At 44.9% G+C, this 111,090-nt stretch overlaps 2 protein-coding genes and 1 long non-coding RNA gene across 4 annotated transcripts; 1 reads left to right on the top strand and 2 right to left on the bottom strand.

Annotated features, from left to right (window-relative positions):
- Window positions 1-377: 377 nt before the first annotated feature.
- Window positions 378-77,615, bottom strand: LOC118561489 (NLR family CARD domain-containing protein 3-like). Its single transcript, XM_036133611.1, has 7 exons — window positions 77,603-77,615; window positions 75,688-77,473; window positions 62,691-62,867; window positions 38,164-38,337; window positions 2,781-2,941; window positions 2,029-2,090; window positions 378-578 (listed from the first exon to the last, which is right to left on the bottom strand). Exons 1-7 carry the CDS (start codon window positions 77,613-77,615, stop codon window positions 378-380), a joined length of 2,574 nt encoding a protein of 857 aa, XP_035989504.1.
- LOC118561504 lies at window positions 41,781-45,289 on the top strand. Of its 2 annotated transcripts, none has more exons than XR_004930082.1 (4): window positions 41,781-42,212; window positions 42,312-43,385; window positions 44,982-45,156; window positions 45,238-45,289. XR_004930082.1 is itself a non-coding variant. In XM_036133647.1 (4 exons), exons 2-4 carry the CDS (start codon window positions 42,326-42,328, stop codon window positions 45,158-45,160), a joined length of 915 nt encoding a protein of 304 aa, XP_035989540.1. In that variant the 5' UTR covers window positions 41,781-42,212; window positions 42,312-42,325; the 3' UTR covers window positions 45,161-45,219. The 2 variants fall into 2 exon arrangements, 1 of the variants encoding a protein (XP_035989540.1); XM_036133647.1 differs by lacking the exon at window positions 45,238-45,289 and having other exon boundaries at window positions 42,312-42,883; window positions 43,208-43,385; window positions 44,982-45,219.
- A 27,806-nt stretch (window positions 77,616-105,421) lies between the features above and the next one.
- Window positions 105,422-108,982, bottom strand: LOC110368311. The gene is made up of 3 exons (XR_004930091.1): window positions 108,934-108,982; window positions 106,233-106,403; window positions 105,422-105,551 (listed from the first exon to the last, which is right to left on the bottom strand). It is a non-coding gene; the product is annotated as an uncharacterized LOC110368311 (long non-coding RNA).
- Window positions 108,983-111,090: the final 2,108 nt, after the last annotated feature.

Raw genomic sequence — 111,090 nt, 5'->3', positions numbered from 1 at the left:
AAGCTTTCCTAAAAGTGCAACGGCCCGTTAAAATGGTTCCAAAGTGCAGCAGCAAAACTAAAAGCTCCAGCGGTGTCAGCAGTCAGAGGGTACCGAGGACCAGCCGCTCCCGCTCGGCGTCCTTCTGCAGTCCACCCCCCAGCTATCCATCCAGCGGTAGAGCCGGTGGGGCCAGCGTCTCCCCCGAGCCTCTTCTCCATCCTGCCCTCGTCCCTGGCTCGGATGGCTCCGCCTCCATCCAGCCAACGTGCGCAGCAACGTCAGCGACAGGTCCCGGCTCAGGTGCGCCTCCTCACCATGGCCCCACTACGGCCTCGCTGCTCCCGGTCCCGGGCTTTACTTCTGCCTCCACCCAGTCTGGATCTGCCGCGTCCCCATCACTGCTCGTTCTCGTCGCGGTGCCGGTAAACGGCGATTCTCTGATGATGCCTCCGCTGCTTCCTCCCCATCACATCTGGGCTGCCGGCCGGCCGGCCGGGCGATCTGTCTCTCTCTCCTCCTCCCGTCACTGGCTGTGGCCGCCCCTTTTCTTCCTGTCTCCCATCACTCATGATGGGATACACCTGTGGAATCAGTCGCTGGCCAGAGGGAGGGAGTAGGAACCGGTGTCTCCTTCAAAAAGCATGCACACAAATATCCACCAAGCATGCGACAAAGCAAAGCTGGAACCACAACATGCACATAAAACAGCCTCCTTCCTACACATTGATCAGTTTGTTCTTCTGGAAACAGGCTTGCAGATCCACAATCTGTCATCAGTGAGCTGCTGAAAAGATGTCAGGACAAAAACATTCATCTGCATTTCATAGACGACGTTGAACATTTATTGGGAATCAAGTGAGACACGACCTGCTGATGTTTGATTCTAATGGATGTTTTAAAGCTAGAAACTGAACCAAAGCATCCAGATAACTTGTTAAACTTCTGCTTTTAAACTCAGTTTTGACTAAACCTAGTAATCCCTGTTTGATGCATGAATCATTTTAATAACTCCTCATTTTAACTCCAACTTTAAATTTAAAATTCAACACATCTAAAATGATTTTCTATCTTTCTGCCTGTCTGCTTGGATGCCAGATGTCGTCTTTCTCAGGTTCTAAAGTTATTTATGTAACAGGGAGACGATCTAAGGATCCAGGTTCTGTAGAGCAGCTTCTGGTTCTGGTCCGTCTGAAATGTCCGGACAGGAAAGGAGAAAAAAAGGAAATGATTCATGTTTGAATTTATGATGAAAAGAGAAAATCTCTTTTCCTTCTTCAACGTCCACAGTGGACTTCATGAGGAGCTGCAGGTGAAGGTTTTACCCCCACAGTCCCTAAACAGGATTAAAATCTATGTTCTGACCTCAGCAGAGCAGAGCTGCATGATGAGCCACAGATCCAACAGAACCAGAACCGTTCTGCAGGAAGAACAGAGAAAATCCTCCAAACAAGATCTGAAAGTCTCTGAGCTGCTGCAGAAAGTGTTTCCATGCTCACCAAAGGAGAAGCTGGAGCAGATCAAACTTTATCTTTACTCACTTTTAGATTTTACCTTCAGAAAGAAGGAAATAAAAAAGATTTGATTTAAAATCATGAAGAAAAGCTTTATCCTCTGATTGAAGAAACCATCATTTACTCACTGAGCTGTTTGCAGCAACAGATAAAATGACCAGAGCTGCCCAAACATTTGCAGAAAACATCTAAAATATCCTGAAAAACCTCCAGAAACTGCATCACAATGAAGCAAACATGCAGCCTGAAAACTTTAGAGTTGAGCTTTATTTCAGATTTCTTGGTTACAGGCTGAAAATGAACCAGAGAGAAAAAAGATCAACTTTGCAGTTTCATCAGATTCAGATCAAAACTACATGGAGCCACTAAATGCAGCTTAGTTTTCATTTCATCCTCATTGGTCCACAGAGACAAACAATATCAGACACTAAATGACAGACATGATCAGATAAACAGGATCAACATCTCTAAGGTCAGAGTTCATCATCAGGATCCAGTCAGAGTCTCTTTAAACTCAAACTGCTGCAGCTTCAACCTCTGGATCATCAGAACAGCTCAGCTTCTCTTCTCTACTAAGATCATCAGGACCACCACCCCCTGCAGAGAGAAGAAGGAGCAACAGAGGAGATCAGTGAGTGTTTCAGCCTCTGGAAGCTGAACAGGAACATCTCATCTGTTTGTGAAACATCAGCTGACTAAGAAACATGGAGGCTGTCCCTGAACACATCTGGATGAAACTACTGAGAGAAGGACACATGTCCAGATGTGCTGAGTGGACTTCAGCAGAGCTTCTGCTCTGTAGAAAGACCACATGGTGACTAAATGTAATGATGGGCTGTGAAATCAGTGATTTGCAGGCTGCAGTCAGACTGATCTCAGAGCTGTGACTAAGATGAAACTGATCAGCTGTTTCCTGTTGAAATGAGAGAACAAAGAGTCTGAGATCAGATCTGATGCTCCACAGCTTGATGAATGAGGACCACTGTCTCTAGACATGGTGGAAGGCTGTCAGCTGGAATCCAGCTGCATTTCCTGGAGACATGAACACAACAACAACAGTCATCTTCACATGGACACAAACACAGGAACACAACAAGCTGCTGGCTCTTCTGATTGGCTGATTGTTGTCTTTGTGTCCAATCAGGAAGCCTGTCACCATTCTCCTCCCACTGAGAAGCTGCAGCTTTACTGGAAACACTGGATCTTTGCTTTGGTACCAACTGGGTTCAGAACAGTTCTGCTGACAGCAGCTGGACTCACTCCAACCATCTACTTACACAGATTCCAGTTTGTAGTCTGGACTCTTTACAAGATCCTGCAGCTGCTGAACATCTGACTCCTTCAGGTTGTTCCATCTCAGGTCCAGTTCTGTCAGATGGGACGGGTTGGACTTCAGCGCCAAACACAGAGAGTCACAGCTGATCTTTGACAACCTGCAGAGCTCCAATCTGAGTAAAGAATAAAAGATGTGAGCTGAAGCCACCAGGATGCAGGTTCTAACAGTCCAACAGAACCAGTTATAGAACTCTCATTAATATTAATGACAACAAGCTGCTGCTTCAATAAAGACCTGCTGACTTCAGCTCTTCAACAATCAACAATATCAGAACTTTCAATAGTTAAAACTTGTTTAGCAGTTTTTACAGTCCTGGGGTCTCATTTATAAAACTTTGTGTGGAATCAGTACTAAAAGTGTACGTAGAGAAAAAGAAAATGGAGTATGACAAAAACCTTTCAAGTTTATAAAACCATGCACACACACCAGCAGCCATTTTCCTTTCTAGATCACAGCTGTACCTGTACATTTGGTACCAGGTTCTGGCTCAGGTTCTTTTTTTTTTTTTTCCCCAGTGTCCTGTCTAGCACTATGGCAATAGGAATTGATATCTCAATGCCAGATGGAGCTCGACAGATTTTGCTTTTACAAGTGGAGCAAACAGCTTTCGCCATAGTGCTCCACTTGATTTATGCTTGTAAATAGCTTTATTATGATTCCTGCAAGGAGAATTTCAAATTATATGGACATGACAATGGGAGAGTAAAGGAAGAACAAAAAGTGAAAGAAAAGAAAAAAAAAGAGTAGAGGTGAAAGAAAGAGGAGATAAAAGGAAGAGAATGATAAAATGTCCTCTGTCTGCTCCATCACCTGGAAAGAGACACAAAAAGAACAGTACAACCAACAGACATAAAGCAACAGATACACTCGAATAACACCTAGATGCCATTGCTAAATCATATATATTATTATGTAAGCTGACATGTGTAATGTGATATTTGAAAAAAGAAAGTGACACAACATAAATAAATAAATAAATAAATTATAAGATTACTGTATATAAGTGAACACTTAATACCTGGGACCCAGCACCAGTGGGAGATGTGAAAGTGCACTAGTTTAGGTGAAGATTATCCAGAAATAGCTTGATAGTGATTGTGGAGAACCGAAGACCCACCTTCCCCGAGCACAGAGGCAGGCGTCAGGGGACCCGTAGCCCCGGACTCCCAAAGGGGTCCCTAAAGCAGGTCGCCCAGGAGGGGCCGACACAGGATATCTGCAACCCCCCCCCCCAAGGAAGGAGCAGAGACGACCCCGAGGAAATCCCCCAGCCACCGCAATGCCGACGCCCTCAAGAGCCGCGGAGACGAGCCCGTGGGCTCCGCCGGCAGCCAGCCCCGCTGAAGTGGTCCCGGCCATGAGCCCTGAGGGCCAGAGGCCCCAGGGGCGCCCCGCCCCCGCGACGAGGGCCCCGGCCGCCCCCGGGGGGCCAGGCCCCGCGAAGAGGCCGCAAGGAGCGGGCCGGCGCACGCCCGGGAACCCGCCCCAAACCCGAAGCCAACTAATGCGCCAGGGGGCCAAGGCGCCCACCAACGAAGTGGAGGAGGGCAGGACGTGGGGGGATGGGCTCCGCACCTATCGGAGACTTGAGATGTTCTTGGGAGAGGGAGCGGACCACACCCATACCTGAAAAAAAAAAACAAACAAAAAAAAAAAACTCATTCACCCATTCCCTCCCTTGTGCCCCACTCGCCACACACAGAGAAAAAAAAAAAAAAAAAAAAAAAAAAAAGACGCTGTACACACATTCCCACATAACACTCACATCCAACACTGACCAAAGGGGGGGGGTCACCCCAAATCGACTATACGACTGCTTGTGCCCGACCCCCGGCCCCGGCCCCCGACCAGACGCCCCCCGGACCGGGCCCCCCCAAGAGGGCGGGCCAACACGACCCGCACGAGCCACCCGGCCAGAGCCCCCCCCTCCCCCTAAATACCTAATAAACCCACTCCCTCCCCCCACCTTACCCTTGCCATCCCTGCCCCCCGTCCCCTGGGGGGAGCGGAGGCATCAGCCCCAGACCTGGTAGGCCGCTGACTGCACACCGCAGCCCCCCGCCAAGACCCCGGACACAGTGGCCCGCACCTCCTCCAGGCCCCAGACTCCTTGCCTCCATCGGAGAACGGGGGTGTGCAGAAGACCCCGACCCTCCCTACGCCTGCTCAAATGTTGTGTTGTTGCATGTTGTTCTCAAGTGCGTTTAAAAACTGGGAGCGCCGAAGGGGATGCACGGCACAGCCCACCCCCCTTTCGGAAGGTAGCTGTTGCCAGCGCACCCCTTCCGTGTGACTGCCCAGAACCCTCAATGTCTAAGTGGGAGAGGAGGTGAAGGGAGCCGTCCGAGGTGAGGCCCACACAACATAAGCCCCCTCCCAGACGTCTTCCCCCCACACCCCCCCCCTACCATGGCCTATATGAGTGTGTGATGTGAAAAATGTTTGAAGTGAAAGTGTCTAAGATGCAAAATAAAATTGGGGAGAGGGGCGTCACCAGAAAGTGGCAACCTCCAGTAACGCCCCCTCCCTCATGACCTACATGTGTGGCGGCGTGATGGAGCAGGCAGAGGGAGGAGTCCGGGGATGGGGAGCAAATGACTGGGAAGCCAACCCAGGGAGCCAGCTCCCCTACTGACTCCAATAGGCACCCCCGCTCCCCGAAAGCCCCACCTAGAGAAGGGGGCCTCGCCAGCGGCACCACCGTAGCCCGGGGGCCAGGGAGAGGCCGCAGGGCCCGCCAGCCAACCACCCACCAGGACCAACACCTAAGCCCCCCCCAGCCCACCCACCAAGCCTACTTAAACTAAATAAATAAATTAATAAATAAATAATTAAATAAATACATAAATAAATAAATAATAATAATAATAATAATAATAATAATAATAATAAGAGGGGGGGACCCTGGCCAGCCGGCCCGCACGAGCCACCCCAACCCCACCCCCCAGGTGAAACCCGCACCCGAAGACGACACGGACCAGGACCGGGACAGGGGGCCGGACACAAGCCCACCAGAACGGCAACCCCCCCGCACCCCCCCCCCCCCCCCCCCCCCCACCCGTGGATTTAATCCCTCCCCAACATTAACGTTCAAACAACTCACCATACATTCGACAGTAGACATCCAGGCTGGGTAGATCCCTACTCCCCCTCCTTTCCCCCTCCCCCCACTGGCAGAGTGCCCTTCCAATAAAGGAGAAGAGCATCTGCCCAGAGGTGTTAATGACCATGCCCCCCTACCAGCTCAACGGGCCCCGAGGCCCCCCAGCGCACCAGAGGCCCCGTGCAGGGGCGGACACCCGGGCGCGCGCCGGCCCACACCAAAAGCGGCACACCCCCCGGAACCGGAACCCCCGAGGCCCCGCCGGGGCCCGCGCCCGAGGGCGGCGCGCCCCAGGGACCCCAGACCCCCAGACCCACCCCGGCCCCACCCAGCGGCAGCACAGCTACCAGGTCAGTAACCCACGTCCGTCAACACGCAGCTCCCAAAGAGCGCCGCAAGCGGCTGCTGTAGGCCACCCGTAGGCCTCCCAAACTCCTCCCAGATGGGGGCAACAGACCCCGGAGCCGGATCCACCAGGCGCCCTACTCCAAGTGCCCCCAGGGCCCCAGGAACCCCTCCATCCAGCCACTGCGCCCTGCAGGAAGCAACCCACCGCCCCCCTATTCCACTAAGTGATGGTGTTGATCAGAGGAGCCCAAAAAGACCAATCAGATGTGGAAGCAGATGCTGTCTCTAGATTAATATGATCCAACAAAAGATCTCTATACTGATTGATACTGAGATTTTGTTTACTTTTCCAATTCATGAGGATAGTTTTCTTTGCGATGCATAAAGCAGTAAAAACCATGTAAACTATTTCTTTTTTCAGAGGACTTTTCTCAAAATTACCGAACAGGCAAACTGATGGGGATGGTGTAATCTTACAGCTCAAGCACCTTGATAAGTCCTTACATATCTGTGTCCAGAACCTCTGGACTGGTGTGCATAACCATAACGCATGAAAATAATTATCAGGATGATTGCCTATGCAGTGTGGGCAGATATTAGATTGTGCCAGACCCATCTTGAATAATCTTTGTCCTGTGTAATGTACTCTGTGAAGGATTTTGTATTGTATTAGTTGTAAGTTGGTGTTTCTAGTCAATTTGAAAGTTCTTAGACATGTCTGAGCCCAGAAATTTTGTTCAAAGGTGCCTGATAAATCTTTTTCCCACTTCATTATAGGAAGAGATATCGAATCATCTATTTTAGTCAGTGTCCTGTATGATTTAGACAGTAGTTTGGGGGGGGGTTAAATCTAAGAACTCTATTATATTAGTTGGGACTTGTAAACCACCATTAAAATGCTTATATTTATTTTTAATTATAGATTTAAGTTGTTCATATTCCAAGAATTTATTTTTACTAATGCCATATTGCATATTTAGTTTAGCAAAATTGATGAACTCGGTTCCGTCAAGTAGATGTTCCAGATATTTAATACCTTTATTCTTCCAGTGTGTAAAGTTTATCATTTTATTATTTTGTAGGATATCAGGGTTATTCCAGATAGGTGTACGACTGCATGGGATAAGGGATGACTTTGTCATTTTGAGGAACTCCCACCATGCTGTCAGAGTAGAACTAATGTTGATATATTTGAAGCATGTATGCCGTTTTATATTTGAGCTTATAAACGGCAGATCTGAAATCATGATATTATTGCACATTTCCTGTTCTATATCTAACCAAGGCTCATCTAAAAGACTATTTTTTATCCATTTAGAGATGTATTGTAGCCTATTTGCTAAGTAATAGTTATGGAAGTTAGGCAGATCTAATCCTCCCCTGTCTTTAGTCTTCTGTATTGTCTTTAAGCTAATACGTGGGGGTTTATCTTTCCAAAGAAATCTAGAAATGGCAGAGTCTAGAGATTTAAACCAGTCAGATGATGGTTTATTGGGGACCATTGAAAATAAATAATTAATTCTAGGTAGGACCATCATTTTTATTGAAGCTACCCTACCCATAAGTGTGATTGGAAGCGATTTCCATCTTTCAAGGTCCTCTTCTATCCTGTTTAAAAGTGGGGCATGGTTAAGTTTAAGTAAATCTGTTAATTTATTCGACACAGTAATACCTAAATATTTAATATTTCCTGATTGCATTTGTAAATTTAGGGAGTTTTCGAGAGAGCAATTAATTGACAGTACCGTAGATTTAGACCAGTTTAACGAGTAATCTGATACTTTGGAGAAAGATTCTAGTATTCTAATTACTTGTAAAAGAGAATTATTTGAATGCTGGAGATAAAGTAATACATCATCCGCGTACAGACTAATCTTGTGCTCTATTTTCATGCATTTTATACCTTTTACAGCTTTTGTTTGTCTGATTGTTGCTGCTAGAGGTTCTATAAAGATGGCAAAAAGTGATGGAGAAAGAGGGCATCCTTGCCTGGTGCCCCTCTGTAGACAAAAACTGGAAGATATTTGATTATTTGTCCTGACACAGGCTGTTGGAGAATTGTATAGAATTTTTAACCAGTTTATGAATAAATCGCCAAAACCGAATTTATGAAGAGTAGCGAATAAAAATTTCCAATTTACTCTATCAAATGCTTTTTCTGCGTCTAAAGACAATATATTGGTTTTAATGTTTTTACTGTAGGAATAATCAATTAAATTAAGTAATCGGCGTGTATTTGTGGATGACTGCCTTCCTCTGAGGAAACCAGTTTGATCTGGATGTATTATGAGAGGAGTTACTTTGTCTAATCTTTTTGCTAAAGCTTTACAGATTATCTTAATATCCACATTAATTAAGGATATGGGACGATAACTAGTGGGCAACACAGGATCTTTGTCTGGCTTGAGCAGAAGGCTGATGGTGGCAGAGTTCATATTAGCTGGAAATCTACCTTTTTCCTGTATTTCCTGCAACATTCTGTGGAACGTTGGGGCTAGAATATTCCAGAACTCTTTATAAAACTCAGTGGGGAATCCATCTGGACCTGGAGCCTTTTTATTAGGCATGCTTTTAAGAGCTTCCTGGGTTTCAGCTGTTGTCAGCGGGGAATCCAGTGTCATTCTTTGGTTATCTGATAATTTAGGAAGTGTAATTTTATCCAGAAATTGCTTAATATCCTTCTCTGATGGATTTATCTGTGGTGTGTATAAAGATTTGTAGAAATCGCGGAAGGTATTATTTATACACTCTGGTTCACTTACTGTATTACCAGTTGAATCTGTAACTGCAAATATAGTAGTTTTCTCCTTATTTATTTTAAGCTGATTAGCTAGAAAGCTTCCTGACTTATTGCCATGTTCAAAATTTTCTATTCGGAGCCTTTGTATTAGAAATCTATTTTGCTTTTCAATATAGTGGTTTAGTTCTAATTTTACTTCACGGATTTTACCTAACTTCCCTTCTTCTTGAGATAAATCTAGTAACTTAAGTTTTTCTTCTAATTCCTGAATCTTTTTGTTTTCTTTTTTCTTTTTATGAGATGAGAAAGAAATTATTTTACCTCTCATCACTGCTTTTCCAGCTTCCCACAATATCGATGCCGATGTACCTGGTTGATCATTGTATTCTAAGTATGAAGCCCACTGTTCTTTAATGAATTTTATAAATTCTTCATCTTTAAGCAGTGATGTATTAAATCTCCAGCTTTTGTTTTGTGTGGTTATTTTTTTATTAATTAAGGTGAGAGTAACAGGAGCGTGATCACTGATAGCAATAGGATGAATTACCGTCTCTGAAACGACCGACAGCAGTGAGCTACTTATAAGAAAGTAGTCCAGACGAGAGTACGAATGGTGAACATTTGAGAAAAAAGTGTATTCTTTACTAATAGGATGAAGAGAACGCCATGCATCGCAAAGACCAAAATCACTCATGTATTGTTTGACTACATTTACTGACTGCCAACTACGCTGAGTCCCTGTTTTATTCAACCTGTCTATATCGTTATTTAAACCAAAGTTGAAGTCACCTCCTATAATTAGTGAACAATCCCCGTGTTTTGAAAGTGCAAGGAAGAATTGGTGGAAAAAAGAGGGGTCATCAACATTTGGACCATATATACTGACAATACATAGCTTCTGGTTATGGATAGCTATTTTAATTATTATGTATCTACCTTCAGGATCTATAGTTTTATCTAATATTTTAAAACTAACGCTTTTGTGGATTAAGATTGCTACACCTCTCTGTCTAGAGTTATAGCAGGCCGCAAACACATTAGGGAACTCGGGTGAATTAAGCTCACTTGCATTTGTAGCTGATTTGTGGGTTTCTTGCAATAATACAACATCTGCCTTTAATCTAGTAAGCTGGTTAATGATCTTCATTTTTTTCTCTCTGGTGCCAGCCCCATGCACATTCCATGTCACAAACTTTACATTCGCCAGGTTCTGGCTCAGGTTCTGCCCTCTACACGCCCAGATTCAACCAGAAACGGTCGATGCAAAGCACCTCATGAATGTTAATGTATAGAAAATGTGTCAGCTGATAATGTTTTCATCATAGTGATGTTATGCCATAAACTGGTTGAATATGCTTATTATTATTATTAATTATAATTTGGTATTATAATTTAAATAATAAATCATTCAACTCAAATTTCCGCTATAACAAATATAGTTCAAATGGTGGTGATGTTAGCTATAAGCTTGTAAGTATTTATACCACTAATGCATTAGTTAATTTGCTGTTATGAACTCATTTATGCTGGAATAAATGACCAGGGGTCCGTTCTTCGTACGTTGCTTAAAACATCCGAGATCAAATGAGACATCCAAGATGATTTCATCCGGCTAATCATGATCCGGCTAACTGGGTTCTTCCAACACACCTGTTGTTTACGATTAGTATGGCTGGATTGAGTTATCTGAGACAACTGCGCGTTCATGCGTTTGTTTAAAAGGGGAAATGTATCGATAGTAGAAACATTGATCAGCAACGCTGCTATTGGCTGTTCAGCATGGCCAAAGAACGGCCACAGTTTTTCTCCCAGCAGAACACGAGCTTTTAAAGGAAGGTTATGCCGAATTTGAGTCATTAATTAAAACACCTCAAAATCTGTTAAAGCCAGGAGAGAGGGCTGGCAAAAAGCAGCAGACAAATTAATGCGTAAATACTGTCCATGGTAGATGTTTCTATCACTTTCTACAGTATGAATTTTTGCATTTTAATTATCTCATATTTACTTTGTTCTTTTATATCAGAGCCTCCACAGGACCCACTAGAAGGAACAGTAAAAGTGAAATAGAAGAATATTCTACAAAATGGTAGCCTTTAATTATTACACTTTATTTTAAAAAGGCACTTGTTATGTCAAGAGATCCAAATTTCCGTGTCATTCTTTAGAGACGGGAACTAACGTGCAAACTGGGAATTTTAACAAAAAAAATCTTTATCCATAAAAAACGAAAATCTTCCTTTTCCAAGTCATCCACAGTTTACACGGTAAAACTGTATTGCTCCGTGTCTAGATAATCCATCCACAGTTTTTTCTAATACAATATACGGCTCGACAGGAAGCAAGCCTTTCAAAGTAAACTAAACTTCACAATAAAATGGCCCGAACAAAACTTCTTAATGAATATGATAAAAATAAAAAGCAAACTATCATACAAATAACTTAAATATTTTATATTTATGGCTCCAACATCACTTTTTCCTCTTTAAAAGCCACTGTTAAATGATGTGTTTGTCTGTTTATAACAGCCACCAAGAAAAATCTCTCTACAATTACACTGTCGCGCTGCGCTAAAGGATCCTGTCTATTGCGCAATACGTGATTAATTCAAAAAACTCTGCAAATTATTCTTGCACCTTCCGCAACAGGTTGCAGTCGTAAAAATGGACATGGCTGCGACAGACTTCCCTATCTCCTCCGCTTATACAGCCGTGATCTAATCTTGTTTACATGAAATAAGCCTGCTCTGGAGCAGGCTTAAGCTGGCGCACATGTTGCTATGACAACAAGTGCAGGATGTCTTTCGAAGAACCAAACGATCCAAGATCATGCCAAATCGTCAACAATGAAATCCTGCTAACTGAGTTAGCGACGTACGAAGAACGGACCCCAGGTCGGACTGTTAACCGACGAGGTTTATCCAGCAGGCTGTGAGAACCCCAATGTAACTGCAATTAGAGTTTAAATCCTTATTCCTTATCACCATTCAATGATATTGTCTCTGTATTAATATCAGATGTTAACTCCAAAGGAGGTTAGCTCTGAATTCTGAATACCCAGGCAACTGTGAATTGGACTGAACACAAAACAATGTCTATTCCGCAGTCGTTGGTTTTATTGAACCAAAAGCAATTCCCTGTTACAGTAATTCTCTGATTCAACAACTTTGGAATTCTTACTCATTACTAAACTAAAACATGCAAAATATATATGTGGAAATAAACAATGGATTAAAATGAGCGGTTAGCAGATCTTAACTTAACTCACAGTTTAGATACACGTCACCCTTCCAAGATGGCTGCTACGATGACGTATGAGGGGAGGTCCTAATGACGTAACCACGCTTACGCTGATGGGATAATGCCTCGCTTCGAGAGGGCGCAACTAACTGGGAGTTTAAAGCAAAGCCCGCGACTTGAGCTCGGACAAAGAGATTAAATTGATAAGAAGAAGCGAAAAAAAGAGGGGGGGAAAGCAGGGAAAAAGATGAAAAGAAATGAAGCAGTAACCCACGGCGGGGTTCTTGATGGATCACAAATCAGCGCAGCAAAAATCAATTGTAAAATGCATGCACATACAAAGAGAATGTTCAGCAAAATAATTCCAACTTCGTCGTGGAATAAAAGCATTAACCAACACCTACAAAGTTCTAACGCCTGCCCAGGCACTTCTAAACACCCTGTTGGTGAGACAGAAATAAAAGGGGAGACCCCGTTACTTTGAGGTGCCTCAGGGCTGGTCCGGAGCGCTCCGAGTAGTGGCTTTCTGGACGCGTCTTGACGAGCGCAGATGTCCGTAGGCTGCAGCGGGACGGGGAAGAAGCTCCTTCGTTTCTTCCTCCGGGTTCAACAATCGCTTTGTTGGCCAGACAAAGCGGGGTCCTCTTCGATCACTGGGAGATACGGCGTCTCTCAGTCTTTTGATCAGAGGGAATTTAAAAGTACTTATTTTAGTCGACCTCCTGTTATGTAAAGCAGGGAATAACCGTTGCGTCGAAAACTCTCGGTCCAGCGAGGAACTCGAACACGTGGCGTGGGATTGCCCAACGGAGACAGCTGTGTGTGTGTGTCTTCTCGGGTTGGCTAAAGCCAGGGAAGAAGGAAGATTGTCGTGTGTGATCGGCTTTTATAGCCATCACCATAGCAACCTTATCTTGATCGGCGGCCATTTTGCCGTGTTGCGTGATGGGAGTTGGTGGCCATTTTGACCACATTGCATCATGGGTAACGCAGTCCGTTACGTCCCGAATTGATGCAGTTTTCTGTCACGTCTGAACTGGCACAACATACCCCCTTTAGCTTTGAAGAGTGGGATGCTGGTCACAGTCTTTAAAGCTACAACCAAGTCCATTCTGGCGTGACGAAAATCCGTTGTGCATGAGTGGAACAACCTAATAGTCTTTCTAGTAGTCCATTGGGATTCATGCAGTTCAGTTCATCATCCAAGAGGAGGAAAACAAAGCGTTCATTGTGCCTGGGTCAGTGACCTAGCCTGGGCAGGACTAAGCTATAGCTAGTAAATTGGCTAATAAGGCAACAATAAAGTAATAATAAAAAAAGAAATGCAAACTTCACAATCACCATTGTCAATACATTCATTGGTCATCAGGTTTGAACTTTGAACCAAAGAAAGGAGAGAGGAAAAAAGGGGAAGGAAAGAGACAGCGGTTCGTAGTCTAATCAGCTTATGGCCTTCAAGGAGCTGGTGCTACGAACCTGGGAGCGACAAAGGTGAGGGCGTCAATCCTGGTTTGCAACTGTTTGATCTGCTTGTATGCTGCATACGCCATCGCGGTAGTGATCGCCCATCCAAATACAAGGAGAACCACAATAATGGTCATAATGTGAGTGTCGGTCGACTCTGTAGCTTTGGGGAAGCGAAGCAGAGGGACCGAGCTCAACTCTGATGGAGTGAGACTGAATTTAATCAGCTGGGTGCCTGCAAGTAAAAGCTGTCTTTCAATGCCGACATCAATGCTGAAATTGTATCCCTTAAAGACATCTATTATTTCAATCTCTGAGTCATATTTGTCAACGTCAAGGTGATGCAGAACCATGTTTCCAATGTGGACTACAGCGCCTTGAGGTGGGGAACAGAAAATGGTTTGGTTGGGCAGTTTTAGTCTAGTAACTGTGTCATGCTGCTCGTAGGATAACAGGGCTTCTGCCTCTGGGGTGCTAACGAGCCAGCGGTTACCTGCCCGCTCAATTTTGGTGGTCTAAGGAGATTCATTCCTTAGACCACACAGGTAATTGGTAACATCTCTGATAAATGGGTTGCTTGGGCATACCCAGTGGATGTCTTTGGTTTTGGTACACAAATCCAAATTAGGGACTAAATAAAGTTTGGGATCAGCATCATGATAGGCCAATATTGAGGGGATTTGTAGGTGTACGTGGGTCTCACCTTGCCAAAAACCGACATTCAATACTGATTTAAGCCTATACACATTAGCTCTTTCAATGATGGGAAGGTTTAGCATAAATCCTATCTCCAAGTTGTCAGGATTTACAAATATCGGAATTGCACTACCTAGGCTGTACGCCAGGTGTGTTTGTGGCGGTTGCAGTGTTTCACTAGAGGCAGATTTGAGAACCTTTTCGACCAAATCTACTGGTACCAGGTACGGAGGAATCCGTCCTTCAGCCAGGCTATTTATGGATGAGCTAACCTCTCGAGTGAGGTCCTGCATTAAATCTCTAACAACCTGAGTATACATCATGTCATTCTTTACCACTTCTGTGAGCGTTTCCAAAGCAATGCATGGTGTTATGGCTGAGTGTGAAATTATAGACGTGAGGTTATGTATGGACACTTGCTTTAGTAGTGCACGTTTAAAGTGTCCTGATTGAACATGCACTTGTCCTATTTAATGCTATGCATTGTTCTCTTCGGCGGGGGTGGAGTTAGGCTCCGTTCCCTGTGAGGAGAGTTTAGTGGACGGTCTCGTTCGGTTCGAATGAACCCATGTGTACTCTGGACTTTGCACGCGGACTTCTAGGTTCTTTCGAGGCCACACGAAAGTCGTTCGGAGACGGTCTTTTAAGTCAGTGCCGCACTGGTGTGCAGTGTAGACGGTTGTCACACTGACGTCTTCGGGCTGGTAGATGAGATTCAGGGGAAGTGTCCTTTGTCTTCCTGTCATCATCTGGAAAAGTGTCACCCCTGTGGAGCATGGTGAGGTAGAGCGGACTAGCATTAGGACCAGGGGAAGCTTTGTATCCCGGTCCCTGTCATGGCTGCTGGCATGTTCCTTTGACATGCTGACCACGGTGCAGTTCATTCGCTCCACCTGTCCGGATGACTGTGGGCGGTAGGTGATGTGGAATTTAACTTCCACGCCCAACATGTTGAAAAGCACGGTCATAATGTTTGACGTTCCTCTGTCCGAGTCGATGGACAGGGGAAGGCCCCACCGGCTGAAAACGTGATTTAGCAGCAGGGCTGCTGTGGTGACAGCGGTGTCATTCGATGCCGGCAAACATTCGACCCATTCTGTGAAACTGCCTGTTATTGTCAAAAGATGTCTGTTACCTCTTGACGATTTGGGGACTGGACCAATCCAGTCAGTCTGCACATGTGACCACGGAAATATAACCCCCCTTCGCTGAAGCAGGGCTCGGTCTGGCGGTCGTGTGGGTTGTAACTGGCTGCAGGTTAAGCAGCCTTGTACATACTCCTGGTTGTCCTGGGCCGGTGAAGGTTGGGACGTCACCTGTTGGAGAGTTTTCAGATTAGCTTTGCAGCTTCTGTGTTCTCCTACTGGTGAGTCATGGATGTGTGTCAATGTGATCCCAAGTTCGTTTGAATCTTTGGGCTGAATGGGCTGAAACTCATAAAACAGCTCCTTAAGTGCTGTTTCCTCTGTTTCAGTGGTCAGTGCATCAGCTTTTCCCAGCTGTTGCATAATTTCTGTTTCGAAGCCAGGACAGGGCTCAGTGGGTGAGTCCCGGTTCTCTGGTTGATTTGGTGCTGGTTCTGTTGGGTTGGTTGCTGTCGCATACACCAACAGATTTCCTTCAGCTTCAAGCGTTGCACCACAAATGGATCCAGCAGGCTGAGCTTCATGTCGCCTGATTTGGATCATGCTGGAAGGAAAAGTAAACACGGTGTCTGGAGAGTCCTGTCTGCCGGTCAAAGATAAGGGCAGGTCTCCAGTAGCGGGAATGCTCAGCTCAAAGTCGTGGAAAGAGCTTTCGATGAGCACCCCAAGAGGTTTCTTCGCCACCACTTGGATCGGCATGTGGGTTGGATTCTCCACTAACAGGTAAGCTGAGCGATTGTTCAGCTCAAGCAGGGGTGTGCCCCGGATGACCAGGTTGGATTCCTGGAAATAAGAAAGGGGTTGAAAGAAAACCTGTGTGCTCTGTATTTGTTGTCCTTTCAGGATGGCTAATCTGATAGGTACACCTGCAGTCTGTGGTGGTATTAGCATGTTTGTCTCGCTAGCCACCTGGCAAGCCTGTGGGATGGTTTGCCCTGATCGCATGGCTTCAGGGGTGCCCAGGAAGGAACTTGGGGTCACGTGAGCTTGGGCCCACAGGACCTGGTTACAAGTGTCCAGCTGTGCACCCAGCCGTACCAGAAGATCAGCACCAACAAATACTGGAGGGTGTAAATTCTCCACAATGCTGAAAGGATGAGAGAGCTGTCTTGTGCCAATCTGTGCATAAAGTATGCACACCCCCGTTGCTTTCAGAAGCCGGTGAGGCCAGTCTGCTGAGAGCAGGTAGTGGCTGTGTTTTGTTTCAGCCAGATGGGGCTTTTCACGGCACAGAGAGCTGTACAGATCTCTGCTGATCGCAGATTTCTCTGACCAAAGAGCCAGCAACACGTCTGGCATGAATGTGCTTTCCAGGTGCACACCTTCGGCCACTCTGGGGTTATAGGGTTCAACTCCAGAGTGTTTAAGTGAGCAGAGGAAAGGTGTGTGGCTGCTGAGAGAAGTTCTCTGATCGCTGAGAAGCGGTGGTGTGTCAGAGGATTTGGAAATCGGCTCTATTGACGGCAGAAATGGTGCTAAAAGTTCTTTGGGCTCCTCGGAGCATGTCACCTGATTGATAGGGACGGACAGTCCACTTCCAGAAGTGAGGGGCTTGGGAGTCCCCACTTGGGCCCAAAGATGACCATGATAGCAGTCAATGAGTGGGGCTAACCTGTTCAACAGGTCCTGACCCACAAGAAAAGGTTCTGTGTCCAAAGTACATATGTAGATGGGGTGCACCAGGGTCATGTCACGGAAAGTGATGTCTAACCACGCCCGTTTGGTGATGCATGACTGATCCTGAGTGTAGCTGGTGATGCCCACGTTACAGGTCTCCACCTGGAACGATTTCCCAAGAGACACCATAGCTCTGGTCACCTCATCAAACAAATCTGAGCACATTAGACTGATTCGGAACCCGTGTCTAAAAGAGCATTTGCAGTTACACATCCTCCGATAACTGTTGAGCAGTATAAGCGGTGTGCATTTTCATGATGGTTTAGCTCACCTAGAAACCTTAGAAAAGGGGCTTTCTGATCACCTGCTGATGGGATCTTAGAAGGTTGTTGGTGATTTTTCGGTTGGTTCCCCCACTTAATCAGATACACTCTGTTAGAAGGGGGAGCCTGGTCCACGCCTAGTCATGCTGGCGGGTATTTTGAGCCTGGTTTTCCAGGAGGGTCGGCTAGATTGGATGGTGGCTGGTACGGCTGCGGCGCGATCTGATGCACTGTTTCGGCTAGCAACCTGCGAAAAGTCTCCTCCATCTCCTTTCTCATTGACTCCTCCATGCGCAGGTTCCAGCCTTTGTTGTCATGTGTGCTTTTCGGCTTTCCTGGCCTGTCAGTTTGCTTACCGTATCGAGCTGGATCCGGCCTGTGCCATTTTTGAAACTTCTCACCTTCCATGCTGCCATGCTGACCTCTCCTATCCTGGGAAGCTTTCTTCTTCTGCGGCTCAAAACCATGTTGCTTCTGAGGACCAAATCTAGTTTTAGGTTTGAAGGGAGGCATCTCATGTCCCTCCAGACCTAAACTCTTTTCTGGTTCGGCTTGAATCTGCAGAACCTTTTTATCACTATCGGCTCCTTTGTTGGGCCGGACACGTGTTTCCCATGCCACCTGCGCGTATTTCCTGATTTCCTGCATGGTAAGTTTCTTGGTTCTACAATGCATGGTAACCTCATAACGCACGCTTTCATGAAGATTATGGAGGAACAAAGATTTGAAAGTGTGGTCTTCCTCCAGGGCGGGAGCATTTCGTCCCTGAAAGTAAGCAGCCCGCAAGCGACGGTAGTACTCTTTTGGTGCTTCAGTTCTCTTTTGCTGAATTGCAAAAGCTCCAAGAGTCGCAGAAGCTGGGTCTGTAAACACAGAATATTCTTCTCTTAAAGCCTGACAAAGAGCTGAGTAACGGTCACGTGTAGCTGGAGGGAGGCTTTCTATGAAAACATGGACACTTCTGGACGTGGTTTTCCAGATAAGCCTCAACTTTTCTCGAGCCGAGGGGCTATATAAGTCTAGCAGACAGCGCTCTACCTCTCTGAGATAGTCATCAATGGTGGATTCTGTATTGCTAGGATCAAAACGCTCTATGTCTCGGGCCAGGGACTCAAGTTGACGCATCCGCAGTCCCTGTTCAGGGACTGGAGCTGGTCCATCTGAGTCTTCTCCTGACGACTCTTGTCTGCGGTGACCACGATAGGAGGGAGGCTCCAGTTCTGACCACCTACCTGGCATCGGCGGCCGTTCGTGGGACGCCGGGGGACCCCCCTGTCATGAACTCTTGTCTGTGGACGCAGTTCAGAGGAGTGGGGTTCACCTGTGTCCCAGGAACGGTGCTCCCGTCGCCCTGGTGGGGGGAAAAGATCGTAGCGGGCCGTGTCAGGGGTCAGGTGGGAAGCAGGTGTTTTCCCATGATTTACATCATGTGGATCAGTCCTGATTGCCACCGTAAGTTGTTTAGGCATTTCTTTCTGTATCACACTGCTATATCTGTCCTGACCTTCGCTTACCCTTCGCTCAGAAGGTGTCTGAGGGCCCAGTTCATCCAATGTCCTCCAGGTGTGATCTCCATGTTTTCCTTTGGAGTTCTCACACTCAGATCCTTCTGTCTGCAAGCTAATGCGATCCTCCTATCGCTCCTCTGTGAGATGACAGCTGCCCTGAACACTTCTCTGTTCTAGCTCCCTGATTCTTTCCTCAGCTAAAACACGCCTCTCAGTTTCTATCACTAACCTTCGGTGGTATAATGCAGATAACTCACCCAAGACATCTGCTACCAATCTACCCTTTGGCTTGCTCTGGACCTCCTCCACCAATTCCTGAATTCTCCTCTCACAGTCTCCTATGTTAAACTGATTCAGACGGGTTTGTTCGTCCGGTGTCATTTTAAGCAGTGAGCTAATGACATCCTGGGCCTCCATTCCAATGGAATGGTTTGGACCTTCAGCTCCTTTGACTGAAGAACCGCTACTATCCATTCTTTGTCAGCTATGGATAACAACACAACAAGTAACAACACTGTAGTTTAGCAGAGCGCTAAACGACAGACAACAAATAACAACGCTGTATTTTAGCTTAGCACTAAGCAACAACGCATACACTTTAATTTAGCTCAGCGCTAAACAACAACTGCTAACACAACTGTTAAGTGGCTTCACTTTAACTGTTAACAGCAAACACGCACTATGACTCACTTTACCGCAGGAAGTGGATTCAAATACGTGCGTTTAATTAGGCTGCGCAAGGGAAAATCAACCCTGCGACTTACAACTCCTATGTTTTAGGAACGGTTAGTATGCTTGTTTAACTTTGAGAATATTAACTTTGAGTGACATGGACCACTAACCTTTCGGCCAGTGATTAAATGATAAAGCTGTGGCTTTGTTTGTGATGTAAGTTATTTCAGAACAGGTGCTCTACACATGTGTGGAAAAATAGCAAAGTGTTTTGGAGCTTCAGAGGTGGCAAAGAATGACAGTTGAAAACCGCTAAATTGAAACCTTAGTTTCAAAATCACAGCTCAATTTTGACCACTTATGGTGAGCAGAAGGGGATGAGGGAGGAAAGAAAAGAAAAATTTTCAAAATAAAATAATAATAAAAGTAAATTCAAAAAAAATTCAAAAAGGGAAAAAAAATTAAGATATGATAATAAGTTGGGGAGAAATTAATAAAATAAAATTAAAGTGTCAAAAGGGCGTAACCATAAGGCAAGTTTAAAGAAACTGACTTTCAAAACGGTCCCTCCGGGACACTGAGCGATCTAAGCTGTCTTTAAAACCGTGACTGCAACTACCTATCCTGGCCACCAGATGGAGGCAGGGTGCCCTTCACTTTGGGAAGACTGAGTTGTAATTACACACAATGTCCAGCCGATGGGGAATCGGGTCCCTCTTTAAAACAATTATGCTGCAATTACACACAACGTCCACCAGATGGAGGCAATGTCTCTCTTTTCAAAGCAGAACACGACACAGACTCTGATTGACAAGTAGCAGACGCTGGCTGCTGTCTATTTCAATCTAGCTGACTTCCAGTCCAGAAATAAATATTCAAACCTCCGGTTAACAACCTCAAACCACCACAAACACGTATATATTTAGTAATGATACCTCCTTAATCAATTATGACTGAATAGCCCTTTTGGCAAGGTGAGCAGTCAAAATGCTGGAATATGGATTGTGTTCATTAAATTCATAAGTTGCTGGTTATTCGATTTAGTCTAAAGGAACGCCAATAAGTAGACTCCTGCCCACACAGGGAAAAGCCAATTTATGTTATGCCATAAGCTGGTTGAATATGCTTATTATTATTAATTATAATTTGGTATTATAATTTAAATAATAAATCATTCAACTCAAATTTCCGCTATAACAAATATAGTTCAAATGGTGGTGATGTTAGCTATAAGCTTGTAAGTATTTATACCACTAATGCATTAGTTAATTTGCTGTTATGAACTCATTTATGCTGGAATAAATGACCAGGTCGGACTGTTAACCGACGAGGTTTATCCAGCAGGCTGTGAGAACCCCAATGTAACTGCAATTAGAGTTTAAATCCTTATTTCTTATCACCATCCAATGATATTGTCTCTGTATTAATATCAGATGTTAACTCCAAAGGAGGTTAGCTCTGAATTCTGAATACCCAGGCAACTGTGAATTGGACTGAACACAAAACAATGTCTATTCCGCAGTCGTTGGTTTTATTGAACCAAAAGCAATTCCCTGTTACAGTAATTCTCTGATTCAACAACTTTGGAATTCTTACTCATTACTAAACTAAAACATGCAAAATATATATGTGGAAATAAACAATGGATTAAAATGAGCGGTTAGCAGATCTTAACTTAACTCACAGTTTAGATACACGTCACCCTCCCAAGATGGCTGCTACGATGACGTATGAGGGGAGGTCCTAATGACGTAACCACGCTTACGCTGATGGGATAATGCCTCGCTTCGAGAGGGCGCAACTAACTGGGAGTTTAAAGCAAAGCCCGAGACTTGAGCTCGGACAAAGAGATTAAATTGATAAGAAGAAGCGAAAAGAGAGAGGGGGGGAAAGCAGGGAAAAAGATGAAAAGAAATGAAGCAGTAACCCACGGCGGGGTTCTTGATGGATCACAAATCAGCGCAGCAAAAATCAATTGTAAAATGCATGCACATACAAAGAGAATGTTCAGCAAAATAATTCCAACTTCGTCGTGGAATAAAAGCATTAACCAACACCTACAAAGTTCTAACGCCTGCCCAGGCACTTCTAAACACCCTGTTGGTGAGACAGAAATGAAAGGGGAGACCCCGTTACTTTGAGGTGCCTCGGGGCTGGTCCGGAGCGCTCCGAGTAGTGGCTTTCTGGACGCGTCTTGATGAGCGCAGATGTCCGCAGGTTGCAGCGGGACGGGGAAGAAGCTCCTTCGTTTCTTCCTCCGGGTTCAACAGTCGCTTTGTTGGCCAGACAAAGCGGGGTCCTCTTCGATCACTGGGAGATACGGCGTCTCTCAGTCTTTTGATCAGAGGGAATTTAAAAGTACTTATTTAAGTCGACCTCCTGTTATGTAAAGCAGGGAATAACCGTTGCGTCGAAAACTCTCGGTCCAGCGAGGAACTCGAGCACGTGGCGTGGGATTGCCCAACGGAGACAGCTGTGTGTGTGTGTCTTCTCGGGTTGGCTAAAGCCAGGGAAGAAGGAAGATTGTCGTGTGTGATCGGCTTTTATAGCCATCACCATAGCAACCTTATCTTGATCGGCGGCCATTTTGCCGTGTTGCGTAATGGGAGTTGGTGGCCATTTTGACCACATTGCATCATGGGTAACGCAGTCCGTTACGTCCCGAATTGATGCAGTTTTCTGTCACGTCTGAACTGGCACAACAGTGACGTGGCAGCCACGGAGAAAAAGCAAAGAACCGTTGGGAAAATTTCCCAGAGAGGCGTTTATTAAATGTGGAAATCAGAGGTAAAAGCTCAGATGTTGTCCACATTAAAACAAGTTGTTAATAAGCTGTTAAAATAAGTTGTTAAAAAGTAAACAACGCTGTGCTCCTTGTTGAAATTCCCTTGTGGCTATGGGTTCAGATCCACAGAGGAGAGGAGAGAGGTTTCCCCTCCATTATTAACCCCCCCCCCCCTAAAAAGGTGATGACTGCCTGGGTGTGAGCAGAAAGCCTCCTTCTCTGCTCTCTGGGGGTTGGAGAGCTACCTTTCAGCTCCTCAGAGGGAGGTGGAGCCACTTTCCCCTGTGGGTAAGAGCACAATGCATGCTGGGAGTCAGAAGCAGGATATTGGCCAGTCCTCATTATTGGCCAGGAAATATTTGATCCCTGAAAGCGCGTTTCCTCAATTCTCCATCTGCACGGTCTTCCAGCAGTGCCAATGCATCCAGCGAGCAGCATTACGCATGAGTGTGTTTGACTGTTTCCAGCAATTAAAGTGATTGCTGCTCACCTCGTCACAATAATCTGTGGAACACGTCACCCTGGTGATCATTGGAGAGAGGAATGTGAACGTAGAAAACCAGAGAAAATGTTTGCAGGCTTTGATTTAAGATTTAAGATTGCTAATGGGCATTTTTATTTATTTGAAATGTCCCAGATGTATTTAAGAGTCACCAGGACAAGAATGAATAATACTGTGGTTTTGAACGTTTCTGATCAAGATGATCTATGATTAAAGTCTGATATGGAGTGAAATGAACGTCTGAGAGGAATCCTCATGCAGGTTGGCTGTAATTCACCACTTCACCATCTGCGTCACCAATTTCTCCGTCTCCAAAGTGAGCGTACGCCTGGGTCAGAGTTGGCATGAGGACCACACATTTTCCCCTCAAGTTCATTTTTATAGATCCCAACTTTTACATAGATTGAGGCGTACGCACATTTCAGGTCCATTTTGTGTGTATCAAGCTTTCTAAATGACAGCCCTGCTGACTTCAGCTCTTCAACTCTGTCAGCTCCACCAGCAGCTCCATCAATACAAACTCAGGTTCTGCAGCCAAATTATTCAAGTTTCACAGAAAACAAACAAGTCAGCAGCAATTGTGGAGGAAATATGAACAAATGGAGATTAATGCAGATAAATTAACGATTTTAATTATTCCACAGCCATAAAAAAATGATGTGAAGGAGAATATTTAACATAAAACTGACTTTAGGAGCTGAAAGCCCCAGAACCTGGTACTGTGACATGTTGTGTCTGAGTGTTTCAGTCAGTAAAATCCTTCCAGAGCTTCTAAAAGTGCTGAAGCATCAATCAGGGATTATATATTTGTTCCTGTCAGACAGATTCCAGGAGCTGAAATTCACTTTTCTAAACTGGCTTGAATCCCCTCTGACCCGCTTCACATGAGGGGGATTTATACACACTGGGGGTCTGAATGCTGTCTGGTTCTGACCTGAGATCAGGGCTCAGACTCAGTTACACAGAGAGACAACATTAAAAAATGGCTCCAAGTCCAGGAACAAACTCAGGAAATATTTATTAGAATAGAAGATCTGAAGTTTGTTTTTCAGATGAATTTTATCCAATTATTCACAGAAATATAAACTAAACTATTTCAAAATAATTATTTTGTAAATGTAGAAAAAGTTATTTAATTAAGTTTTAAAGATATTAAAAACCTTCAAATAAATGAAACATCAGTATTTTTCATTTCTTCTATTTTCCTCTTAGTTCTAGATAAAAACTGAAACCCTAAACTGAAATTAAACTCATTGTTTCATGTTTTCTGTTGATTATTAAATAAATCCTGGCAGGAAGTTGGAAACAGAAAGAAACTTTAACTGGAGCAAAGCAGTGAAGAAGAAAGCACACTTTACCATGAAGATCCTCAGTGTGGATCAGTAGAATATCAGCCAGATGTCTGCAGTTTAGTGTCAACACAACTTTCACATCACAAATATCAGAACTAAAACATGGAGTCTGACCTCAATATCTGTAGTTTGCAGAGGGGAGTCTGGAGAAAACCACAGAGCTCCTTCACTCCAGCATCTTTCAGGTCTTTGTTTCCACTCAGGTCCAGTTCTGTCAGATGGGAGGGGTTGGACTTCAGAGCCAAAACCAGAGAAGAACAGCTGATCTCTGACAAACTGCAGTTAATCAATCTGAATAAAGAATAAAAGATGTGAGCTGAAGCCAACAGGATGCAGGTTAAAACTGAAATATGAACAAATAAATGATAAAATGTAGAAAATTAATTTCCCTGAATGTAAAAGTCCCAGAAACATGATGAACTGATGTCTGATATTTGATCCAGTAGAACTGATTTAAAGAGTTAAACCCAGCAGAACCAGAACATGTTATCATGACGTGTGAAGGTCCAGATCAAGGTGTGTTTCTCAGCAGTGGCGGCTGGTGATGAAGATGTTCTGGGGTTAGGGTTGGGGGGGCACTAGAGGTTGGAGATTACCACACAACAATAAACTCTACTTGAACATAAATCCATCCATGATCACTTGCTGCTGCTGGATACTTAAATCTGATCGCTCTGGCGTCTGTTTAAAATGCTGCTGTCTTCTAGTCTGGGTCAGGGTTCTGGTAGAACAGTGGTTCTAAGACCCATAATGTTCTAAACATGGATCATTTAACAGAGGTTCAGCTCAGATTTTTCTGGATTTATCTTTAACCTAAACCAGCAGCCTGCATGGAGGGTTTTCTCTAAGGAAACATGGCGTCTGTTTAAAGTTCTGCTCATTCAGTCCCTGATCACTGAACATTGGTCCCATGTTCTGCTGCTGGGCTCAGATGTTCTCCATCATACTGGGTCAGTTGTTCTCAGTAGGTCTCTGTGTGTCTGGTGGGTCATTCTGAGAACTAAAACCTACGATGAGGAGACTTTCTCCACCTCTGGCCCTCAGCTCTGGATCAGCCTTCCTGAAGACCTGAGGGCAGCTCAGAGGTTTGAACTAAATAATAATCATCTGGATTTTTCACTCCATCGTTGTACAAACCAGTCAAATGTATCCTCTGCATTTAACCCGTCCCTCAGGGAGCAGTGGGCTGCCACTGGGTGGGTCCAGGGAGTTTTCTGGGGCTAAGGGTTTTGCTCAGAGATCTAGGGCAGCAGGCAGTGGGATTTGAATCATTGAACTTGCAACCTTCCCAGAAGACAAGTGCCCTGCTCTATCCACCAGTCCACCATTTCCCCACCAATAAATACATTTAACTAAATATTATATCAATAGAAATATTGGTATTTATTTTGTCTCATAGTTTATATTACTTCTTAAATATTTTGGCAACTTTTATATTTTCTCTTTAGGGTTTATTTTGTTGTTGCTGTTTAAGTTAATAATAATCAGGGTAAGAATCATACGTAGCTCACATGCTAAAGAGAACCATCAGGCTACTAATCAGGCAAAGATTCTGCTGTTTCTGCAGGCCAGCCATCACTCTTTTGGGGACGAAGATGTCTTCATCCTGGATTGAGAGGAATGTTGGTCTGACAGAATAAAGGAGTAATTTTTGTGAAGAGAATCCTCCTGTAGATAAACAGGGGTGGGGACCTCCGTGTCCAATTATCCCCTCTTAAAATCCTGTTAATGAAAGTATCACTCAGTGCCCTGGGAACATTTAACCTCTGCATTTAACCATCCCCTAGGGAGCAGTGTACCTCCGACACTGAGGGGCGCACGGGGAGCATTCTACAGTCTTTCTGATCTATTGCCACTGTTATCTATTGCTTATATGTTATTTAAGACACAGGTTGAAAAAACAGAGAAATACAGGTTAACAAGAGCACACTCGCTGTACTGTCTGTTCACTGCCTCATCACTGATTTTCTGAGAATTTTGGGGTTTTATTCTCTTTAACGCAGAATCATCAAACTGACAAGACATAAAAACTTGAAATATTTCACTCTGTGTGATGAATCTATGATTTTCTCTTTCTCATATGAGGGTCAAAAATGTAACATTTTCACAATATATTTGATGAGAGTGGCGTGCATACTAATATAAATTATGATTATTCAGTTTTTCTTTGTTTTACTTCTTGTTGCTAAAACTTGTTAAGTGGTTGCTGAACAGTAGGGGAGAGCGGAGTAATGTGAGACATCGGGTAATGTTCTCACACCCGCTATATCTCCACCAGTGTGCATAAATACCAGCAAAATACATGCATTTGGATAGATTTATGTCTGCAGAGGGGTGTGTCTGTGTGTGTGTGTGTGTGTGTGTGTGTGTGTGTGTGTAAAGATCTGAGTATCTGATTACAGGAGATGATTGACTGTTTTTAAGTCTATTTAATACATGTATTTTTCTTAGTATTAGCTGGAGTGGTGGCCTAGTGGTTAGACCAGTGCGCGTTCACTCTGAGAAGGTTACAAGTACCCAGTTTGATCCCCGCAGACTGCCACTATGCTACGACTGGGACGTCGTCATCTTACAAAATGATTAGTATTGCTGTTGTTGCCATTGTAGTTTGCACTCTTCCTGTATGACCAGTCAGGAAACCGACTGTCTCAGGAAAAATATGACGTCATTTGATAAATGCTCCATTGTTAAAACATGTATCGTTATGGTAGTTTTAAAGTGGAAAATGTAACTGGATGACCTTAACCCCAACTAGGGCTGGACAATTCTGGAAAATGATCTAATTGCAATTTTTTTATCTTAATATTATGATTTAATGCCATTTTTTGTCAGTAAGCAACAAAATGGCTTCAAGATAAAGATGTTTGTAAACCAGGACTGTTTAAAACAAGAACTTTTAAGGTTTTTATTAATCAGAATATTATTCAAGAGAACAGCTTTTAATTGATTTGGACATCAATTCTTGTTGAACATAAAGTGCAAGCAAGTCTATGTAATAAACTAATTGACCAGTACTTAATAATATGGTGAGATTCCATAAAGTTTCTGGTAAAACAGTATAATTATATAAACTCTAAAACAAGTAATACAATTAGATTATCTCACTGCTGCAACTGTCTTCCCTTCCATGTGGAGGCAAACCCACTTTGAACATATTGCTGACACCTAAAGGAGACAGCTGATTCACTAAATGTTACATAGCCAAAAATTGCAGACCTCTGCAAATTTGGAAATTGCATTTTTTTAAATGGGATTATATTGCAAATTTGATTAATTGTGCAGCCCTAACCCCAACCTGTTAACTTTATCCCCTTAACTTTCCCCCTAAACTGCGGTAAAGCGAGACCCAAGACAGCTTTTTTTTAAACACAATCATATTTCAATGGCCTTTGTCCTGAAAACATTCTGCTTATTCTCATAACTAGAAAACATCCTGGATTAATAGGAAAAGAGTAAACTTTACTGATATATCATTTTTACTTAGCTAGAGGGAAGTAAATGTAAAAAGGCTTACGTTACCCCGTTCTCGCCTATGCTGAGTCCAGAGACCTTCTGCTGCACTAGAGGTTTTTACTGTTCATTATTGTGGGGTAGTTTTAATAGCCACACTAGCAGGTTGAGTTTGTTCTGGTTCTGTCTGATTGAGCTGTCAGATTGAAGAGGACGGTTTCTCTCTGATCCTCAATATTTTTTTTAGATAATGCTATTCTATTATTATATAACTTGTTTCTGTGTCTGTGTGTCGTCCTGGCACCACTCTAGAAGAACAAATATTAATGTTTGATGAAAAGATGTGACTAAGAAATAAAAAATAAAGCTATATTATCTTATCTTTCCATCTGAATCTTTCCCAAATCAAACTGAAATTTCTCCATCATAAATTCATATCATTTGACTTATTAATTTCCTAATTTTTGTTTATCGGTTTCACACATTTTAAGAGTGAACTGTTCAATACTGTGAAAATATTAAATAAGAAAATAAATAATTTACAAGGCAAAACATTTAGACAGCAGGTTGTCTTTAAAGAAAATATGTTAAAACAAAATTATTAATTGGAATATGTTTTAAAGTATCAGTGAAGGATTAATAGATAAAACCAACCTCAGTTTCTTTACGTTACAGACTAAAGTCTCCAGGATAATACAAAGAGTGTCTTCATTTCAGAGTCTCCAATGGTTTCTCCATCGATCCGTTTTATTTCCAGTTCAGTCAGACGGGAGGCGTTGGACTCCAGAGCTGAGGCCACAACTTCACTGTAAGTCATTAAGAGTTCATATCCAGCAAGTCTGTGATTAGAGAAACAATAACATTAGTTAGTTAAATCAGACTAATAAACACTGATAAACAGACTAAAACATGATGACTAATTAGTGATGTCATCATCAGATAAACATCTGCTCTTCACATCAATGTCCTGTTTGACCCACACAGAGAATCTCTTCAGTCTCTTCAGGTCTTGGTTCTACTGCAGAGCTGCTGTGTCTCTCATTTAGTTAAAAGCTTTATCTAACCACAAAGATGAAGAAAGATCATCCACAGTAAAACAACAGAACTGATTGAATATATCTGGGTGTCCATGTTAGGATTTGGCCGTCTCCTGTATGTAAATTATTATTAGGGCTGTCAGTTTTAATGCGTTATTAATGCATTAACTTTGTTATTCCATAACGGCGACAATTTTGTTTTGTCTGCGTTAGTCGCGCAACAAAACACTCAATGTGTTTTTCCCCGCAGCGCTCTCTGGACTGTGTTTTTTTTTTACGCTCGGTGCTTTCCGTAGTTCCAAGAATGCTATAGAGACTAGCACAACAGACCCATGCTCACTGTTGCCAAATCCGCTTATTTTATGCGACTTTGAGCTTCTTTTTTCTAAAGTCGCTAGTAAACTTAATCAGTTGCGGGTTGCGTTTTTTTGGGCTTGTTTCTGAAAGTGAAGTCGCTTATTTGGGCTCTAGAATAAGTAACGATAAACAGGAGGTATAAAGAGAACCGATTGCACTACAGATACTTGAGTATAACCAGCTGAAATATCCCTCCGCCTCAATTAACGCTGCAGCGCCTCCTCCTCTAGAATGACAGAAGCTGAGGGAGTAAAGACAGAGGAAGCAACTCTGCTTGTATTTTCTGTAGTTTACGGTTGCAATAACCGGTTATAACTGCCGAAAGTAGATTAGGCGGTGCAGATCACCATTTTGAGGAGAGATTGGTTCTGAAGATGAGCTTTTTACACACTGATAACATTGCAGAAATCCAATCCATAAACCATACTTTTATGCTTTTTAATTCGCTGTGTTTGTATTTAACAAACTAAGGCTGAATCCCGTTGCCAAATGAAGTAGCTGGAGTTACAGTGTCAGCACAAAAAGCTCTTGACCCAGTTGCAAGCAAAGTGTAAGACTCTGGAATGACCTGGAAACTTCAAACCATTTTTGAGGCTTTGGAAAAATAAATATAAACAGCATGCAAAAATATACAAAAAAACTATTGTTGGTGTGAAAGCTCAGAATTAGATGTGTGTGAGAGAGTATAAAAAGGAACAGTAAAACTTGTGACTTTATTAAATTGAAAAATTAGTATTACTTTATATGTAAATGCTTATTAACATTTCTTTAAGTGGCAAAAAAAAATATTTTGGCAATAAATATTTATTTATTTGCACATTTGTTTACACATTATCTAAACATCAGGGCGTTATGATTAGTGATTTAGCCATTATTGGCCAGAGTTTAACATTTTATGGCACCAGGATGTTATCATTCCATTTCTGAAAAGTGCTTGAAAATAAAAAAATAAAAATATTTTTTGTACAAGGTTTTTGCTAGTGTCATTCATTGCAAAACTGCACATTAAAATGACCAAATAGGCTTTTACACTTTCAGAAATAAAAAAAAATACACGATTAATTTGCCATTAATCTCGAGTTAACTATTGAAATTATGCGATTAATCGTGATTAACATTTTTAATCGTTTGACAGCACTACTCTAGACATATTTGAGTCTAGTGATAATACACAGGTTGTTTTGGCAAATCATCTCTAACTATAGATACAAGTGATGCCTCTTACTTTTACTGGAATTGACCAAACTGTGTCAAATTATTTGTATCAAAAAGAAAATAGGAGTCTCCAGTTGTCATTTAGCAAAATAGAGTCATCACTCAATGTAACAGATAATGGCGTTACATTACTTACAATATAACACAGTGTGTTACTTCAACTCCATCAATAAAGCACATTTTCTTTAGAGCATACTCTCCACTGCAAGAGTTTACCAGTGGGTGACTTAGTTTAGCACTTTACTTCTTCAGTGGTATAATACCTGAAGTACATTCTACCTGCTGCCATCTGCAGTGGTGGGACCACTTTTTAATTTTACTATAAAGTGTATTTTAGTTTGATATTTTGCTTGAAGAACATGTTTTTCTATGAGTATGATAATCATCATATCTACATATTTATATTGCAATTGATAGATTAACTGACTCTTGACCCACTGTGCCACCACACACTAAAATGGTAGATTAGTGGACAATGTTTTCAGATTTACACTCCATTGATTATTTATTCATTATTATGCATTTATTATTTGACATTTGAACTCAGGATTTTTTAAAGTTTCATTAACAGGAAAGTCGTCCAAATGTTTTGACATTGTAGATCGCAAAAACTAACTGAATAGATCCTTTATCTAGTAAGTAAGGTAAGGCAAATTTATTTGTATAGCATAATTCAGTACAGAGACAATGCAAAGTGCTTTACATGTTAAAATATAGGTGTCATGGTTTAGGTTTTGTCTGCCTTTAGTGTGCAATTCACTCAGCCCTCCCTCGCTCTGCTCCATACACTAATTAGCCTTAACTCCCCGTCACCTGTCAGGCAGCAATTAACCCTGATCTGCCATCACCTGTTTCCACCGCTTTATAAGACTCACCTCTTTCTGTTCCCGTCGCCGGTCCATAGCGTTCACTCCCGCTCAGTTCTCTGCCAGTATTCATGTCAGCTCCGTTTTGTTACCGTCAGCCTGAAGACTCCTTTCAACCTGGTTTTTGTTACAGTCAGCCCATAGACTTTCCGTCAGTTTGTTTTCTCCAGAACACGGCTCAGACGTTCAGCTCTCCGGTGCACGGCTCTGATGTTCAGCTTTCCACTGCACGGCTCAGACGTTCTGCTCTCCAGTGCACGGCTCTGATGTTCAGCTTTCCACTGCACGGCTCAGACGTTCTGCTCTCCAGTGCACGGCTCTGATGTTCAGCTTTCCACTGCACGGCTCAGACGTTCTGCTCTCCAGTGCACGGCTCTGATGTTCAGCTTTCCACTGCACGGCTCAGACGTTCTGCTCTCCAGTGCACGGCTCTGATGTTCAGCTCTCCACTGCACGGTTCAGACGTTCTGCTCTCCAGTGCTTGGCTCAGATGTTTTGCTCTCCAGTGCTCGGCTCTGATGCTCTGCTCTCCAGTGCTCGGCTCAGATGTTCTGCTCTCCAGTGCTTGCCTCAGATGTTCTGCTCTCCAGTGTTCGGCTCAGAGGTTCTGCTCTCAAGTCCACGGCTCCAGAGTTCCTCCCGGTCAGTCTCTCCACACACCTCCTGCCGGCCAGCTTCTACACCCTACACCTCCGTCTGTTGAAAGACTCTGGTCTCATCATCCATCTTCCACACCATTCAATAAAACTCACTCATAAGAACTGACTCTGTGTGTGCGTGCTATGTCCGGGTTCATCCCAGAAAAATATCTTAACATTATGGACCGGCCAAGGGATGAACCCGAGCACACACAGAGCCTGGTGTAGAAGCTGGTAGGATCTGCCTCGACCCCGGTTCATCTAGCCTGGGTCGCCGTACGGCGACGCCTCGCCTCTGTTTCGTCTCGCATGGTCGCGGAGTTGCGACGTCACGTTTCCGGTTTGTCTGCCGGGGTCGCATCCGCGACGCCCCGCCTCTGATTCCTGGATCGCCTTTCGCGAGGTCCGCCTCCCACGCTGCGCAGCAATTAAAAGACGGCGCTCCTCGTCGTCGCTGCTCAGTGTTAACTTTTGCTGCTGCCCAGCATATTCAGACTTTGCTGCCCAGCGCCTTCTGGTTTTTGTTTAGAGTTATTTTTTGGTGTTGTGTTTTGAGTTACCTAACGTTCCTTAGTTCTTCAGTGTTTTCTTTGATTTCTTAGAGTTCTTAGGTTTGGTTTGTTGTGTTCTAGTTCTGCTTTAGTTTCTAGTCTTTTTGTATATTTTTACTGTTTTAGAAGAATTATTTCCACCTTCTGTTCTTTTGTTTAGGCTCAACCTTAGTTTTTGGTTTACTTAGGATTTTTTTTGGGATTTATGTTGCTTTTGAGTATTTGAGTTTTATTTAGCTTTTGTTTATCCAGTTTGGTTCTATTTTTTTAGATTAGTTTTCTGAGTTTTTGTTTTTGAGTTCCAGTTTTTACCTTAGACTTCCTGTTTTGATTTTTCAGTTTTAGACCCTGTAGTTCCTGTCCTAGTTCTAGTTTCGTAGCCCTGTAGTTTCGTCTAGCACCTGTAGTCCCAGTCTAGCCCCTGTAGTTTCTGTCCTAGCCCTGTAGTTCTAGTCTTGTTCTGTATTTGTTTTTTTAATTTAGTTTTGTTTGTCTTTATTCCCCCCCCCTTAGTATTTATGTGTCTGGGTTCCTGCGCCATCTGGGTTCCTGCGCTGTATGGGTTCCTGCGTTGGATGGAGTCCAGCGCTCTTAAAGGTCCCTGCGCTCTCTAAGGTCCCTGCGCTTTCTAGGTCCCTACACCCTTCTCCTGTTTTCTTTGTATGTTTTTGCCCTGTTTAGGTTAGTTTAGTTCCCTTCCGTAGTTGTTTTGTTCTGTCTTGCCCTAGTGTCTCTGTTCTGTTCCCCTAGCCCTCTTTGTTCTTGTTGTTCCCTTGTTTAGGCGCCGCCAGAGCCCTCCGGCGCTCCCATGTCGCCGGCTGAGCCCTCTGGTGCACCGACCTGTCGCTGCCCAGCGCACGCAAGTCGCCGCCAGAGCCCTCCGGTGCTTAAGTCGCTGTCTGTGCCCTCTGGCGCGCTTGGCCTGTTGCTGCCTAGCTCACCCTCTAGTTCCCTGGTGTTTAGGTCTTGGTTTCCTGGCGTTTAGATTTAGTGTTCCCCGGCGTGTTTAGACGCCCTTTGTTCTCGGTTCCCCTGCGTGTTTAGACGCCCTTTGTTCTCGGTTCCCCGGCGTATTAGGACGTCTTCTGTTCTCGGTTCCCTGCCGTGTTAGAACACCCTCTAGTTCCTGGCGTTTAGACTTCTTGGTCCTCTGGCGTGTTAGAACGCCCTCCGTTCTTGTTCCCTGGTGTTTTAGATATTCCTGTTTCCCTTGTGCCCCGGCGTTCCCTTTGGCGCTATGTTGCGCCCGAGCACGCACAGAGCCTGGTGTAGAAGCTGGTAGGATCTGCCTCGCCTCCGGTTCATCTAGCCTGGGTCGCCGTACGGCGACGCCTCGCCTCTGTTTCGTCTCGCATGGTCGCGGAATTGCGACATCACGTTTCCGGTTTGTCTGCCGGGGTCGCATCCGCGACGCCCCGCCTCTGACTCTAATTCCTGGATCGCCTTTCGCGAGGTCCGCCTCCCACGCTACGCAGCAATTAAAAGACGGCGCTCCTCGTCGTCGCTGCTCAGTGTTAACTTTTGCTGCTGCCCAGCATATTCAGACTTTGCTGCCCAGCGCCTTCTGGTTTTTGTTTAGAGTTATTTTTTGGTGTTGTGTTTTGAGTTACCTAACGTTCCTTAGTTCTTCAGTGTTTTCTTTGATTTCTTAGAGTTCTTAGGTTTGGTTTGTTGTGTTCTAGTTCTGCTTTAGTTTCTAGTGTTTTTGTATATTTTTACTGTTTTAGAAGAATTATTTCCACCTTCTGTTCTTTTGTTTAGGCTCAACCTTAGTTTTTGGTTTACTTAGGATTTTTTTTGGGATTTATGTTGCTTTTGAGTATTTGAGTTTTATTTAGCTTTTGTTTATCCAGTTTGGTTCTATTTTTTTAGATTAGTTTTCTGAGTTTTTGTTTTTGAGTTCCAGTTTTTACCTTAGACTTCCTGTTTTGATTTTTCAGTTTTAGACCCTGTAGTTCCTGTCCTAGTTCTAGTTTCGTAGCCCTGTAGTTTCGTCTAGCACCTGTAGTCCCAGTCTAGCCCCTGTAGTTTCTGTCCTAGCCCTGTAGTTCTAGTCTTGTTCTGTATTTGTTTTTTTAATTTAGTTTTGTTTGTCTTTATTCCCCCCCCCCCCCCCCTTAGTATTTATGTGTCTGGGTTCCTGCGCCATCTGGGTTCCTGCGCTGTATGGGTTCCTGCGTTGGATGGAGTCCAGCGCTCTTAAAGGTCCCTGCGCTCTCTAAGGTCCCTGCGCTTTCTAGGTCCCTACACCCTTCTCCTGTTTTCTTTGTATGTTTTTGCCCTGTTTAGGTTAGTTTAGTTCCCTTCCGTAGTTGTTTTGTTCTGTCTTGCCCTAGTGTCTCTGTTCTGTTCCCCTGGCCCTCTTTGTTCTTGTTGTTCCCTTGTTTAGGCGCCGCCAGAGCCCTCCGGCGCTCCCATGTCGCCGGCTGAGCCCTCTGGTGCACCGACCTGTCGCTGCCCAGCGCACGCAAGTCGCCGCCAGAGCCCTCCGGTGCTTAAGTCGCTGTCTGTGCCCTCTGGCGCGCTTGGCCTGTTGCTGCCTAGCTCACCCTCTAGTTCCCTGGTGTTTAGGTCTTGGTTTCCTGGCGTTTAGATTTAGTGTTCCCCGGCGTGTTTAGACGCCCTTTGTTCTCGGTTCCCCTGCGTGTTTAGACGCCCTTTGTTCTCGGTTCCCCGGCGTATTAGGACGTCTTCTGTTCTCGGTTCCCTGCCGTGTTAGAACACCCTCTAGTTCCTGGCGTTTAGACTTCTTGGTCCTCTGGCGTGTTAGAACGCCCTCCGTTCTTGTTCCCTGGTGTTTTAGATATTCCTGTTTCCCTTGTGCCCCGGCGTTCCCTTTGGCGCTATGTTGCGCCCGAGCACGCACAGAGCCTGGTGTAGAAGCTGGTAGGATCTGCCTCGCCTCCGGTTCATCTAGCCTGGGTCGCCGTACGGCGACGCCTCGCCTCTGTTTCGTCTCGCATGGTCGCGGAGTTGCGACATCACGTTTCCGGTTTGTCTGCCGGGGTCGCATCCGCGACGCCCCGCCTCTGACTCTGATTCCTGGATCGCCTTTCGCGAGGTCCGCCTCCCACGCTGCGCAGCAATTAAAAGACGGTGCTCCTCGTCGTCGCTGCTCAGCGTTAACTTTTGCTGCTGCCCAGCATATTCAGACTTTGCTGCCCAGCGCCTTCTGGTTTTTGTTTAGAGTTATTTTTTGGTGTTGTGTTTTGAGTTACCTAACGTTCCTTAGTTCTTCAGTGTTTTCTTTGATTTCTTAGAGTTCTTAGGTTTGGTTTGTTGTGTTCTAGTTCTGCTTTAGTTTCTAGTCTTTTTGTATATTTTTACTGTTTTAGAAGAATTATTTCCACCTATTTGTTGAATTATTTGTTGCGCCCGTTCCTTCCCTTTGGCGCTGTGTTGCGCCCGTTCCTTCCCTTTGGCGCTGTGTTGCGCCCGTCCCTTCCCTTTGGCGCTGTGTTGCGCCCGTCCCTTCCCTTTGGCGCTATGTTGCGCCCGTTCCTTCCCCTTGGCGCTGTGTTGCGCTCGCTCTTTCCCCCGGCGCTGTCAAGCGCTCGCTCTTTCCCCCGGCGCAGTCAAGCGTTCGTGCCTTTCCCTGATGTGCCGCGCCCTGGTTGTGCTCTGGCACATCAGTGTTCTCTAGCTCCTTGGTTCCCCGTGTTCTCTAGCTCCTTGGTTCCCCCGTGTTCTTTAGCTCCTTGTTTCCCCGTGGTCTCTAGCCTTAGTACTCCCTGTGTTTCTCCTAGGCTTTTGTTTTCCTTGTGTTCTGAGGTTGTTCGACTCTTGCCCGCCATCCTAGAACCCCCTCCACCCACCCTGGGTGGGAGGTTCTGGGCCGTCCGGTGTCCGGCCTTGAGGGGGGGGTACTGTCATGGTTTAGGTTTTGTCTGCCTTTAGTGTGCAATTCACTCAGCCCTCCCTCGCTCTGCTCCATACACTAATTAGCCTTAACTCCCCGTCACCTGTCAGGCAGCAATTAACCCTGATCTGCCATCACCTGTTTCCACCGCTTTATAAGACTCACCTCTTTCTGTTCCCGTCGCCGGTCCATAGCGTTCACTCCCGCTCAGTTCTCTGCCAGTATTCTTGTCAGCTCCGTTTTGTTACCGTCAGCCCGAAGACTCCTTTCAACCTGGTTTTTGTTACAGTCAGCCCATAGACTTTCCGTCAGTTTGTTTTCTCCAGAACACGGCTCAGACGTTCAGCTCTCCGGTGCACGGCTCCGATGTTCAGCTTTCCACTGCACGGCTCAGACGTTCTGCTCTCCAGTGCACGGCTCTGATGTTCAGCTTTCCACTGCACGGCTCAGACGTTCTGCTCTCCAGTGCACGGCTCTGATGTTCAGCTCTCCACTGCACGGCTCAGACGTTCTGCTCTCCAGTGCACGGCTCTGATGTTCAGCTTTCCACTGCACGGCTCAGACGTTCTGCTCTCCAGTGCACGGCTCTGATGTTCAGCTTTCCACTGCACGGCTCAGACGTTCTGCTCTCCAGTGCACGGCTCTGATGTTCAGCTCTCCACTGCACGGTTCAGACGTTCTGCTCTCCAGTGCTCGGCTCAGATGTTTTGCTCTCCAGTGCTCGGCTCTGATGCTCTGCTCTCCAGTGCTCGGCTCAGATGTTCTGCTCTCCAGTGCTCGCCTCAGATGTTCTGCTCTCCAGTGCTCGCCTCAGATGTTCTGCTCTCCAGTGTTTGGCTCAGAGGTTCTGCTCTCAAGTCCACGGCTCCAGAGTTCCTCCCGGTCAGTCTCTCCACACGCCTCCTGCCGGCCAGCTTCTACACCCTACACCTCCGTCTGTTGAAAGACTCTGGTCTCATCATCCATCTTCCACACCATTCAATAAAACTCACTCATAAGAACTGACTCTGTGTGTGCGTGCTGTGTCCGGGTTCATCCCAGAAAAATATCTTAACAATAGGAAAATAAAACTGAATAAAAGCAAGTAGGAACAAAATGTAGAAACAAAATAGAACACTAAAAACACAAAAAGTAACTGAATATATCCTTTATCTAGTAAGTAGTGCTGGATGAGAAAATTCTGAAGCAAAGGCCTCTAGTGTTTCAACGCCAGACCGATCACCTCTGAGCCACTCTGAGCATTAAACCGACTCACACCTGCTGATGGAGGGAAAGGAGAAGGCCGGCTCAGCGTCAGATAAGGTCCAGAATGCTACCAGGAAAAACTTTACCCTCTTTCAGAAGGACATGCATGCGTGTTCTGTGTGTGGGTGATAATCAATGTTTGGGTTATGTGTGTTAGCAGTCTGCTACAGCAACGTGAAGTTGAGATCAGAACAGAGCAGGTAGAGCAACAGGCTGTTGCTGAGGGTGTGTTTACTTTTGCTCTATTTGTCAATATTCACATGCCTGTGCATATTCCCAATCATCAGAGTCAAGGCAACTACAACAGGATTAAATCCAAGGTTAGCAGACTTTCACTCAGTTTCTGTGAAAATGTTTCAACACCTGATCCAGGAGTCTTTGACAATCCTGGAGGCTCTCAGTTGAGCAACATGGAGTTTAGGAGTTGCTGTTTTTAGGCAATAAATCCTGGCAGGAAGTTGGAAACAGAAAGAAACTTTAACTGGAGCAAAGCAGTGAAGAAGAAAGCAGACTTTACCATGAAAATCCTCAGTGTGGATCAGTACAATATCAGCCAGATGTCTGCAGTTTAGTGTCAACACAACTTTCACATCACAAATATCAGAACTAAAACATGGAGTCTGACCTCAATATCTGTAGTTTGCAGAGGGGAGTCTGGAGAAAACCACAGAGCTCCTTCACTCCAGCATCTTTCAGGTCGTTTCCACTCAGGTCCAGTTCTGTCAGATGGGAGGGGTTGGACTTCAGAGCAAAAACCACAGAAGAACAGCTGATCTCTGACAAACTGCAGCTCTTCAGTCTGAATAAAGAATAAAATATGTGAGCTGAAGCCAACAGGATGCAGGTTAAAACTGAAATATGAACAAATAAATAATAAAATGTAGAAAATGTATTTCCCTGCATGTAAAAGTCCCAGAAACATGATGAACTGATGTCTGATATTTGATCCAGTAGAACTGATTTAAAGAGTTAAACCCAGCAGAACCAGAACATGTTATCATGACGTGTGAAGGTCCAGATCAAGGTGTGTTTCTCAGCAGTGGCGGCTGGTGATGAAGATGTTCTGGGGTTAGAGGATTCGTCCCCCCTGTCTCTATGGTCCTATGTATTTTCCGGGGACATGGCGCAACATGCTCTCTAAATTCAGGGAACTCACGTGGAGCCATTAGAGCGTTCATTTGAACGGGCCGCCGGGGCTCATAAAAGTCCTTAGGGAGCACATGCAATACTGAACATTGGCCACTGGATGGCAGCCTTACCTTACGTTTTTGAGAATGTCAGTAGGGTCCACTGGGTGACAGGAGGCTATCAAATGGGTTCTATTGGGTTAGGGTTAGTACTGGTAGTGCAGTATATGTATGTGTGTGTGTGTGTGTGTGTGTGTGTGTGTGTGTGTGTGTGTGTGTGTGTGTGTGTGTGTGTGTCCATTATGGTGTAAAGTGTGACATGTGGTAATTAAACGTGTGTTAGACCAAGTGTTTTGGTACATGCAGTCCAATGTATCAGTGTGTGCGTTATGGATGTTGGTTCTCCAGGACCCAGAGTCTGTTCCAGGACCCTGGAGGTTCCTCCAGGACCCAGAGTCTGTTCCAGGGAGGGGGGGTGTTAGCTCCAGGGAGTTTGTTGCGGGCCAGTGGTGCTTCCTTCCTGGACACATGACCTCCGTGGTGCCCCCCCTGGTTCCTCCAGGACCCTGGAGGTTCTTCCAGGACCCAGAGTCTGTTCCAGGGAGGGGGGGTGTTAGCTCCAGGGAGGTTGTTGCGGGCCAGTGGTGCCTCCTTCCTGGACACATGACCTCCGTGGTGCCCCCCCTGGTTCCTCCATGGTCCCAGATTGAGCCGAGCCAAAAACCCTAGTAATCCCATGTGGAATGTAATGCTTTTCATGTTGGAGTTTGCCCTGTAATGTAAAATGCTGCCCCCTGTCCCATATTAAATGCAGCCTTTTGTACATAGTGGTTCTGTAAGACCATCATAGTGTAGCACTGTCCAGTCCCTGGTTCCTCCATGGTTCCCCCCCAGGCCCTGGCCCTCCTCTGGCCGCCCCTGGTCCTCCGTGGTTCCCCCCAGGCCCTGGCCCTCCTCTGGCCGCCCCTGGTCCTCCATGGCCCCACCAGGCCTTGGTTCTGGTTCCCCCCCCAGGCCCTGGCCCTCCTCTGGCCGCCCCTGGTCCTCCATGGCCCCACCAGGGCCTGGTTCTGGTTCCCCCCCCCAGGCCCTGGCCCTCCTCTGGCCGCCCCTGGTCCTCCATGGCCCCACCAGGCCCTCGTTCTGGTTCCCCCCAGGCCCTGGCCCTGCTCTGGCCGCCCCTGGTCCTCCATGGTTCCCCCCCCAGGCCCTGGCCCTGCTCTGGCCGCCCCTGGTCCTCCATGGTTCCCCCCCCAGGCCCTGGCCCTCCTCTGGCCGCCCCTGGTCCTCCGTGGTTCCCCCCCAGGCCCTGGCCCTCCTCTGGCCGCCCCTGGTCCTCCATGGTTCCAGAATGAGCCAAGGACAATTGCAATCCCATGTGCAACGTATTGTCTTCCATGTTGTAGTTTGCCCTGCAATGTAAAATGCTGCCCTCTGTCCCATATTAAATGCAGCCTTTTGTACATAGTGATTCTGTATGATATATCTCCGTGGAAGTGTATGTGGGTGGGGGATGGGCGACAGGCCATGTGCTCACTCCACTTCCATGCAGGGAAAGAGTGGAGCTTTGCCCCGGGTAGAGATGTTCCATTTCCCCCCTGTTTCTCTGGAAGATAAAATCAACTAAAGAGTAAATTTAAACAAAATTAAAGGGAAAAAAGGACCATGTCAATAATATGGCTCATAGTGCTTATGACTTTGACATTTAAAACGTGAAAATTGTGGTCAGTCCCAGCCGGGATTTGAACCCTGTTCTCCTGTTTGAGAGGCGGGAGCATTAACCACAAGACTACCCAGGTCACATGATCAGGTGGGCCGTATCCTGGCTATGTCGTTAACTGTCCACCTGTATAAAGGTGCTCTTATAGATATCGGCTTCTCCGTGGAAGTGTATGTGGGTGGGGGATGGGCGACAGGCCATGTATCCATTTCCCCCTCTGTTTCTCTGGAGGATAAAATCAACTAATAGGGGCTTCTCCGTGGAAGTGTATGCAGGCCTACAGTGTTCTTTTCCTGGGTACAATAATCTCTCCATGTTCCCCCTGGTTCTCTGGAGGTCCAAGCGGCTGCTCCATGGAACTTATTGCGGGCCTAAAATGCTTCGTCCCTGGGTAAAATAATCTCCATGTTCCCCCTGGTTCTCTGGAGGTCAAAGGGGTCCTCTGGAGGTCCAAGTGGCTGCTCCATGGAACTAATTGTGGGCCTAAAATGCTTCGTCCCTGGGTAGGTAGATTAAAAAAAAAAAAAAAGTTGGCAGCCCAAGTGGGAATCGAACCCCGCTCTCCCAGGTGGGGGGCAGGCTTCCTGGCCACCAGACTATCATGTGTCTGCATAAAATTTCCGGAAAACTATTATATAATGTACCCCGGTTGCCATGGCAACGGTTAAATGGTTATTAGCTTAGCCACACCCCTTAGCCTCCTATTGGTCCATTGATAATTATTCCTACGTCATCTGTGACGTCATTGACCATTGTAAAATTGAGAAAAAGAAACTAGCTAAGAGCACCCCTTAGGCTCTATATATATATAGGGCTCCGATGCTCCTTACATATGTTAAGTGCTGCCACCTGTAACAAAGTGACCCCCTAACTTCAATGCCGCCAAGTGTCCCATTCAGTGTACTGCGGATTGTACATAATGTTAAATGCTGCCCACTGGTCTATGTATAATCCTGCCTTTTGGCCTATATTAAAATGCTGCCCACTGGCCTATGTATAATCCTGCCTTTTGGCCCATATTAAAATGCTGCCCACTGGCCTATGTAAAATCCTGCCTATTGTACATATGGTAATATGTACAATATGGTCCCATATATAGTCCCGCCAAGTGTACACAATGCCACCTGGTGGCGGTTTAACGGTACTACAACCCCTAACTAAAGTTTTGAGCCATCGGGGACCATTTATTTGTGATTTTCGTGAATTTTCACTTTTTTGGGGGGCTGTAGCGGGGGTCCTGGTTGGCTTTAAAAATATGGGACTTTGGGCAGATGGGAGACGAGGGATGGGGCTTTCATAGCACTACACCCAAATGTCCCTGTGCCATTTGGTTAGCCCACAATTGATTTTTGAAAATGGCCCTCGAGTGCTGCCCTTTGTACAAAAAATCACCTGTCACCCTAAGTAGGGTTAGGCGATTTGGCCCCTTTTACCCAAATATCACATCTTAAATCCGATGGATTGTCAAGCATTGCAGCAAAATATCAGGGAGAGCGGATTTTGACATTTTGGTGTAGGATTAGGCTGGATGTGAAGTCTATGGAGGTTGGCGCTCCATGGTCCATGGGTGTGTGTGTGTGTGTGCGCTGGTGCCCGGGCTTGGTTGCTGGTAGCAGGGGTGGGTGCAGGGTCTGATGTGGAGACTCAGTGTTTCCCCTGGTTCTCAGGAGGCTTTACTTGGTACACCTGCAGCCACTTGCTGCACTCTTGATTGCATGAGCAGAAGGCAGCTGTGGGTACCTAACATGCCAATCAACGAATGACTGAGGAGCAGTACTTAACAGCCCAGGACCGGAGCGGACTTCTTTCCCCTCCACTGTTCACACGGTAAGTTGTGAAGCTCTTATGCATCACGCTGGGAAATGGGGCTCTGTTCCTGGCTTTGAGATATTAACACAGCTCGTGTTATCTTATCTTATTTTTCAGATTCTCATATCAACATGGCGCCCCCAAAGCATAGTGTTTGTTGCCCACTCTGCCGTTCTGAATTTACCTATATAGGCAGGCACCTAAGAAATAGTCATGGCATTAAAAATTCAAAAGAGCGAGAAATATTGATCAAGTACAGTAGTGGGAGGGTCAATATTAGAAAAATGCCCTGTCCAGTGGAGGGCTGCAGTTATGCTAGCACAAGGCTGGACAGGCATATTGCTCAAGCTCACCCGGAGATGGAGGGGGAGAGGAAAGCCCAGGTGATAACCGATTTGAAGTACCAGGTAACGGTGCACATGCTGCGAGCGTTGAGCGCCACAAACCCGAGCCCTCCGATGGTCTCACGCTTACACATGGACCCAATAGCAAGAGAGGAAGCAAATCGGTATCATCCAACATCAGAACCCCTTGATGACGAACCATCGCCTTCATCCTGCAACTCGTGCAAACAGCTTGAGGCAAAGAACCTGCAGCTTATATCCGACTTGGGGCAACTAAGAAAGAAATTGCTGTACCAGCACAGATGGGCTGAAAGGGCAAAAAAAACAATCAAACGACTGGAAGAGGTATGTAAAATGTTTATTACCTAGCAGCACCTTTACCCAGGACCAGAGCACATGTGCTGGGCAGGATAGCTCCATAGCTTAGGCCTGGTTGTACCGGCAGAACCAGCGGGTAGATGCGGATGACTTTTACCCAGGATCAGAGCACATGTGCTGGGCAGGATAGCTCCATAGCTTAGGCCTGGTTGTACCGGCAGAACCAGCGGGTAGATGCGGATGACTTTTACCCAGGATCAGAGCACATGTGCTGGGCAGGATAGCTCCATAGCTTAGGCCTGGTTGTACCGGCAGAACCAGAAAACTTAGCACTAAACCTTTATTTAACAGGACCGCCAAAAGGCATCCACAGCCCCGGTTCCAAGTGTGGACGTTGATGCTCTGGTGAGGAGTGAATCTTTCTCTCCTGATGAAGAACAGCAGCACATCAACAGACCTAAGTCAAAGGGGGAAAGCCGGAGCACCCTCTGTTTGGCGAAAGCGTACCCCAAATTCCCACCAAGCATCTGTAAGTAATGTCACTGATTGCTGTATTTATAAAAAAAAATAAATAAAAATTCTAAGTGTTGAGAACCAGGCGCACACAAGGGGGCGCTGTCAGAGAGTAATCCGAGGACAGTGCCTCGGGTCGGGGCTACAGCAGCGGGATCTCCCCCCTGTCCTTCTGGAAGTCTGTGCGAGCTTTTAAAAAAATATTTCTAAGTGTTTATGGATCCAGAGACGCAGAAGGGGGATTTTTAACGTTTGTATCCGAATATAGGGCCCTCTGTCTGGGTTTTAATGAACGAAATTCCCCGGTGTTTTTTCTGGAAGTCTGTGCGAGCTTTTAAAAAATATTTCTAAGTGTTTATGGATCCAGAGACGCAGAAGGGGGATTTTTAACGTTTGTATCCGAATATAGCGCCCTCTGTCTGGGTTTTAATGAACGAAATTCCCCGGTGTTTTTTCTGGAAGTCTGTGCGAGCTTTTAAAAAATATTTCTAAGTGTTTATGGATCCAGAGACGCAGAAGGGGGATTTTTAACGTTTGTATCCGAATATAGGGCCCTCTGTCTGGGTTTTAATGAACGAAATTCCCCGGTGTTTTTTCTGGAAGTCTGTGCGAGCTTTTAAAAAATATTTCTAAGTGTTTATGGATCCAGAGACGCAGAAGGGGGATTTTTAACGTTTGTATCCGAATATAGGGCCCTCTGTCTGGGTTTTAATGAACGAAATTCCCCGGTGTTTTTTCTGGAAGTCTGTGCGAGCTTTTAAAAAATATTTCTAAGTGTTTATGGATCCAGAGACGCAGAAGGGGGATTTTTAACGTTTGTATCCGAATATAGCGCCCTCTGTCTGGGTTTTAATGAACGAAATTCCCCGGTGTTTTTTCTGGAAGTCTGTGCGAGCTTTTTAAAAAATATTTCTAAGTGTTTATGGATCCAGAGACGCAGAAGGGGGATTTTTAACGTTTGTATCCGAATATAGGGCCCTCTGTCTGGGTTTTAATGAACGAAATTCCCCGGTGTTTTTTCTGGAAGTCTGTGCGAGCTTTTAAAAAATATTTCTAAGTGTTTATGGATCCAGAGACGCAGAAGGGGGATTTTTAACGTTTGTATCCGAATATAGGGCCCTCTGTCTGGGTTTTAATGAACGAAATTCCCCGGTGTTTTTTCTGGAAGTCTGTGCGAGCTTTTAAAAAATATTTCTAAGTGTTTATGGATCCAGAGACGCAGAAGGGGGATTTTTAACGTTTGTATCCGAATATAGCGCCCTCTGTCTGGGTTTTAATGAACGAAATTCCCCGGTGTTTTTTCTGGAAGTCTGTGCGAGCTTTTAAAAAATATTTCTAAGTGTTTATGGATCCAGAGACGCAGAAGGGGGATTTTTAACGTTTGTATCCGAATATAGCGCCCTCTGTCTGGGTTTTAATGAACGAAATTCCCCGGTGTTTTTTCTGGAAGTCTGTGCGAGCTTTTAAAAAATATTTCTAAGTGTTTATGGATCCAGAGACGCAGAAGGGGGATTTTTAACGTTTGTATCCGAATATAGCGCCCTCTGTCTGGGTTTTAATGAACGAAATTCCCCGGTGTTCTTTCTGGAAGTCTTTTTTTTTTTTTTTTCAGTGGAATACATCGCGGAATATTGGCAGCATCTCAAAGGCTCTCGTGGTCTGAGGAAAAGGATCGAAAATCAAAGATCCAAAGTGGGTAGAATCATGGCTTTCCTTTCGTTTATAACCAAGGGACAGCCAATCCTCCAGAATTGGACTTTCCTTCACAATATGTCCAGGATATACCAGTAAGCATGTCTGTGATGCCTTTTAGTTAAGATAAAATGTCCCCATGTAAAAAAAGATTCAAATTATTTATTTCTGTGCAGGTGGCCAGAGCATCTGCAGAATGGTGGAAAAGCGGAGAACACAGTGAAGACCGACCTGGTAAATTTGTCCCAGTTCCTGGGCTACTTCAGGGACACCCCTCCCTCCTCATCCAGGGTTCCAAAAAGAGAAGTGTTTGCCGTGATTCGTGCTATCTCAGAGTGTATTGCAAGCCTGGGTCCACGTGTTGTCATGCGTCAGATACGTGTAAAGAAAAATAAGTTGAGCAGAACCATCTCCAAGGACCAACTTCGCCTCTGCAAAGTCCTGGCCAGGAGACGCATCCCTGAACTTCTTGGTCAGACTTATTAAATTTGCACTATATTAAATTACTTACCTGAGTTACTGACATCCATGTTCTAACCATTTAATTTTATTTTATTTTTTTCTTCAGATGAACTGTCTGAGGACCCCAACCCGGAGGCGCGAAGGAGATATTTTGGGTACCTCAGTGTTTACCTAGCAAGCCTATATGGACACCGCACCGGTGTTCTAAAGAATATGACGGTCTCCGAGGTTGATGAAGCGCAGAAGGAAGCCACAGTCGGGCAAGCGGGCTTCGTGATCAATGCAAGTCTACTAATATTGGAATGACAAACGCTCTCTGTCTTGTCCCAATATGTCCATTAAAACACACTCTCGTTTGCACCACAGGTGAAGGAACACAAAACCAACCGTGCGTTTGGCCCCGCACAGCTCTACTTAACTGTAGAGGAATTCTCATGGGTGGAGCAGTGGATGATCATCAGACAGAAACTAAACCCACCCACAGACCTTCTTCTCTTCACCGAAAACTTCACAAAAATCGAGAAACTCATCGTGCCGATGCAAGCCGCCTGGCGTGACATGGGTTTTCCTGGGCGTCCCACATTCACAGACTTCCGAACATCAATAGCCACATACGTAAGTAATTATATCACTTTTCCACGTAATAAACCTAAAATAAAAAGCATAATATTGAAGAACCATCTGTATTTTTCAAGGCAAGGAATACTTTGTCACCAAGTGACCGGATCAACATTTCAAAGACCATGTGTCATGACACGCGGACAGCAGACAAATTCTACGCGCTCCACCGCACCGCGTCAGAGCTGGCTCGGATCCGTCAGAATTTCGAGGCAGCCGTCAAGCCACCACGTACGACGGTACATGACACCGCCGAACCTTCCCTCCTCTCCATGTCAGAATCATCAGGTGATGGTGTTGAGGAGGAAGCGGACTGCGCGCCTCCCACCCCGCCTGCCGGTCCTTCGCCCGGTGCTGTGCCGTCCTCACCAACATCCAGTCAGGCCACTGGATCAACAAGCCCTGATCACGCTTCTGAGAGCGACGTTGACTACACTGTTGACAGCGAGTCTGACCAAACTTCTGAGAGCGAGTCTGACCAAACTTCTGAGAGCGAGTCTGACCAAACTTCTGAGAGCGAGTCTGACCAAACTTCTGAGAGCGAGTCTGACCAAACTTCTGAGAGCGTGTCTGACCAAACTTCTGAATACACTTCGGAGAGCGACCCTTCATATGAACCACGTAGAGGGACCCAACAACCCAGAAGAAAGAGACCATTGTTTACCTACACGTTGAGAAAAAGACAACCAGGGCGCAGCCAAAGTGTACGTGTGCTGAGATCCAGAAAAACAGTAAAAAAAATAATAAAAAAATAAATAAATCAATGGTGATGTGTCTGTATTTCCTTTCTGCTACAGTTTGGGTGAAAACAATTATTTATCTTTAACAAATTGTGTTCTTTAAGACATTTCTCCATTCATTATTCCTGGCAAATAAAATAAAAAAATAAAACTTATAAAGTCCCACCTCCAGCATAGGGGGGGTCTGTGTCACGCAGCTGTGCCCCAGAATAGTGCACCTTGGCTGGGCTAGTGAGGCTGGACAGCTCCCTTCCAGCCCTGGAAGTCCAGCATGGGGTGGATACGAAATCAGCTGGAGTAGCTCATCCCAGCTTTACCATGGGAACAATTCTTGGTTTTTTTTCTAAGTTCTCCAGCATGGGGTGGATACGAAATCAGCTGGAGTAGCTCATCCCAGCTTTACCATGGGAACAATTCTTGTTTTTTTTTTCTAAGTTCTCCAGCATGGGGTTGATACGAATTTAATTGAAGTAGCTCAAAGGAGGAAAAAAAAGAAATATATAATAATTTAAAAAAAAAGTTAACAAAAAACAATTATAATAATATTAATAATGATATTAATAATGATGATGATAAAAGAGAAAAGAAAAGACAAAAAAGAAAAAAATCCAACCTCCAGGACAGGAGGGGGTCTGTGTCACGCAGCTGTGCCCCAGAATAGTGCACCTTGGCTGGGCTAGTGAGGCTGGACAGCTCCCTTCCAGCCCTGGAAGTCCAGCATGGGGTGGATACGAAATCAGCTGGAGTAGCTCATCCCAGCCATACCATGGGAACAATTCTTGTTTTTTTTTCTAAGTCCTCCAGCATGGGGTGGATACGAAATCAGCTGGAGTAGCTCATCCCAGCTTTACCATGGGAACAATTCTTGGTTTTTTTTCTAAGTTCTCCAGCATGGGGTGGATACGAAATCAGCTGGAGTAGCTCATCCCAGCTTTACCATGGGAACAATTCTTGTTTTTTTTTCTAAGTTCTCCAGCATGGGGTTGATACGAATTTAATTGAAGTAGCTCAAAGGAGGAAAAAAAAGAAATATATAATAATAATAAAAAAAAAAGTTAACAAAAAACAATTATAATAATATTAATAATGATATTAATAATGATGATGATAAAAGAGAAAAGAAAAGAAAAAAAAGAAAAAAATCCAACCTCCAGGACAGGAGGGGGTCTGTGTCACGCAGCTGTGCCCCAGAATAGTGCACCTTGGCTGGGCTAGTGAGGCTGGACAGCTCCCTTCCAGCCCTGGAAGTCCAGCATGGGGTGGATACGAAATCAACTGGAGTAGCCCAGGGAGATACAAGGGTCTGGAGGGATTCTGGGGCCTTACGCGGAAAAACCCTGTCTGCAGGTTAATATGAAATGCGCCACGCGGACATGCATGCAGCGTTTTTGGGTTAAAATAGCCAGAGTAGGCCGCTGCGTGGAGCTCCATGGTGCCTCTGGTTTAGCTTGGAGATCCGTGGTGCACGCGCAGGTTAAGAGACCCAGAGCGGACTGCTTCTGGTGCGGGGAGATCCATGGTTCACGCGGAGGTTAGGAGATCCAGAGCTGAAATTAACAAAAGGAATTAATAGTAATAATTATAATATTAATGGTAAACGAAAAAAAAATAAAAAAAGTGTCCCACCTCCAGGTTAGGGGGGGTCTGTGTCACGCTGCTGTGCCCCAGAATAGTGCGCCTTGGCTGGGCTAGTGACGCGTGAAAGCGCCCCTCCTCTCCTGGAAGTCCAGCATGGGGTGGATACGAAATCAATTGGAGTAGCTCTTCAGCACTTTACCAGGGGAACAATTTTGGGAAAAAAATATTTTCTAAGTCCTCCAGCATGGGGTGGATACGAAATCAACTGGAGTAGCCCAGGGAGATACAAGGGTCTGGAGGGATTCTGGGGCCTTACGCGGAAAAAACCCTGTCTGCAGGTTAATATGAAATGCGCCACGCGGACATGCATGCAGCGTTTTTGGGTTAAAATAGCCAGAGTAGGCCGCTGCGTGGAGCTCCATGGTGCCTCTGGTTTAGCTTGGAGATCCGTGGTGCACGCGCAGGTTAAGAGACCCAGAGCGGACTGCTTCTGGTGCGGGGAGATCCATGGTTCACGCGGAGGTTAGGAGATCCAGAGCTGAAATTAACAAAAGGAATTAATAGTAATAATTATAATATTAATGGTAAACGAAAAAAAATAAAAAAAGTGTCCCACCTCCAGGTTAGGGGGGGGTCTGTGTCACGCTGCTGTGCCCCAGAATAGTGCGCCTTGGCTGGGCTAGTGACGCGTGAAAGCGCCCCTCCTCTCCTGGAAGTCCAGCATGGGGTGGATACGAAATCAATTGGAGTAGCTCTTCAGCACTTTACCAGGGGAACAATTTTGGGAAAAAAATATTTTCTAAGTCCTCCAGCATGGGGTGGATACGAAATCAACTGGAGTAGCCCAGGGAGATACAAGGGTCTGGAGGGATTCTGGGGCCTTACGCGGAAAAACCCTGTCTGCAGGTTAATATGAAATGCGCCACGCGGACATGCATGCAGCGTTTTTGGGTTAAAATAGCCAGAGTAGGCCGCTGCGTGGAGCTCCATGGTGCCTCTGGTTTAGCTGGGAGATCCGTGGTGCACGCGCAGGTTAAGAGACCCAGAGCGGACTGCTTCTGGTGCGGGGAGATCCATGGTGCAGGCGGAGGTTAGGAGATCCAGAGCTGAAATTAACAAAAGGAATTAATAGTAATAATTATAATATTAATGGTAAACGAAAAAAAAATAAAAAAAGTGTCCCACCTCCAGGACAGGGGGGGTCTGTGTCACGCTGCTGTGCCCCAGAATAGTGCGCCTTGGCTGGGCTAGTGACGCGTGAAAGCGCCCCTCCTCTCCTGGAAGTCCAGCATGGGGTGGATACGAAATCAATTGGAGTAGCTCATCCCAGCTTTACCATGGGAACAATTTTGGTTTTTTTTTCTAAGTTCTCCAGCATGGGGTGGATACGAAATCAGCTGGAGTAGCTCATCCCAGCTTTACCATGGGAACAATTTTGATTTTTTTTTTTCTAAGTTCTCCAGCATGGGGTGGATACGAAATCAGCTGGAGTAGCTCATCCCAGCTTTACCATGGGAACAATTTTGGTTTTTTTTTTCTAAGTTCTCCAGCATGGGGTGGATACGAATTTAACTGGAGTAGCCCAGGGAGATACAAGGGTCTGGAGGGATCCTGGGGCCTTACGCGAAAAAACCCCTTCCGCAGATATGTAAGAGCGAGTCTTTCGACAAGCTCTGATGGAAAATATTTCAAAGTCTTTTAACACTTAGTCACTGGAGTCTGTCAGGGGGACTCCCATGGCTCATCTTTTTCCCACCCAGACCGATCTGCAAACGTGGCCTGCCATAAGAGGGCCTCCGTCAGCATCAGTGCTTCGGCGGTTGGTTCCTTAATCCTGCAGGCTCTACTCCAGACAGCAGCGGAGGTTGCGCGCGACTGTGCTTATTCCCCGTAGCGGGCCGCACGCTCGGAAGCGAGACCGAGCAGAACAGTCTGACCTAGTGGTCCCGCACCAAGCCTCCGCCACCGGGCTCACGTCCCCCCGGTCCCGGCCTCCTGGCCCGTGCTGGCGGTGCGCTTGGGAAACACGCTGCGGCTGTCCGCCTGAGAGCCAATCGACTAGGGCTCGGGGGGGCTACGGAGGACCAGCGCTCCACCCGGTTCCCACGCCCCCCCCCCCATCTCGCTCTGCCTACGGGCCCGGCGCGTGCCGGGTTCTGGAGGGCTAAATAAGCCGTGAAAGTCCAAGTAAACACGGCCCCGGCCCAGACATGGGATGGATTGACAGATGAAAGCGATTTCTCCACTCTGTGGGTTGTGGTGCATGGCTGCGGATCACAAATGTGATTCGCAGGACATAGGGTAAACAGATACCCAAACCCGTCTTGAAAAACAAACCGAAAGAATGGAAACACATCCAAGAAGGGCGCCCCCTCATGGAGATCTGCTGTACCATGGGCACATAATTAAAATTAAAAATTAAATAAAAAGTTCTAAGTGTTGAGGACCAGGTGCACGGAGGGTGGGGGGGCGGTGTCAGAGTGTAGCCCAGGGAGAGGGCCTCGGGCTGGGGCTGCAGAAGCGGGATGTCCCCCTGTCCTGCTGGAGCTCTGAATTTTTTTTTTAGGGTTAGAGGTAGGGTTATAAAATAGTTCTAAGTGTTGAGAACCAGGTGCACGGAGGGTGGGGGGGGGGCGGTGTCAGAGTGTAGCCCAGGGAGAGGGCCTCGGGCTGGGGCTGCAGAAGCGGGATGTCCCCCTGTCCTGCTGGAGCTCTGAATTTTTTTTTTATCTTTCTTTAGGGTTAGAGGTAGGGTTATAAAATAGTTCTAAGTGTTGAGAACCAGGTGCACGGAGGGTGGGGGGGCGGTGTCAGAGTGTAGCCCAGGGAGAGGGCCTCGGGCTGGGGCTGCAGAAGCGGGATGTCCCCCTGTCCTGCTGGAGCTCTGAATTTTTTAAGGGTTAGAGGTAGGGTTATAAAATAGTTCTAAGTGTTGAGAACCAGGTGCACGGAGGGTGGGGGGGCGGTGTCAGAGTGTAGCCCAGGGAGAGGGCCTCGGGCTGGGGCTGCAGAAGCGGGATGTCCCCCTGTCCTGCTGGAGCTCTGAATTTTTTAAGGGTTAGAGGTAGGGTTATAAAATAGTTCTAAGTGTTGAGAACCAGGCGCACGGAGGGGAGCGGTGTCAGAGAGTAGTCCGAGGACAGGACCTCGGGCTGGGGCTGCAGCAGCTGGACTCCCCCCTGTCCCGCTGGAGCTCTGCTGTACCATGGGCACGGCTTTTTTCCTGCCTTCCCAGGGGCACGAGTAATTTGGCGGTTGGTTTATTGGTTTATAACCGGGGAGGGGTGCTTAAGAGTGGGTACCACGGTTCGCCTGGAGGTGAAGGTTATGGAGGTTGGTGTTCCAGGGTCCATGGGTGTGTGGTGGTACCCGGGGCTGGTTGCTGGTAGCAGGGGCTGGTGCTGATAGCTCCGTGCTGGGTGTGGAGAGAACCAGCCTGGAGCTCTGGAGAACCAGGCTGGTGCAGCTGCTGATAGCTCCATGCTGGAGCCATGGATCATCCAGGGATCAGAGCACACATTCATGCCCACTTTGAGTGTGCTGCTTTGGGCATGAAATACCTACATGCTGCTGGAGAACCTCCGTGCTGCTGGAGAACCTCCATGGATCATCCAGGGATCAGAGCACACATTCATGCCCACTTTGAGTGTGCTGCTTTGGGCATGAAGAACCTCCATGCTGCTGGAGAACCTCCATGGATCATCCAGGGATCAGAGCACACATTCATGCCCACTTTGAGTGTGCTGCTTTGGGCATGAAGAACCTCCATGCTGCTGGAGAACCTCCATGGATCATCCAGGGATCAGAGCACACATTCATGCCCACTTTGAGTGTGCTGCTTTGGGCATGAAGAACCTCCATGCTGCTGGAGAACCTCCGTGCTGCTGGAGAACCTCCATGGATCATCCAGGGATCAGAGCACACATTCATGCCCACTTTGAGTGTGCTGCTTTGGGCATGAAGAACCTCCATGCTGCTGGAGAACCTCCATGGATCATCCAGGGATCAGAGCACACATTCATGCCCACTTTGAGTGTGCTGCTTTGGGCATGAAATACCTACATGCTGCTGGAGAACCTCCGTGCTGCTGGAGAACCTCCATGGATCATCCAGGGATCAGAGCACACATTCATGCCCACTTTGAGTGTGCTGCTTTGGGCATGAAGAACCTCCATGCTGCTGGAGAACCTCCATGGATCATCCAGGGATCAGAGCACACATTCATGCCCACTTTGAGTGTGCTGCTTTGGGCATGAAGAACCTCCATGCTGCTGGAGAACCTCCGTGCTGCTGGAGAACCTCCATGGATCATCCAGGGATCAGAGCACACATTCATGCCCACTTTGAGTGTGCTGCTTTGGGCATGAAATACCTACATGCTGCTGGAGAACCTCCATGGATCATCCAGGGATCAGAGCACACATTCATGCCCACTTTGAGTGTGCTGCTTTGGGCATGAAGAACCTCCATGCTGCTGGAGAACCTCCATGGATCATCCAGGGATCAGAGCACACATTCATGCCCACTTTGAGTGTGCTGCTTTGGGCATGAAATACCTACATGCTGCTGGAGAACCTCCGTGCTGCTGGAGAACCTCCATGGATCATCCAGGGATCAGAGCACACATTCATGCCCACTTTGAGTGTGCTGCTTTGGGCATGAAGAACCTCCATGCTGCTGGAGAACCTCCATGGATCATCCAGGGATCAGAGCACACATTCATGCCCACTTTGAGTGTGCTGCTTTGGGCATGAAGAACCTCCATGCTGCTGGAGAACCTCCGTGCTGCTGGAGAACCTCCATGGATCATCCAGGGATCAGAGCACACATTCATGCCCACTTTGAGTGTGCTGCTTTGGGCATGAAATACCTACATGCTGCTGGAGAACCTCCATGGATCATCCAGGGATCAGAGCACACATTCATGCCCACTTTGAGTGTGCTGCTTTGGGCATGAAATACCTACATGCTGCTGGAGAACCTCCGTGCTGCTGGAGAACCTCCATGGATCATCCAGGGATCAGAGCACACATTCATGCCCACTTTGAGTGTGCTGCTTTGGGCATGAAGAACCTCCATGCTGCTGGAGAACCTCCATGGATCATCCAGGGATCAGAGCACACATTCATGCCCACTTTGAGTGTGCTGCTTTGGGCATGAAGAACCTCCATGCTGCTGGAGAACCTCCGTGCTGCTGGAGAACCTCCATGGATCATCCAGGGATCAGAGCACACATTCATGCCCACTTTGAGTGTGCTGCTTTGGGCATGAAATACCTACATGCTGCTGGAGAACCTCCATGGATCATCCAGGGATCAGAGCACACATTCATGCCCACTTTGAGTGTGCTGCTTTGGGCATGAAGAACCTCCATGCTGCTGGAGAACCTCCATGGATCATCCAGGGATCAGAGCACACATTCATGCCCACTTTGAGTGTGCTGCTTTGGGCATGAAGAACCTACATGCTGCTGGAGAACCTCCGTGCTGCTGGAGAACCTCCATGGATCATCCAGGGATCAGAGCACACATTCATGCCCACTTTGAGTGTGCTGCTTTGGGCATGAAGAACCTCCATGCTGCTGGAGAACCTCCATGGATCATCCAGGGATCAGAGCACACATTCATGCCCACTTTGAGTGTGCTGCTTTGGGCATGAAGAACCTCCATGCTGCTGGAGAACCTCCGTGCTGCTGGAGAACCTCCATGGATCATCCAGGGATCAGAGCACACATTCATGCCCACTTTGAGTGTGCTGCTTTGGGCATGAAATACCTACATGCTGCTGGAGAACCTCCATGGATCATCCAGGGATCAGAGCACACATTCATGCCCACTTTGAGTGTGCTGCTTTGGGCATGAAATACCTACATGCTGCTGGAGAACCTCCGTGCTGCTGGAGAACCTCCATGGATCATCCAGGGATCAGAGCACACATTCATGCCCACTTTGAGTGTGCTGCTTTGGGCATGAAGAACCTCCATGCTGCTGGAGAACCTCCATGGATCATCCAGGGATCAGAGCACACATTCATGCCCACTTTGAGTGTGCTGCTTTGGGCATGAAGAACCTCCATGCTGCTGGAGAACCTCCGTGCTGCTGGAGAACCTCCATGGATCATCCAGGGATCAGAGCACACATTCATGCCCACTTTGAGTGTGCTGCTTTGGGCATGAAATACCTACATGCTGCTGGAGAACCTCCATGGATCATCCAGGGATCAGAGCACACATTCATGCCCACTTTGAGTGTGCTGCTTTGGGCATGAAGAACCTCCATGCTGCTGGAGAACCTCCATGGATCATCCAGGGATCAGAGCACACATTCATGCCCACTTTGAGTGTGCTGCTTTGGGCATGAAATACCTACATGCTGCTGGAGAACCTCCGTGCTGCTGGAGAACCTCCATGGATCATCCAGGGATCAGAGCACACATTCATGCCCACTTTGAGTGTGCTGCTTTGGGCATGAAGAACCTCCATGCTGCTGGAGAACCTCCATGGATCATCCAGGGATCAGAGCACACATTCATGCCCACTTTGAGTGTGCTGCTTTGGGCATGAAGAACCTCCATGCTGCTGGAGAACCTCCGTGCTGCTGGAGAACCTCCATGGATCATCCAGGGATCAGAGCACACATTCATGCCCACTTTGAGTGTGCTGCTTTGGGCATGAAATACCTACATGCTGCTGGAGAACCTCCATGGATCATCCAGGGATCAGAGCACACATTCATGCCCACTTTGAGTGTGCTGCTTTGGGCATGAAATACCTACATGCTGCTGGAGAACCTCCGTGCTGCTGGAGAACCTCCATGGATCATCCAGGGATCAGAGCACACATTCATGCCCACTTTGAGTGTGCTGCTTTGGGCATGAAGAACCTCCATGCTGCTGGAGAACCTCCGTGCTGCTGGAGAACCTCCATGGATCATCCAGGGATCAGAGCACACATTCATGCCCACTTTGAGTGTGCTGCTTTGGGCATGAAATACCTACATGCTGCTGGAGAACCTCCATGGATCATCCAGGGATCAGAGCACACATTCATGCCCACTTTGAGTGTGCTGCTTTGGGCATGAAGAACCTCCATGCTGCTGGAGAACCTCCATGGATCATCCAGGGATCAGAGCACACATTCATGCCCACTTTGAGTGTGCTGCTTTGGGCATGAAGAACCTCCATGCTGCTGGAGAACCTCCGTGCTGCTGGAGAACCTCCATGGATCATCCAGGGATCAGAGCACACATTCATGCCCACTTTGAGTGTGCTGCTTTGGGCATGAAATACCTACATGCTGCTGGAGAACCTCCATGGATCATCCAGGGATCAGAGCACACATTCATGCCCACTTTGAGTGTGCTGCTTTGGGCATGAAATACCTACATGCTGCTGGAGAACCTCCGTGCTGCTGGAGAACCTCCATGGATCATCCAGGGATCAGAGCACACATTCATGCCCACTTTGAGTGTGCTGCTTTGGGCATGAAGAACCTCCATGCTGCTGGAGAACCTCCGTGCTGCTGGAGAACCTCCATGGATCATCCAGGGATCAGAGCACACATTCATGCCCACTTTGAGTGTGCTGCTTTGGGCATGAAATACCTACATGCTGCTGGAGAACCTCCATGGATCATCCAGGGATCAGAGCACACATTCATGCCCACTTTGAGTGTGCTGCTTTGGGCATGAAATACCTACATGCTGCTGGAGAACCTCCGTGCTGCTGGAGAACCTCCATGGATCATCCAGGGATCAGAGCACACATTCATGCCCACTTTGAGTGTGCTGCTTTGGGCATGAAGAACCTCCATGCTGCTGGAGAACCTCCATGGATCATCCAGGGATCAGAGCACACATTCATGCCCACTTTGAGTGTGCTGCTTTGGGCATGAAGAACCTCCATGCTGCTGGAGAACCTCCATGGATCATCCAGGGATCAGAGCACACATTCATGCCCACTTTGAGTGTGCTGCTTTGGGCATGAAATACCTACATGCTGCTGGAGAACCTCCGTGCTGCTGGAGAACCTCCATGGATCATCCAGGGATCAGAGCACACATTCATGCCCACTTTGAGTGTGCTGCTTTGGGCATGAAATACCTACATGCTGCTGGAGAACCTCCATGGATCATCCAGGGATCAGAGCACACATTCATGCCCACTTTGAGTGTGCTGCTTTGGGCATGAAGAACCTCCATGCTGCTGGAGAACCTCCATGGATCATCCAGGGATCAGAGCACACATTCATGCCCACTTTGAGTGTGCTGCTTTGGGCATGAAATACCTACATGCTGCTGGAGAACCTCCGTGCTGCTGGAGAACCTCCATGGATCATCCAGGGATCAGAGCACACATTCATGCCCACTTTGAGTGTGCTGCTTTGGGCATGAAGAACCTCCATGCTGCTGGAGAACCTCCATGGATCATCCAGGGATCAGAGCACACATTCATGCCCACTTTGAGTGTGCTGCTTTGGGCATGAAGAACCTCCATGCTGCTGGAGAACCTCCGTGCTGCTGGAGAACCTCCATGGATCATCCAGGGATCAGAGCACACATTCATGCCCACTTTGAGTGTGCTGCTTTGGGCATGAAGAACCTCCATGCTGCTGGAGAACCTCCGTGCTGCTGGAGAACCTCCATGGATCATCCAGGGATCAGAGCACACATTCATGCCCACTTTGAGTGTGCTGCTTTGGGCATGAAATACCTACATGCTGCTGGAGAACCTCCATGGATCATCCAGGGATCAGAGCACACATTCATGCCCGCTTTGAGTGTGCTGCTTTGGGCATGAAATACCTACATGCTGCTGGAGAACCTCCGTGCTGCTGGAGAACCTCCATGGATCATCCAGGGATCAGAGCACACATTCATGCCCACTTTGAGTGTGCTGCTTTGGGCATGAAGAACCTCCATGCTGCTGGAGAACCTCCATGGATCATCCAGGGATCAGAGCACACATTCATGCCCACTTTGAGTGTGCTGCTTTGGGCATGAAGAACCTCCATGCTGCTGGAGAACCTCCGTGCTGCTGGAGAACCTCCATGGATCATCCAGGGATCAGAGCACACATTCATGCCCACTTTGAGTGTGCTGCTTTGGGCATGAAGAACCTCCATGCTGCTGGAGAACCTCCATGGATCATCCAGGGATCAGAGCACACATTCATGCCCGCTCTGCACGGCTTTGTTCCTGCCTTACCAGGGGCACGAGTAATTTGGCGGTTGGTTTATTGGTTTATATCCGAGGAGGGGTGCTTAAGTGTGGGTACCACGGTTCGGCTGGAGGTACAGGTTATGGAGGTGTGTGCTCCAGGGTTTATGAGTGTGTGTCGTTACCCGGAAATGGTTGCTGGTAGCAGGGATGGGTGTATGGTCTGATGCGGGTGTCCTCCTCCATGCTGTATGTGGAGCATAGGAGACCCAGAGCAGGCTGCTGCTTCTGGGCAAAGACCCAGAGCAGACTGCAGCCTCTGCCTGGAGATCCATGCTGGATGAGGATTTTATCAGACCCAGAGCAGGCTCACACTCCTGGGCAAAGACCCAGAGCAGACTGCAGCCTCTGCCTGGAGATCCATGCTGGATGAGGATTTTATCAGACCCAGAGCAGGCTCACACTCCTGGGCAAAGACCCAGAGCAGACTGCAGCCTCTGCCTGGAGATCCATGGTGCATGTGGATTTTATCAGACCCAGGACAGGCTGCTGCTGCTGGGACAAGACCCAGGACAGGCTGCTGCTGCTGGGACATCCATGCAGCATGTGGAGGTTAGGAGAACCAGGACAGGCTGCTGCTGCTGCTGGGACAAGACCCAGGACAGGCTCATGCTGCTGGGACATCCATGCAGCATGTGGAGGTTAGGAGACCCAGGACAGGCTACTGCTGCTGGGACAAGACCCAGGACAGGCTGCTGCTGCTGCTGGGACATCCATGCAGCATGTGGAGGATAGGAGACCCAGGGCAGGCTCATGCTGCTGGGACAAGACCCAGGGTAGGCTCATGCTGCTGCCTGGGAGATCCATGCTGGATCTTTTTTGGTTAAGACCCTTTCAAAACCTACCCCCTGTGCTCTGTTTTGGCAAGCCCTCACCCAGTGGTGCCGAAGTGGAGAGCTCACAGCAGCGGGGAGAGGGAGAGAGCCATGGTTCTTCTTCCAGGGATCAGATCGCGCATCCAAGCCGGGTTTGGGTGTGCTGTTGCGGGCTTTGGATTTTCTGCTGCCTGGAGATCCATGCTGGATGTGGAGGATGGGAGACCCAGGGCAGGCTCATGCTGCTGCGGGGACATCCATGCTGGATGTGGAGGATGGGAGGACCAGGACAGGCTGCTGCTGCTGGGACAAGACCCAGAGCAGACTGCAGCCTCTGCCTGGAGATCCATGGTGCATGTGGATTTTATCAGACCCAGAGCAGGCTCACACTCCTGGGCAAAGACCCAGAGCAGACTGCAGCCTCTGCCTGGAGATCCATGGTGCATGTGGATGTTATCAGACCCAGAGCAGGCTGCTGCTTCTGGGCAAAGACCCAGAGCAGGCTGCTCCTGCTGCCTGGAGATCCATGGTGCATGTGGATGTTATCAGACCCAGAGCAGGCTCACACTGCTGGGCAAAGACCCAGAGCAGACTGCAGCCTCTGCCTGGAGATCCATGGTGCATGTGGATTTTATCAGACCCAGGGCAGGCTCATGCTGCTGGGCAAAGACCCAGAGCGGGCTGCTGCTGCTGGCTGGAGATCCATGCTGGATGTGGATGTTAGCAGACCCAGGGCAGACTGCTGCTGCTGCTGCCTGGGAGATCCATGCTGGATGTGGAGGTTAGGAGACCCAGAGCAGGCTGCTCCTGCTGCCTGGGACATCCATGCTGCATGTGGAGACCCAGAGCGGGCTGCTGCTGCTGCCTGGAGATCCATGCTGCATGTGGATGTTAGCAGACCCAGGGCAGACTGCTGCTGCTGCCTGGAGATCCATGCTGCATGTGGAGACCCAGAGCAGGCTGCTCCTGCTGCCTGGGAGATCCATGCTGGATGTGGAGGTTAGAAGACCCAGAGCAGGCTGCTGCTGCCTGGGACATCCATGCTGCATGTGGATGTTAGCAGACCCAGGGCAGACTGCTGCTGCTGCCTGGAGATCCATGCTGCATGTGGAGGTTAGCAGACCCAGGGCAGGCTCATGCTGCTGGGCAAAGACCCAGAGCGGGCTGCTGCTGCTGCCTGGAGATCCATGCTGCATGTGGATGTTAGCAGACCCAGGGCAGACTGCTGCTGCTGCCTGGAGATCCATGCTGCATGTGGAGACCCAGAGCAGGCTGCTCCTGCTGCCTGGGAGATCCATGTTGGATGTGGAGGTTAGGAGACCCAGAGCAGGCTGCTCCTGCCTGGGAGATCCATGCTGCATGTGGAGACCCAGAGCAGGCTCATGCTGCTGGGAGATCCATGCTGGATGTGGAGGTTAGCAGACCCAGGGCAGGCTCATGCTGCTGGGCAAAGACCCAGAGCGGGCTGCTGCTGCTGCTGCTGCTGCTGCTGCTGCTGCTGCTGCCTGGAGATCCATGCAGGGAGTGGAGACCCAGAGCGGGCTCATGCTGCTGCCTGGAGATCCATGCTGGATGTGGAGGTTAGGAGAACCAGAGCAGGCTGCTGCTGCTGGGCAAAGACCCAGAGCGGGCTGCTGCTGCTGCCTGGGACATCCATGCTGCATGTGGATGTTAGCAGACCCAGGGCAGACTGCTGCTGCTGCGGGGAGATCCATGCTGCATGTGGAGGATAGGAGACCCAGAGCAGGCTCATGCTGCTGGGCAAAGACCCAGAGCGGGCTGCTGCTGCCTGGAGATCCATGCTGCATGTGGAGGTTAGGAGACCCAGAGCTGGCTCATGCTGCTGGCAGGAGATCCATGCTGGCTGTGGAGGTTAGGAGACCCAGGGCAGGCTCATGCTGCTGATGAGAGCTCCATGTTGGGATGGAGAAGGGCCAGGCTGTGCCGCTGGAGAACCAGGATGGCTGGTGCTGAAGTGGAGAGCTCACAGCAGCGGGGAGAGGGAGAGAGAGAGAGCCATGGTTCTTCTTCCAGGGATCAGATCGCACATCCAAGCCGGGTTTGGGTGTGCTGCTGCGGGCTTTGGATTTTCTGCTGCCTGGAGATCCATGCTGCATGTGGAGGTTATCAGACCCAGAGCAGGCTCACGCTGCTGGGCAAAGACCCAGAGCGGGCTGCTCCTGCTGCCTGGAGATCCATGCTGCATGTGGAGGTTAGCAGAACCAGGGCAGGCTCATGCTGCTTGCTGGAGATCCATGCTGCATGTGGAGGTTAGGAGACCCAGGGCAGGCTCATGCTGCTGATGAGAGCTCCATGTTGGGATGGAGAAGGGCCAGGCTGTGCCGCTGGAGAACCAGGATGGCTGGTGCTGAAGTGGAGAGCTCACAGCAGCGGGGAGAGGGAGAGAGAGAGCCATGGTTCTTCTTCCAGGGATCAGATCGCACATCCAAGCCGGGTTTGGGTGTGCTGCTGCGGGCTTTGGATTTTCTGCTGCCTGGAGATCCATGGTGCATGTGGAGGTTATCAGACCCAGAGCAGGCTCATGCTGCTGGGCAAAGACCCAGAGCGGGCTGCTGCTGCTGCCTGGAGATCCATGCTGCATGTGGAGGTTAGCAGACCCAGAGCAGGCTGCTGCTGCCTGGGAGATCCATGCTGGCTGTGGAGGTTAGGAGAACCAGGGCAGGCTCATGCTGCTTGCTGGAGATCCATGCTGCATGTGGAGGTTAGGAGACCCAGGGCAGGCTGCTCCTGCCTGGGAGATCCATGCTGCATGTGGAGACCCAGAGCAGGTGGATGTCAGGAGAACCAGGGCAGGCTCATGCTGCTGCTGATGAGAGCTCCATGTTGGGATGGAGAACCATTTGTCACAGCTTCCACCTTTTTTTTTTTACCCTAACCAGGTCTAACCAATGTAAAATCAATGTGTTTTTTCGGGTGAACTTTGCCGTCTTTGGTGGGCTGTCACGGGGTCACGGTGGGTCCTAAAAATCGGGGACCACATGCATCTGGCTGTCAAGGGATGGGGCTATTTTTTGAGCCATGCCCCGTGAACCTGTGAGCTTTGGTTTGGCCTCCAGGAATTTTCAAAGTTGGCCAAAAATTACACCATTTTGTCAAAAAACGGGGCCTGTCCCCTAAGATGGGTTAGGGTTGGGGGGGCACTAGAGGTTGGAGATTACCACACAACAATAAACTCTACTTGAACATAAATCCATCCATGATCACTTGCTGCTGCTGGATATTTAAGTCTGATCGCTCTGGCGTCTGTTTAAAATGCTGCTGTCTTCTAGTCTGGGTCAGGGTTCTGGTAGAACAGTGGTTCTCAGACCAATGATGTTCTAAACATGGATCATTTAACAGAGTTTCAGCTCAGATTGTTCTGGATTTATCTTCAACCTAAACCAGCAGCCTGCATGGAGGCTTTTCTCTAAGGAAACATGGCGTCTGTTTAAAGTTCTGCTCATTTAGTCCCTGATCACTGAACATTGGTCCGATGTTCTGCTGCTGGGCTCAGATGTTCTCCATCATACTGGGTCAGTTGTTCTCAGTGGGTCTCTGTGTGTCTGGTGGGTCATTCTGAGAACTAAAACCTACGGTGAGGAGACTTTCTCCACCTCTGGCCCTCAGCTGTGGATCAGCCTTCCTGAAGACCTGAGGGCAGCTCAGAGGTTTAACTAAATAATAATCATCTTGATTTTTTATTCCACCTTTCAATAAAGTTTTTACTGTTGACCCCCTGAAAGGTCAAGGAACAGGAGCTAGGAGCTCTTAGTAGAACGTTGCCCATGCAGCCTTGATCTGACCATCCAGATCAGCCATTTTTTGTCATATCAAACACACCCTGTCTTTGAGCTAGCTCACCCTTTCTCACAAACACCATATATGAACACAAACACCTGTTTGATTGGGATATTGCTGCAGTGAGAATTACTCTGTTGGTTTTTCTACAGATTACCTTTTATATTTAATTTCAACTGCAAGTTTCTAGTTTAATCATCAGAGTTTATTAATTGAAGTATTTTAATATGACTTTTTTTTCCCCCATTTTTCAACATCAGCCCAAAACATTGTGAAGTAGAAGCAATGGTAAGTAAATATATCAATATTCTCAGAATCTGAAATAAGGAAATAATTTATTTACACAAAAACAAGTATTAAAGCATCACTAAATGATGTTACTTGGATAAATAAAGAAAACTAACCTCAGGATGTTAACTCTGCAGACTGAACTCTTCAGTATCTCACACAGATGCTTCATTCCAGAGTTTTTCACTCCTTCGATCTCTCTTATCTCCACTTCAGTCAGATGAGAGGGGTTAGACTTCAGAATTGAGGCTACAACTTCAAATTCAGTCTCTGAGAGTTTGCAGCCATTAAGTCTGTGATTAGGGAAAAATAAAGTAGTTCTTATTAAACCATACAACATTATAAACAAAGACTAAAATAGGATGACTGAACAGTGATGACATTATCTGATCTTCCCATCAGTGTCTGTGTTTGACACAACAAAATGAGTCTCTTCATTCTCTTCAGAGGGCTGTTTGACAAAACCAAGATAACAGGTTAAGCCAGGATTTTCCAGATATCCTGGCTAAATTAAGCCTCGACTCGGTTTCCCAAAAGCAGTAACATCAGTTACCATGGTGATTTATTCTCTCAGCTAGCATGCTCCAGACCAGGCTAACAGCCAAGCTTAGTTAATCCTGATGCCTTCTCTGTTCAGTCAGCGGTCACATTGATCAGAAACCAGGGAGTTTTCTCTATGATTCTGGTTTATTATCTGTGTGTTTTGGTATCTTTTAATCAGCCTGATACACAGTGGCATTCAGTCAAGTACTTTTATTATTTTAACACTTGTTTCAAGGTGGATGAACATGTCTGTTCTCAGGACCTTCAGATCACTTCACTGTGATATAAACTGGACCCCAGTGGTAACTTTATCAGACGTGATGATTTAAAGAACAAGTTTGGGCCCCTGATAGGAAATACAGGAGCTGGTCACATAATTAGAATATCATGAAAATGTTTCCCTTTTTCAATAATTCCAATTAAAAAAGTGGAACATGTACAGGTCCTCCTCAAAATATTAGCATATTGTGATAAAGTTCATTATTTTGATCAAACTTGAACATTCATATAGTTTAGATTAATTGTACACCAACTGAAATATTTCAGGTCTTTTATTGTCTTAATACGGATGATTTTGGCATACAGCACATGAAAACCCAAAATTCCTATCTTACAAAATTAGCACATCATGAAAAAGGTCTCTAAACGAGCTATGAACCTAATCATCTGAATCAACAAATTAACTCTAAACACCTGCAAAGAGGTGACCGGACCCCGAGGAAGATTGTGGAGAAGGGCCGATTCCAGACCTTGGGGGACTGAGTCTGGAGTAGAAACATCCAGAGCCACCGTGCACAGGCGTGTGCAGGAAATGGGCTACAGCCAGAATATTGACAGAATGCATTTAGCCACAAGGCCGGACTAAATTGTTCGGCGGGCCGGATCCGGCCCGCAGGCCGTATGTTTGACACCCCTGCTCTAGAGCCAGATAAATCCCCATCAATTATCTTCTCACTGCCCCCCAATCCTGTCCAGATAGACATTTAAACACATTATTTACTTTTTTACATTTATTTTAACTGACTCTATAAGCTGGTTCCATGTAAGATACTCTACAAGCTCCTATGTCCAGCTGAGTTAGTGAACGGCAGCCTAGAGTCCATTAGCCAGCTTGTTAGCATCGGCTAGTTGCTATGCTAAGCTAGCGGTAAAACACAGTCCAAAAAGCTTTGAGTAGAAACTTCTCTGTCTTCTACCTCGGATTTAAGCACACTTACTCTCTGTGGATTATCGTGGGGACAAACCACGGCACAAATTACTGTTTATAGTCCAAAAACAAGCCAGTTTAACATGGAGATGTTGGCTTATGGCCGCCGAACCAGATCTCTGCGGCTTCTCGTGCTGCGCTCTCTCACCCAAACTCATGATACATTCAATGACTGCCTCTGCGTAGGAAATTACACTTCTCACATGAACCATTATTAAAATGAACTACAACTATGCAACGAAATGTTTAAACACATTGTTAACACATTTTAAAGATGAACACTTTTAATGAAGCAATAATTTAACAATTTTAAACTATTTCTTGTGTTTATGAATTTAGCTGATTATTTAATTCATGTTTAAATAAATAGCTTCTTGTTTACTTCATGGACTTTTTACTGCCGCTCTTGTTTATCCGGGTTACACCGGTCTATTTCAGTCCGTCTAATTCAGCTTTTTAAAATATTTGGCACAGTTTGAAATATAAAAGTTTATGCTTTTGTTATTTTTTTCGATGTCTGAGCTTAAAATGAATCCCTGTGAGACTGAATGTGTGTAGACAGAGAGGCAGAGGACAAAATTATTCTTCAGAAGGAAAGATTCTACTTGTTGCTGTGTCCACAATCTTTAAATGATTTTATGCCAATCTTTTGTTAATCGCAGCCGTTTTTTCGGGCTTGCTTTTTCTTTCATTGCGCAGCGGTGTTCGACTTGCCTCATTGAGTGTTGCGACCTTGCTGGTTTGTACTTCTTCTGTAGCTACAGGGGTCGTAGTGCTCCTTTTACGCTGCAAGGAGCCCTGGTGGCGTTTTCTGCTGGACCAGGTTTCCTGGCCTATTTGTTCTTCGGTTTAAGTGTCAAGAGTGGCGATTTCAGCTCGACCTGACCTAGTCCAGTGAGCGTGAGAAGCTGGACGTGCCATGCTGCAGTGCTTGCTGGACCCTCTCCAGTTGGAGGATGGTTATGATTTGCGTCCCTCTTGTTTGGGACCAGATCACCTAAGAGAAGCTATGACTGATGCGGCCCTCCCTAATTAGTGTCTCCTGCCTTTATCCCTGCGTACTGCTCGCTTGGCTGACTGTCAGGGCGCCAGCCAGCCTGTGAAGAGTATGGCTCCTGGGGCTATGGGGCCTCCCCGGAAGAGGACCAAGAACAGCTCCACAGATTTGGAAGGCTTATCTGGGCAAGTGGCCCATGTCACTTCTGAGCTGGAGGAGATGAAAGCGCTGCTCGAGTCCTTTAGGGACGGGCGTGGCGCTGGCCTGACTGGAGACCCTGACCCAGGGCAGAGCATGGGTTCAGGACTCTCTGTTTTAGCGGACAATGCTATATCCCTGGCAGCATCTGGCACTGATTTTCATGATCAGTTTGATTCTGGCTCGCATCTGTCGGCAGCCAGTTCACGTATCTCCTCCGGCTCTCAGTCGGAAGAGGATGGTGTGATAGTGGGCGCTTTGAGAACCGCTGTTGCCCGGTTGCCGCTAGATGCTCCACAGAACTGAACTGTGGCTACCAGTGCTTTCTTTCAACGTCCTACTACTAGGTCGTCCTTTTTGGTTCCCCCATCTGCCAAATATGTGAAGGAGGTTCATGCCTGTTGGGCAGACACTAAGGCCTTCTCACAGCCGACCTCTGATGGCAGATCTTCAGTCACACGACATTGAGGACAAGGACACCTGGCATTAGCTCTCAAAACCTCATCAGGCGCCACAATGAGGGATGCTATGTCAGGTTTGACAGAAGAGGTGTTACTCTCTGGCATGATGTTGCATTTCTTCCTAAAGTGGCCTCATCTGCGAGCCACACTGTGTCCCTTCAGCTAGCTCGCATTGATGCGGATGGCCCTGATGAGCCTCTCTGCCCTGTCCGGGCACTGGAGGCATATGTCAGACTCACAGCTTCTCTGCTGCAGTCTGATAGTCTGTTTGTTTACTTGGTCTTGGTCTTTATTATTTCATAAAAGGCCTGCCCCTTCCGGGGTGTTCCCTCTTCTTTGTGTTGTTTAATGAATGTTTTAGGTATTTGAACCTGACACTTCATTCTCTTCATCTTCACCAGGTGGTGTTGATGTGCTGCTTGCTGGCAGCCTTCCATCCCCATCAATATGGAGCTCCATTAATAACTTCACATTTATTTGGGAACCGTCTGAATTTTCCCGTCCACTACGTAACACGACATATGTCCACCTCTGTGCTGGGCCACAGTATTGATTTAAGAGCTTCCTTCTTTGTTCAGCATCTGTTTATTTACTCTGCATCTGCTGCAGCTGTGTGTGTTTTTTGGGATGAATGGCTTGATGGGTTGAGTAGTTGTCCGGCATTCAGAATTTTGCGGGTTTGATTCCAGCTTCCCCTTACCACATGTTAATGTGCCGCTCAGCAAGGCATTTAACCCCAAGTTGCCTACCGAGCTGCGTTTTGGTGTATGAATGTACGAATGAGAGTACAGCGCTTTGGGTAGTCAGCATGACTGGAAATGCTCCATTTACCATTTAAATATGGTCTGATTGGAGTTCTGGCATACTGTTACGCAAAATGTGACTCCACCCCTTAGCCCAGTGCTTCTCAATTATTTTCTGTTACGCCCCCCCTAGCAAGAAGAAAACTATTCGCGCCCCCCACTCCCCACCGTGACTATCCATCCCTGCATAACATTTTATCCTTATTAACATTAAAGAAAAAAAGAAAGACATTTGGTCAAACTTACAAAGAATACACTCTAAAAAATAATGTAATGGGTTTACTTAAAAAGGTATGTTTACTTTTTGCATAGATCTTTTTAAGTTGTCCCAACTTCATTGTTTATTGAGTAATCGCTACTAGTCCAGCATAACAACACCAACTTAAATAGCCACATAAATACAAAACTATCTCAAGTTGAATCTACTTGTGTTTTTGCATATCTTACTGAATTGTCACATTGATTGTATGTGATTTATGTTCATGGTACAACAAAAAATTAAGTACAATGACCATGTGTTTTTTAATCAATATTCCTTATAATTTTGTTATCTCATTATTCTTTTTTAAGTTGTTGTAAATGTATACATAAACATTTTTTACTCAAAAATGTCCATGCAAAAAGTAAACATATTAATTATAGTATATGCAACTCATTTTGCTCAAGTTGGGGGAATAATAAACAAGAACCATATTTCACAATTAAAACAGTTTATTTTATGAACATTTTGTACAAATAAAGTGCAAATATCTTAACAGCACCTTCAAAAACTTGCCATTGATAATTCTCTCATTTCGGAGCTTTAATCGACTGTCACTCTTACTGAGGTAGAAGGACGTTTCTGCATTTTGGCAAAACTGATGAACTATGCCCCTAATTTGGATGGATAACCATAAAGGCAAATATAGCACCACAAAAAACAATTAACTTTCTGGATCAGCTGAAAACAATATTCCAGCTCTCAGACATGACTTGAATAACATGAACAGCAATCAGATGTGGGTTGAAAGACATTACACTGAATAAACTTGGAAAAGCAACTTGAACAGCAAGTCCATCATAGCACAAATGAGGTTACCATTTTTGATTTTCAGCTATGGGGCTCTAAGGGGTTTCCTTGCAGCTTTTGCCTTAGAGATGTGACTTTTGGGCTGGATTTCTGACTATCTTATCTAAGGAACATCTTCTGAAATACCTCACAAGTGTACTTCAGCTCTCGTGGGTAGCTTAGATTGAGGGCATAGATGAGGCCCATCAGCAAAGCACAGGCCCTTGGCACATCTAACCCTTGCAGGATTTCTGTGCCCTCTAAGAAGATGGTTGTGTTTGCTGGATCAGATGCTGTAGTACCTTTGGTGACGAGGATCTTCATCACTCGACTATCAAGATCTCCAGTTTGGCTCTCAGGATCCTGAAAGCAAGAATATCAGAAATAAATATCAGTATCAGGATATCATTAACCTGGCACATTCAATTCTCTACATAATTATTAACATAAAATGTCCTGTGATGTCCTGTTATCTATTGACTGCCAGTCAGAATTTCTGAGATTTAACCTATATGTACAAACAATGTCCTGTTGATGGTGCCCGCCACCACAGCCATGAATAACAGATTCTGGTTTTGCACTTGTTCCTTGTTTTAACATGGTGAAAGGCAAATGTATGGAAGAGTATTAGGGCCACTGGGAAAAAATTCTGACATTTTTCTGTAATGAATTAAAACATGTCTGTACTCTCAGTTTTTATATTTCCAGTGGCTGTAATACTTTTCTGTACAAATGTTGCAAAAGTTCCCTGGAAATATGAATATTTTTTATTCAGGACGTGCAAAGAAAAGTTAGGTACTAAAAGTTAGTTTATCCCTTTTGATCACTAATGCTGAACAAGCAGCAGCGAAAAGAAACAAGGACAGGATAGGTAGAGACAGATACTGGTGAGAGATTCACAAAGACAGTATGAAAGGAAAGTTCAACACAATAGCATTCCCAATAGAGACAAGGCAGAAATTGCCCACAATGCACGTCATGGCCTGTAGTGTTTTAAAAGCTCAGTCTTTGTGGGAGTTTCATATTTACACATTTTACAGCACCAGTTCATTGTGAACAGGAATCGGTGAAAACGCTCTAAACACTGCTAAACAATAAACCAGTAAAAAAGGAATCAATCTCCAATCAATAGCAGTAGCTAGCGAGCTACTGAAATAGCTACCGGAAGGCTTACCTGGGCAACCACGTAGTCGGTTAATGGTCCTCCAGCAATAATTCTGATACCGACAGAGAACTTGTCAGATGTTCCAAAGCACAAACGATGAAATTCCAAAGCAGATAGTAGCTCTGTGCAAAGAAGAAGACACGAGTGCGTCGACTTTCCAAACAGGCTGCACGTGGAGTCTCGTCTGCTGCTTGAGTGGCCTCACCCAGGTTTCAAAATATTATTTGAGCTGAAACAACTTAAAATTTGAGACAAGTTGAGCTGTTGCATTGTCATGCATTCAAATTACACAGGAAAATGAGTATGGCTATTTTCATATTTATCAAGTTGGTTTACCTAGATTAATCAAGCTGGTTACTTAGTTTAACAAATAAATGCTGCAAACTTAAATGTTTATATTAAAATTGTGTATTTATTTAAGCTGAATTTACTACCCCCATGCTTGATTTTTTAGAGTGTAACTTTATTAAATCGGGTTTTAAGTCTGCAACAGAAAGGATTTTAAGTGCATCAATGCCTGAAATTAAAAATAAATAAACCCTTGTTTAAACTGTAAACATGTTTGACCAACTAATTGCACCATTGCAAAATTTAATAAATAAATAATATTTAATAATTATAATAAATAATAAACTACAAAAACTAAAAAAATAATAATATATATTCAGTTCAGCAACATTAACTCAGGAGCACAATATATAAAACACTTGAACCTACAAAACCAAAATGAATTAAACAATTTGTTCTAATTTTTTCTTTCTTTTTTTGATCAAAATGAGGAGGCAGTATCAGCTCCTCTGCTATGGTGTGGGGCTTTTTGCACTGCGCAATTTGGTGCGCCACCTTATATGATGCTAACAGCGCTCGATGGTTTACTGAAGTGGCCTTCACAAAGCGGGATGACTGTTGGCAATATTCAGCACGTTTTCGCTGAAAAAACTCTAGCGGCTTATCGCCGTGATTGGGGTGTAACGTATTTAGGAGACGCGCTAATTTATTTGGCTTCATGCTGTCCGCTGCAAGCATTTTTAGACATACCAAACACAGCGGTCTTTCCTCTTCTCCAACTGTAGTGACCGTGAAGCCAAGCGCTAAATACGCTTCGTCGTATTTCCTCGTCATAGCTTTCGGGTGACTTTCTTTTGTCTCATTATCTTTGTCTCTCTCCGCTTTCCTTTTCATCCCTGTTAAAAACTTTTTCATGTTGGGGGTTGTTATGTTGAATAACGGAGGCTGTAGACAGAACGCAGATGGAGCTTTCTGTTGACTCAACACTGGTAACCAAGGCAAACCTGTAAGTCGTAAAATGTTGCATTGTCGCAAACGTGACAAAAGTAACAATGAGAGCGCCACTGCCCCCTACTGTAGTGGATGCGCAATTACACTTTATACTAGTACGGCCAAAAAAAAAAAAAAACCCTGTTCCCCAGGGTCACACGCGCCCCCCCAGGTATTGCACCATGCCCCCCCCAGGGGGCGCGCCCCACTATTTGAGAAGCACTGCCTTAGCCAATCAGAGACAGTCAGCCTTGTGAAAAGACGCCTCCAAGTCGACTCGCTGCGATTGGAATCCCAAAGAAAAAGGCTCTAGAAATGGAAACGGTTATATGGAACAATTGGGAAGGCCTGAAATGTGACCTAAAATTGCCTATAATGGAAAGTAAAAAAACTTTGCAAAACTGCAAAAAAAACCCTCTAGAGCTTGGGTTGATAAATGTTTATTTTTTTGTTTAAATTGACACTTGTGTAACATTTGTTATCATTGTGTCATTTTATCATGTAAATTAAAGAATAAAAAGCAATATCGGCCAAAAAAATAATAATCAGCCCCATGTATCTGGTATCAGTTTACCTGATGTCAAAATAATCGGTATCAGCCTTAAAAACCTGCATGCCTGTCTGCCCAACAGGCATGAACCTCCTTCACATATCTGGCTGATGGGGGAACCAAAAAGGACGACCTAGTAGTAGGACATTGAAAGAAAGCACTGGTAGCCACAGTTCAGTTCTGTGGAGCATCTAGCTGCAACCGGGCAACAGCGGTTCTCAAAGCGCCCACTATCACACCATCCTCTTCCGACTGAGAGCCAGAAGAGATACGTGAACTGGCTGCCGACAGATGCGAGCCAGAATCAAACTGATCTGGAAAATCAGTGCCAGATGCTGCCAGGGAAATAGCATTGTCCTCTAAAGCAGAGTCCTGAACCCATGCTCTGCCCTGGATCAGGGTCTCCTGTCAGGCCAACGCCACGCCCGTCCCTAAAGGACTCGAGCAGCGCTTTCATCTCCTCTAGCTTAGAAGTGAGATGGGCCACTTGCCCAGATAAGCCTTCCAAATCCGTGGAGCTCTTGGTCCTCTTCCGGGGAGGCCCCATGGCCTCAGGAGCCATACTCTTCACAGGCTGGCTGGCGCCCTGACAGTCAGCCAAGCGAGCAATACGCAGGGATAAAGGCAGGAGAGACTAATTAGGGAGGGCCGCATCAGTCATAGCTTCTCTTAGGTGATCTGGTCCCAAACAAGAGGGACACAAATCATAACCATCCTCCAACTGGAGAGGGTCAAATAAGCGCTGCAGCACGGCACGTCCAGCTTCTCACGCTCACTGGACTAGGTCAGGTCGAGCTGAAATCACCACTCTTGACACTTAAACCGAAGAACAAATAGGCAAAACTGCAAAAAAAACCTCTAGAGCTTGGGTTGATAAATGTTTATTTTTTTGTTTAAATTGACACTTGTGTAACATTTGTTATCATTGTGTCATTTTATCATGTAAATTAAAGAAGAAAAAGCAATATCGGCCAAAAAAATAATAATCAGCCCCATGTATCTGGTATCAGTTTACCTGATGTCAAAATAATCGGTATCAGCCTTAAAAACCTGCATCAGTCAACCTCTACTGTACTCCATCTTTTTCATTTTCCCCACATCAACTTCTATTCCTCCAAACTCACTTCCTGACACATCGCTTCCCTGTAAGTCTAACTGTCACTCTTTGAGTTGTACCGCATTTTTCCTCTTTTTTTTCACTTCCATCAAAGTCTGCGCTCATCCCCTTAGCTGAGAGTTTACAATTTCAGCTCCCTTCCCTCCCTGTCCTCCAGAAAACCACCATAAACTGAAGCTAGTACAAAGACAGCAGCTTCATCATTACATCATCTACTTCACTCCTGTACATGAACTCCACTGACTCCCTGTCACATTCAATATAAACCAATCCTATGATCATACAAGGCCAACCACAACCATGGACAATGCAGGATCCCCCCCACTTTACCCTGTTTCCCCATCAGATAGGGCTTGACGTCACACCTGTACGGAAAAGCGGGTATAGAAAATCCATGAATTGATGGGATGTTAAATGTTTAAAAAGTTTAATAACATTTCTCAAAGTTTATCAGAAAAAAACATAACTTGCTTTCAAAGATGAACACTTTAATTAGAAAAATGTTATTAAACTTTGCATAAAGGTAAATATTGCTGTAGATAATCTTGGCTGCTGTAGCTTGTCTCTCTGGCAGGTGATTTTGGGTTGAATAAAATTAGTCAGCTGGTTCTAGTGTGACTTGGTTCTACAGTGTCGCTTCACATCGCGCTCCACTCTGTTTAAAAATGAAAAAGAACTTCATATAAGCTTCCTGAGAATCACCGTTCTCTGGCCTCACCCAGTTAGAATCTGTTCTCCTGTCCATGTTGGAGCTGCAGTTTATTTTTTTATTTATTGACGTAGTTTCCTTAATAATCTGCATGCATCAAAATCCTTGTGATTTTATTTAACGAGTGTCCTGGTTTAGCTGCTGCTTATTGACTCACAGCCGCTCTGAGTGCAGCTCTGCCTTCTTTGTTACAGAAAAGCGCAGGTGGAATTTTTTGACTTTTTTTGAATCAGACCCATTGAAATGCGGGACACTGTTTCATATTCCGACCGTTCAAAAAAAAAGAACAAAAAAAAGTGCATCATGCTAAATTAACCTGAGCGTAACTCTTTGAGTTTTAAATAAAACGTAATAGCGAATCATGAGGAGATCCCTGTTTGGTTTATCAGCTAAGTTACTGGCAGCGATGGAATAAACGCTAACAGGTGACGTGGCCACAGGTGGAAATAATTCATTAATTAACTGCAAGAGCAGCGATAGACACACTTACCGATGAAGCTGTTGTCAGCTGTTCATTCCAATGAACTTTATGACCTGCTGGTTTGCATAAATCCAAAGAAAACTTTGACCACCGCTACTTACATTCATGCCATCTGAGGACACTTTAAAATGGTCTCCCAAAAGTTAAAATGATGAAACACCAATAAAACTCAGATTGGCAGATATCCGCTTCACAAAGACCCGCCCTACTCTCTTTCTGATTGGCTAATGTCCCGGCTCTGCCAGGTTTCATTGGATGGAAGCAGCTTAAGTTTAATACCTTGCATAAAAAGTCTAGACGGAACTTTTTGCGCTCATTTTCCGAATGACGGAAATCCGTCGCAGCGACGGACAACTTTAACCCCTCTCCTTAACTGCATCACTGCTCTTTTTCAAAATAAACCGTTTTGTTAAAAACTTAGGAGTAATAACTGACAAAGATTTCAAATTCAATAAACAAATCGACTACGTCCTAAAATCAGGCTTTGACCATTTAACCTTTTCTAGATGGTCCTGACCTGGAGAAGTCCATTCATGCCTTTATCAGCTCCAGAAGTGATTATTGCAGCGTCTTTTATGTCGGTCAGTCTCAGTCATCCCTCAATCACCTTCAACATGTCCAAAATGCAGCTGCCCGTCTTCTAACCAACAACTCCAAACGTGATCACATCACTTCTGATTGTTCTTTACATTCCTGTCTATTTTAGAATACATTTGAAACTTTAATTGTTTTTGTCTGAGTGACAAAGCCTTTCTGTCTCAGATAGTCCTTTGAGGTCTTCAGATCAGTTTTTATTAAATCAAACAAGGACCAGGTCCAAACCCTGGGGTGATCAGGCTTTCCAGTGGCAGCACCAGACTCTGCAACCAGCTCCCTCTAGATCTACGCTCCACCACTGATCTCAGTCTTTTTAAATCAAACATCAAAACTCAGACTTGGCTTTTAAGTGGAACCCTGAGATTCTGTTCCTGATTTTAATCTTTATTTTCTGTTCTTATGGTTCTGTTGTGCAATCAAGCCACGAGGAAAAATCAGACTGAATTGTTAGCTACTGAAATGTGAGACTTTTACAGGCCCTCAGGGGACTGTTCTCACAGCAGGGGGCCACTCTATAAAACCTCCTGTCCACAGACAAATGCTCTCTTTGCACGCTGTTCCTCAGCAGCAGCATTGGAGGGACACCCACTCTGGATGGACCTACAAACATGCAGGGTCAGCCAAGCTGAGTACATCCCTGCCCTTTTCCAACATCAGAACTTGAACAGACGACTGCCATGAAACAGGCTGTTACTGATCTTTCTAAGCAGTGCAGGAGAAAAGCTGACCCAGGAGAGAGCCACACCTCTGCTGCACAGAGATCCACATGCTGCAGCCCCACAGAGCTGAGCTTCCTACCGCCTGAGACCCCCATGAAGGAGTGGGGGCCGCCTCCTCATGAGGAATTTCTTTACAGCTAGCCGCCTGTTGCTGCCCAGATTGCATTAATAAAATCAAGTGTCCTAAAGATGTTTATTTTACTGAGCAAATCATTCTTTAAAATGTTATTTTCTCAAATAATGTCTGATTCATGATTTTCATTGTGAATGAGTTGAAACATACGAAATGTTCTACTTTAGTTACATTAATTTGATCTCATTCCTGTTAATAAATTCTTGAACTTGAAGAGAAGTTGTCACTCTTTTATTCTATATGTGTGCAGAGTTTGCTGGTAAAAAGAATGCCAGTGTTCGAATAATTCCTTTCAACTATTGTCCTGATATCGGCTGGTTGGGCTGATATTCACTGGACAATACCTAACAGACCGATAGTTATTTATTAAACATTGAATAACTTAACGATGGGTAATGGCAAAATAGTTATTTGCTTTATTTTGTTAATATTTGTATGTTTTAATTGTGAAGCACTTTGGTCCTCTTTATTCGCCATGCAAAGGTCTATATAAATGATTGATTGATGAATATAAATATCATACAGCTCCTATGTTGCTATAATAATGTCATAACTTTTCTCCACAGACGTGATCAACTCTGGAGATCTGAAAGCTGCAGAGCAGAGAGATCAGCAGAGAGTGAAGCCTTGTTCCCTCCTTTAACTCAGCCAAGGTCACTGATGTCAAACCTGTGATGGTTTCTAACATCACTTCCCTCACTCCACATGAAATGATCCACTGTGGGGACCCCAGATGTAGGAGACCAGAACAGGATGGAGCAGGTAGATTAGACAAAAGAGATGCAGAAAGAGGAGCAGGTTGAAGGTGGCTTGAGGAGGAAGCTGTGGAAGGAGGAAGAGGGAAGAATGCAATAATGAGGGGATGAAGAACATTAAACTGGGAGGATGAAGAGATGTGAGGAGAACAGATGAGTAGAGATAAGGTGAGGATGAATGGATTAGAGAGGAAGGAAGCAAGGAAATAATGAACGTCCTGCAGAGGACAGAGAGATAAAATGTTTGTAGTTAAAGACCCAAAAACATCCAGAAGCAACTTGAATAATGAAGAATAAACAGGATGACAATAATGCTGAATCAGCATCACTCAATGAAGACATCTGGACTCACCGAGCCTTTCTGCAGTTCCTCACAGCTGGAATCAGTCTCAGTCGTCCTGATGTTGTTGTGTTGTATTTCTTCAGGTCCAACTCATCCAGAACCTCCTCTGACATCTGCAGCATGAAGGCCAGAGCTGAGCACTGGATCTCTGAGAGCTTCTCTGATCTGTTCTCTGATTTCAGGAACTGTTGGATCTCCTGATAAACTGAGAGGTCCTTCATCTCCATCAGACAGTGGAAGATGTTGATTTGTCTGTCTGGAGAGATTTTATCAGTGTTCATCTCCTTTAGATTGTTGATGATTTTCCGGAAGGTGTCTGGTATGTTCTCTGTCTGACCCAGCAGGCCTCCTAAGAGTCTCTGGTTGGACTTCACAGAGAGGCCATGAAGGAAGCGAGCAAACAGGTCCAGGTGGCCATTTTTACTTCTGAGGGATTTCTCCATGATTTTCTCCAGGAAGTCATCAAGGCAGTAACTAAAGTATCCCCCCAGGAAGTTCTTCATAGCCTTTTTGTTCCTGCTGGTGAAGCAGTGGAACATGTAGACTGCAGCCAGAAACTCCTGAATGCTCAGATGAACAAAGCAGTAGACTGCTTTCTGGAACATCACGCTCTCTCTCTTGAAGATCTCTGTACAAACTCCTGAGTACACCGAGGCCTCTGTGACATCCAGACCACACTGCTCCAGGTCTTCTTGGTAGAACATGATGTTTCCTTTCTCCAGATGTTCTAACGCCAGCCTCCCCAGCTTCAGGAGAACTTCCCTGTCAGCTTCCATCAGCTTCTGTGGACTCCTCTCATGTCCTCCATGGTACTTGTTCTTCTTCCTCCTGGTCTGGACCAGCAGGAAGTGAGAGTACATGTCAGTCATGGTCTTGGGCAGCTCTCCTCTCTGCTCTGTGGTCAACATGTCCTCCAGAACCGTAGCAGTGATCCAGCAGAAGACTGGGATTCCACACATGATGTGGAGGCTCCTGGAGGTCTTGATGTGGGAGATGATTCTGCTGGACAGCTCTTCATCACTGAACCTCCTCCTGAAGTACTCCTCCTTCTGGGCGTCGGTGAAGCCTCGTACCTCTGTTACCCTGGCAACACATGAAGGAGGGATCTGATTGGCCGCTGCAGGTCTGGAGGTGATCCAGACCAGAGCCGAGGGAAGCAGGTTCCCCTTGATGAGGTTTGTCAGCAGAACGTCGACTGATGACTTCTGTGTGACGTCAGAAACAAGCCGACTGTGGTTGAAGTCCAGAGAAAGTCTGCTTTCATCCAGGCCGTCAAAGATGAAGAGAAGTTTGTGGGCAGCCAGCTGCTCTGCTGGGAGCTTCTGGAGGGTTGGATGGAAAACATGGAGCAGCGTGAGAAGACTGTGCTGCTCACCTCTGATCAGGTTCAGCTCCCTGAACGACAGCAGAACCACCACACGGACATCTTGGTTCTCCAAGCCCTCGGCCCAGTCCAGAGTGAACTTCTGCACTGAGAAGGTTTTTCCAACACCAGCAACGCCGTTGGTCAGAACCACTCTGATGGCTCCATGTTGGTCAGGTAAGGCTTTAAAGATGTCGTGGCACCTGATTGGAGAGTCATGGAGGTTCTGGATCCTGGAAGCTCTCTCCAGCTGCTTCACCTCATGTTGGGTATTAACCTCTTCACTCTGTCCCTCTGTGATGTAGAGATCAGTGTAGATCCTGTTGAGGAGGGTTCTACTTCCTGGTTCATCACTTCCTTCAGTCACACGTTCACATCTCCTCCTCAGACTGATCTTATGTTCCTCTAGAACCTCCTGCCGACCAACATTTGCTGGAACAGAGAAGAAAAGACAACTGAAGGAAAAACATGATTTAGTGATGAAGTTGGAACAGAAACATCTGGAACATTAGGAGGTGTCATCATTAGAAGGTCTCTTAGGTCACATGATGTGATGCTAACCAATGGGATCCATCCTTAGAAGCAGAACCTTGTTAGATGGTCAGACAGCAGAGTTCTGCCTCTGCTTTGTGGCCAGTATCTGTTCACTGTCAGGATCTGATTCACAAAGCAGATCAGATGAAGAAATGCTGACAGAAACATGCAGCAGCTTTCAGCAACATGAACTCTTTAGCATCAGGTCACAATTGTCCTCATTTCTCTGTTTCTATCTGACCTTCTCCCACAAACACAGCAGCTACAGAAGAGGCAGAGAGACCGAAAATGTTTCCTGGCAGCATTCTGTCATGATCGTGGCACTCACACTGGTTTGATTCATCACCCAACACACCCGGATAGCTCCGCCTTTCTCTCATCACCACTCACCTCATTCACCTGTCCCTGTCACTATTTAATCTCCCTCCTAACCAGAGACGAGTGCCAGATTTTTTCGAACCATTTGGTTAGACAAATCCAGCGTTTTCTCTTGAGTACCTGACTGCCTGTTTCCTGACCCAATCTGTTTTCTCGTTTTCTGAGCCTGCCTGACCCCTGCCTGTTTTGCCTAGCCAATCTGTGTACCGACCTGGAACTGGACCTCGACTTCGCCTTGGATTTCCACTCGGACCTTCCCCGGACCTCTGACCTGGATCTGACCCTGGACTGGACATCGGAACACGACAACTGGACATCCCCTTTGAACCCTCTGCCCATGATCCCTAACGGATCCGAACATCGGCTCGCCCCTCGAGCAACCAGTGACTGTAAAAGGCGTCTCCCCCGAGCTGAACAACCATCTCCGGCGGGTCCGCCTACCCACGGTCGCCGGCCCTCCTTTGTTCTCTCCCGTCTCCCGCATTCTAAGAGACCTCCCGGCCAAGGACGCTGAGGACAGTCCCACAGCGCGCAGCTGTCTTTTTCGTTTGAATAAACAAAACAAAGCACCCTCTGTCTGGTTGAATTCTGGGTCCTTTTGCTCCGCCGTGACACATTCCATGAAATATAAATATAAATATTCCATGTTTCTACAAATATATCTCCTGTAATCTGGGATCTATTGTCAGAGTAAATAAAGGTTTCTGTCTCTCAGACTTTCCTTCCCTCTTTCTGTAAAGCAGCAGTGCAGCAGGTTGTTTTCTCCACCTTTTTGTTTTCATGCATCAAAATGAGCAGCAGCTTTAAGGAGATGTTCAGTTTTAATGCATTTAGCACAAAGGGCTGAAAACAGAACCACTTCAAAGCAAACCCAATAGGTTGTTGGGTTGAACACAGACGTTACATTTACAGCAGCTGGAAATCCAGAGATTCAGGGGAAATAATTGATCACAGAAAGACTTTTAAACACTTGAATTTCCAAATCCCAACTAAAGACGTGGAATTAGTTCAACAGAGACGATAGAAGGAAGTTCTGATTGGAGATGTTCAGTCTCACCTGGAGCACAGCTGCTCTGATTGGCTGCCAGCAGTCCAGCTCCTGTTCTGAAGAAGTAAAACATGTAATCACACCCCTTCTCCTTCCTTTAGATCTTAACATAAATAATCCTCCAAATTCTAGCTTTACTTATGAGTTTATAAAGCCCTAAACTTATTATTTAAACAACTTAATCAACATGTATATAAAAACACATTTACATCCCAACAATTATACCTACAGCCAACGTGACCCAGACTATTGTACATGTGTGTATAACCAGGCCAATGAATACTACTGGTTTATTTACTAACAGCTTATGATTATGTAGCTGTAAGTTAAGCTAAAATAGGAATTAATTTACTTTTAGTTTATAAAATGAAGACAGAGTCAATATTATGTTTTTATTTCTCTGCAGAGTCACATCCATCAGTTAGAAACTGGTTTCTTACTCTGAGTCTGAGGGTCCAGGTTCTTCACTGAAGAATGGAGGTTTATCTTTGGACCCGTCACTCCTCATAGACGGACAGCTGGATCCTGGAGGTTCTGCTCTGTCCTCCTTTAGATCACAATCCTCCATCTTCTGGACTTCAGTCAGCCTGAGAGAGAAACCAGAACCAGTCAGTTCCCAGTGGTTCAGGTCCAGTCAGTGTCTGTAAAGCAGAAAGCTGATTCCCATCATGTGTGTAGAGGACCAGAGGAACCTGAGTTCAGCAGGTACCATCTGGGTCTGGATTGTCCTCTCCTTCACTACTTCATGCACCTCCTGATGTCTGCGGGGGGGTTTCCCCAGAACCATCTGGAGAAGTTCTGGTAACGGACGTGATCCACTAAGTGTCATGGCTGAAAAAAGACTTAACTTACCTCTGTTAACCAGCGGAGACAAGGTTTCCGTCCTGCTGTCTCAACATGGAGTCTGATCTGAAGGAGTTCAGCAAAGTTTCACTTTCTGTTTCTCAGTGGGTCAGGTGACTTGTGTTTTTATGTATAACAGAAGCGTCTAGAGTCAAAGTTTGATTCGTAGGAATAAATATTTACAGCTGACAGCTGAAGTAGATTTAACAGACTAGAAGAAAAGTACAAGAAAGGAGGAAAACCTTCAATTTTCTTTATTTTAAACGGTCCCGTTATCACAACAGTTGAACTACAGTTCCCATGAGTCTCTACGGGAAGCTGCACTGAAAGGCTGTGGGGGGAGATCTTGTTTTTCCATGAAACTAACAATATAAACAGTAAACATAAACATATATAAACATATATAAACAGTAAAAAAAAACAGGACAAAATAAATCTAAGCACCAAAATACCTGAACTACAGTTAGATACTAGGAAAAAAACTACAAAGACCACAGATCTGTTTCTAATTTACTATTAAACGACTTTTCAACAGGATAACATGATGATTGTCAAGATGCTGAACTCAGCAGATTACAATCATACATTTGGTCATTTTAGATTCATTAAAGGCAAGTTTAAGGGGTTTAAATTTTTTATTACAAAATAAACCTCTCACAAAATGACTGAATGTTCTGCTTCATCCATTTTCTAACACGCTTATCCCTTGTGGGGTCCAGAGGGGTGCTGATGCCTATCTCCAGCTGTCAATGGGTGAGAGGCGTGGTACGCCCTGGACAGGTGGCCAGTCTATCGCAGTGTTCTGCTTCAGGAAAACATTTTCTAAAGTCCACATAAAGATTTAGCTTCAGCAACTTCAGCCGTGGTTGAACTTGTCCTCTTCTGTGAGGCAGAAGCAGCTTCCAGCCTGGTTCTCTGCTCCTCAAACTCTCCTGAGAAGAAAAAGAAGTGCAGCCCAACATCTGCTGCTGAAGGTTCAGGCCACAGCAGGAAGGAAGGATCCAGGCAGCAGAAGCAGCTTCTGCAGCCGTTTAACCATCTAACCTTTTTATTGCTCCAGTTTCCTGCATCCTGCAGATAAAATGGTTCTGGTGCTGCAGCAGTGGAGGAGACTCTGCTCCTCAAAGCCAGAGATCCTGGTTCTCAGACCAGAAGAACCTGGAAAAATAGAGGATGCAGTTTCTGTCACATTTTAATTACAGGTTGATGGATTAGAATCTGCACCCAAATAAAAATTGATCATTGATCTCCCAGATGGTCCGCTCAGATCTAACTCCACTCAGAACCGACGGCTTATGTTCCCGTCCAGAAAGACATGATGAAAATGAAAGACAACAACTACAATGAAAAAACGTGTTTAATGTTAAACGTCTCTTTAATAATAATAATAATAATACATTTAATTTATACTGCACTTTCCATCAAAAGATCTCAAAGTACTACAGGTATTAAAAGAAAAAAAGCAGAAAAATTAAAAAAGCTATTTTAGAAGAGAGAAAAAAACATCTAAAGGGGACCAAAAGCTTTGCTAAAAGAAATGTTTTAAGGCCTTCTTTAAAACAGTCAGTGGACTGAGGTGCCCTCAACGTGTCAGGGAGGGCATTCCACAGATGTGTGGCAGCAGCACTAAATGCCCGATCTCCCATTGTCCTGATTCTGGTTCTGGGAATGTGGAGGAGGTTTGAGTGAGTGGAGCGAAGGGAGCGGGTTGTCTTCTGTGGGTTGGTAAGTTCTTTGAGGTGGGGGGGGGGGCATGTTCATGGATTCATTGATGTGTGAGGAGGGAAACTTTGTACTCAACCCTGGTGGAGATGGGAAGCCATTGTAGTGAATGGAGAATGGGGGTAATGTGCTCATGTTTCTGCACTCTCACCAGGATCCTAGCTGCAGAGTTTTGAATGTACTGAAGCCTCTGCAGACTCTGCAAAGGCTTCAGTACTCTGCAGACTCTTTCTTCATCACTTCAGACTCCTGATTTAGAGGAAATAAGAATCATGAAATAAAGCAGTTCAATGATCCTCAGCAGCATCAAACAACAGAACCAAACATTTCTAAGAGACCAGGAGCTGCTGTAGTCGTCCTATTAAACCTGTCAGAGAAGAGAGGCAGTTTAGCTTCTTTCAGATGAGAATTTAGTTTTCAGTTTCTTCTCCTTTCTTCCACTTAGCTTTTCATTAATTTTACAGAATACAACTTTATACCAGCAGCCGTCCTCTGTCTCTCTTTTGACGTTTCTGTCTCTATCATGTACATTTATACATGGTTATATTTTGAGGCTACCTGCCATTCTTCCTTCCTTCTTGTTTGAATGAAAATCTCTTTAGATCTAGATCTGCCAGAGTTTCTATTTTTGAATGTACCTTTATTCAATTTAAATTTTATTATATTTGGGATCTGTTTCTGATCCATTCATGGGATCCATTTAGCTACAAATCCTTTCCAAGAAAAAAGCAGGAAAGTGGATTTTTGTTTCCATCAGACAGACTTTAGGTGATTTGTGACAATCAAAGCAAATGGTATTTTTGTAGGACATCTGAAAATGACCATAGAGCCGTTTACTTGTTGACAACGTGCTGTATTACACTTTAATGTTTAAACACACGTGATCATCCTCATAATTGACTTAGCTCTTCTCCAAAGATTGACAGTAAAATATGAAATATTTCTTCTAGTTATTGTAGAAGTGACCTTTTAACATAATATGAAGAGAATTTGTTGTCAGCTTTTAGGAGATATAAATTACTTAAAATGAGACAAACGCATATGTTATATGGGCATTATAAGGAACTTTGACTTGGCTTTTCTCCTAAGATCTACAATAAAATTATTAAATGTTTATTCTAATTATATTAAAAGTGACACTTGAACATAATAGGAAGAGATTTTGTCACATCTTATGATTTTGGAGAAATAAATTACACATCCAGAATGGCCATTATAAGGAACTTTCATTTCTCCAAAAATCTACAGTTGAATTATGAAATATTTATTCTGGTTATAGTAGATCTCTGAAGGTAATAGTTTTTCATAAATAAAGATTTTCAGGGGGTTGTGCTTCTCCGTTTCTCTTTATTTCTATATTTTTTACCTGCACATCCACCCCTGCTGCTTTGTTACCGTAATGCATCATGTATGCAAGACGCTAAACTTTACAACAGAAAAAACATCTTGACCAGGGCCGGACACAGCCTCCATGGGGCCCTAAGCAAAATGTGGTTTTAGGGCCCTCTCTTCAGTCTATATATAGTTGATCATTCACACACCTACAATGAACTCCATGCAGCTCTGGCAGTGTTGTTTACATCCTATTAACAGCCTGACATGTCTTTACACATGTATGTGTTACACGTTGAAATTAGGCTGTTGCTGTATCTCCAAAGGTAATCTAATCAGAAACATAAGTAATAGCAATGCAATAATAATATGAATAATATCAATAGGGGGTTTTCACTGACGTCACTGGCCAACTTCCGGTCCGCCATATTGGGTGGCACACTTCCTTATCTCTAGTTGTCGTACACGTATTATCGTATCGCGAATGGATAAGTACGCCAGCACGCTAGAGCGACCAGATAAGGACGTATATCTGAGGAAATGTTCCGTGATCGACCATATGGACCCCTATGCCCTCCACGGTGCCTTGTTTAGCCGTAATCCTGATGATTGGCCAAATGTAGAGCACGGCGACATAGTGCATTACCTGGTGTTCGGTGAAAACCCTCTGCACACTCTTGAGGAAATGAGAGCTTACAAGGGTCTAAAGGCTCACAACCAGTTCACATCTGGTTATGTACATCAAGGAAATCGCCATCATACGTGGACGGGTGAGTTTTAATAAGATGGTTAAAATGTAAACAATCCGACGCAAATGTGTCGCATGCTTCTGCGGTGGCTGGCGGCCGGCGGCGGGCGGTGCGCGAAGGCGCTTGGCTGCAGGGCCGATCGACGCCGCTCGCGGCTTTAATTATTTAAGCAGAACAATGACCAGCGCAAAATTAAGTTGTATTTACCGTATTGGCGCCGGTAGGAGCTGCAGATCATAAAGCCAGCAAACAGTGGGAACACAGCAACTCGTTCAAAGGTAAGCTGCGCTCAGACGGGCTCTGGCTCATGCTAACCGTTAGTGCTAACAACCACTCGCGCATGTAATGTACTTTTAACTAGCTGCTATGTGTTTCAAACGTTTAGAACACACTCTCATTGACATCGGGATACTGTGGAAAGTTATGTTCGGTCGACTTACAGCCGCGATCCAAGCGAGCCGACTCTTTGTTATCGCTAACAGTTGTTCTCCGTGGTTGCGCCTCCAGGCAGGAAAGCGGTGGAAAATTAATCCGTTTCTATGTTTTTCCCATGGCGATCATGTGTTGCGCTGTTACAGCCCACAATACAGCAACGGTTTACCATGGTTGAAATCAAGTTAAGGTGAAATTAATCAAATTAAAACACGGCTGAGAGAGGGAGTACAGTACGCGGTAGTAATAGGCAGTAGAGGCGGCGGAGGCAGTCAACACGGCAGCCGCGGAAAGTAATAAGTCATGACGCCCAAGCCCTATTATTAATATATTCTTCTTACATGTTTTAAATACTTAACAGTTAATTACCTGTGACAAAGTGAGCACCGCAGACTCTGGCGTATTCCAGCTTAACACCGTCCAAATCGGACCTGGATATCCGTGTCAGCCATAGGTGACGGCGTTGTTCAGACAGCTGTTTTTTTTTTCACACTGATTCACTATTACGGCTGGTAGGCGATAGAAAGAGCGTTGATCTCCACCTCCACGGGCCGTGCAACCAACCATTAAACACGTTTTCCCCATTGTTCACTTCCAATACTGCCTAAGGCGTCATACAATGCAGGTCAACGGTGCGAAACGACTGCCACCCAATATGGCGGACGCGCTGAGTAGTCATATGAGCGTGACGTCAGCTGAAAAACCCCTATTAATGAATGATGGATCATGTCCAGGGTGTCACATATGCTTTTTAATCTTAGGGGGCACATCCAGCTACAAGAATAGCCTGGGTTTGATTTACACAACATTCCAAGATTTTTGTTTCAAAAACGTGCAACAACAATGTGCAACAATAAGTTGTAGTGTTAGAACAACGAAAACATGCAACAACAAATAACAGATGTATAAAAAAATAACAAATTGATTTACACAAAAACAGAAAGGATCAAATAAAATAAACAATAAATATCACTCAAATATTTAATGATTTAAATGAACAGCAATACCTGAAACAAGGTAACACAAATGGTTTAAAATATAAATATAAAGTTGACTAATTAGGTATTAAAACTTTAAAAATGTGTATAACTATTCAATTCAATTCAATTCAATTTTATTTATATAGCACCAAATCATGAAACATGTCATCTCAAGGCACTTTACAAAATCAAGTTCAATCATATTATACAGATTGGGTCAGATTATACAGATTGGTCAGAAATGTCCTATATAAGGAAACCAGTTGATTGCATCAAAGTCCCAACAAGCAGCATTCACTCCTGGGGAACCGTAGAGCCACAGGGAGAGTCGTCTGCATTATACATGGCTTTGCTGCAATCCCTCATACTGAGCAAGCATGAAGCGACAGTGGGAAGAAAAACTCCCCATTAACGGGAAGGAAAACCTCCGGCAGAACCGGGCTCAGTATGAACGGTCATCTGCCTCGACCGACTGGGGTTACGGAAGACAGAGCAGAGACACAACAAGAGAAACAAAAAAGCACAGAAGCACACATTGATCTAGTAATCTGTTCTACATTAGATGGTAGTAGCGGGTGAGCCGTCTTCTCTGGATGATGTCACAGTTAAAAGAACGTCAGACCAGGTGTACCTACTATGAAGAAAAAGAGAGAGAGCAAAAAGTTAAAAGCTGAAATGATGACAGTCATTTCAATGTAATGCAATGCAAAACTGGAGAACAGTAGACTGGAGAACAGTAGAAATCAGTAGAGTGAGAAAATTAGACCCTGATGTCCTCCAGCAGCCTAGGCCTATCACAGCACAACTATAGAGATAGCTCAGGGTATGAGCCACTCTAACTATAAGCTTTGTCAAAAAGGAAAGTTTTAACATTAGTCTTAAAAGTAGATAGGGTGTCTGCCTCACGGACCAAAACTGGGAGTTGGTTCCACAGGAGAGGAGCCTGATAGCTAAAGGATCTGCCTCCCATTCTACTTTTAGAGACTCTAGGAACCACCAGCAGACCTGCAGTCTGAGAGCGAAGTGCTCTGTTAGGAACATACGGGGTAATCAGAGCTCTGATATATGATGGAGCCTGATTATTAAGGGCTTTATACGTTAGAAGGAGAATTTTAAATTCTATTCTTGATTTAACAGGAAGCCAATGAAGGGAAGCTAAAATTGGAGAAATATGATCCCTCTTGTTGATTTTCATCAGAACTCTTGCCGCAGCATTTTGAATCAGCTGAAGACTTCGAACTGCATTTTGTGGACTTCCTGATAGTAAAGAATTACAATAGTCCAGCCTTGAAGTAACAAATGCATGGACTAGTTTTTCAGCATCACTCCTGGACAGAATGTTTCTAATTTTGGCGATATTCCGGAGGTGAAAAAAGGAAACTCTGGAAACCTGTTTAATATGGGATTTAAATGACATGTCTTGGTCGAAAACAACACCAAGATTTTTAACTTTATTACCAGAGGCCAAGTTAATGCCATCCAGATTAAGGGATTGATTAAGAACTTTATTTTTTGAAGACTCTGCCCCAAAGATTACAACTTCTGTCTTGTCAGAATTTAAATGCAGGAAATTTAAAGTCATCCAGCTTTTGATGTCATCAAGACATGACTGCAGTCGAAGTAACTGATTGGATTCATCAGGATTTATGGATAAATATAGCTGAGTGTCATCAGCATAACAGTGGAAATTAATCCCATGCTGTCTGATAATTTTGCCAATCGGAAGCATATATATAGTAAATAGAATTGGTCCAAGGACTGAACCCTGTGGTACTCCACAAGTGACCCTAGAGTTTGAGGAAGATTTATTATTAACATGAACAAATTGGAATCTGTCCGACAGATAAGATTTAAACCAGCCTAATGCTTTCCCCTTAATCCCTACAGTATGCTCAAGTCTTTGTAGGAGAATATTGTGATCAACTGTATCAAATGCAGCACTGAGATCTAACAGGACAAGTATAGACACAAGTCCATTATCTGAGGCCATGAGAATATCATTGGTGACCTTCACCAGAGCTGTTTCAGTGCTATGATGAGCTCTGAAGCCTGACTGAAACTCCTCAAGTAGGTCATTACTTTGTAAATGTTCACATAGTTGATTAGCAACTACTTTCTCAAGAATTTTAGATAAGAAAAGAAGATTAGATATAGGTCTGTAATTTACTAACTCATCTTGATCAAGAGATGGTTTCTTAAGTAAAGGTTTAATAACAGCTACTTTAAAAGCCTGTGGTACATATCCATTTACCAAGGATAGATTAATCATGTCTAAAATAGGACCACTGATCAGAGGGATTACCTCCTTAAACAACTTGGTTGGGATTGGGTCTAACATACAGGTAGAAGGTTTAGATGAAGCTAAAATTTTAGATAGCTCAGAAAGCTCTACTGCTTTTAAACAGTTCAGACACTGCGCAGGTTCTATGGATTCCTCCAATGCTGCCTCACTTACTGAGGACGAGGTAATCATGTTTGGAAGAATGCCAATTATTTTATTTTTAATGGAATCAATTTATTTATGAAGAATCCCATAAAATCATTACTGCTAAGAGCTAAGGGAATGGATGGATCAACAGAGCTGTGGCTCTGGGTAAGTTTGGCAACTGTACTGAAGAGAAATCTAGGATTATTCTTATTCTCCTCAATTAATGATGAAAAATATGCTACTCTAACTCTGCGAAGGGTCTTGTTATACAACAATAGACTGTTCTTCCAGATTAGGTAGGATTCCTCTTGGTGTGTAGAGCGCCATTTTCTCTCCAATTTCCTAACATTGTGCTTCAAGGAACGCAGCTCTGAATTAAACCAAGGAACTATATGTGCAAAGGTTTTAGCAAAAAAAAAAAAAAAAAAAAAATCTACTGTAAATAAAAGCCATTATTCTCACATTTGACTTTGAACCTGAGGAAGGTTTTTTGATTTTTTTCACATTTCTAAAAAAACAAGTGGCATCCATGGACACTTTAGCAGCATCAGAAACTACTAGATTTAGGCTATGGGCTCCACAAGGTACATAAAAAGCACATGGATTTTTTTTAAAGCCTTTCCTGCACACCTTTATTTGCACCTTTGTCATATGATTGTCCCCTACAGTCCTCAAAGAGGATGTTCAGCTCTTCAGCTTCTGAAGAATCAGTGCAGACGAGCCATGACCCGTGGATTCTGGAATAATAAGAAACCCCAAGAAGTTTTCAATGATCTCTGGTGTTTTCACAAGATTCACTGTGCGCACAGCAACAGCTATTTGTTCTTGATGACTTACATCTAGGTTGGAATCCAGTATTATGGCGTAGTATTTTCAATCTGATTTCTGACACCATTGTGTCAAGTATTTTAACACATAGGCTATGAACTCATTTTGAATCGTTTTACTAAGGTATGTGATGTGCTCTGCTCCACTGTTAATGTGTCTCACATGATCTCTGAACACGAGATAAAATTTAGCTAGCAGTTCAGCTTCTTTGAGAAAGTTCCCATTGTTGGCCTTGTGCAATGTGTCAGAAGATCCCCTCAGAGTCCGGTTCCTTTCTACCAGTGACTGGATAATACTGACTAAGTGTGTGAGAACATCTCTCCAGCATTTTCTTTCTGCCTCGTGGAGGCCCATTTCTGCTTCATCAATGGTTTTTCCCCTGTAAAGACGCAAGCTGAATTCCTTCAATTTCATTTTGTTACTACACTGATTGTTGACCCAATCCAGCTGTCCATCAGTTGCCAGTTTTAAGGACTTCTTGGAAAATTATTTGCAGCAAAAGCAGTAGACTGCATCTTTACTTCTTGAATAAGTCAGCTAACTACGCTTAACTTTTTCTTCATTGACTAATTGTCTGTGGGTGTAATGATAATGGAAACTTCATCCATCATCCCTTTTAAAGGAATGAAAAGTTCTCCTTGATAGGCAGGTTCCTCTGATCACCAGCTCAATCAGAGAGAAAAGAAGGTCACTAAGCTGGGTCAACTGGTGGAGCTGATGATGATCCGCTGTGAGAAGTGGACGTTGTGGTGGAGGATGCTGAGGAAGTGAACCAAGAAAAACAATGATTAAGAAAGAACGACCAATAAGGACATTAAATTACAGTTTTGGACATAATTATTAATCTCAGAAAGTCCTGCAGCACAATGAGCAATTAATTTACCAGGTAGATCAACTGTGGTTGCAGTCATGGAGGGGACAAAAATTATAACTAGTGACTCATGTTACTCTCAGCTACCTTTATAGTTTTACTGCTATAGGCTTAGGTTACTGGAGTATATCAGGATCTAATTTTCTCACTATATTGAGTTCTACTGTTCTTCAATTATGCATTATGTGTTGTCATTTCTGCTTTAACTTTCTGTTCTCTCTCTTTTCTCTTCATAGTAGGTACACCTGGTCTGGCGTTCTGTTAACTGTGACATCATCCAGAGAAGACGGCTCACCTGCTACTACCATCTAATGTAGAACAGATTACTAGATCAATGTGTGCTTCTGTGCTTTTTTGTTTCTCTTGTTGTGTCTCTGTTCTGTCTTCTGTAACCCCAGTCGGTCGAGGCAGATGACCGTTCATACTGAGCCCGGTTCTGCCGGAGTTTTTTTTTCCCCGTTAATGGGTGGTTTTTCTTCCCACTGTCGCTTCATGCTTGCTCAGTATGAGGGATTGCAGCAAAGCCATGTACAATGCAGATGACTCTTCCTGTGGCTCTACGGTTCCCCAGGAGTGAATGCTGCTTGTCGGGACTTTGATGCAATCAACTGGTTTCCTTATATAGGAAATTTTTGACCAATCTGTATAATATGATTGAACTTGACTTTGTAAAGTGCCTTGAGATGACATGTTTCATGATTTGGCGCTATATAAATAAAATTGAATTGAATTGAATTGACAGTGGACACAGGATGGGGTGTGAGCTTTGTGGAGGATAGAGATGGACTTAAGAAGAAAAAACAACAACAAAAGCTAGCCATGTACATATATATATATACATACATATTAATGAGATACCTTGACTAAATTAATTTCCCTTTGGATGTAATTCTTATACTTAAAAATGAAATATACTGTATGGTGACACTCTTTCCTCACCTGATGGATTAACCACAGTTGAGTCTGAGGATGTGGACTGGCACTGGCTGATTCTTTGCCTCCTTGTTAAGTTTTATAGATTAGAAAGCTAACGGCCAACCGAGCAGCACCACAGAACTCACTGGTAGAAACTGGATTCTACTGAACAACCTCAACCTGCAGTCGGGTTCCTGAGCCCGCTCCAGGGTCCGACTCCTACAGAACCGCCTGGAACCAAAACGTCTTTAAATGAAACTCTGTTAGGACTGTAAACTTTTCTGCAGTAAAAGCCCATTCTCTAGTTTGTAAGGTTCTGTTTTAATGAGCCTTTCATGGACCACGGTACCTTGATCCATAACAGAACCACGGCTGCTGCTTCTTCTCTGGGTGACCTTCATGCTGCCAAGCCTCCTCTGGAGCTTCTGGGACAGAAAGCAAAGCAACATGTTGGTTTTGCTGAATCTCCTGCAGCTGCAGCAGTTTTCCACCTTAAAGCTGCTTCAGGGCAGATCTGAGGGAAAGAGGAGCTGAAGAGTTCAGCAGATGTTAAAGCTTCATGTCTCCCAGCTCAGCTTCATGCTGCTCTTCATGTGTCCCTGCAGGAAGCTGCTGCTCTCCCTCTGTGTGCCATGCAGCAGCGCCACCTGCTGTCCACACCAACTAACTGCAGCCATCAATCCTTCCTGTCTGCATCTGCTTCAGTTTGTCTTTAAACCATCATCTGTGTTGCTGCTCTGCTGGAATCAGACAGGAATCATGGTGGAAAGTTCAGATCTCTGCAGGAAGGAACTAAAAGATCATCTGAACTGAACGCAGTCAGAAAAAGATGGAAAAGCTGCAAATATTCAGCAACTTGGGGATCATGATTTCCCTGCTGTAACTTACCTGACCTTTGACCTCACAGAGCCCAGCCTGGAGGATCTTCTCCACCATCACTGTCACTATTTAAACGAGCAAATCAATCATCTGTTGCTCAGATAGAAAAGTTCAAACTGTTATGTTGAGGAAAGTTTCTCTCCTATCCTTGCTTTCTAAATGCCAACAGCCTGACAAAAGGATTCAATCTATGTTGCGCGGTTGAAGGCCTGATTGTGTTTAGTCTCAGAGAGAGAGCCAAGGTTGAGGAGCACAGATAGCGGTAGGCAGAAAGGAAAGCTGCAGGCGTCGGGGAGTCGCTCTTGAAGGCTGCCTCTAGTGAGCCAGATCTAGAAAAGAACATTTCTCTGTCTAGTTAGAGCAGATTGAACATCTTCCACAGACTGGTTCTGTTCTCCCTGCAAGGATCCAATAAATGCTGATTAATGAAGACCACCCATCTCCTCCTTGTTAATTCAGAATAGTCATTTATTTCCATCAACATGTCAATAAAGTCACGTCTTCACCTTCAAACGTCATTGATCCTCAGCGAGCTCTGAGCAACCAGAGCTAACCTTCTGGTCTGAGCATCAAGTGTTGGAGGAAAGAAACCTGCCTAAAACCAGCAAAGTTCAACCAGAAAATAAAGCCACAGAAGTGAGAAAGTTTCCTTTAGACCTCGTCTACAAAAGCTTTAGAAGCCAAACTGTCAGATATTTAGCAGATAGAAGCTGCAGCCGTAGAACAGGATCCTAAAGAAGCACTTTGCAGATTTTCCTGCTTTCATTTCTAATCATCAGAGGATGGAACAAGTCGCTGCTTTGCCTCTTTTTTCATCACTCCACCATTTGGACTTTTTCCCTCTGCAAGGTCTGCAGCTGGAAAGTTAGTGAGAACTGCTTTTCTAACTATTGCTCTGTTTTCTCTTCTGCTGGGGAGTCCAGAGTCCGTCTGAGCAGCAGAACCGGTTCCCCTCGTCTCTCATTTAGCTTCTTAAATGCACATGAGCAGCAACACTGGAAAAAACTGAACTTTATTAATAAATCTTCCTCCCAGAATCATGTCAACAAAGTAGCTAAAAGCTGAGCTCCTGGTTCTGAATCTGCTTTTATTCTGATCGGTTCTGGATCCGTTCAAAGCTAAAGATGATATTTGTGTTTAAAAGTTCATCAAAAATAAAGTTAAACATTTAACTTCATAAAGAATATTTTAAAGTTGTTCAAAGGTTCTGGGGAAACAAACCAAAGGCAGCAGGAGATGGTTTCCACATTCCTCAGACAAGGATCATTATTTAATGTCTAGAACTGGACCAGAACCAGCCAGCCAGGTTCTGCTCCTTTAGCCAAATCAATACATGGTTCTGGTCGGATGGTATTAAGGTTTTAGGACAATAAACAACTGCAACATATTTCCATCATTATCAACAGGGTTTAGTGCTTTCATTTGCTTTGTTCTGGTTCTGAAAGCTAAAAGTTCTGGTCCAAATGGTCCTATCAGCTGATTAACACACATATTAAACCAAACCTTCCTGCATCTTTGTCTTTTTATTCCACATGGCAGCTGCCCGCTAACCTTTAGCTAACATATTTATTATAAAATCAGCAGTCAAGGTTCTCCTGAGGAGATCCATATAGAACCAGAACCGATCTCATAGAACCTCTGCAGGTTTTAGAAGCAGCTGCTATTTGTTTTAAAGTCAGTCAGGCTGTTATCAGCCAGTGAGCTGAACCACCTTAATGACTCCATCTAACAGACTAGTAACACAGCAGTAATAACGCCATCAGTGGAAATATGGAACATACTAATAAACTGAGATTTAGAGATGAAAATATGAATCTTAGTTATTGATCACAGGTTCTACAGCGGCTGGGTTCTGGTCCACAGAGCTGGATAGAAAAACAGGCTCAGAATAGACGTCTATTTTCCAGGTAGAAGCAGCAAATCTTCTAATGGACATGTGGAGGTAAAACAGCTACAGAACAGATATTTACTTGCTTTAAACAGAGCCTCTGCCTCCAGATTGGAGAAAATTACAGATTTATTCCTGACAAACGTTTCATTGCAGAGAAAAACACAGCAGGGATGATTCTAGGAGGAATATGTTGCTTTCTTTAACTTGTTGTTCATTTTATATTGATTTATTGATCTTGATTTATTTATATTGATTTATTGATATTGCTTTATTGATGTTGATTTATTGATGTTGATCAGATTTCCATCTCTGGGTTAAAGCGTTTATTTTCTCTAATCAGTAACAGCTTCATGTTCTACATCACAGAACTATGTTCACTAAAGCAACACTTTTTAGAACCAAGTTAATGATGGAAAAGGACAATAATATGTAGAGATGACGGTTAACAGTGAAGCAAACGGAACCAGAACTGTTGTGGGAACTGAGCCGGTCCAGAACGGTGCCTCCTTCCTGTTTTCCCTCCTTTCATGCCAACAGCAGCGTGCTGTGTGTTTTCTCCCTGGCCATAAATGCCCTCATGGTGGCCCACAGCCCTCTAGATCTCAACCTGCAGCAGCACTGAGCCACCAAACGTCTCAGCAAATTCCTGCATGTAGTGGAAGTTCAGCGCTGAGCAAATATTCTCCCTGGGTCCAAAAAACAGCCAAAGTTCTGGTTTCACCGCAGCATTTCCACCGTTCTCCAAGATCTCAGTCCAGACTCACCGCAGATCTGATCCTTGTTAAGGTTTAGAGATTAAAAAGTTAAAGGCCAACCGAGCAGCACCACAGAACTCACTGGTAGAAACTGGATTCTACTGAACAACCTCAACCTGCAGTCGGGTTCCTGAGCCCGCTCCAGGGTCCGACTCCTACAGAACCGCCTGGAACCAAAACGTCTTTAAATGAAACTCTGTTAGGACTGTAAAGCTTTTCTGCAGTAAAAGCCCATTCTCTAGTTTCTAAGGTTCTGTTTTAATGAGCCTTTCATGGACCACGGTACCTTGATCCATAACAGAACCACGGCTGCTGCTTCTTCTCTGGGTTCTGCTGGGTTCTGGTGTCGTGTGATGACTGCAGCTCTGTGATGTCCTCACAGTCTGATTTCTAAATGATGAACAATGACAAGCGGTCGGCTCTTTGGCCAAATCTCCATCTGGCTTCATGTTGAGCTGCTGGAACTGGGCTAGAAAAGCTGAAGGATGGAAACATTTCTGAGAGCCTCCATGTTGCTTTGCTCCCCATTCTAGAAGCTCCCAGCTTTCAGCTTCCTCTGACTCCCAGAAGCAGAGATTTCTATTTGCTGGATTAAAGATGGAGTTTTATCTAACATCAGGGCTGTTAGAACTGCAGCTCTTCTCTTCCTAAAATGCAGCGTCTTATTTCTAACGGTTCTACCTTCAGACTTCAGAGTCTCCCTTCAGTCCAACTCTGCAGTCTGCTCACTGCTCAGAGAAAACCTTCAACTGCTTCTGCTGCTAGGAAAGTTTACACACCATCAAAGCTGAGCACATTCATTTTCTCTGGCTTTTCATCCACACATCAGCTGCTCAACATCTATCACCTGCTGCAGAGTCCTGCTAGCAAACTTAGTTACAATACAGGCCCCTGCTAAAGTATTCACACCCCATTAAACTTTGTCTCATTTTATCAGCTGACCACCACAAACTGCTGATTTTATTGGGATTTTATTTGGCAGATCAACACAAAGCAGCACATCCAGGCTCATTAGTGGAAACTTTTTCACACTGAATAACTTTATCTAATAAAACTGAAAATGTCTCATCAGTCCACAGAATATTTCCCCAAAAGTCTTGATGATCATCAAGATGTTTTTGGTAAATGTGAGACGGGTCTTTGGGTTCTTCTGGGTCAGCAGTGGTTCTGGTCTTGGACCTCTCCCATGGAGGCCATTTTTCCCAGTTTCTCTCTAATTGTTGAATCCTGACCTCTGACCTTAACTGAGGCAGTGAGTCCTGCAGAGCTTCAGATGTTGTTCTGGTTCCTCTGGGACCTCCTGGATGAGTCCTTGTTAAATCACTCAGTCATTTAGATTTTACTCAGATTTTTATGCTAGATGTGCTTCATTCCACCGGCTCGTTTTTTAGCTCGGCTTTTTTCACTTCATTCCACTATTCAGTTTAGAGCATTTTAGGATTCTAGATTCAAACTAAAGACAGCTGACCACATGGAGAATTGTGATTTTTCTGGTTAAATTTCATGTGTGAAACATTTATAAATTTGCTAAAATTGAATGTTTTGGCCTCTTTTAATGTTTTGTTTCCCCACGTGTTAAAATGACTGCTATGCTGGTTAAGGCTAGTGTCTCGTGTTTTGTATTAAACGATTGCCTTTCTCCCTGATCTGACTTTCTAGCTTTATTCATCTGTATCAGTCTGCTGAATATTTCTCCATCATTATTCTTCTGGTGCTTCAACTTGCAGACGGTCCCTAAGCATCTGCGGAGCAGCGAGCTCTGCATAGAGTCCAATGTAATTCTCCCAGCGCGGTGGGAGACTCGTTTTGAGGAAACTACGATTGTAGCTCACTGTCTGCCTTGCTGTGGTTGCAGAGAGGTGTCGCTTTGTAGAAGAAATGATCCTCCGATGAGTTCTTGACCCGGAAAAGCCCAATCTGTGAATATCTTTCTAACTTTAGCGAAGTGATGTGAACTGGCTCCGCCGTCTGTTGCTCCGCATCTAGAAACCCTGCGTGCTGCGGTGACGTCACAGACTCGGTGCTCGTTAACCGCCAGATGATTAACAGGAAATCAGTTCTTGAAATGAATAAACGCTTGTGTCCATTTCCTTGTTTTCTCCGTCAAAGTAAACTTTGTTGTTAAGCAGCTTCCATGAATTTGGGGCGTCTGCAGGATTCTATGTGGAGGCGGCGCACAAACCATCAGCGCACCTGAGCCACACCAACACTACTCCTACCACATGATGCGTGTGGCGCACAGAAACAGCGCATCCATCCACACCATGGCCCAGTGCGCACCACGTGACGCACGCTCTCACCAACAAACGTAGAGATATGCCCACACAGCTGATTTCTAAGCAGTGATGCCAGGAACGCGTTACTTAGTAGCGCGTTACTCTATTGTGCCTACTTTTTTAATGAAGATCAAACAAACGCGTTACTTTTTCCAAACTAGTAATCAGATTAAAATTCCTTATCCAATCCACTCTACGTTACTTTTTTGGTGATTTTACTTTGGGGGGAAAATGGTTTGCTTCTCTGAGAGTGACGTTGCGTCACCTCCACCACACGAGGAAAGACGCAACCGGTGACACACACGTCAATAACAATGCAGGGAGAGGAAAGGTGTGCGTTTTCCAGCTGGAAATATAGTCCTTACTTTGAGTTTGTGTCATCTAAAGATGATAATATCAAGGTTGGTTGTACTCTCTGTGCTGGTGACAAAGTGTTATCCAGCTTCAAAAACACGACGTCAAACCTGAAGTAACCTTTGACCTCACAGCACAGCGCAGTCAAACTAAGCGGCTTTGACTGCAGGTGGTTCCAAGCAAAGAGCCGTGACTGCAGGAGGGCCCCTGCCAGCCAAACAACAAAAGCTGCACTTCGCTGCCAAAGCAGTAAGTGGTGGAGAGCTGAAGAAGTTGGTTGGGCGATATGTTGTTGAAGAAATGCTGCCCTTAAACACTGTTGATTGGCCCTCGTTTGGTGCCGTCATAAACCAGATTCCTACCACTATCAGTGCCGAGCTGCCCCACACAACATCCTTTTCATCTGACCTGGAGAAGGAGAATGCAGAGATGGAGAGAAGTCTAAAAGCTGCGCTGAAAGATGTCCACTTTGTTTCCACTGCTGCTGATATCTGGTCTGCTAACAACAGAAGCTATCTGGGCCTAACGCTCCACTGGATCAGTAAATCCACATCGGAGCGCAACAAGGCTGCATCAGCATGTCGGAGAATTCACGGTAGACACACGTATGATGTGATCGCTGCAGAAATGGAAAACATCCACTCTTCTTATGGATTACTCAACAAAGTAGCTGCAACAGTGACCGATAACGGATCCAACTTTGTTAAAGCGTTTCAAGTTTATCGGCCAGCTGAAGAGTCTGATGATGATGAGGAGGAGGAGACGGGGGAGGAAGAGTCCACTTCCACAGACGATGCTGTCATTTTCTGGGATGTGTCAGAAATCCTCTCAGCTGAGAACCAAAGTGACGGCCAGCTGTGTCTCCCACCCCACCGCAGATGTGCTTCACACACCATAAACATCATTTCCACCAATGATGTGGAGAAATATTTAACAAGCAATGCAGAGAGCAAGGCTGTGTTCAGGAGCAGCAACATGCACAGCTCTCTGGACCAAATCAAGGAGATCTAGCCTTGCATCAGAAGCAGTGGAGGAAGTCAGTGAAAGAAAGCTGCTGCTACCAACATCCACAAGGTGGAATTCATTTTCTGATGCTGTGAATAGAATCATAGAAATGCCCATGAGTGAGCTGAACATGCTGTGCACCAAGCTGGGAGTTAAGTGTTTCAAAGACAAAGAGTAGCAGTTCCTCCATGAATACTGCTCTGTCATGAAGCCTATGACTGCAGCCCTAGACATTCTGCAAGGTGACTGCCCATGTGGGACTTTACTGGCCACACTTGAAGTCCTGATGCAGAGGACCCTGGCAGGTAAAGATGTCCTCTCCAGGATGACTGCAGGCCTTCCAGATGCCACAGTGAAGGCATGTTCCATCTTACACTGCTAATGAATATGGAACAGAATATTCAGTGTCATTGCAATTCTGGGATAAGAAGATAAAATTAATACAAATTTTAATAAGTAACCTAAAACAAAATTTGATCCATGATACTGATCCCACAGTACAAGTAATACATTGAAATTACTTTTTGGCCTTATAGCCATAAACATACAGAATCTATTATATTTTTCAGGCTATCCATATTGGTTTTGCTGCTGTGCTGGATGACAAAGATGATCTTCTCACAGCTGCCAGTTGTCCAAAATTTAAACTTGGATGGCTTAGAGCTGCAGGTAGGAAGGATCTAGTAAAAGAACTTCTACCAACTGCTCCTGCTGCACAGAGTCCTCCAGGTGTGGCCTCCACATCTGCCAGCCAAGGTGAGATGGACTTTTTCTCCTTTGAGGTGGAGCCAGAGGATGACACCTACTCTGCAGAAAAGGAAGTCATGGACTACCTGAGCTCAGCATATGACCTTCACATTCTGCATCAGTTTTCAAACAGAAAGAATATTTTCTTGAAGTATAACACTCCAACCCCATCAAGTGCTCCTGTGGAGCGGCTTTTCAGTCTTGGAGGTTTGCTGCTCACGCCTAGGAGAAATAGACTTTCTGATAAGACGTTTGAAAAACTTCTGTTAATGAGCTACAACCACTGGTTCAATGGCACCACTCCACTGTTTCACTTCTAGCCATTACAGAATAAAAATAAAACAAAGAAACAAATGCAGACAATAGAGGTTACATTTGGTGTTATAAGCTGTTGCTCTTTTGTAGAACCACACTTTGCTGCTCTAATGCTGTAAATAACAGGTTCAGTGTTTATAAAATGTTTGCTGTTCTCTTGGAAAGGTTTAATAATAGCTAGATTAAAAAACAGTGTAAACAATGTTGATTATAAATGGCAAATTTTGCATTTACAATGTAAGCTGTTCAATATATCAGGATCAAGGGACTGTTATTTTATTTAAAGAAAAAATAATTTTCTGAAGTCAAGGACTGTCTTTGTTTTATTTTTGCAAAAAGTATGTATGTTAAGTAAGCTAAAAAATACTTTAAATTCATTTTCAAAAAGTATTTTAGCAAAGTCAAAAGGGACAGTCTTTGTTCATATATTTTTATGAAAAAAACTGTTTTCAGTTAAAGTTCTTAAGTTGAACTTAAAATTTCAGAAGTTGTTAATTTTATTGATGAAAATTTGCTTTAAATAAAGTGAGTATTGGCTAAACTGGTTATGGTCTTTATGGTGAGGTGGTGGGGGCGTTGCCGGCAGCTGTATAAGTAAATAATAAAGTAACTTGTAATCTAACTCAGTTACTTTTATATTTAAGTAATCAGTCTTGTAACTTAGTTACTTTTCAAAGGAATAATCAGTAATCAGGTTACTTTTCCTAAGTAACTGTTTCTAACACATTCCAAAAGGAAGAAAAGTGCTAAGCCTTCACACACGGGTTAAATCCTAACCCACAGCTTAACTCCTAACCCTGATCTGCGTGATCAAGTCTGCGTGATGCTGGTGAGAAGGAGGACTGCCATTCCCAGGTTGGGGCGCTGTGTCTGTGACATCCAGAGGAGCAGCTGAAGCCACAACATTCGCTTCATTTCTGCTCTCTGGAAAACCTTTCAACCACATTTAACAGCTTAAAAGTCAGTTTTTATTTTTAGTTAGCTTCACTGCACAGTCACAGTAAGCTCATGGAAAAAGCCTCAGTCAGCAGAAAAGTAAATTCAGTAATTAAATGTTACTAAGGACGTGTGTAGGTTTAGCCATAAAAGACAATTTCTAACAGTTTCTTCACAGTTTTGGTCATAATAAAGGGAAAAATCAATAAAAAGTAAAATAATTCTGCTCAGACTCTTTAAATCACAGTAAATCATGTAGGGTAGCAGCCGTCCAGCTGCAGACCCACTGAATGGTTTTCTTTCCTCACCATCTCCAGTGTTAGAAGACCGGCCAAGTTGGTTTCTGCAGCGCAGCGCCAAACTGTGTCCTTGCACCAGTGGAGATTATTTCCTGTTGTCCTGCTCAGGATTTAGATATCAGTTGCTTTTATTGATGATCAGCATTCTCAATAAATCACCTGGATAACAATGACAGGTGAACAGCGACGTTCAGAGAGAAGCCATTTATTTCACTAATAACACACTTTACCGCTGATGAACACAGAGAAATACCTTTCCACTCCTTTCTGTGGAAAAAGGAGCTCCTTCATATTCCTGAGCTCTGCACTTTGTTACATCATTTCCATTTTAAAAAGATTTTTCTAAGTTACCTTTGGACTTATTTTGATGATTAAAAGGCTCCAGGTGAACATTACTATATGAAAACAATGAGCAGGTTTCATGTTTTGAGGCAATTTCCTGACCCACATGCAGAATGACACAGAGAGCAGTTAAAGTGAAGAAGGTTTATTTCCAAAGATTCAGTAAAGGAGTCAAATCCACCAAGGTGAGCTCAGCATTTCCAGAATGCGCTTCGGGTTGGTCTACAGAGGAGAGAGATGAGTTAAGAGTCCGTAAGGGGGCAGAAAATGACAGGAGGAGAGGACTGACTCTGCTGTAGTTGGTAAGAGCGGGGAGGGAGTTAGGATTCAGTGTTGGTGGAGAGGGAATGCTCCAGGGTCCCAGAGAACCACAGTCACTTCCGCTAAGGTTGCTTTCTTGGGGGTGAGCAACAGGCTGGAGAGCGGGCAGACAGGTAAAGGAGACTGAGGACACCACAAAGCTGCAACGGCAGCACACAAGTCTTCTTTGAGAGCAACCTGAAGGTAAGCAGCGATCATCACAAAGAGTCTGAAACACAGGAAGGAACAATCCTGAGACCAAGATCAGAAATGCAGAAATTCCCCCAGAAAAGCCACTAAGACTGGAGAAGTGTCTGGGAACACCATCATAGGTAATCATCCGGCGAAGAGTGATGATCCTGCAGCTCCTTTTAAGCCCCAGTCAGCCTGATCAGGAGATTTGCTCCAGGTGTGCAGGATCCAGAGCTGACGGGACTCTCCAGCAGAGATCTTCTCTGAAACAGGAACTCTCACTCACACAAGGAACCAAACACAGCAGAATCCTAACAGCACGTGTGCCTTTACAGTAAAGCTGCCTACTGATAGAGTGCAAGGTGATGAAACATCCTACTGCCCTCCACACACACCTTAAAAATCAATCCGGCGCCACTGATATTAGGAGGATTGTGAAAATCTGCAGTGACTTTTTTAGGCCAGCTGTGCAGCTGTAGAGTTTCCTTTTGTACATGTGAAGCCGAGGCTTGGTCCTAGTTAAAGTCTGGGCTTTGGCCCGCCACAGCGGAGAAGCCTCAGCCTTTTCAGTCGCTCTTCTCCAGCTGTTTCATCATTTCTCTGCAGAGCGCCAGGTCTCTGTTGAGGGATTTAGCAACACGTTAAGGTGGAAGAACAATTTGACTCTCATGGAGGTGATGGAAAAAAGTCATTTACAACCAAATATCTCAACAATATCAGAAATTATTAATTCTGTGTCTGGTATATAAAATATGTCTGTGAATTACTGTCAATGTTGACATATCCACTTGATTAGATGGATAATATCAGTAGTTTATTAAATAATAAGTATTATAGTATTTCAGGTACATCTGAAATAATTAGAATATCATGAAAAAGTATAATATTAACACTCATTTTAGAAAATGAAACTCATATATTATATAGATTTATTCCACTTAAGTGCAAACGTTCCTTCCATCAGAACAGAGGACTTCAGACACTGAGCAACAGTCCAGCTGTTTCTCTCCTCAGTCCAGCTCAGACGTTTGTAGCCCATGTGGAGGATCCGTCTGTGTGTGGCGGCTCCTGATGCACCGACTCCAGCCTCAGTCCACTCCTTATGAAGCTCCCAGATTCTTGGATGGATTCTGCTTCAATCCTCTCAAGGCTGCGGTTCTCCCTGCTGCTGCTGCACCTTTTCCTACCACACTTCTTCCTTCCACTCAACTTTCTAGGAATCCTTGGATCCAGAACTGTGTGAAGCAGCAGCTTCTTCAGCAATGACCTTTTGTGTCTTGCCCTCCTTGTGGGGGGTGTCAGTGAGCGTCTTCTGGACCTCTGTCCAGTCAGCAGTCTTCCCCATGATGGTGTCGCCTACTGACCCAGACTGAGACCATTTAGAGGCTCAGGAAACCGCTGCAGGTGTTTGGAGTTAATTAGCTGATTAGGGTGGGACACCAGGAGTTTTCATTATTTAACGCTTTTACTATATTCTAATTTTATGAAACTGAATTTTGGGGTTTCATTCTTTGTAAACAAGAATTTTAGAAATTACAAGAAATAAAGGCTTGAAATATTTCACTCTGTGTAACAAATCTATGAGTTTCACTTTCTGGAATGAGTGACGGATAAAATAGAACTTTTTCACAATATTCAACATTGGTTAAATATACTTGTAAATAATTATATTTGATTTTCTGTACAATTCTAATTATTCATAATTCAAAGATTTTTTAGAATTACAATTTAGTAGAAATAGATGTTAATATAAAAAATATTCAGATATTTGGACTCACTCTGGTAAACTGAAGTCATGTTACAATGATGGACATTTTAAAGTATTTTCACATCAGACAATAACAGATGGAGGGTTATTTAATAAACATTAAATAACTTAAAAACCTGCGTAATGGCCCAACACTAAATCAACCTTTTTAAATCCTCCTGCTGTTTTTACCAGAGGTTAACGTGCTCTACAGAGCCCTGGTGGAGAATCCATTTCCCAGTTTGGTCACTACTACTCCTGACCAAGAACCTTAGCGGCTCTTTGGGACCAATGTGATGATGGGACAGCAGGCCCAGCAGGTCCAAAGGTTGGACATCATGATAGAAACTGCAGAGCAGATTTCTTAGAAAGGATTTCTATTAAAGCCTCATGCAAGGCTCATGTTGAATATTCTCTTAGATGTCGTCCAAGTTCTTTATTATCTCATTAGAAAATGTGCTGACAAATCAGAAATTCATCAGTGATTGTTGCTGTTTCTGTTTCAGACTGATGGCACCATGATGGTGACAATGGATGCCAACTTTGGCCTTGTGAGAAAAAGGAGCTCTGGAAGAAGTGTGACAGAGGCCTTGATGGTAGCAGCATGTTTGTGAGGATGATGAAGATGGAGAAGAAGATCTCCTGTCACATCCTGATGGCTCCAAACCAACTGAAGGGAGAAAATATTGTCATATTTCTCCTGTCATTCCTGTGTCATCAGTCCTCATTGCCTCTAAATGATGTTTCTGATAGAGAACAAACTGATTTCTGCATTTGCAGATGTTAAGTGTTGGGATCCTGAGTTTCTGTGAGATAATCTGGATTTTGTTCCAGTTATAATAGCTTGACTGACGACCTCTGTTTTCTCCATTGATCAGGACTGTAGCAACTTCAAAGCTGCAAATTTACTTGGATCCAAAAGCAGCAAAGCAAACGTGACGTAACTGGTGTATGTGGAGCTGCTGCCGCCATGAAATACCATTAATGTTGTTGAACATGACTGGTGGAGAAAGGTGCGTTCATTAATCTGTGCAGAAGTCATTACCTGTGGTTAAAAATGGAAAAGCCTCAAATGCTTTCCAGAAATGCTGAATTCTCTGTTTTTTCCTCTATTTTCTCATGTATTGGTGATGGCCGAGTAGTGTCCATGTTATTCTGAGCAACAGAAAACTAATGAGTCCAACAGCGCCACCTAGTCACACTAGGAATAAAACAGGTTTGACATCGCAGGGGTGAGCAGTGCATTTAAAAGCAACAAGATTAAAAGTTTAACAACTTTACTAGGATAAAAATAAAGCCTACAAAGTGTACAGTGGATGATAGCTAAAAGCTTTGCTAAAAGTGCAACGGCCCGTTAAAATGGTTCCAAAGTGCAGCAGCAAAACTAAAAGCTCCAGCGGTGTCAGCAGTCAGAGGGTACCGAGGACCAGCCGCTCCCGCTCGGCGTCCTTCTGCAGTCCACCCCCCAGCTATCCATCCAGCGGTAGAGCCGGTGGGGCCAGCGTCTCCCCCGAGCCTCTTCTCCATCCTGCCCTCGTCCCTGGCTCGGATGGCTCCGCCTCCATCCAGCCAACGTGCGCAGCAACGTCAGCGACAGGTCCCGGCTCAGGTGCGCCTCCTCACCATGGCCCCACTACGGCCTCGCTGCTCCCGGTCCCGGGCTTTACTTCTGCCTCCACCCAGTCTGGATCTGCCGCGTCCCCATCACTGCTCGTTCTCGTCGCGGTGCCGGTAAACGGCGATTCTCTGATGATGCCTCCGCTGCTTCCTCCCCATCACATCTGGGCTGCCGGCCGGCCGGCCGGGCGCTCTGTCTCTCTCTCCTCCTCCCGTCACTGGCTGTGGCCGCCCCTTTTCTTCCTGTCTCCCATCACTCATGATGGGATACACCTGTGGAATCAGTCGCTGGCCAGAGGGAGGGAGTAGGAACCGGTGTCTCCTTCAAAAAGCATGCACACAAATATCCACCAAGCATGCGACAAAGCAAAGCTGGAACCACAACATGCACATAAAACAGCCTCCTTCCTACACATTGATCAGTTTGTTCTTCTGGAAACAGGCTTGCAGATCCACAATCTGTCATCAGTGAGCTGCTTGAAAAGATGTCAGGACAAAAACATTCATCTGCATTTCATAGACGACGTTGAACATTTATTGGCAATCAAGTGAGACACGACCTGCTGATGTTTGATTCTAATGGATGTTTTAAAGCTAGAAACTGAACCAAAGCATCCAGATAACTTGTTAAACTTCTGCTTTTAAACTCAGTTTTGACTAAATCTAGTAATCCCTGTTTGATGCATGAATCATTTTAATAACTCCTCATTTTAACCCCAACTTTAACTTTAAAATTCAACACATCTAAAATGATTTTCTATCTTTCTGCCTGTCTGCTTGGATGCCAGATGTCGTCTTTCTCAGGTTATAAAGTTATTTATGTAACAGGGAGACGATCTAAGGATCCAGGTTCTGTAGAGCAGCTTCTGGTTCTGGTCCGTCTGAAATGTCCGGACAGGAAAGGAGAAAAAAAGGAAATGATTCATGTTTGAATTTATGATGAAAAGAGAAAATCTCTTTTCCTTCTTCAACGTCCACAGTGGACTTCATGAGGAGCTGCAGGTGAAGGTTTTACCCCCACAGTCCCTAAACAGGATTAAAATCTATGTTCTGACCTCAGCAGAGCAGAGCTGCATGATGAGCCACAGATCCAACAGAACCAGAACCGTTCTGCAGGAAGAACAGAGAAAATCCTCCAAACAAGATCTGAAAGTCTCTGAGCTGCTGCAGAAAGTGTTTCCATGCTCACCAAAGGAGAAGCTGGAGCAGATCAAACTTTATCTTTACTCACTTTTAGATTTTACCTTCAGAAAGAAGGAAATAAAAAAGATTTGATTTAAAATCATGAAGAAAAGCTTCATCCTCTGATTGAAGAAACCATCATTTACTCACTGAGCTGTTTGCAGCAACAGATAAAATGACCAGAGCTGCCCAAACATTTGCAGAAAACATCTAAAATATCCTGAAAAACCTCCAGAAACTGCATCACAATGAAGCAAACATGCAGCCTGAAAACTTTAGAGTTGAGCTTTATTTCAGATTTCTTGGTTACAGGCTGAAAATGAACCAGAGAGAAAAAAGATCAACTTTCCAGTTTCATCAGATTCAGATCAAAACTACATGGAGCCACTAAATGCAGCTTAGTTTTCATTTCATCCTCATTGGTCCACAGAGACAAACAATATCAGACACTAAATGACAGACATGATCAGATAAACAGGATCAACATCTCTAAGGTCAGAGTTCATCATCAGGATCCAGTCAGAGTCTCTTTAAACTCAAACTGCTGCAGCTTCAACCTCTGGATCATCAGGACAGCTCAGCTTCTCTCCTCTACTAAGATCACCAGATCCTCCTGCAGAGAGAAGAAGGAGCAACAGAGGAGATCAGTGAGTGTTTCCAGCCTCTGGAAGCTGAACATGAACATCTCATCTGTTTGTGAAACATCAGCTGACTAAGAAACATGGAGGCTGTCCCTGAACACATCTGGATGAAACTACTGAGAGAAGGACACATGTCCAGATGTGCTGAGTGGACTTCAGCAGAGCTTCTGCTCTGTAGAAAGACCTCATGGTGACTAAATGTAATGATGGGCTGTGAAATCAGTGATTTGCAGGCTGCAGTCAGACTGATCTCAGAGCTGTGACTAAGATGAAACTGATCAGCTGTTTCCTGTTGAAATGAGAGAACAAAGAGTCTGAGATCAGATCTGATGCTCCACAGCTTGATGAATGAGGACCACTGTCTCTAGACATGGTGGAAGGCTGTCAGCTGGAATCCAGCTGCATTTCCTGGAGACATGAACACAACAACAACAGTCATCTTCACATGGACACAAACACAGGAACACAACAAGCTGCTGGCTCCTCTGATTGGCTGATTGTTGTCTTTGTGTCCAATCAGGAAGCCTGTCACCATTCTCCTCCCACTGAGAAGCTGCAGCTTTACTGGAAACACTGGATCTTTGCTTTGGTACCAACTGGGTTCAGAACAGTTCTGCTGACAGCAGCTGGACTCACTCCAACCATCTACTTACACAGATTCCAGTTTGTAGTCTGGACTCTTTACAAGATCCTGCAGCTGCTGAACATCTGACTCCTTCAGGCTGTTTAAGCTCAGGTTCAGTTCTGTCAGATGGGATGGGTTGGACTTCAGCGCCAAACACAGGGAATCACAGCTGATCTTTGACAAACTGCAGTTGTTTAATCTGAGTAAAGAATAAAAGATGTGAGCTGAAGCCACCAGGATGCAGGTTCTAACAGTCCAACAGAACCAGTTAAAGAACTCTCATTAATATTAATGACAACAAGCTGCTGCTTCAATAAAGACCTGCTGACTTCAGCTCTTCAACAATCAACAATATCAGAACTTTCAACAGTTAAAACTTGTTTAGCAGTTTTTACAGTCCTGGGGTCTCATTTATAAAACTTTGTGTGGAATCCGTACTAAAAGTGAACGCCAAGAAAAAGAAAATGGAGTATGGCAAAAATGTTCAGACTTATAAAACCATGCACTCACACACCAGCAGCCATTTTCCTTTCTAGATCACAGCTGTACCTGTACATTTGGTACCAGGTTCTGGTTCAGGTTCTGCCCTCTACACGCCCAGATTCAACCAGAAACGGTCGATGCAAAGCACCTCATGAATGTTAATGTGTAGAAAATGTGTCAGCTGATCATTTTTTCATCATGGTGACGTGGCAGCCATGGAGAAAAAGCAAAGAAATGTTGGGAAAATTTCCCAGAGAGGCGTTTATTAAATGTGGAAATCAGAGGTAAAAGCTCAGATGTTGTCCACATTAAAACAAGTTGTTAATAAGCTGTTAAAATAAGTTGTTAAAAAGTAAACAACGCTGTGCTCCGTGTTTAAATTCCCCTGTGGCTGTGGGTTCAGATCCACATTCAGAGGAGAGAGGTTTCCCTCCATTATTAACCCCCCCCCCCCCCCCCTAAAAAGGTGATGACTGCCTGGGTGTGAGCAGAAAGCCTCCTTCTCTGCTCTCTGGGGGTTGGAGAGCTGCCTTTCAGCTCCTCAGAGGGAGGTGGAGCCACTTTCCCCTGTGGGGAACAGCACAATGCATGCTGGGAGTCAGAAGCAGGATATTGGCCAGTCCTCATTATTGGCCAGGAAATATTTGATCCCTGAAAGCGTTTCCTCAATTCTCCATCTGCACGGTCTTCCAGCAGTGCCAATGCATCCAGCGAGCAGCATTACGCACGAGTGTGTTTGACTGTTTCCAGCAATTAAAGTGATTGCTGCTCACCTCGTCACAATAATCTGTGGAACACGTCACCCTGGTGATCATTGGAGAGAGGAATGTGAACGTAGAAAACCAGAGAAAATGTTTGCAGACTTTGATTTAAGATTTAAGATGACTTATGGGTATTTTTATTTATTTGAAATGTCCCAGATGTATTTAAGAGTAGCCAGGACAAGAATGAATAATACTGTGGTTTTGAATGCTTCTGATCAGGATGATCTATGATTAAAGTCTGATATGGAGTGAAATGAACGTCTGAGAGGAATCCTCATGCAGGTTGGCTGTAATTCACCACTTCACCATCTGCGTCACCAATTTCCCCGTCTCCAAAATGAGCGTACGCCTCGGTCAGAGTTGGCATAAGGACCAAACATTTTCCCCTCAAGTTCATTTTTATACATCCCAACTTTTGATGGAAAGTGGCGTACGCACATTTCAGGTCCATTTTGTGTGTATAAAGCTTTCTAAATGACAGCCCTGCTGACTTCAGCTCTTCAACTCTGTCAGCTCCACCAGCAGCTCCATCAATACAAACTCAGGTTCTGCAGCCAAAATATTCAAGTTTCACAGAAAACAAACAAGTCAGCAGCAATTGTGGAGGAAATGTGAACAAATGTAGATTAATGCAGATAAATTAACTATTTTAATTACTCCACAGACATAAAACATGATGTCATGGAGAATATTTAATGTAAACTGACTTTAGGAGCTGAAAGCCCAGAACCAGAACCTGGTACTGTGACATGTTGTGTCTGAGTGTTTTAGTCAGTAAAATCCTTCCAGAGCTTCTAAAAGTGCTGAAGCATCAATCAGGGATTATATATTTGTTCCTGTCAGACAGATTCCAGGAGCTGAAATTCACTTTTCTAAACTGGGTTGAATCCCCTCTGACCCGCTTCACATGAGGGGGATTTATACACACTGGGGGTCCGAATGCTGTCCGGTTCTGACCTGAGATCAGGGCTCAGACTCAGTTACACAGAGAGACAACATTAAAAACTGGCTCCAAGTCCAGGAACAAACTCAGGAAATATTTATTAGAATAGAAGATCTGAACTTTGTTTTTCAGCTGAATTTTATCCAATTATTCACAGAAATATAAGCTAAACTATTTTAAAATCATCCTGTAGAAAATGTAGAAAAGCTGATCAGATGAAGGTTTAAAGAGATTAAAAACCTTCAAATAAATGAAACATCAGTATTGTATTTTCGTCTTTCTCAGTTCTGGATAAAAACTAAAACCCTAAACTAAAATTAAACACATTGCTTCATGTTTTCTGTTGATTATTTAATAAATCCTGGCAGGAAGTTGGAAACAGAAAGAAACTTTAACTGGAGCAAAGCAGTGAAGAAGAAAGCAGACTTTACCATGAAGATCCTCAGTGTGGATCAGTAGAATATCAGCCAGATGTCTGCAGTTTAGTGTCAACACAACTTTCACATCACAAATATCAGAACTAAAACATGGAGTCTGACCTCAATATCTGTAGTTTGCAGAGGGGAGTCTGGAGAAAACCACAGAGCTCCTTCACTCCAGCATCTTTCAGGTCTTTGTTGTCACTCAGGTCCAGTTCTGTCAGATGGGAGGGGTTGGACTTCAGAGCCAATCCCAGAGAAGAACAGCTGATCTCTGACAAACTGCAGTTCTCCAATCTGAATAAAGAATAAAAGATGTGAGCTGAAGCCAACAGGATGCAGGTTAAAACTGAAATATGAACAAATAAATAATAAAATGTAGAAAATTAATTTCCATGAATGTAAAAGTCCCAGAAACATGATGAACTGATGTCTGATATTTGATCCAGTAGAACTGTTATGCCAGAAGCTGGTTGAATATGCTTATTATTATTATTTTTAATTATAATTTGGTATTATAATTTAAATAATAAATCATTCAACTCAAAATTCCGCTATAACACAATATAGTTCAAATAGTGGTGATGTTAGCTATAAGCTCGTAAGAATTTATACCACTAATGCATTAGTTAATTTGCTGTTATGAACTCATTTATGCTGGAATAAATGATCTGGTCGGACTTTTAACCGACGAGGTTTATCCGGCAGCTGTGAGAACCCCAATGTAACTGCAGTTAGAGTTTAAATCCTTATTCCTTATCACCATCCAATGATATGTCTCTGTATTAATATCAGATGTTAACTCCAAAGGAGGTTAGCTCTGAATTCTGAATAGCCACGCAACTGTGAATTAGATTGAACACAAAACAATGTCTATTCTGCAGTCGTTGGTTTAATTCAATCAAAAGCAATTCCCTGTTACAGTAATTCTCTGATTCAACAACTTTGGAATTCTTACTCACTACTAAAACTAAAACATGCAAAATATATATGTGGAAATAAAAGAACAAAACAAAAATAAACAATGGATTAAAATGAGCGGTTAGCAGATCTTACCTTAACTCACAGTTGTTTAACACCGCCCTCAAAACACCGGCATTTGACATATCAGCATTGATAGACAGAACAGCTTCGGGAATCTCACTGGACGCTTTGATGTCTTACCAAAAGCTAGTTCAGCTAAGCTCCCTACAGTTCAGATACACGTCACCCTCCCAAGATGGCTGCTACGATGACGTATGAGGGGAGGTCCTAATGACGTAACCACGCTTACGCTGATGGGATAATGCCTCGCTTCGAGAGGGCGCGGCTAACTGGGAGTTTAAACAAAGCCCGCGAATTGAGCTCGGACAAAGACATTAAACTGATGAGAAGAAGCGAAAAGAGAGAGGGGGGGAAACCAGGGAAGAAGATGAAAAGAACTGAAGCAGTGACCCACGGCGGGGTTATTGATGAATCACAAATCAACACAGCAAAATCAATTGTAAAATGCATGCACATACAAAGAAAAACATTCAGCAAAATAATTCCAACTTCGTCGTGGAATAAAAGCATTAATCTACACCTGCAAAGTTCTAACGTCTTCCCAGGCACTTCTAAACATCCTGTGGATGAAAAAGAAATAAAAGGGGAGAACCCCGTTACTTTGAGGTGGTTCCGAATGAAAGTCCCGGTTTCGGGTTCGTGAGCGCTCGGAATAACGCGGCGTCCTGAACGCACCAGAGCGGGCAGCAGCAGGAACAGGCGAGAAGGCTCTTTTGTCTCTTCCTCCGGGCTCAACAGTCGCTTGGCTCAGCCCAGCACAAGCGTAGTCCTCTTTCGATCACTGGGAGATAAGGCGGCTTCCAGTATTTGATCAGAGGGAATTAAAAGTACCTTTTGAGTCGACCTCCTGTTAAGCAAACAGGGAATAACGTTGCTCCGAGAAATCTCGGTCCAGCGAGAGACTCGAGCACGTGGCGTGGGATTGCTCCAACGGAGTGAAACAGCTGTGTGTCTTCTCGGGTTGGCAGGGCGCCAGGGAAGAAGGCAGATTGTCCTGCGTGGCCGAGTTTTATCAACTTTTGCCTAGCAACGTTATCTCTCCGCTCCGTTGTTAGGGCGGCAGCCATTTTGGGCCGCGTTGCATGATGGGAGTCGGTGGCCATTTTGACCACATTGCCTCATGGGAAATGCAGTCCGTCATGTCCCGAATTAATGCAGTCTTGTCACGTTTGAACTGACATTACAGAACTGATTTAAAGAGTTAAACCCAGGAGAACCAGAAGATGTTATCAT

Source organism: Fundulus heteroclitus, unplaced genomic scaffold (genome assembly GCF_011125445.2).
Source record: "Fundulus heteroclitus isolate FHET01 unplaced genomic scaffold, MU-UCD_Fhet_4.1 scaffold_65, whole genome shotgun sequence".
In the NCBI taxonomy this organism is placed as follows: Eukaryota; Metazoa; Chordata; class Actinopteri; order Cyprinodontiformes; family Fundulidae; genus Fundulus; species Fundulus heteroclitus.
Note: the sequence above shows the minus strand (reverse complement) of the source record. Positions and strands in the feature narration are given on the sequence as shown.

Excerpts from the sequence above, each read along its gene's own strand:
- LOC118561489 (XM_036133611.1), bottom strand. Across the intron at positions 2,942-38,163 it reads TGCAAACTACAGATATTGAG|ATTGGAGCTCTGCAGGTTGT; the intron begins GTCAGACTCCAT and ends TTCTTTACTCAG. Across the intron at positions 579-2,028 it reads GCTGTTCTGATGATCCAGAG|CGACTGATTCCACAGGTGTA; the intron begins GTTGAAGCTGCA and ends CCCTCTGGCCAG.
- LOC118561504 (XM_036133647.1), top strand. The coding sequence starts at position 42,326 with ATGGCGCCCCCAAAGCATAGTGTTTGTTGCCCACTCTGCCGTTCTGAA. Across the intron at positions 42,884-43,207 it reads CAATCAAACGACTGGAAGAG|GACCGCCAAAAGGCATCCAC; the intron begins GTATGTAAAATG and ends TTTATTTAACAG. Across the intron at positions 43,386-44,981 it reads CAAATTCCCACCAAGCATCT|TGGAATACATCGCGGAATAT; the intron begins GTAAGTAATGTC and ends TTTTTTTTTCAG.